The sequence below is a fragment of the Centrocercus urophasianus genome, unplaced genomic scaffold (assembly GCF_019232065.1).
Source record: "Centrocercus urophasianus isolate 14NV4802_14NV808 unplaced genomic scaffold, USGS_Curo_1.0 seq_12, whole genome shotgun sequence".
In the NCBI taxonomy this organism is placed as follows: domain Eukaryota; kingdom Metazoa; phylum Chordata; class Aves; order Galliformes; family Phasianidae; genus Centrocercus; species Centrocercus urophasianus.
This window is the reverse complement of record NW_024884364.1, coordinates 53,652,409-53,780,751: the sequence shown is the minus strand read 5'-3', so window position 1 is coordinate 53,780,751 and position 128,343 is coordinate 53,652,409. Positions and strand designations below refer to the sequence as shown.

At 43.5% G+C, this 128,343-nt stretch overlaps 5 protein-coding genes and 1 long non-coding RNA gene across 14 annotated transcripts in view; 4 read left to right on the top strand and 2 right to left on the bottom strand.

Annotated features, from left to right (window-relative positions):
* Positions 1 to 14,814: 14,814 nt before the first annotated feature.
* JADE3 (jade family PHD finger 3) lies at positions 14,815 to 60,748 on the top strand. Its single transcript, XM_042809476.1, has 11 exons — positions 14,815 to 14,867; positions 30,307 to 30,366; positions 31,402 to 31,484; positions 41,641 to 41,798; positions 43,608 to 43,798; positions 45,899 to 46,110; positions 48,418 to 48,585; positions 53,326 to 53,442; positions 53,864 to 54,337; positions 56,317 to 56,434; positions 58,167 to 60,748. Exons 2-11 carry the CDS (start codon positions 30,318 to 30,320, stop codon positions 59,063 to 59,065), a joined length of 2,469 nt encoding a protein of 822 aa, XP_042665410.1. The 5' UTR covers positions 14,815 to 14,867; positions 30,307 to 30,317; the 3' UTR covers positions 59,066 to 60,748.
* LOC122155551 lies at positions 49,351 to 67,268 on the bottom strand. The gene is made up of 4 exons (XR_006167265.1): positions 66,786 to 67,268; positions 65,748 to 65,813; positions 58,385 to 62,756; positions 49,351 to 49,700 (listed from the first exon to the last, which is right to left on the bottom strand). It is a non-coding gene; the product is annotated as an uncharacterized LOC122155551 (long non-coding RNA).
* Positions 67,269 to 68,124: 856 nt separating this feature from the next.
* On the top strand, positions 68,125 to 80,650 carry LOC122156103 (regucalcin). Of its 2 annotated transcripts, none has more exons than XM_042810594.1 (7): positions 68,125 to 68,193; positions 68,432 to 68,596; positions 70,928 to 71,110; positions 72,285 to 72,500; positions 73,799 to 73,930; positions 79,430 to 79,584; positions 80,370 to 80,650. In XM_042810594.1, the coding sequence occupies exons 2-7, from the start codon at positions 68,434 to 68,436 to the stop codon at positions 80,418 to 80,420; spliced, it is 900 nt and encodes a 299-aa protein (XP_042666528.1). In that variant the 5' UTR covers positions 68,125 to 68,193; positions 68,432 to 68,433; the 3' UTR covers positions 80,421 to 80,650. The 2 variants fall into 2 exon arrangements, with proteins under 2 accessions (XP_042666528.1, XP_042666527.1); XM_042810593.1 differs by having other exon boundaries at positions 68,144 to 68,238.
* Positions 80,651 to 82,309: 1,659 nt separating this feature from the next.
* Positions 82,310 to 91,505, top strand: LOC122156058 (regucalcin-like). Its single transcript, XM_042810522.1, has 7 exons — positions 82,310 to 82,476; positions 86,069 to 86,237; positions 86,539 to 86,721; positions 88,286 to 88,501; positions 89,504 to 89,635; positions 89,857 to 90,011; positions 90,967 to 91,505. The coding sequence occupies exons 2-7, from the start codon at positions 86,072 to 86,074 to the stop codon at positions 91,015 to 91,017; spliced, it is 903 nt and encodes a 300-aa protein (XP_042666456.1). The 5' UTR covers positions 82,310 to 82,476; positions 86,069 to 86,071; the 3' UTR covers positions 91,018 to 91,505.
* A 10,231-nt stretch (positions 91,506 to 101,736) lies between these two features.
* PLCXD1 (phosphatidylinositol specific phospholipase C X domain containing 1) lies at positions 101,737 to 127,484 on the top strand. Of its 8 annotated transcripts, none has more exons than XM_042809884.1 (8): positions 111,029 to 111,108; positions 111,591 to 111,653; positions 114,570 to 114,696; positions 115,441 to 115,577; positions 118,027 to 118,155; positions 119,351 to 119,506; positions 123,967 to 124,150; positions 124,759 to 127,484. In XM_042809884.1, the coding sequence occupies exons 4-8, from the start codon at positions 115,455 to 115,457 to the stop codon at positions 125,049 to 125,051; spliced, it is 885 nt and encodes a 294-aa protein (XP_042665818.1). In that variant the 5' UTR covers positions 111,029 to 111,108; positions 111,591 to 111,653; positions 114,570 to 114,696; positions 115,441 to 115,454; the 3' UTR covers positions 125,052 to 127,484. The 8 variants fall into 8 exon arrangements, with proteins under 8 accessions (XP_042665813.1, XP_042665812.1, XP_042665815.1 ...); XM_042809883.1 differs by having other exon boundaries at positions 114,570 to 114,701; XM_042809879.1 differs by lacking the exons at positions 111,591 to 111,653; positions 114,570 to 114,696 and adding an exon at positions 101,737 to 101,900 and having other exon boundaries at positions 110,967 to 111,108.
* The window catches only part of GTPBP6 (GTP binding protein 6 (putative)), a 10,883-nt gene continuing 9,162 nt past the window's right edge, over positions 126,623 to 128,343 (bottom strand). The window contains exons 8-10 of the mRNA XM_042809876.1: positions 128,212 to 128,343; positions 127,747 to 127,899; positions 126,623 to 127,305 (exon numbers count right to left, since the gene is read on the bottom strand). The exon at positions 128,212 to 128,343 is cut by the window's right edge and continues 17 nt beyond it. Coding sequence (XP_042665810.1) covers positions 127,164 to 127,305; positions 127,747 to 127,899; positions 128,212 to 128,343 — 427 coding nt within the window. The 3' untranslated portion in view covers positions 126,623 to 127,163. The remainder of the gene's footprint in view (positions 127,306 to 127,746; positions 127,900 to 128,211) is intronic.

Sequence of the window (128,343 nt, the reverse complement as noted above, 5' to 3'; positions counted from 1 at the left end):
GCGTGGGGCCGGCGGGCAGCGCGGTACCCGGTACCCGGCCCTCCGCCGCCTCAGCACGCGTGCCGCTGTGCGCTGCGGTCCGGCCGCGGCCGGAGGGAAAAGTTGTGGCTGCTCCCGCCTGCCCGCTGGGGCAGCCGCTCCGCCTCTCCGCCCGCTGGCTGCGCTCGGGCCGGGCGTGGCGGGGCGCGGGGACTCGGGCTCGGCGCCCTTTTGTTCGGGGCGGGAGGCACGCTGCGTTGCGCCGCGCCGGGCGGCGGCGAGCGGGCGGGCGTCCTGCCGGTGCCGAGTGTCTCCTGCCGGCACGCCGCGGAACTTGCTAGAACTCAGTTTGACAATAAAGCACTGGCGCAACGCCTCCGCCGGGCGGCCCGAGCGCGACGCTCCAAGGTGAGCGGAGGGTGCAGGGAACGGGCTGCGGCGGGCGGGGCTCCGCGCCTCCGAGCGGGACCTGGCCCGGCCTCCTCGCTCTGCGACGTGAGCCCGCAGGTGACGCGGGGCGGAGGGGGATGCTGGGTGTGGGCTGGCCTGAGATACATCCCAGTAGGGAGAACTCATGCTTTCCTTTTTTTTTTTTTTTTTTTTTTTTTTTTTTCCTCCTTTTAAACTACTCTTGTTTGTTTTTTGAAGAGTTGAGGTGTTGTTCACAAATGAAGGCACTGGAACGGGCTGCCCGGGGAGGTGGTGGAGTCACTGACCCTGAAGCTGTTAAAGGAACGTTTGGATTTTGTGTTCAGGGACGTGGTTCAGTGAGAACTGTTGGTGATAGGCGGACGGTTGGAGGTCTTTTCCAACCTTGGTGATTCTGTGATTCTGTGAAATCGCAAGCAGCTGCATGTTTTAATTAAAATATCAGTATGGTAGTGCAAAACCCAGCTTTCAGGTACACCATATTGAAGAGGAGAGGAGGAGGTAGCATCCAATCTTGATTAGAAACCCTCTGATTAAAGCACACCAGGAACTTGAAAAGTGTTGTGCCTCTCTGTTGACATAATAGAGCCTTTCTGCTAAAACTAATGGGTGAAGGGAACAGCCTCATCTTGGTGCATGCAGACGCTGTGTGTGCAGGCAGCTTGTTACATCCCATTGGTGTTTGTCACAGGCTGCTCCTCAGAGCATCACCAATACATGCACCTGCTGGGCACTGCGTGTCCCAGCACTGGCTGGAAGCATCGGGAGGTGGGCGTGGGGAGGGAGGCCGCAGTGAGATTGTTTGGGGCTGACTTTGCAGCTACCACAGAATTCCTTGGTGGGACTGCAGAAGAGCATTCGTTTACTGAAAGGAAAAAATGCTACGAAAGCACCTTTCCCGTTAAAACCAAGCTGGTGCTTCTAAGACCTGAAGTGTTGGCTGTTTTCTTTTTTTTTTTTTTTTTTTTTTTTTTTTCTTTAACTGAACTTTTGACCTCTTTCCAGGCTAGACATGACATGCTCTGCTCTTAATGCCAAAGAAGAGCAGAACAAAGCTCCTTTCCGATAAGGCTGCCTTTGTGTAAAGCGAAAGGCATCATGATAATTGCAGCTGCTTCTCTTCTACCTGTCCTTCATTTGATGTTTCCTTACCTGCTTTTCTTGTACAGGACTGGCTGTGTTCTCTTCCCCCGCAGCAGCAAAATTCGCCCTGGGTTGGGTCAGGCAGCGCAGCAGTTTTTGGCTTCACGTGTTTCACGTACATGCAGCAGGTATCTGCAAAGAGTTGCCAAGGATCTGGAACATGTGCAGTGGTCTTTGGCAAGGGTGCATCTTTATTTGGAATCTCATTGAAATCATGCAAGTCCACTGTGATTCCAAAGATGTGGGCTAGAGGATCTCAGTGTAGTACTGAAATAAACCCAACTTTCCTCTCCTGCAGTTCAGTGGAAACTTTGCACCCAGTTTTCATGGGGATACCTGAAGTTGCTGCAGGCTTTATTGATGCACACTTATTGCACAGATGTGTATAGCTCATGTATATGTGGTCACTGTAATAGCTGCTGTGTGTAGAGTGCTGTGCAGCATTTACCTGAAGAGCCTGCTAGAGCTTCTGTGTGGATTTTGTCTATAAGTGACCTGACCTTTGGTGTGAACATAAGTGTGCAAGGCTGTAGTGAGAACTGCTGCATGGTTAAGGCTTTCTGGTGAGGAGCGTGGTTGAATCATGTGCAGGGTGCCTCAAGTCAGAGTCAATATCCCAAAGGTGTTCCCCATGGTCTGTTTAGGTAAGTGTTTTGGTTTTCAGAATACATTTTGAAGGTTGTGCCCTAGAGGACTGGGAGTACTGGGATTTCTGTTAGCTCAGCAGGAGCTGGGATGTACTGAGAGTAAGAACAGGTGCCCATTTGGGCAGTGCATCTTTTATGATGCATAGGTGAAAATGTGCTATGAGCATCTGTGCAGTGTGTCTTCAAGAATCCTGAGATGCTGATATGTGGGCTTGGGGCTGTTAGTTGAAGAGGGAGGTGGTGTTACGTCCATTTTTCAGGCCAATTTACTAGCGAAGAATATTGTATTAACTGAAATTTGAAGCTTAATAAAATGTCAAGCTCAAGCTTAGGTGTCATCTTTTCCTGTGTTTTGTAACCAAAACCTTATCTTTTTGCCTAGAGGAGATCTAGGCAAACTAACCAAACTAACCAAATGCACGTTGGCTAGTTGCCGTGCATCCAGATCAAGCAAGGCTTACTTTGCTCACTGTACACCAAAATAGGCCACTGCATGCCCTTAGCTGTAGCTCCCCCAGACCTATGGAATGTCTGGAGTGGGAAGCAGCTCCTGTTCGACTGTGTGGCATCTCTTTTTGTTTTGTGAAGATTTGAAGTGCTTGTAATGCTCAAGGTTTTGTGTAATTAGAGACATAAGTGCAATTTTGAGATACTTTACTTAAAATAGAAACTAACAAGTTAATAATAGCTTTTATCAGGGATATTTATGTCATGAAAGCCAACAGATGCTGGTTATGTCTTGAGAGATTACTGGGTGTGTTAAATGTTCTGTTAAGGCTGGGTGCTGGTGGGGGTACAGGTCAGGGCAGACTGGCAGAACACCGAGGTCTGCAGGGCCTGGTGTGGTATGGGACGGCCTCCTGCCTTGCCAGGGTAACTTTAGGCTGGATATCAAGAAAAACTTCTGTACAGAAAGGGTTGTTAAGCACTGGAATAGGCTCCCCAGGGAGGTGGGTGAGTTGCCATCCCTGGATGTGTTTAAAAACTGTTTGGATGTGGTGTTCAGGGATGTGATTTAGTGGAGGGTCGTTGGAGTCAAGGTAGTATGGTGAGGTTGTGGTTGGACTCGATGATCTTAAAGGTCTTTTGTAACCTGAGCAATTCTGTGATTCTATGATTCTGGATGGGACATGGAACTTTCGCTCCTTGAGCCACATTTAACACTCCAGAGCACTCGTGTTTCTTATGCTTGTTGCTGCCTTACATTCAAAATTGCAGAATGAGATGCCTTGCAATGTATTGAACTGCAAGCTGAACGCAACATATCATGTTGTTAATGCCTCGGTGTGTTTTAATTAGAGCTGGAGGGCGATGTTAAAAAACAGGTTTAAACACATGCCTGACTGGTTGCTGAAACAAATAGGCCTGTCACACCATCTGGAGGGAGCTGTGTGTTATTTAACTATTCTACTGTCCAGGCCTCTTTCACTTGTTCCTTTCTCTTTCTTTTTCTTTCCCTGTTCTTCTTGTTTCCCTCCTTTCCTTATTCCTACGAACGCCGCCTGTGTGGAGCTGCCACACCTCCTGGAAGCCGCTGCTAGGCTGAGGCTGCCGTTCCTGCTTCACCTGCAGCATCTCCAGGTCGGTGGCAGGGGCAGTGTGCTGCCCACCTTACCCCCCAGCATGTAACTGTGCTGTAGGGTGGGAGTACTGGTCCCAGTTAGTCGGTGTTGTGCCATAGTGTGTGCACCGTGCTGTGCACGAGGCTGGCGGGAAGCTGCCATTTTGTGGTACGGGGCCTGGGGCCGGCACCAGGAGGCCTGTGTGGGGCCAGCCTGCGAGCCGTGCTGGTTCTGCCTGTGCTTCATCGCGTCGTGCTGTGTGAGCAAAGTGCTTCGCCTAGGTGAAGTGCACGATGTGTCTGCTAGGAGTCTGAGAGAAAAGGTTTGTGTTTGTTTGGTTTCTCGTTAACGCGAAGATGTTGCTGTTAGATTGACACAGCTGTTAGGTTGACGGAGGGATGTGGGTGTTTGTGAGCACTTGAAAATTGTAAGTATACACAGAGCTTTCCTTCCTGCTGCTTTGAATGCGCGGTTGTTTTGAGCAAGCCAGGCATTTTTTAAATAATGCTTGCTTTAAGGAATATTAATATATAGAGAAAATTATTATTTGCACTAGATATTTAAATCTTCTTCTGTATCATATATAGCAGAATAAACGGGCAGTATTTTCTTTCTACTGCTGCACAGAAAACCCTGGTTTTGGACTGCTGTGCACAAAATGTATAGAAGTGTGTATTCTGACAGGGGAGGAAAGAAATGTCCCTAGCGGGATTACTTGTGGTTTTTAATTCTCTTCATTGTTCTGCTTTTAACTGCTTGCATTTCTTTAATGCTCTTCGTGTGTTGATTTACAGGCTTTGGTATCAGAGCGGCGGTAGTGGAGTCATTGTCGAAGTAGTGCCACATTCCAAGCAGGTTTGGGCTCTAGCGGAGAAGGGCTCATGCAGCTAAAATGTGCTGTGTGTGTGTAGAAATGCAGGAGCAGGCAGTCAATGCGGTGGTGGTAGGGTGAGGGGGCCTCTGCAGAGGGGCATGGGGTGTCCCTCGCTTCGGTTAGCAAGGCAGGAGTCTGCTGCAGAGAAACGAGCGTGGCAGAATTGTGCTTCTGTGCCTCCCTTGATGCAAATAAGCTCTTTTTCCTGCAGCTAATGGACTGAAATGAAGTAGTGATAACAGGGGATGATTTGCAGTGAAAGGTAAAGCTTGTTAAATGTTGTTTGATAGGAAGGAGAAGGAATGCTTGCTTCTGGCACGGAAAATAGTTTTCTGTGTTTTCTAAGGCCGCCGACTGGTGATATGACAGGGGAAGGATGGCTGGTCATCAGCACTGCTGCGCTGTGATAGCCCTAACCTTGGTTGGGGGAGTTCCAGCAACTCTTCCACATTGGCTTAATTCAGGAGTGGTTGTGTTCCTTTGAAAGAATCAAATTGACTGTCATTTAAGCAACTGAAAGGCAGATACTTAAACCCGATAATGAAGTTGCAGTCTTCCTTATGTTAACAACATAATCATTTCCAGCGTAGCATGAAATGAGCAATCTTAAGAAGTAAGTGAAGCATTTTGCCAGGCAAATTTGGACTTGCAGTTCTGTAGCAGAATGTGCTGAAAGCGAGGGAGGAACCGAAGGGCTGATGTTAATACAAGGTGCTTATTTATGAGCAACAGTGTTGTAATGGCCATTGGCATAGATAGGAAGGAAAATTCACTCCTGCTTAATGGTATTGATTCTTCGATGGAAATTATTTTTGCACAGTGCTTTGTCCCTGTTGCAGAAATGAATTTTCTGTGCTTTATTATCTGGAGTATAAAGCACACATAGTTTACTTGCAGCAGGAGCTGAAAGTGATGTAGGCAGTGGCTGGCAAGTTGCATCCGTGTACGCTGTTGCAGTTTTGAGGGAGACCTGGCTTCTGCTGATCAGACAACTATATGGAGGTGAAATAACTGGAATAGCTGTTGCGAAATGTGAAGCCTCTGGCCTGAGCTCAACAAAAGCCAAATGCGCTGAAAATTAGTTTATGCACCAGTACTTAGTGTATTCTCTGTCTTCTTTTGCTTAAAACTGACTACATATAATTCTTTGCAAGATACAACATCGTGTTTTCATTTTTCATCCCCTCCAAACGTCAGAAAATTTCACAAAGCAAGGTGTAAGTTATCAGAAAGCTCCTGGTGGTCGCCTCAGTATCAGTCAAGAGTCTGTGATTGCCATTACAGGGATTAATTTGGCTTAAGTGCTGTCTTGGATCTTTTGTCCAGTGTCTTCTCTTTGCTTATTCTAGGTGTCAGAAGCCTCTCTATGCAAGCAGGAGTGTGCATGAGCTCAGGCTGACATCTAATAGCTCTTACAGGTGCTGTTTCATTCTGTGTTTAAGATTATTGATGCAAATTTGTTCTGTATCCCCACTTCTGTTTGCTTAACTTCAATATTTCACATAGTCCACTTGAGGTATGAATGGGTTAAGTGTTGAAAAAAGCTCTAAAGTAAATTAAAAAGGGGAGGAGGGGAGGCCTCAAATGCACATAGCAGCTCAGATGTGATTTATAGTTCCTGCTTATCTCTTCTAGCAGTGTCTTTGATGCCTTTGTACTCCCCTGTTGTCTGCCCCCTCTTGTCTTTTCCTTGACTTCCCTAAGTTCTTTCTTGTTGTAGAACACAGGCGTTTCTCGTGAGTGTCTCACAGTGTTCTTGGGACCCTATAAATCAGCTAGGTCACATTACATTTGTCTCCTGTACCAAATTCCAGACAGAATGGACTTCCAGATTATTTGTAGTCAGCCTGAAAATATTTTTGGCAAACCTTTGGGGCTTTTTTTATTTTTTTAATGGAAAGATCTGTGTAGATTTGATAGGTCTGGTAGAAGATGGTGTTTCCTACCATCAGTTTTTACATGAGGTAATATTCTGTGTAGCTGGTGCATTTGTGAGAGTTCACATGTGCTTATCTAAACTTACTGCCCACTGACAAGTCGACTCTCAGCATTTGCAGAAACTAAGTAATTCACATTATAAAATATCATTTTCTGTTTTACTTGTTTGGTTTTTTTAGTTGTTTTTTTTTTTTTCAGTAGATGCTTGTGTTAATTAGTGTTTTGTCCATGTATTTCACACAAATTTCTATGCTTTTATGCCTGTTCATGTGTATGCTTTGCTTGGTTAAGCAAGTTGAATCTGTGTGTTTGATTGAAAATGTACATTGGCTCCATTTACTTTGTGCAGATATTAAGCATGTTTCAAAAGGGGGAAAAAAAGCCACACATATATAGCAAGAAGAACTGCTGGAAAAACAAGATAGTGGCAAAGCATTGACTTAGTTAAGTAATTTCCAGAATGCTTCCAAAAGTGACTTCAGGTGCACTTGTTCTCCAAGCCTTTTCCAATTTTCTGTTCTTTTATTTTATTTCATTTTTTGGTCAAAATGCTTTTCTGTTTCCTCCTTGAAATCATCATAGGGAGCTTACATTAAGTTAATTCCAGGAAAGAAACCAGCTTTTCTAACAATTTGAGGCACTGGTGTAACGTTTTGTAATGATCAAACTGGTTGTGCACGTTTGATTTTGAAGGAGTAGTGTTAGTGCCAGCCCTTACATGGGAAGCTGAGCTTGCTTTGCTCCCTGACCTGGCATCTCTGGGTCTTGTAGAGGTTTTATGCCGCATCAACGTGCTCTGCAGCACCTCTTTGTAGTCTTACAGGCATCTGGAGATGTAGTTGGCCGGACTATAGTTGCGCGATGATCATTCTCAGAGGAGAAGAGCTCAGCTCCTGCATTTACTTTCTCTGTGGAGCTGTGCAGATCTTGACAGGATTATAGAGGTAAAAACTGATTTTTGTCCTTCAGGTAAACAGGAGTGAAAACTCAGTGCACAATCTTCGTACTGGAAGTTGCATTCTCTTTCTGCCTCCAAGTCATTGGTGCAGGGCCTTCTTGATTTGCGAGTTCCTGTGGCCCAGAAGCTCTGAATGCTCTGGTTCTGGCAAAGCTTCTCGCCTTTCTCACAGGTGGCAGCTTTACAAAACAGGAATCTTGCTTTTTTTTTTTTTTTTTTTTTTTTTTTTTTTTAGGCAACATTATAAAGATCTCTGTTTTAGACAATTTTATTAAAGGCCACGTTTTCCCTTTTGTCAGCCAGCTCTCTTGGCAGCAGGTGATCTGAAGGAATAGTCTGCGTCACACTTGATCTTGAACCCCCCAGTATACCTGGAGATTTTGAGCAGAAGTAAATTCAGTGTTCTCTGAGGAGTTCTGCTAACAAATTCATCAGATAAATGTCTTGCTGATTGCTGGCTTTGTTTTGGCGCTGACATTAATGCCTGCTGCCTCCACCGGGGCCACATTTTCTCTGCTTTTTCCTCAGAACTTCTCGTTTGTTTTGTCTGAGTGAGCGGGAATGGCTTTGGAACAAGATTTGTGAGTTGACGCAGGTTTCTCTTTCATAGCAATTAAAAAATAAACAACCCCCCAACCCCTTCTGGTGATTTAAGATCATCTTCAGGGAGAAATGCATTTTTGGTTGCTGCTGTGGAATTTGTAGCCACGAAGGATGAAGTTGATTAAGGCTCATTTGACGTGCTTTCTGGTCTGGTGCTCCAGTAACTGTGCCATGATTTTGCTCCAGTCCTTGTCTGCATCATCCTGGTGCAAGGTGTGGGCACTCAATTTAGTTTCATTGCAGGGGGAGGTGGTGGTCTAAGCGCTGGTGTGATGGCAAAAGAGAAGGAACAGGGAGCTTTTCTGTGAGGTCTCACAGGTAACTGATGTCACAGGTTTGGTGAGGGGTGTTGGTCTGGAGCCAGGGATCAACCTTGAAAGCTCTGAAGTCTACAGTTTGGTCTTAATGCAATCCTAAGTTTAGATCCACCCGTTGGTCGCTTGTATTGCCTGTGTGTGGAGATCCAAGAAGCAGCAGTGATAGTGCTTTCAGCATTTGTGGCTCTTGTGTTTGTTGTAGGGTCATGAGACTTTCTATGGAGTGTATGAGAACAACGTGGCTCTGCCATCAAAAACATGACATCTGTTACCATGTTTTAGAAGTTCTCACACTTGATGAACCATTTCATTTTCTTTTATTTTAAGATCTCCACTAAAGATGTCCTTAACTTTGCACAAATAATTTCCATTAAATCATGGAAACTTAGCTGTGGGAAAGGATGCTTTTAGGTCGTCTAGATGATTGCCTCTACAATGTTTTCTTGAGTTTCCCTTCAGAACTTTAGATGAAATAGTGCTGCCATCACCCTGCTTTAGGAAATGCACTAAAAAGCCTGTGTATTTAGAACAGGATGTGCAAGTTAAATGAGGAGATTTGAAAGTTAAAGCCCAACTTACCAACAAGTGGCTGATGGGAAGATGTAGTATTTTCTTTCCTTATGAACTGAAGTTAGTTTTGTGGATCCGGATCGTCATAAATAGCTTATTTTTCACTTTATTTTTTTTTACATTTATTTCTTGGCTGACAGCTTCATTCTTTAGCTTTTTGGTAGCACCAAACCAGATTTGTCATATCTGTTTCTATCCCCTTCCAGGCATCCTGGGTTCAGGAAGCCTTCTGTCAGCAGCGTCAATACTTTGATGCTAATTTGCAAGCTTTGACTTTGTGCCTATGTGCTCTTTCTCATAATTCTGTGTTGCTGTGTGACCTGTCTTTGGGAGAATGAGCTTTTCTGAGGGAGAAGAGCATCCTGTACTGAAGTGATGTATCTCCTTAGCATTTCATCTTGAAAAAGAGGAGCATGTGCCTGTGCTGTTGTGTGGTGACTGTCCTTGAGTGCAGCTGCGTGTTGCAGCTTCCCCCAGAGTACACAGAGCCCTCTATGTGATGGAGGGCGGAGAGGTAGGGCTGGAATAAGCCACTTGAGATTACTTAGCTTTCACCAGGAGGTACTGGTGTGCTTATGTGCTTTGGAGGACGTGCACAGGGCTCACTGTGGATCCACAGCAACATGTGTGTGCCATCCTTAGTGCCAACAGGCCAAGCAAGCCTCTCCTTCTTGTGCTTGGGTGCCATTTGTTGCTGCCTCGCCCTCGGGCCAGTTTGAGAAATGCAGAACTGGGGATGTTCTTTTGGCAGAGTGGGCACCAGCACTCTTGTCCAACATCCAGTCTTTGTTTCAGTGTCAAGAGCTGCAGCCTCTGTACTTCCCCTTGGGGATGCAGACCAATAGCTCTTACTGTCATAAAGTTTCCTTAATGCTAAGCTGAAATTTTTTTTTCCTTTGGATTTTATCCCATTACCTCTGATCTCTCACAGGCCCATTCCTTTGTTCCAACAGCGTTAATGCCAGTATATCAAGAGTCTTAAGTGACTTTATGTGCACGTTAAGGTGGGTGTTTTTGTTGAATCCTGTGTGTGTTTTGATCTTGGTGGCTTTTTCCTGTAGGGCAGCTGCTTCAGGTCTGGAATCTCCTTATTTTTGTCTGTGTATATGCTAATTACATTGTGAAACAAGTAATTTCAAGCAGTAAGTAAGATGTGAGCGTTTTGCAGAATGGCTGGCTCTGTACATGGGCCAAGTAACTGCTCCATTGGGTCACCATCCAAGTGCCCGGGGGCCAAGGACTTCAGAGCAATTCATAAAACAAGGGGTTGATGGTACTGGTTAGTTGTCTTATGAACCCTGTCATTCTAGACATCCTGTTGTATTGTTCATCTGAAATGGGGTGAGCCGCTATGGGAAATGATTTTCCCATCAAGTTCTAATAGGTTGCTGAGAATTATAGAGTTGCTAGTTACTATTAACAGTAGGCTCAAGGCTGTGAAGGTACAACAAAGTGTTTCTGTGAGGGAAGGAGGAAGCGAAGGTGACAGGGAGTAGCAGGTTTTAGTAGATGGTTTTTGCATCTCTGACCTTCCCTAAGGTGAAATGGACTATTTTAGGTTTCTACAATGAGTTTGTAGATTTATCCAGGGTCTTCGTGGCCAGTTTGGAGCAGGGGTAAAAATGAGAAGCTCCTGAATATTGAGTGAAGACAGCACTGTTTGAGGCTTGGAAAGGAAAAGCAACGGATCATAGTTTAAAACAGTCAAAAATTCAGTCCAGTTCATTATGAATGCTTACTAAGGATTTCAAAATGCTTTTCTCAAAGCTTGATGACTTAGTCTACTTTGAATCCCCTTTAGGATGATTGCCGCCCGGAAGCATCTCCTCAGTTACACCAAAGCAGTATCCACTGTATGTCTGGATACTTGTTAATGATTCTTGCCTTGTAGTTATAAGGGAAAGAGTGCCATTATCTTCCTGCTTGATGTTATTATTTATCTGTAACCTTGAAATCTATTGGCTTTATTGCCTGTGCTGCCTTGGTAGCACTGAAAGCTTGATCTGCCTTTTGTAAGGCATCTGTGTAATGTTACTGGTAGTCCGTAGGGAGCTGACTACATGTGTTAGATATCTGAAACAGTCTGTGAAAAAATTGGAAATGATTTTCTAATACCTTTCCCAGCTAAGCAGTTGTTACATCTGTGGGATTTATTGTGAATAGAATACGAGACATGAAGCATCACAAAGACCAACTTTCTAACATGCAGTTCTGCAAGTCAGTTGCGAAGTGGGAATTGCATGTTAGGTGATACAAGTTATCAGACAAGACATGCTATCAGAAGCAGCTGGGGAGACCTGGATTAGATGAAGTGCTCACAGGAATGTCTGCAGTTGCTTGGAAATCTAAGAGGATAGTTGCTAATTAATTTTAAACAAGACACGTGGAGTTAGTTGAGTTTAACCTTGGTCTCTTCAAGGATCAGTATCAACTAATAACTGATTAATGGTGTGGACCAAGGAATAAGGACTATGCTTATTAAATATCCAGCTAAAGCTGGGTGGGCTCCACTTCTGCTTGGAAGATGCCTTGTGCTAACAGCTATCCTGACAAACTGGAGAAGCAGTCTGAACGAAGCCTGAAGGATGGAGTGCATGGCTGGTGAAGCTTCCCTAACTTTTTGGCAGCAGGACCACATTATTGCAAAAAGCAAACACACTTGGGTTTGTATGTGGGGCTACTGCCTGGAAGTTGCATAATGGGAAAGAACAATTTTCTATGTAGGGAAGTGTACAGCCGAAATACTTTGCCTGGATTTAGGCATCGCAATCTCCTATTGTTTCTTGTGGACCAGCCCTAGGCGGGGTAGTAGAGAGCAATAAGCAGGATCAGAAATGAAAGAAACGTGGTCTGTGAGCAGAGGTGACTGAGCCAGTTGTATTTGGCCTGGGGAAGGTAGTGGCATAAAAACAAGATAGTGAGAGTAGTGTCCGTGATGCTGAGAGCATCAGGAAAGGAAGAGCTCTCTGTGTGTCTGCTGCTAGTAGAGAAGTGGTGGAGGGCTTGAGCCACATGAGGAGGGATGCTGGCTCTTGTCTAGGAAGCTTCTGCTGCTAAGGGTGGCATGAAGAGGTGGCAGGGTCCCTATGAAGCACAGCTGGCATGTGCATTTTGGGCAATGTCACACTCTCGGTCCTATCTCACTGCCCTTCTCCAGCACCCTGTGGATCGTTTCTCTGTCATTCTCTTTTTTGAGAGTGGCCATCAGTGTGTGATACAGTTAGGGAAGCATTGGTCTTGATTCCAATTACCTTTCTAATGTTAAAAGTTTGATTTTAAGAAATATATCTGTCTGATGCTTTTTCCCCTGGTGATGCAGTATTTTCACAGGCAGTATTAATGGAAAACTTCATTGCATTTCCAAGTTTTGTTTTCTGTATCTATGCTGTCTTTAGTTTCTATAAAAGCCTTTTTAATTTTTCTTTTCTGCTTCACTGTGTTGCAGTTTCCGTTGCTGCCGTGTTGCTTTTTGTTTACCAGGCTCTGCTGGTAAACTGTGGTACAGTGCATGCTTCTCCCCGTTTGTTACCCCTGGCCTCTGTTTGCCCCTGGGGGCTGGCACCTAGCTCTGCTGGGGTTCTGGCAAAGAGCCCCTACTCCTTCATTTGAGATGAATCAGCTTTGTGTTTCTGAGTCAGTGTATTAGGACTGACCCCCCCCCCGGCATACACATAAAACAGAAAAGAAAAAAAAACAACTCAAAGCAAGCAAACAAGCTAGCTGTATTTTCCTTGCTACTTTGTATATACTGTGAAATAAATAAAACTGGTACTGCAGGTGGTAGCTGTACAGCGGAATGGTTAAAGAACAAGAGAAAGAATTTTAGTTAAACCTTTTGGTATTGTGGAGTTCATCTTGGCCTTTAACTGAGCAAACAAACGTGTTTTTAATGAATGATTCAAAAATATATTAGTTTTGTGGTTCAGCTGGGAGGCAGAGGCTGTGGTTTTGTTCACACTTTAAAGTTGTAAGCTCCGCTGCGTTTTAATGATTCCATTTGAGCTGCCGTGACCAGGGCTTTGCTTTTGTTTCTATGGAAAATTTACATTAAAGGCATTCAGTGGGGGGACATTAAGGAAGGAAACTCAGAAATGAAACGTTGGTGAGAAACAATCTTGCTTAGTCAGGTTTGTAAAATCGACCGGGACGCTCTGTTCAGCCTCATCTCTCCCTCAGCCCCTGCACTGTATATGCAGTCCCCTCAGCTGGAGGGCGAGCCAGTACTGCCATGGGGCTTTGCTACGGAGCCCTGGCAAGTTCTGTGGTGGCTCCCTTGTTCCCCGTTTGCTCAGCCCCATTTGTAGGCTGCAGACTGGATTGCCCTCCTGAGGCCAGAGGCTGGGCTCCTGGCTCGCATCCAGCCATGCCAGTCCCTCAGCAATGGCCTGCATCCTGCCTGAGGCGCAGGCCAGCCTGTGTGCTGCCAGTCACCATCCGGGCACCTCGCCTTGGCTGCTGCTTCATCTGCTGGTCGTGGGTACGTAGCCAGGGACTGGCAAGGAGCTGGGGAAGGGGCACTGAGATGGTTTAAAAGTAACCCAGCAACACGCAAACACAAAGCCCCAAAACCTTAAATCAAAGAAAATGGTAGTTAAAACTTTAAAATACTGTCGGGTCACAATAGGGGAGCTATAATATATTATGCGGGCCTTTCTTTTAAAATTTTCTTTCCACCCCCTCTCCAGCTTATAAGGAGCTGCTCTCCTTTGATGGCACAGGCGCAGTTGAGCAATGCCTGCTCTCAGTAACGGCTGCCTGCTGCTCCTCTGGCTGCTGGGCTGTGGGACTCGGCCCTCTGCTGCGGGAGGGTGGCAGAGCGGCAGCGTGGTGCTGACACATGGGCTGGGAGCTGGTTTATTTCAGGGAGAGAGTGCCATTCCACCCACCCTTGTTCTTTTTCTTCTGGCAGTGTGTGTGCCTAGATATCAGATCTCGGTCTTATACTTCGTTTCTGCTCTCTAATACTGCGTTTCCCAGCTCTTAGCGGCTGACACCCCCAGGAGCATTGTCACAAATCTACTGGGTGTAACAATTGTAATGCTTTTGTCGTGTCCCTTGCAATAGGACTCAAATGTACATGTGCGTAACCCCTCAAGAGGGGATTGCGGGCAGAGAAATGCCTCCTCTTCCCATGGTTGTTACTGCTTGAAGCGAGTTAGTCAATTAAAAAGAGCAAGTAAGCAGAGCCCCTGCCAGAGAAGCTGAGCTGTCCAGGATCATCACAGAGGAGCCTGAGGAATGTGGGGAGGAATTCAGGCCAGAGCTACTCGACCCTTTCTCTCTAGAGCTGTTTTTTAATTTGCCTTTATGTGAATTTATAAACATGCTCCCTTCATCCAAGACCCTGTAGAATAAAGCAAGCATCTGAATATCAGAGGAATTCAACATTTTAGACCAGCTGAATGAGCTGGCAGTTACCTAAACGCTTTATTTCATATTCCTGAAACAGAATATTCTAGGTCAAGTTTCGTTTTGTTGATATCGATAAAGATGGTTCTTGTTCATACAAATGGCAAAGTTGACTTTAAGGTTATTCTTATGAATTCACTTATTGTTGTAGTAGTTTGTGTTTTTATATTGTAATGTGTGTTGTATGTATAGTTGGTGCATTTTATTTTTCCATAGACTGAGTGAGAATTAGGGAATTTAGGTTCTAGAAGTGTAATTTTCTTTGGGAAATTGCAATAAAAATATGACATACCCTTCACTTACTTGCCAAAAGTGAAATTGTAGCTCAAACATGAAATGCCTGGTGTCAATCCTCCCTAAATAGCAACTCCTTTCATTTTTTTAGGAGCTTGTGATGTCATCAGATGAAGCGAAAACATCTACCTCGTGACCTGGCATGTAAGTGAAGGAGGAATTCATATTTCTTTTAAGAAAAGAAAATAATGCTCATGTTGGTGTTTACAATGCCTTAATTGAACCTGTATACCTTCAGCATTCAGATACCACATTTTAAATGAAAACCTTGTGGATTCCAAAGGAGCATAAGGGCTTTCAAGGGAGATGAAGTCACAAAAGAAGCTGTTAATGATGAGATTCCAGCGTGCACAAGTCCTCGTAATAATTTCAGTTAAAATCTGTAGTGATGTACCCTTGTTGGTAGGCACAGAGGGAATAGTTTCATGTCGTTATGCTATTTACATGGGCTGATTGTGCTGCTTTTTTTCTGCATGTAGATTTTGATAGTTGTGATGAATACATGCTGATGCTGTGGTGCTCTTCCTAAAATCAGAAAAAGTCCAGCTGTGCAAAGATTTAGGTTCTTTTTTACATGTTTGGATACTCCATAGTAAACTTCCCAGAGTTTTGTGATGCTTCTATTTTTCCTCCCCTCACACTTCAGAAAGGAAAAATGTTCTATCCTCTGCATGGGCATTTACAGAGATATTTTTTTTTTGTCTGCCCCTCTCTGCTTTCCTTTTATGTGGTTGAAAGGATTAAAGAGCAGTCACTGCTTTGAGGGCTGATGTTAGCAGCAGGCTGAGTATTCCTAATTAGTGCCAACACCTGTACCTCATTATGGAGCCTTGTTCAAGCTGTCCACTGAACCGAAGTAGCTAGTCTCTGTTGCATGTCTCTAATGTGATTATAAGCCCCTCTCTTGATGCAAGTTTTAGTACTTATTCTACTTTTGGACTGATGTGGAAAATGGAGCTAAGCTGAGCCATTTGGCTGACTACCAAACACTGTAAGGAGGGGCAAAGAGAGGGGATGCAGTGATCTCAGCTTCAAGACTTTCAGTTCAAAGCTTGCTTCTACTTGGACGTTTTTAAAAAATGGAAGAACAAAAAAAACCAACAGAATTTTGTCTAGTTTTCGGAGTCTGATTCCCGTAATTTAGAGATCAAACCTGCAGGCTCCAGGTGGGCTCTGAAGGTCTGAGTGCAGCCGCTGTTGGGCATAACCCACTGATTTTCTGTAAATGGAGTTTTGGCCTTGACTGTTCCCATACCATTCCCTTTGTTTTCAAGGAGTTAGGACCTAGCAGTTCTTTCACAAAGAAAACAGCCTTTTCTTTTCCTCCTACCTGATTGTATACTGTGAGTAGAGCTAAAACATAACGTGTTTAGCCCTTGCAGCTGGAAAATACAGTGCTGAACGGATTAAACTGGTGAAATTAATGGCTTGGATAAGATGGATCTCTGTTATCCTTGGGTTTTGCAAGCGTTTGAACTTCATTGCTTTTTTCCTAACTACTTTAAGTAGGTTTTTAAGAGGTTAACTTACAGAATTCAAATATACAACAACATAAATTCTGGCTGTGGGCTTTATTTCTCCTCTCTGAGTGAGGAGAGAAACAGAACAGCTTCAGATATGTGCCTTGGAAAGATGTGAGACGATAAACCTGTAAGAATTCACAGGAAAACACTGTGTTAGTTATCCAGATTTGGAAAAACTGAAGGAAATGGAAGTGCAATGGCTTTTTAAACTTCAGATGTAGGACTGTTAGGAAAGGGATCACATCTCAGCAGAGTAAAATGTTTGGCTGGAAAGAAAAAAAAAAGAATTTGATAAACTTTAATGTGTTTTTCTGCATTGTATATCTGCTTCCTAACTTGTCACTCACAGGAATGCCTTCTTAATCTGCTTCGGGAATGCTATAACTCAAGTAATTCCTGCTCTGCAGAAGTACTACCTATCATCCTGTTCTATCTTCTGAACTTGGAAACTTTAAAAGGTCTTGAGAAATTTTCACAGCCTGTTTTTGATTTGTTTGTTTTCATGTTAATCTCCTTTGGCTTAAAGTTGATTGAGCCATTTTAAGCTCCTTACAGAACGTTCTCTTTGGTTTTCTCTTATCTTTGTTCAAACTCTGCAACACCTGGAAAAGGGAGTAAAGCTTTTTTTTTTTTTTTGCAACAGTGTGTGTTTGGTAGATATTTCTATGAGATGCTGACATGGCTGTAGGAGTTAGGAATAGATATAAATAGGTTCCTCCCTGCTACGTTGTGGCGGATACTAAAAATGACAAGAAATGCCAGAGTAACAGATTCCAAAGCAACTGTTTTCCTGAAACAGTTCTTCAGTAGCTATGCAGAAGTCATGGAGGTTTTACTCATGAATTTTACGTTCTTTATTGTGATTACAAAAGGAAGAACCTGCACCTCCAATGACAGTAACATAAGGCAGAGACAGCTTTCCCTTACGTGCTTTTGGAATAGTGTATGTAATTTGTACATCTACGCATGCATATATGTGTGTGCATATGCACACATATGTTTTGAGTTGTTTCAGGATGCTGTTTGCTTCTTCTTCTTCCATCCACAGAATCACCAAGGTAGGAAAAGACCTCCAAGATCATCCAGTCCAACCATCCACCTGCCACCAATATTTCCCCATTAACCCACATCCCTTAGTACAACATCTGAATGTTTCTTTAACATCTCCAGGGACAGTGACTCAACCACCTCTCTGAGCAGCCTGTTCCAGCACCTGGCCACTCTTTGCTAGTAGAAATTTTTCCTAATATCTCACCTGAATGTCCCCTGGCACAGCTTGAGGCCATGCCTTGCTGTCCTGTTGTTGGTTACAAGGGAGAAGAGGCTGAACTCCAGCTCACCACCATCTCCTTTCAGGTTGCTGTGGAAAGCTATAAGGTTTCCCCTGAACTTCCTCTTCTGCACGCTGAACAATCCCAGTTCCCTCAATCGTTCATGAGACTTGTGCTCCAGACTCCTCACCCTTCTGTGGACACAATCCAGGACCTCAGTGTCTTGTAGTGAGGGGCCTAAAACAGTACACAGCTCTCAGGGTGCAGCCTCACCAAAGCTGAGTACAGGGAGATGATCGCCTCCCTGCTCCTGCTGGCAGCACTATTTCTGATACAAGCCAGGATGCCATTGGCTTTCTTGGCCAGCTGGGCACACTGCTGGCTCATGTTCAGTCAAGTACCAACCAACACCCCCAAGTCTATTTCTTCCATGCAGTCTTCCATTTTTTTCTGATGAATATACTATTTTCATTATTTACCATGGTGCAAATCACTTATCTGATCCATAGTTCACAGAGATCAGGTTGGGAGCTGATGCGTTTAAAAAAGAAGATCCATTCCATGGATGTGAACTTTTCAGTGTAATTCTGGTTTCATATGAACTCCATTAGTTAATTAGACCAATCACTACATCTGATAATGGTCAGCCATGGACACTTAGGAAAAGATACCATTGTAGCACTAGTGTACACTCACTCTGTTTCTTGTAGATTTTTGACTTTGGTGTTGTGTGAATGGCAAATCATGTCATACTTTTTTTTTTAAATTGTGTTTAATTGCCCTCATTCTCTGTTTGCCAAATTCTGTTCTATTTACTTTTCAACTCCTACAACATTTCATAGGACTGAGATTCTCTAAGTAATTTTTTGTCTGTTTGTTTGGGTTTTTTTGTTTTTGTTTTTGGGTTTTTTTTGCTTTTAATGACTTAAATTTTGCCCCATACCTTTGTGTGTCACTGGTCTTCTGGGCCATGAGAAGCAGTGAGTAGTCTGCTTTTCTGTATCATTTGTGGCAGATTTTTCCTATTTCACATCCTCTTTTCTCACCTAGTTAGTCTCACTCTGTTTCATCTCTTATCCTCAAGCCATGGCATGCTCCCTGTACGGCTGAATCTGGAGCTTCAAGTTCTGCTGATGCATTTTCTTGAGCGGTACTAGAGGGAGGGAGAAAATACTCCCTGTTCTTAGCAAAAAGGAGTGGTTTGTTAGTATTGCTCATCAATAAAGATTTTTCTGTATAGCCCACTGGGCACGGTGGATGAAACCAGACAGGCTTGTATTGGTGCTCTTCACTGCTATGAAACCTTGCTGGAAGGATGTATTGCTGTGCAGTTCTGTGGGGTGTACTTATAAAACATTTGATGCTACAGCTGAATTGGGAATGTACAAGGACCTCATTTTTAGAGTTGTACAATTAATGTGCTTATTTTTCATCTACCAAAGACCTTTTACTGGTGTCCTTCAGGTGCTGTGGCATGGCTGTGTACGTACTGACTTGGTGATTGAGCAGGCAGCTGCCTTCGACCTTCCTTGCAGAGTACAGCCAAAGGACCAGCCTTGACCTATGCTGCTCCTGCAGCACAACTGCAATGTGAGGAAAATCAGTGAGGGAAAATGTATTGATATAAATGAAGATAAGGCTGTGGCAGTTGATGCCTTTTTTGCCTTGGTCTTTAGCAATGGCTGGTCATTAGCAATGTCAGTTGTTCCCAGAGTACCCAGCCTCCTGAGTTGGAAGATGGTGATGGGGGGTGAGATGAAGCCCCTGTAATCCAATGGGAAACTCTGAGTGACCTACATCTTTTAAATGTCTGTAAGTCTATGGTGCAAGACTTGATTTAGCCAACGACATTGAAGAAGCTGGAGGCAATGCTCACAAGCTACTTTTTAATAGCTTACTGGCAGTCCTGGCTAACTAAGGAGGTCCCAGTTGACAGAAGGTTAGCAAATGTGACTCCTATCTACTAGAAGGGTAGGAAGGAGCATTCAGGAAATTAGGGACCTGTCAGTCTGACCTCAGTACCAGGAAGGTCATGGAGCAGATCATCTTAAATGCCATTGCATGGCCCTTAGAGATGATCAAGTAATCAGAAGTATTCAGTCTGGATTTTGAAGGGCAGATCCTGCTTGACTAACCTGATTTCCTTCTATGACAAGATGACCCACTTAAAAGATGAAAGAAAGGCTGTGGATTGTTTACTTGAATTTTACTAAAAATGAAGTAAATGTTTTGACAAAATGTTGTGCAGTGTTCTCCTAGAGAAACTGGCAATTCTAGACCTTCAGCAGGTGTATGGTTTGCTGGGTGAAAAACTGTCCGGATTGCTGGGCTCAGAGAGCCACGGTGAATGGAGTTCAATACAGTTGAACAGCTGGTCACCAGTGACATTCCCCAGGGCTCAAGCATTGAGGCCAGTTTTGTTTAATGTTTTTGTTTGCAACTTGGATGAGAAAACAGAGTGCACCCTCACTGAGTTTGCAGATGACAGCAAGTTGGGTGGGAGTATTGATCCCCTTGGAAGTAGGAAGGCAGAGGAATCTGAATAGCCTAGACTGGCCAAGTCCGATCACATGGCATTCAGCAAGACTTGGTAACGTGCAGCAATATGGATTGGGGGAAGAGTGCCTTGAAAGCTGCCTGACAAAAAAGGACCTGGCAGTACTTGTTGACAGCTGGCTGAACACTGGCCAACAGTGTGCCTAGGTGGCCGAGAAGGCCAGTGGCATCTGGGCTTGTGTCAGAGCAACATGTGGTGCGGCCAGAGGGACAAAGGAAACAATTGTCCTCTGTACGGCACTGGTGAGACTTCACTTTGAGTGGTGTGTTCAGTACTGGGCCCTTCACTACAAGAAGGACATTGAGTTGCTGGAATGCATTCAGAGAAGCTGGAGAACGGACTAGAAAACAAGACCCATGTGGAACAGCTGAGGGAACTGGAGTAGAGAGGAACAACTGAGGAAATTGGGGTTGAGAGTCTGGAGAAAAGGAGACTGAGGGGAAACCTCTGCTATCTACAACTACCTGAAAGGAGGCTACTCTGAGATGGCATTGGTCTCGTTTCTCAGGTGACAGGTGATGGGACATAAAGAAACAGTCTCAATTTGCACCAGGGCAAGTTTAGATTGGATATCATGAAGAATTTCTTCATAGAAACGGTGATTAGGCATTGGAACCAGCTGCCCGGGTAATCGGCAGGGTCGCCATGTATGGAGGTATTTAAGAGATCTTCGGATGTGGATATGGTTTAGTGGTGGGTCTTAGTAGGTCAGGTTGGTAGTTGACTTCAGTGATCCTGAAGATTTTTCCAGCCTCCGTGATTTCATTCTGCTAAGGCCTGGGTGCAGGTTGAGTTGTGCCATCTTTCTGTTGCAGAGCTCTGGTACCTTCTGCAACTGCATCCTTTCCTCATCTCTCCAGCTGCACCAAGTAAGGGTTTGCCAAGAAGGAGACTCCAGTACAGGTCTATTGAAAAACAGAACAAAACCCTCCCCACCAAGCTGGAGTTCTGCTTTTAAAACACCGTCTGCAGATTTTGTGATGGATTGTTGTGTCTTAAGAGCACCTGTGCTGTAGGGGGTGAATCTGCTTGGCAGATCTCAGTTCTAGTTTTGTTCATTCAATTTTACAGCTGCGTTTTTAGCTGCAGCCTCTCACTTATTTTTTTTTCTCCCCATTTCTCAGCAGAAATTCCTGGTCTTGTCAGCAGCTGCAGCATGTTGAGAGCTCTTAACTGTGAATAAAGATGTGGTGAAACACCTCCCTACTTCTGTGGCTTGTAGTCTTTTCTGTTCATCCCAGTACAAGAGTGGAGAATGGATGGTGGGACTTCCTTTGAAGTCAGATTCAGCATCTCACAACCCTGCAGCTTTGGCAGGTCAGCTGCAACATTTCTTTAATCCTCCTGGCATAGAAAGGGCATTGCCTCCTATTCAAATGCTGCTGTCATGAAAATGTGCTTTTGCCTCAGCTTGGCCACTGGATGACAAACTGAACCGTGTGTTTGACCCAAGTCCTTACTGCTTTCTCCATCAAGTTGTGGCATTGTAGAAACCTTGAGCAGCTGCACTCATCCCTTTTGTGGCAGTGTCAGCCCAGTGGGCCCCTGTTGGTCACAGTAACTTTTTCAGGATGTCGTTGTCCACCTGAGTTGGGTGATTTACAGAAGCCTAGAATGCTACTTATGTTTTTATAAATCTGCTTAAAAACTGGCTAAAACATCTTAGGTCTTTTTATCTTACAGATTTTAGCACATAACATTAAATTAGCTGTCAGGGCATTACAAGTAATCTGAGTTTAGCAGTTATTAAGACAAGTTTTGTAGCCTTTTAAAACATTCTTAAAAGCAAAACAATGCTTTCACTCCTTTTAGTAGGTTTTTGCTTATGTTTTCATGTTTTGACACGGAGAACTAATCACTGTATGAAAATGTCCTAACAGTAAATAATAGAAAATATAGTAGGATTTCAACATTCAACTAAAGATTTAGGATGTTCCAAATATTTTGAGTTCTGGCTGTGATACATGTTCCCTTTAATTGTTTGTATCCAGCGGTCCCCTTGCTGCTGTTTTTTTTACTAGGAAAACTTAATCGTCCAGATTATTTGTTTTAAACTTGTTAATGAAAACCATTTCTTGTCAGATGAGGAAAGAAATGGACAATTAATGTTTCCTAATAGGAAAATATTTGTGTTCTTGCTTTCTCTGTCTCTCATTCTTTGAAAGACACAACTCGATGTTTTTCTGCCTCTTTGCAAACTGTTAGGTTTTGTGAGTGATGCAAACTTTGCAGCAAAGCAGTTACCTTTTTTTAAAGCATTATAGCAAGAAATGAATGAGTCAAAACAAATAAAATATTTAATGCAGGTTACTGTTGTCAGTGCTTTTATCACTTGATATTTAGAGGGGGAAAAAAGAACAGTAAAACCTACTTTAATTTTTTATTAGCAACTATGAAAAAAGTGTGATTAATTTAAGTATCTTGCAGAATATGGGAACTATTGACTGTGCTGTTAGTAGTATAATAAATGTTGACTTTTAATCCCAAACAGTACATATTTCTACGCTCCTCCGTCTTTGATAATGTCATAGAATCACAGAATAGCCTGAGTTGGAAGGAACCCACAGTGATAACTGTGTCCAATTGCTGGCTCCACGTGGCACCGCTCAGAATTCAGGCCCTATGTCTGAGAGCAGCGTCCAAACACTCCCTGAAGTGTAGCACATCAGGCCGTGCCCACCGTTCCCCGCCCAGCGCCCTGTGGTGCAGCCCCTTTCCCTGACCCCCAGCTGCCCTCCCCTGACAGCTCCATGCCGTTCCCTCGGGCCCTGTCGCTGTCACACAGAGCAGAGCTCAGCGCTGCCCCTCCGCTCCCTGCGAGGAGCTGCAGCTGCCATCAGGCCTCTCTGATTAGGAATCTAGGCAGTACCTAGTTTACTGCCTGTGTTTCCCACCTGTGATCCTGTCTTCTTACTATCCCCCTTTGTGGAGGCTCCCAGCTGCTGTGGGGCGGCTCTGCACTGCAGTGCTGAGACACTGGGGACTTCAGCTAAACATGAGCCTGTTGTAAGGGTAGGGGCTGTAAAGACTGCACAACACCAGGAACTGGGGTGACATGAATCATAGCAGTGCTTAAAATAGAAAGCCACAAGAAATACTCCTAATTTTTTCTGCTTGGTGGTGTTGGTGAGGCGCACTCCCTCATTGTGACTGCTGACCCTGTGTGGATCCCTCAGTGCCTGCCTGGCTCCAGATGCCAGCCCTGGTACAAGGGCTGCTCCTTCAAAGGTAGCAGCACAGCCACAGCTGTCTTCTCCAAAGCATATGCTGTCCTTGGCAGTGCCTTTGTTGAGTGAGTTCATGTGGGTTTGTGATATTTTTGGTCTGTGTTATTTTATCTTTTCTCTTACCCCTTGGTAGTTAGATGCTTTAGCATTGATGTCAAGCGCCAGTTATCTTGAGGAACTTGGTAAAGCAGGTTGCAAACTTCATCAGCAGCTACACCTCTGCTGCATGAACCTCTTTGGTGTGAATGTGTTCCTAGCACAGGGATGGCTGCTTCTCTGCAAAACCCACTGCTGTGGGTCTGCACATGTATAGCTGGGGTCTGTGTTTGGACGCACTCCCTCCTGCCGGCTGTCCTTTGGGAATCAATTAGTGCAGCCCTTGGCTACTGCCCTCCCCCACCATCTCCTTTGCACACATCTCCTGCCTTGGGTGTGCTGGAGCTGCTGCTTGGCCATTGGATGTGCGTGAGGAGCAGGCCTGGTAGGCTCCTCTGTTCTCTCTCTGCTGCTAGTGGGGCTGTGCCCTAACTTTTCAGCCTCAAACACAGCTGCGAGCAGCACTGCAGGGAGGGTAAGGATCCTCCCTGAGCAGCCATGTGCACGTGCATGTTTGTTTATTGGCTTAATTTATGTCCATCCAATGGTATTCTCTGTTCAGACTCATGTTGCCTTCAGAATTGGTGTATATGTATTTAATGGGCAGAAATACATCAGTACCTGCCTGGCCCACGTGGCTGGGTTGCGCTCAGCCAAAGCATGCAGCTTCCCTTAAAGAGAGAAGCATAAGGGTGATATGGATGAAGCTGCCTGATGGAAACATGTTCTCCTGCCTTCACACACAGCAGTGAAGAGCTGTATGTTGGTTTTCCAGGTAGGGGAGGCAGTTGTGCCTGGGGGAGTTGTGCTTCACCCACACAACCTGTTGTAAGCATCAGGTGGCATTGCCTACCCTCCTTCTGTAACCACCAAGCGAAATGATGGACAGTAAGTGCTTCACACTAATGTGAAGTAGCAGCAAGAAGAGTTTTAGTATGTGGTAGACTCACTACAGTCTTTATAGATTAAATAATAATAATAATAATAATAAATTCCTTTGAAGGTGAAGGGAGGATGGGCTGTATGTGGTCGCTCTGCTGTGGGGTTCGTGCATCTGGTAGGAGCATATTACTCATTTATTTAATTTTCAGGTTGGAATGAAATAGAGAAACAATGTTACTTCTTTCCTGAGCTTTCTTTCATGTGAATTGTTTAACCTTTCAAACCTTTTCATTTCAGCAAATATTGCTAGCACAGGCTCCGAGCGGGTGTTTTTTCCCATTTATGTAGCCTCTTTGTGAGGTTGGATAGGATATTAAAAAATAATAATAAAAAACTCAAACACAAGTGATCCCTCTACCTCTAGTTATTTGAAAGGCTGTATTAACTCTGTTCATATTTTGTAATTTCCCTGACAGTTGACTATGAAATTTGACCTATTTAAATGGTTTTACTGTAGTACATTTCCTGAAGACCTTTCAAGATAATCTGCTTCCTAATCTAAATTTAACAGTTACATAAGCCACATCTTGAAGACTTGGAAATTTCTACCTACTGCCTCTGCCTTTTTTTCCCTTTTTCTTTTTCCCTTTTTCCCCTCTTTTATTTCTTTTGGAGACAAGGCATATTGTACAATGCACATACATAATTTTTATCTGGGATTTGCATATAGCTTGTCATTCCATTTGTATACTTAGATGCTGTTTTTCTTTTTAATAAGATAGGGAAAGCAGGCTATTGTTTGCCCCTCTTGAAAGTTAATCAATCTGTTTTTTGCGTTTGTGTTGCAGTTCCCTGAATTTTTTGCTTCCTCTTCCTTCTGTAAAGGTCTTCCTAGGTATTGAGTCTCTCACGTACATGTTTAACCATTCTCTTCAGCAAACTGATGTCGGGAAGAAAGGACTGTTACACCCCAGGGATTCTGTTTTGTTCAGAAATCCTACGTGGATTTAAGGGTTCATTTTGTGCACTTATCTCTGGTATCTCTTGCATAATGTGCTGTGCTGAGTTCATCCTTTCTGCTGCCTCTTTTACTATGGCCCAATAGAATCATAGTATCATAGAATCATAGTATCACCCAGGTTGGAAAAGACCTCCAAGGTCATCTGGTCCAACTGTCCACCAATCACCAGTAGGTGAATCCACTAAATCATGTCCCTCAGTAGAACATCTGAACATTTCTTGAACACCTCCAGGGACTCCACCACCTCCCTAGGCAGCCCATTCCAGCACCTGACCACTCTCTCAGAGAAGAATTTTTTTCTAACATCCAAGCTGAATCTACCCTGGTGCATCTGGAGGCCATTCCCTCTCATCCTGTCGCTAGTTAACACAGGTGAAGAGGCCGACCCCACCTCACCACAACCTCCCTTCAGGCAGTTGCAGAGAGCCATAAGGTCTCCCCCGAGCCTCCTCCAGACTGAACGATCTCAGTTCTCTCAGCCGCTCCCCATAAGACTGGTGCTCCAGACCCCTCACAGCTTCACTATGTGAATATGCTCTGAATATGCTCCAGGGCCTCAATGCTTTTCTTGTAGTGAGAGGCCCCAAACTGCTAAGACGAGAGGATAGACTCTTAATGGTTTGTGTTTACAAATTTAGCTTTTTACTTTGATGCAAACTGAACAGGGAAAAATGTTTCTGGAGGTATTTTGGGGCTCTGAAATGTTGTGAACTGTCTACTGTTTACATGTACTGCTTGACTGATTTATTTTTTTTTTGAGTAATGCATGATAACTGACTGTTCAGAGATGGAAAGAGCCTTCACTAGTGCTGTGCTGGCTTTCCTGGGGGAGAGAAGAGAGTACAGAACCAAGTGGTTGTTTCTTGTGGAAATACTGAAATTCGTATAGTGCCAGGTACTGGTGGGTAAGCCAAAAGGAGCAACCATAACTTAGAAATCACTAACCATAAAACATCTCCCCTAGGCTTTAGAAATACTGATATTGTCTCTCTTACCACATCCTTGTGTGTGCTGGCTGGTACATTGATTACTTGTAGCTTGGCATATCGAGTTCCAGTCAGGTGAGTGCAGGTTGGCTTTTTCCTGGTTTTCCAGGCAAAGAAGGATGAGTTGGGTGCAGTGCAAGTCCCAGCTTCATCTAGGCAATGTTTGGGAAACCAGGTGGTTGCTGGCAGTGTCACTTCACTGCCTGTGGCTCAGGAGAACATGCTTCTGGGTTTTATTTGTGGTTGAATGCCCAAAGGACGTAGAGCGTCCTGACTCTCCTTCTGCTGTTGGGGCCAGGGAGGAGAATTTCTCTGGCTTTGTGGATTCCTTTTTTCTGGACCTGTGGTTTTTCCCCTTAGCTCTTGGGTGAGATCAGGGACGTGCACACAGCCGGTGTGGAGCGTGGCTTGAGTCCAGGGACTGTTCTGGTATCTGGCATTAAAATCCATAGCAGAGGAATGTTCCACTGCAGTAGCTGCCTGGAGAGTCGAGTGCCTCTTTGCTTGCGACGTGGTGATTTCTTAATGTCACTCCTTTATTTTATATTTTGTTTAAAAGATCTCTGAAGGTGAGCATCTTTCACGTTTGTATTTGTTGTCATGTGAGTGATCTGTTAGTCCTTCTGTTGATTTAAAAAAAAAAATTATACCAAAAAATGTTACATGCCCATATTTCAGTATTTGTTTCTAAGGTGATCTGTGTTCGACCAGAAGGCTTGAGTACATTTTGAGTCCGCAGCCAAAGCACCCCTGCTTATCTTTCATGAGGGTGAGAATTATTACTTGGTAACTGGGAAATGAGATGTAAGGTTTAATTTGAGTTTTTTTAAGCACTTCCCTCCTTTGTTCTGTAGCGTGGAAGTTCTTGTCTGTGTGACACTCGTCGCTTTTCTTAGCTTCTGCATGGGAACGAGTGGAAAGTTCGAAGTGTAAAAGTGAATTCTCAAATCCAGACCAAAAGTTCCACAGGCAAATTTGCAAAAAGCCTGAGTGAAGATAAAGGAATTGGAAAGAGGCTGTTTTTAGCTGCTCTCTGTGCGGCATTTCCATCATGTTCCTAATGACAGCTCATCTTTTCTCATCTCTTTTTCCTTTATGAGTAGCATCTACTTGAGGCAGTTTTCTGAATTTCTTTTTTGAACTATTCTGAGGAAAAAGTATTATCCATTATGAAATATTTTTTTTTTCTTTTTGTGTGTTAAGAAATAAATTAGTTCTGGTTTTGGGTTGCCATGTCATTCATTATAACTGGTATTCTGAACCTAGAAAAGGGCATTGGTATTCTCATGAATTTATTTCTCACCTTCGTATCTGATCTTTTCGTGATGTCTCCCTTATTCTAGACATAATCACCATAGTTTTTAAGGTGAAGTTAGAAAAGGGACAAAACTGAACCATGTGTGCATCTCCACCCTCCCAGGTGGGCAAGGGACAGATGATGGCTGTTTCTCCAAGCCATCTTTCAGCCTGGGCTCTCCCATTTCCCACAGAGGTGGCACTAGCACAGCAGTGCTGCATCCCACGCCAGGTGGGCACCGGTGGAGAGTGCATAGCATGCTGCTCACCCTAATGGCCTGTCTTCTGGGCACAGCGCTGTGTGATTTGTTGTAGCTCGGTGGGTTCTTATTCATGGTCGTTGCAGTTAATACTGCTGCAGAAATCAGGCTGCAATCCGGCATTATTACTGCGCTGGGCTCTTACCCTGGGTAACTGCCGCTGTCTGCTGTGATGGAGGTGTAAATCTCCTGCCTGAGCTGCTATAAATCCATGGCTGAAATGCAGCATCTGTAAATGTGGTGTTTTTTTCTCACTGTGGAGCGGTTAGCAGAGGTTTACTGTGGTGGGTTGTTTTTTTTTTTATGTTTACTGTTTCTGTGCGCAGTCCCCAAAGTAGCCATCTCCTCTCTGCCCTGCCCAGTGCCCAGGTATCCCTGCCGTTCTGTGCTCTGACCTTGCATTTAACCCCGCTAACTGAACGCCGTGCTCCTCAGCTGCTGTCTTGAACGTGGAGCAAAGAGGTTTTATTGCTGCATGTTTATGTAGGCTATAAAAGACGAGAGTCGTCTGCCATAAGCTTTCAGCACCTTTTAACAGCTGCTCAAAAATTCATCCCAACATAAAAACGGAGCGAACAGCGAGTGCTAAGGAATGGCAATGAGCAGTGCTGCTCCCCACATGTACATGTGGCTTCTCAGCGTCTCCTAAGGGCCTGCAGCGTGCCCGAGGGTGTGGGCACAGAGCTGCATGGAGCTGCAGCCTCCAGCAAAGGAGGCACAGGGGCAGGTGGGGCCTGCTTCTTCCCAGCAGGGTTGCGATGTAGCACAGCCTGGCTCTGTGGGGGAGAAGCCCTCACCCCGGCAGCACCATTTTAGCTGCTCTTGGTTGAAACCCGTACCTTTGAACTGCAGGAACTGGCAAGATGAGAGCAGTCATCTTCTCCTTCCCTCGCTGCCTAGTGCTTAGCTCCCCAAACATGTACAAAAAAGAGACCTTCTGGCCTGAGGCCTTTCTGCCTGACAGACAGATTTTTTGCCAGGAGATGTGTGGCTGCAGAGCGCTGCTCTTGGTGTGTGTTGAGTTGGCCCCAGGTTGCTTGAGCCCTGAGCAAGGCTGATTATATGAAGTAAGTTATCTGGTGGGAGCTTATAGGTAAGCTATTAAAAGGATACCTTGTCCTGTTAATCACTGTCCCCTTCAGGCTAAATATCCAACTCTGGCTTTCTGTGTATGCTGAGCTGAAAAACACATGCCTCGGTTACCTTTTCAGCTTCTGGTGGTGTGGGCAGTGTCTTTCTATGAAAGATACATCAAAGGAGAATTTGAAACTTGGAGTACTGAATCTAAATGCACTGATCAAACTCACACTTAAGTGTAAAGGCTGCTGAAAATTTCCACTAAATTAAGCAATTCAGCTGCAAACCGTTCACTTGCAATCCCTTCAAAGCCTGTGGATAGGCTTCTCTTATCCGGAAATCCTGTTTATCCCCTGGTCTTTGAATAATCTCAGGACCCATTGTACAGTAACTAATGTAGAGGGTTTATCAAATGGGCTATTTAGCTGTGCTTTTTCTCTCTCTTCTCTCCTTCCCTCCTTCTCTCTTTTTTTTTTTTTTTTTTTTTTTTTTTTTTTCTTTTTTTTTTTTTTTTTTAAAGCATGTGATTTTGTTTTATTTAAGAAATGGAGCTGTTTGAGCTTCAGGTGCAGTCAGGCTGGCAGCTCTGGTACCACAGGTATTTCATCTACCCAGAATTCTGTCCTGAAGTCTGTAACTTACGCTTGTCTTGTGCTTTGAAAAAAACCACAGCACTTTCTGTTGTTGTTGATTCTTTTATCCAATGTTTTTCACATTCAAGCCATTAAAAAAGACAAGGATGATTTTCGTTTACCAGTATTCATGTAAACTGCTATTAGTTTGTGTTTAACAAATGTAATGTGGAGTGTTGTTGGATGGCAGGACTGATGGGAGTGTACATGCGGTTGTGTTGGTACTTGTTTGGAATGCCTAGCTGGTTCCTGCTGTGATCCTTCCTTTGTTAAGTAATTATTCAGAATTTTCACCTTCTCCACTCTTCATACATGTTGTATGTCTAAAAACTGACTCCAAAAAGCCTGATATCTTGTTATTAATGGAGCTGGCGTGGAATTTCTGTAAGAATTTCTTGCTTATATCTTTGATGGCTTTACAAACTTCAGAGCTACCTTTATGGGTGACCTAGGTTGTGACCAGAAGATTTCAGTGGCATCAGCCTCCATTTTCTGTAATTATTTAAAAAGTGCCTTTCATTTTATCTGGACCCCTTTGGGCTTGTTTTTTCTTCCCTTAAAGGCGAACTGTGATTGTGTATTCCGTGGGGAGATAACAAGACTGGGGGTGATCGTTTCCATACACTGTGCCCAGAAGTTCTCCTTCAGGGGAATTTTTCCTTTTCTACTCTGGAATTGGCATGAGCTGGCAGGTCCCTGCAGTGTGTCATCTTCTGATGGTCACCATCAACACCTTTTTTTTTTTTCTTCCTTAGGATGCGTCAGGATGAAACGCCACAGGCATCTGAGCACCAGTGACAGTTCAGACAATGAGAGTAAGTAGCATGTGCTAGTTTTTCTTTGGTCTGTCACCTCCTTGTGGTTTCCTTCTGTGGTTTGAGGGCAAACTGTTTTACCTCGTATAATTAAAACAGTGTTTCTTTGTTGATTTCTTCTCATCTTCTGTGGTCTTCTATGTTTCTAGATCCTGTTTTAGGAGGAAAACGAGACTAAACTTGTGGTGGAGTTAAATTTACTTAGAAATCGAGGCTAAATTTTTCAGAGTTGAGAAAAATAATTCTTTACTCCAAGAGAAACTTTTCTGTCCAGAGAAGTTTTTGCGTGGCTCAAGCTGTCTGAAAGTCCTGCTGTCTCATATGCCGAGCCTCAGCCTTAAGACCGAGCTGTTAGAGCTCGTGTTGCAGCATCTGGTTCTTCATCATTCTTCTTTGGTCTGGTGGCCTGGTAGCCTGGTAGTCAAGTCAATGAAATTTGTTAAAAATTCCTTAGCACATCTGGCTGAGGTTGCAGCTTCCTCTTGTGCCTGTTAAGAAACTGTAGGCAGAGTCTTGCTTGTTTCTTTAAAACCTATGGCCATCTCATAATGCTATATTTAACAGTGATTCATTAACAAGTTTATTACAGCTCAGTAACGTACTGAACTAACATGTTGCTCTGGGATGTTCAGACATTGCTCTATATTTCCTGCCTTTCTCATCAGTATCCTTTAGTATCACTGCTTTTTTTCACGTTGCTTTTCTAGCACTTGCAAGCTCTGTCTCAGTTTTGCTTCTCCTTCCCCTTCAGATAGAAAGGCAATGAAGGGCAGTGGTCTGCATGTTTGTTCTGTTTATTCACACTTGTACTGATCAGAGCAGAATGTACCCATAAATTTGGAGAGCTGTGGTTTTACAAAGAACAAATGGAAAAGGAGGAGCTGTATTCAAGCCTACAGGCTACAGAACAGCTTTTTGCCCATATCTTATCAAGGATTAGATAAGTCACGAGATTGGAGTGCCTTGTGTTGCACTGAGTGATTGTGAATTGAAATTAGTTATAATGGTTCTTTTTTTGTTTGTTTTTTTAAACAGGTCCTTCCACTTCCTTTTCTTCTTGTGCTAAATACAGGAGCAAGTCAAAAACACCAGCAAATGAACAAAAGAAACCTGCTGAGGTAAGAACCAAGCTTAAAGACTGGTTACCAGTCTTTTTTGTCATGTCGTTTTCAAGTTTCTATGCCTTGAAATATTGAGCTTTGAACTGGTGCCAGCTCATTCTTTGGTTATCTGTTGCCTCCATGACACTGTTTTTCCTCAGTGTGTGATTAATACAGGAGCTCTGGCATCACATCATGACTTACGGCATTGCAGACAGTGACATGTAGTTCGTTCTTCCCCTGAAATGTAGACTCATGTTGATATTGAAAAAGCTGGTCTGGTCTTGTGATTTGAAAGCATGCTACAGAAGGAAGTAGCTTGCATATATGTGTGTATGAGAAGGATGCCTTCTTTCTGCTTTAGGATAGAACACGGGACACCCCAGTGGGTGAGTTACATAGGAGCAGTGCTTACTCTCCTGCCACTTTCTCACTATTCACTTGTTCCCTTCAGTAAGAGTTTTATTTTGCCTTCCCTGCCTATCAACACCTATCACCACTCTCACTGGATCTGCATTTGCTAATTGAGTCCTTTTCCATTGGTGTTTATGTACAATGCAGTACTGAAATCCATCCTAGCAACGATTCCCATCTGTTGCCCTTCTTGGGGAGGATTTGTTGGCTGCCTTCTCCATATTTGATGCTTGCTTTCTTGAGGGCTGAAGTCAGATAACTGCAAATAGGAGAAATGTTTCTTGTAGTTAATTCCCTCTGCTTGCTGTCACATTCCCTCCAAATGAGTCCTTCAGCATGCTGGTATGACTGTTGATGCCCGAGGTTACTGAGAAAAAGACTGACAAAACATACTTTTCTTCTGTGGAATGTAAAACTGAGAGTTATGTCCCAGAAGTAATTCTTTGTACAGTAAGAGCAGGTTTTTAGCTGCTTACGTTCTACTGTGAGAGGCTGTGTAAACATAAAGCTTGTGTTCATATACCAAAAGCTATTCAGCAAACATACTTCATGCTTCCTTTTTGAATGTTGCCCAGTAGATTAATTCAGTTTGATAAAAGGTAAACGCTCAAGAAGTGTCCTTTGTTTTGGAAGCTTAATTTTCATTACAAGTTAATTGAAGAGGATGTAAAGATTCATTTTGTAAAAGGGAATCCTGTGTGAATGTTTCAAGAAGAGCAAAATTGGCCAGAACTAACTACACAGTGTTTGTTTGCAGCCACCAAGAAGGTTAAGAAAAGTCTATTGTACTTTTTACCTGTAAAGTGTTTGAGGATTGTGGTTCTGTGAGAATGTAAATCTCAAAACAGCTTGTGGCTGTTGAGTTCTTGTAATCATTGCTCATGTTTCTCTTAGCAGTAGCTTTCTTACTTGCCAAGCTGGGCAAATGGGAACAGAAACAAATCCATTGCTAGACTTGCTGTTTCAAATGCACCTTAGCACCAGTCCCTTCACCCTGCCTTGCTTTCTTCTGCCTAAAAATTGTCCTGTTACTGTTTACTTTCCCTTTTCTCCATACTGTGTGGATGTATAAACAATAATTATGAAAATGTGGTCCATGAATACAGCTTGCAAGTGTTCTTGTTTACATAACTTCTAGGAGGAATTAAAATGCACAGTGTTTTCGGTTCTTCCTTCTGTGATCTTCTTTGCTGTTTTCTACCTGCTTCAAGACAAAATTTCAAGCCCATCAAAACTTGAAAAATACAAAACTTTGAAGAACAAAGCCTAGAATATACACTGAATTTTAAAAGTGTATGTCATAACCTCATCATTCTTGTAATGCTGGCATCTTTCTTGCATCTTTTGTTTAAGAGCCCCCCTCCCCAGTTTAAAAAATAATTTGAAAAATCAAATCTTAGAAGATGTCCTCTTTTGCAAGAGTGTCCCAAGGACAATATTGCAGTATTAAAGATTAAAATTAGAAAAACAAAACGGAAAAAGTAAAGTTCTCTGAGAACAGGACTGGTAGGGAGGGTGGCAGTAATGATCTCTACCCTTGGTACATAAGACTCTTGGCTGTCCTTCCTGTTTTTCCTTTCCTTCTGCTGGGAGCAAGTGTTCCTTCCAAGCCCTAGAAAATCATATGCTGGAGATTGCATGCAATGGTGCATTGCATGAAGCACTGCTGTCAGCAGAGCATTGCAATTTATTATTAACACACCAACTAGTGACAAGAGTGTAAAGCAAAGACTGACCCTATCACACACCCTTCAAAAAATTATGTTACAGTAATTCCACAAGTTTTTTGTGCTAGTATTGGATAGAAATTTCAAATTTCGGGCTGACAGCATCCCTTCAGCAAGGGATCTCTTGAGCAAGTTGGCAGTCCTCTGCTTTCATTCACCTCTGCTTGCCAGGCAGCAGACTGTTTCTTGAGTTAGTGATGCAGAAAATCTAAAAGGTCAAAGCTATAAATAGCTGTTTGGGAATTTTTTTGCTCATGGTCTTCATACATTAATTTTTCTTTCATGCCAGTAAGCCTGGCTTTCTCGATTATATTGCATGTGGATACATAGGATTTTCTCCACTTTCTCAGCCATCTCTAGATTATTATCTACTACCTGGGTTCTCTTTCCAAATGAAAGCTCATTTTCAGAATTGTGACTGACAGTCAGGTTAGCATATTTGTCTGCTGCTCCACAAGACTCGTTTGTAGCTGCCTACAACTGTAGCTGCTTTGCTCCTCTGTGGTTGCCTATAAAACACCAAAGGTGGCTGCAGCTGAGGGCTGCGCGCCTTGCCTCTTGTTTTCTTCAGGAAGGAAGCAGATGCAGGCAATGGCATCAGGGGAGTGAGGTTCATAGAATGGCTTAGGTTGGAAGGGACCTCAAAAGATTGTGTAGCTCCAACCCCTGCCGTGGGCAGGGCTGCCCCCCACCAGCTCAGCTGCCCAGGGCCCCATCCAACCCGGCCTTGAGCGCCTCCAGGGATGGGGCACCACAGCTTCTCTGCGCAGCTGTGCCAGTGCCTCACTGTCCCCTGAGTGAAAAATTTCCACCTAACATCTACTGTAAATCTCCCCTCGTTTACTGCGGGACAGGGAATGGTGTTGGAGTGCAGATGTCCAAGCCTATTCTCTGGGCCTGCCTATCAGACGTTTGTATCTGCACAGAAGGGACACTTCTGAGTGGGACCTTCTTGTGTCACCCTCCTGCTCAGAGAAGATGAGGAAAATCTAAGATGATGCTGCGGAGCAAAGGCTTCAGCTCTTTCTCTTGTGCTCCTTTTGGGTTGTAATCTATTGCAAGCAACTGAAATGGTGTCTTGACAATTCTGCTATCCAATTAGCTTTAGCATTTACTTTGAATAATTAATGTTAAGGCATCAGGCAGGCCTGCAGTATATGTCTGAACAGTTTTTCAGAGCTTCATGATGGTGTTGGCTGTGTGCCAGTTGCAGAGTTGCCCCTTATGGACCTGAGCTGAGACAGGAGGGGCTCAGCTCTGAACAGTAGGCTGCGTGGGAGTAGCAGGTTAGGAGCATTTGGATGTCTGGCTCAGCATGAAACCTGTGCTTTGCTGTTTCCTGTCTCCTTGGAAGCTGCAGCAGAAAACGATGGCAGAATAGTTGGAGTCATTTTTGCAGGGAAAACCTTTTAGCTGGGCCATCCTGAAAGGCTGACTGTTTCTTTTGCCTCGAGCTAGTGGGGGCACAAAAGAGCCAAAGAGATTTATATGACACTCAAGCTTATGTATTATTTTTTAGTACTTGCTCCATCTTAAAACTGTAAAAGGAGTTAAGTTAAAATCGTGGTGGTTTTCTGTCTGGAACCTACCCATATAAGGTGGCAGTATTTTACCTCTTTTTGCAAATAGGGTTTTGAATCCCGTGACAATTCTAGTTCTTGGTCCCTCATTGCTGATAGTGACAGCTGTGTTATCATGTGAAATGTAGCTTGTCTTCCACAAGAAAATGGCCTGCTTTCATTACTTGCATATGTGGAACTTTTTCTTAGTGGCATTTAACTGTCACATAAATTGTAGGTCTTGATCCTGAGGAGCACCCTGTAAGATTAGACTGCGAGCAGACAATGGATTCTTTTGGCAGCTTGAAAGCGGTCATTTTTGTTCTGTGAATGAATGGACGCCGTGATTAAATCATATTGCTTGGCGTATGCCATGCATAATGGAACGGGAGACTGTCACCTTTCTGTGTGCACCTACCTTAGAAGATTCTGAATTAACTTTAACGACTCTGTCATCTTTGCAGCCTTCTCAAGACCGCTGGTCAACATGCCTCGTGCGTTTTGATGAGCTCCCTTTCAGCCTGTGTGGGCTAGTTGATTTTGAAGAAGAACATACAGTACTTTCATGTGCATCAGAAATGCAACCTTGCTGGTTATTCTTTTTGATCTTTTCGCTTTTAGCAAAGGGTGACCAGAATGCTTAAGGGCATGGAAGAGCCTGCTTGTGAAAAAGCTGAGCTGTTTTGCTTTTGGAACTGGATGAGTAGGCAAAGCAGTTAAGTGTAAATGGTCTGGAGAGAGCAGAGGTAGAGCTTCAGTCCTGCCTGTCTTTGTGGTGGAGGAACTGGGAAGGGCGAGACAATATGAACGAGGCCAGAAGTTAAGAAGTCTGTTGCAATTAATAGGATATCCTTTTGCATGCACCATATAATTAGACTGTGAAGCTCATCTGCCACAGGAAGTTGTTGAGACTGAGAATTAAACATGATTATAAAAGGAATTGAACAGATGAGAATGAGTACAGATTTTTCTAAATATCTGTTTAATTAATACCATTTTGAAAAATTGATTGTTAGGATTAATTCCCAAATCCAAAGCTTATGTCTGAAGAAAACCTGACATGTTCTTACACAGTTCTTGCGTGTTTTTCTGGCTCATGAGATAACACTGTCAGAGACTTGATGTTAGGTGTGGTTGATTTACAGTCTGATTTCCTGACTTTTCCTATATACACCTGTAAAGGAGGCTCGGAAGACTTGTGGCTGCTCCATTGAAAGATGCAATGTTTCATTTTCCCGAGTCTTGGATGATACATAAAAATAGTTTTTGGGAGTGGGAGTTTGAAGATTAGGATTTACTGCAGAACTTGTTCAAATTATTGAGATGTTCGAGAAGCCCAGGCACAATGCTACACTCACTTCTGTCTGCCCTAGCTTTTTTAACATTAGTTTTTCAGTCTAGTCAGTATATGTCCCTGGAACTGTAGTTTCATTTTCATTCTTAAATTATTTTGCTTTTGATTTGCTTTGCTACAAAAAAAAACCCATCCAACTCATCCTGTCTATAATAGGGTATACTCCTTTTTAATAAAGTGCCTCAATTCAGAAACTTAATGCCCAGATTGCAGTGTACTAACAATAACAGTTCAACCTTGGGAGGATGAGCCTACCAAGTTCTGGAAAGTGGTGTGCACCTTGCAGCTTCGTTCTCAATAGATAGGCAGCCTTTAGCAGACATTGTCAAACATCTGTATGAAGATTAGATATGTTAGATGAGACTATCTGTGCTCAGATACGATGTGGTTATGTTACACGTGTAATAGGTCTTAGTACCATTTAGCTTCCATGTTATCATTTATGTGGTGATTTTGGGTATAAACTGCTGCTTTGTAAATGTTAATTTTTTGCTGGAGGTGTTGAGTAGTAGAACAAGCTTTGGTGCTTATGGGTAACTTTGGAATAAAAAAACATAGAAATTCTTCTGAAGGTGAATTTGAAAAATAATCAAAAAGATGAAAAACTCACGTGTCGTTTACTGTACATTTTAGAGAAAATGCCTGCTGTTGAATGAGTAGTTGGCAACTGGAATTTCGTAGTTGGCCTTCAGGGTTGTAAAGGAGATGCAAAAATCAGAAAGATCCTAGCCGTTTCAGCTTTCTCTTTTTAGAGCGGATATTGAGGGTATTTCTGAGGGTAGTCTCCTGGCAGACTTTGGGCATGGGGATGGAATTCTGCCTTTTAAAAATGGATATTTAATGTTTCTGTCTCAGAAGACAGAGGGTCTTCTGTCTCTAGGTAGCGAGTATGTGGCAATGAAATGTATGCTGCTAACTCCTTAGGGGCTCTGCCAGGCACCAGGGGAAGCCTTAGCATGAAGCAATTAGATGCAATCCAGCAGAAATCCTGCTTTGATTGTTACAGCAACAGACCTCTGATGTGTGCTTCCCACCAGTGGTCTTACCGTCGTGGAGTTTAGTAATAGGTGGTCAAATGCTTAAAAGCTCAATGCCACAAGAAGTACCATTTTTATTCCTGTTTCAAAGAGATGATCCAGTCTGTTCTCCTGGACCACATGCATTTGGGCAGGATGCGGTGAGTGAGCAGTGAGATCAGTCAGTGTCAGTAGAAGCTTAATGGAGAGAATTGAAATAGATCTTTGACTCTTGTTTGATTGTGTTTTTTTTTTGCAGTTTATTGGAATTTTGTCGTTGTTCTGGTTTTTGTTTTCCCAAAACGTGGCTTTAGATTTGTATTGCTTGGTAACAAAATGTTCTGTGCAGATCCGATATTTGCATTGCTTGCTGAAGATGGAGGCTGTAGAAGGCTGTTGTATGGTGAAGACTTGCTCTCTGTCTTGGATGCTAATATTTCACTTAAGTTCTTTACAGCATTACTTGTACCCTCCATCACATCTCTGGTGGATAAGTATATTGCACACCAAATGATGTTCTTTGTTAGACAGAATTATTCTTTCATAGAGTCAGCACAGGAGGGAGGGTTGTGTGAGGAAGATTGTATATTGAATTTTCGTAGACTTCATGTTGAAGTCATGAACAGTTTTTGGTGATGCATTTACAAACTTCTGATTCTATGAGCTTTGTTTTCCTTGGACATGCTCTTCTAGCATAATTTCCAAATTGGACTTAGCCTGAAAAACAAACATGACACATGAACCATATCTTTCCATCCACAGCTCTGCAGTGTCACTGTAAGTGCTTGGTGGAGGAGCAGAGCATGCTTATTAAGGAGGATTTGTGTAGGATTTAGGCTTTAAAGGCCCAGAGGCAGCAGTGCATCTTTTAGAGGTGTCTGAGTTCTCGTTGCTTGAGCAAATCTTACCAGACTTCTCTGCAGAGCAAAAAGCTTGACTTGACCAAAGAGCAAGGTTTTCTCTTCTAGTTTTGAGTCTCAGCTTTGAAGTGTGAAAAACATTTTAGAGTTTCTTCATGAAATGCTTAGTATTATTTCTGTGACACAAGCCAACACTGTTTCCATTGACTTCATTCAGGCTAACTGCTGCACCATTCTCAGCTGGAACTTAGAAGTTCCTGGCAGCTGAATGGAAAGAAGTTCAGAACAAACAGTCGAGTGCTAAGCAGGGCTTTCAATTGCTAAAAATACGTAAAACCCATCCCCCTGTCACACAGTAACCTCTGTGGAAGCTTCTGGTGGGTGGGCAGTTTCCTGTTCTGTGCACACCAGCCGTGACCTGCCGCCTTCTAGTGCCGGAGCTCCCCTTGGCGAGGGCCTCTTCATGAAGTGCCCTGTGTCCTACCAGAGGGGTGGGAGGGCATTGCCTGCCTAGGCCAGCTGTGTTCCTTACTCAGTCCTTCTCGATTCGTCTGGTGACAGATGATGCTGAAATAGAGTTGAAGGCTTGTGTATTGTGTGCACTGAGAAGTGTAACTGCTTTTGGGTTGCCACCAGCAAGTGGCTGCTGCCAAGAGGAGGGGCTGTGGTATCAGTAGGACTGACCAGTGCCTTATGGAGGCAATAAGAGTCCAAAAAGACACAACTGTGAGGAAAAGCTGGCTATCTAAATCCTGAACGTGTGTGTCTGCTCCTCACTGAGTGGCCCAGACCTTAGCCTAGGAACTGGCTGCTGGAGTGAAAAATCATTTGAGTGATAAGAAAGCTCTCTTTGGGTCCCCTGGGCGTTTTGGTTTACTCCCAGAACGCAGTACAGAGCGAGTGATAAAGACACATGTTTTGAAACATTGTCCTCTGAGAGTATTTGCCTGCTGGAAGACTGGCCGTGTGTGAGGACATGAGAAATGAGATGAGCTACAGGTTGGGACGTCTTTATGACAATTCCAGGCGTCTGCAGGAAATACTCAGTTGTACTTGGGCATGAAAAGCAAGGAAAGTATTGTTAGGAAATCTGAGCTGAGTTTGGCTTTTCTTTAGGTTTCAACAGTCATGTTTAATATTGATGAAATCTTTTCCCTTCAGTGATACCAATATTTGCAAATTAGCAATCTGAAGCAGAGAACTTTGCGTTGCTTATATGGTACTAGAGTGGTCAGGTGCAGGGGAAAAAAAAGTTCATGCTCCAAAGGTTTTGTGCTTTAAAAATAGAGATGGTACAGTTCACATACATAATGGATGATCAGAAGATGAATTTGCTGCTAAGCAATGTAGTTTGATGTAGTTGGAATACTAATGCCTTTCACAGCGTTTTTCATTCAATGCTTGAAAAACACTGGGTTTGCTATGAGCCTCTCCTGTGTTTCTTCAGTGACTGAAAAGGTAGTTTGTAAAAGTGCTTTATGCTTTACCTTAGCTAAGGTATATTTTCTAATGATTAAACCAGTCATAGAATTTCTCACTGGTTTATTTCTTCCTCATGGATTTCTATGGAACCGTGCCACACTAGTTTTCCTCATAAACCTAGCTCTACTTATAGCAAAGAATATGAACATTTCTTTTAAATGGTGTAGAACACATCACATTTTATTTTTGACGTGTAGACATGCTGCTTGGATAAAAATGGGTGCTTATGGTCTTTCCACTTTCGCTCTTGTTTTCTCTAAAACCTAAAGAGCTGCAGACAGAAGGTTGCAGTAAACAGTCTGATGTAAAGCAAAGCAGATACTCCTTAGTAGTAAATACAGAAGCCTCAGGAGATTGCTGGTTGCTCTATATTGCTGAGTTCCCAGGTTGAGCTCCCAGCTGTCTATGAGTGATACAGCTGTATCGTGTAATGAAGCAACCCTTGTGCTCCAAGCTACCAGCAGCCTCTTTCAATACTTGTTTCTAGTTAAAAGCATAGTGCTGCTTTTTTTTTGCTTCTTTTTCTTTTGTAGCAGTTAACTTGATGATTTCCAAGGACAGCTGAGAATTTTTGCAATAGACGTTAAGTGGTCTGGTGCTGTCAAATTGAAAAGGGTGCATTAAGATATTTGGCTCTGACTATTTTTATTACTATTCTTGCTACAAAACTGAATTTAGTAAGAAGGAGTTCAACCTTCCACAGCTTATTGCAGGGGTATTTTCCTTTTCATTTTATCACCCTTTGAAGATTTGATTTCTCATTGTGACAATACAGCTAATTAGTTGTAACGTCTCACCAACACCAAGCCACAGTCACTGCTCTGCTTTAATGAATGTTAAACTGGTGTAAGGTATCAACAGGGAGAAAAAAAACAACCAACAACACCAAAACCCATCAAACAACAACAAAAGAGGGATTCATATGCCCTTTATTTAAATTTCATGCACCTCTATTTGACAGGTATTTACATTAAGTAAGCTTCATGACAACTGATAGTGGTTCCGTGTTCTTAAAAACATAATCTTCTTAAGCCAGATGTTGATCGGTGCAGCTAGAGGCTTGTCATGGATAGGTTTGTGGTGATATGTGCAATAGCATGTTTCACCTGCTAGGTTTGCTAAAGGGTTCTGAGCTGGGTTGTTCTGCAGCAGTAGCATCACTGTACCGAGCAGTGCAGAGTTCGTGTTTCTGATACAGGCAGCTCTTTGTCTTTGATCTTGAAGATCCTGACCACTAAAATTTCAGATGGGCTTAGAGATGAACAAGTGCCTATATATCAACCTTGCCAAGGCAACTGTTCTTAGCCTGTGAAGAATATGGCAACTTAAGGCAGCTTAACTGAGAGGAAATATGTATGTGTATATATATATATCTATATATATATATATAGATATATATCTTACCTTGTACCTAAGTTAGGATAAAGCATGCAGACTGGCAAGTCAAACGAGCTGTTTGAAAATGGTATTACATACAAGTAGTAAACTAGGTACAGGCGTCCTTTCCTCCTCATCTTGGCTACCTGAAACAACCTCCTTCCTTCTGGTTAGACTTTGAGCAGCGTCATGATTCTGACAAGAAGATTAAACTTCATGTCATACTGCAAATTAATGCATTTGTGTGTTGGCAGTCCTCAAAAAATTATTAACAAATGTGGATTGTTTCAGTGCAAACTAGGAAAATATCTACTGCTTCATCTACTACTTTCTCTGGGCAACCCTTTTTCCTCAAACCTCTCTCCTCTCTGGGTTTTCTTTGCAGGTGTTCCGCAAGGATCTCATTAGTGCCATGAAACTACCGGATTCTCACCATGTGAACCCCGATGAATATTATGTCTTTGCGGACACGTGGAAACAGGAATGGGAGAAAGGAGTCCAAGTTCCAGCCAGTCCAGAAACGATTCCGCAGCCATCTCTCAGGTAACAGCAATTAGACATAGAGCGTGTGTGCAGAGCGTCAACTCGGAGAAGTTGGTCTGTCAAAAAGTGGTGGTCTAAATGCAGTTGGTATTTCCTTGTTGTTATAATTAAGTCTCGAATGCAGTAGCTTCCAAGCTTGCTTTTAAACCAAATAAACCAATTTGGAAAACATTTCTGTGGCATTTCAGATCTGGTTCTGTTGCATACAACAAGTATCTGCGTTTGAAGTTCAAAAAGGGGATTTATTTTTTCCTGAGTCATGTGGATAAAACGTTTCTCATTTGAGTGTGGGAAGTTAAACATAAACCCAAATCTTGTGTTGCTTTCATGTTACTTGTAAGGCTTCCCTATATAAAGTAAGATGAAGCCACTCAGTAGTAATAACTGATACCTGATAAAGCTACTCACTTGTTTGTGTAATGTAATTTTTGTTTCTGTTGCCAAAGTTTTAATTCTTTCTGCTTTCTCTTTCTACTGGTAATAGCTGGTAAGCATTATACATGCTCAGTGATCTCAGTTTCAGGAGATAGATCTTTCATCCTCTCACACTGTACTTAGACCAGGAAAACATAACAGTGTAGTCCTGCAACCCTTCCTGGTAGAAGAAGTGTGTGTTGTAACATGGAAGTATTCATGCCAGGGTGGGCTTTGAGACAAAAATAAATGAACTGTCCAGTGCAAGTGTTTGTGGCAGCATAATCTAATTTCCACTGAGGCTATTATCAGTACCAAGTTGCTAAAATAAATATATTGCATCTCATACCAGCAATATTACATTAGAGGAAAAAATTGCTATAGATTTGGCTGGACCAGAGAACAGAAAATCTCATGAGAACAAGAAAAAAAAGTAAGCGATGTGAAGGCGTGGAGAAGAGTGGCAGAAGAACATAGTGCTAACATTGAAAACACACATTGTCCAGTTAGAATTATGTGGGATACTGCTTGACTTTTGCCTGCTCCCTCTTTCTTCCTCTTGCCTTGTTTCCCACAGCTTTTCTCTTCTCCTGGTTCTGGGGAGGGCTAGCTGTGGAAGGCATGCAGAGCTTCTCATGCATGGCACCGTTCCATTCGATATCTCCCTGGCTTCCTTTCACATGCAGGGCCTCTTGAACTAAATGCAGAGAAAGGTTGACTTTATCTAGCTGGGGTCAGTCTCTCCATTCCCATAGGCTAACGTACTAGGCAAACACCAAGTTTTATCTCACAAAATAATTGAAAGGTTGAAAACACTAGGTTTTTTTGTTTTTTTTTTTCCCCTTACTTCCTAGATGATTTTTAGCTGTTTTTCCACTGTACATTTTTACTTGGCAACAAAATCATTCTTGCAGAACAAAAATAATACTTACGTAGCGTGGATAAAGTGTCATTTGTAAAACAGTGGTAGACTGTTTAACCTGAATGAAGAACAAGCACCTCCCTCTTCCCTCCCCCACCGCCTGCAGCAGAATAAATCAAGCTTTTCCTGAGAAAGCTGGTGTCTTGAAGATCATCAGTTGACAAGATCGTAGGGAGTTTTGTGCATGATACTTTCTGTGCATTTCAAGAACATTCATATTCCAGTAGCATTTCTTAAATTGAAAATATTATGCACAAGCTTGCATTTTAAAAATGATTCTGTATACATAGCAAACCTTAACATATTTTATGTGAAGAGATGACATTTACAGAATCCTGTCTACCCATTCTGGCTTCGCTTACAGGCTAGCTTAAAGTGTGTGAAATGCTATTGGTAACAAATATTTTGTGTCTTTCAAGGCTGAGTCTTAAAAAGCTGTAGCCAACTTTGTGTTTCCTTTTTCCCTTACGTAGGGTTGTCGCAGAAAAGGTGAAAGAAGTACTGTATACACGACCCAGGAAGTATATCCACTGCTCCAGCCAAGAGCCTACAGAACCAGGTTACATCAACATTTTGGAATTGGCAGAATCTGTGTGTCGCTATGACTTGGATGATATGGACATCTTTTGGCTCCAGGAACTAAACGAAGAGCTTACTGAAATGGGTAATTCACGACACATTCTGGTTTTTAAAGCAGCAGTTAATTTCTGTTGGGCGGTTTCTTAAAGATCTTTGAGCACTGAATGGAAATGCTAACAAAAATGAAATAATGGCAAAGCTATAGAATGTTGAAAATGAATTGCTAGCTCAGTTAGTGTTTTCTTTTGCCTTTTGTGCCTTGAAACTTCTTCACATCCAAAATTATGTGCAACTTCTGCAGACTGACACACGAGGGAAAAAGCCAACACCAGGTGGAATTAGTTTTAGGACTTTAAAAGTTAAAAATTTTGCATAGGAAAAACAGATGTTTCCATTTTTAAAAATAGAGCATATTATTGCTGCAAAATACAGAGTTGTGAGGAGCTATAACATGCCTTTTTCTTAAAGGAGTAAGTAGGTTTTGCTGCTGGATTAGCCAAGCTGTGATAGGATAGCCTGTTTGACTGACATTCTTCCATGGGTGAGTGCAGGTTCTTGATGAAGGACAGGTAGAAAAAAGAGTTACTTGACATCTCCTGAATCTGCTATTCATGAAGAAGGAAGAACTAATTGGGATGAGTTAATTGGTGGTGGCATTGGCTGTGGCAGCTATGAAATAGTGGAGACTGAGATCTTGAGGGCAGCAAAGAGAGAAAGTAGCTTCTGGTCCTGGACTTAGGAGAACAATCTTCTGCTTATCTGGGGAACTGCTGGGTTGGATATGCTGCTGCAAGGCAGCTCTGAAGGGTGAAATTGCTGGATAGAGTTAGCAAAACTTTAAGGACAGTCTCTTCCAAGCACAAGAATGATCATCCAGGCATTCAGGAAAACAAATAGATGTGTCAGGAGACCAACGTGGTAAAGGAGGGAGCTCATGACAGAGCTCCACAGTCAAATGATGTATGTTAAAGGCAGGTGTGAGGACAGGCTTCCTAGCCATATTGGGTGCTGTTTTCAAAACCAGAGCTTTTCTGGGGCTGGAGTCTCTATCCATCCAGAGATTTTCAAGATCTGACTTAAAGATGTTACTGAGCAACCTAATCTGGATTCAGTGTTGATCCTGCTTGGAGCAGGGAGCTGGACTGAATCCCTCTGAGGTCTGTACCTGCCTAAATTATTCTGATTCTTTTTATAAGAGGAGTGAAAAAATATCCTGGCATTAAAGAAAACAGTTTAATAACAGACACTTTATATCAGCAATCATTTATCTTTTCCATCTCATTGTTTATCAGTTGTAACAAGAAATCAATATTAGTACATGTATTCTTGTACATAATCCAGCAGTTACAGTGGTGTTAGCCTCTGGTATCAGTGCTGCATGGATGTCCCAACCTTTGCTAGTCTAAGTAAATTTTGTACAATAGGAGATGGCAGCATTTGTGACTGATGTTTTTCAGGGGATGTGACTTTGAGATTTCTTGTAGCTGTGAACATTGTAGAGTTTCTAAGGGTGTCTCTACAGCTGCAAGCTGAGAGATCAATCTCAAAACAAATCCTTTCAAGTAGATCTGCTTACACTGCATTTTATTAGTGCTAAGTGGGTATAGCAGGCATAGTGTTCAAGTAAATGGGTGCCATGGATTGCTAACAGTGCATTTATTTACTGTTTTATAAAAAAAAATGGATAAGAGCTCCTTTCATATGCATTGTGCTGGCAGCTCAAGGACTGATGGCAACTTTTATATCTTCATAACATTGTACTGATGACATATAACATTGAACATGTACTTGGTAAGTTTTATTTGCTAAGGGATTTGTCTTCAGAATAAAGAACATTGTGTATGATGTTGAGTCATCAGTGCTTCCTAGAATGATGGAGTTGGAGGCAGACTTGCATGAGAGAAGCAAGAAGTTATAGAAGCTGCTGACTTTCATGCTGTAGTGCTTTTTTCAACATGTAGTCTTATGTACAACTCAAACTTTTACTCCAGTAGTAGTTCTACTTGTATTTATGAGGTAGAGGTAATATTAGCAAGCGAGCTGGAAAAAAGATTCCTTTATTTTTGATGTAAGTAATGTTTGTACTGCAGTAGTTGCTAGAAGTTGTCCTGTTTTTCTGCCTCTCAGACTTGGTCAGAGGCATCTGAGTGTTTTCTGTTTCCCTTTTCCCTATTCTGCACTGTAGGATGCGGGCCCCTGGATGAAAACACGATGGAAAAAACTATTGAAGTGCTGGAGCGACACTGTCATGAGAATATGAATCACGCTATTGAGACTGAAGAAGGTCTGGGTATAGAGTACGATGAAGATGTCATCTGTGACGTGTGCCGCTCTCCTGACAGTGAAGATGGGAACGATATGGTGTTTTGTGACAAGTGTAATATCTGCGTCCATCAGGTCAGTGCCTGCAGAAGTATTGACGCTGCCCTGTCTTTCTTTACCTTGGCAAGTGTGGAATTTGAATCAGTTTTAATTTGGAGGCCTTTGTGATTCTCTGGATACGAAAGGTGGTGTAGAATACCAAGGTCAAGTTTTGTACTCTGAGAATTACAGCAGATAAATGGCTGAGCATAGTCTGTGTAGCCTAGCTGTAACGTGAAGTGTTGTCTGGACTTGCAAATACAATCATAAACACTTCCCCTCCACATCCTTAGTAAACCTGCATTTGTAAATAAGCAGGCCAGAGGATGCCGGCAGCAGCCTATATGTTAAAAGATCATTTGTTTTGCAGCTGGGGTATTTCTCTCATTGGTTGACTGGTTAATTGGCTCCAAATTTAGCCACTTGAAACCATGTGTTTAGATGTGTTAACAGACTGATTTTTTTAGAGGGCACAAGCACCTGCAAGAGCTGTGTTCTCAGTCTGAATGCTGCTCATGGTTGTGGTGTTTCAGATGTAGGCAGGACTTCGCACAGACTGAGCTCAGCCTCATCAGGCAGAGGTATCCTCATAACTAAAGTGGATTTGAGCTCTGTGGTTTCTAGTGCATCCTGTTTGAGAAGGAATTTTACAGCTGGGCTGTTGGCTCCAGAGGCAGCCCCTGCTTGTGCCCCTTGAAAATATGGAGGAATTTGCAGCACAAGGCTTGGGGTTGCCTGCAGAGCTGGAGCTGATGGCCTGATGCTTTCTAACTCTGCCTCTTCCCCAGCCACAGGATCTGGACCTGCTCTGCAGAAGCTGGGCTGGAGCTAATCCTAACAAAGCATAGCAGCAAACAACCAACCAAAAATATTTATCGGTTCAGGTTTAATTCTGGATGGGCTCTAGTTCACCAAGCAGCCTCGGTCTGTTTGTCAGAACACCACTTGGAGATGCAGAGGAGTGTGTGAGGTTTCCTCCCTCGCAGTGCCCTCTCATGCTGGCTCAGATTGCTAAATTACTGGTTTTCTAGTCTAGACCACCTCCACTGACTAGCTGGATTGAATTAGGAAGTGTTGTATGTCCATTTCCAGCCTCCTAAAAGTGTTCTTTTGGTGTAGTGCCACTTGAACTCAGTGATCTCTAGAAGTCCCTTCCAAACCTTGCAATTGGTAATATAAAGTGTTGATGAGAATGTACCATTTAGCAGGAACTAAAAATCTTTTGTAAAATTTAGATTACAGCTCCCCCTGTTGGGCCTTTGCAACAGTCAAACGTGAAAATAACATTTGGGTTAGTCTGACTTGATGCTTTCGTAATGCAGGATTTCATTCAGGGAACTCACTCTCCCTCTCAGCATAGCATGATTGTGCAATATTGGACATCTCTCCACATTAAGTACCAAGATCCTATAACTAGAAGGCTGGGAAAGCAAGCATGGGGAATTTGTACTCTATTTGAATCTAAGAGACTGGGTTATAGCTAATAATCTTCTGTCAAGGCTTTCAATGTTACTGTTCCCTGGTATGTGTTGGGAATGGTGTTATTTCCTTTGAAATCTGCTTTATTGATAAAGCTGTTATTGGGGGCAGCTGAGTGGAGTTGCACCTTGGCAACCAATGGTTTCAAATATGGTCAGCTTGAATACGTGTGTCCATGCAGCAGGATGTGTCTAGTGCAGGTATAGATAGCTGTTAAGAACTGCTAGGAACCTGAACCTGAACGTAAGTTTCATTTTTGTCTTCAAACTTAGTAAAAGTTAATAAATCTCTCAGTTTCTAAGAGGCCTCAGGGAAACAGGCGTAAAAAGCAGAACCTCGTGATTTCAGAATATACTGTTGTAATTTTTGAGGCAATATTATATATAAATTGAAGTCACAAACGGTTCTCAGAACTGTAACCACAAAAGTAATCTAATGTCACAGGAAAGAATCTTCAAACAGTTCTTATCACTTCACCTCTGAATAGAATAACATTAGAGCATAAAGTTGTTAACAGTAGAAGACTATGAGCTTAAAGAGATGCCTGTTTTTTGCTTCAGAAACATAAAAAGACACTGAATGCAAAGGTGAAGGTTGTAACACCAGTGTTCAGTTACAATGGCTGTTTCATACAGGAACAAATAACACCAAGACATGTTTTAAAAATAAACTGGCATGAAAAGGCTTGTTTTAATAGGTTGTCAATCTCTTTGATCACCTGACTCCTTTTAAGGAAATTAGAGAAAGATTAAGTAAAGGGCAAACTGTGCTTTTAGGATTTGTAAGCTTCATGCCGTATGAGAATTAATCTTTGGATGTAAAATACTATCAGTGCAATGATCTCAATCCCTGTGCTCTTCCAAGGCATGCTATGGAATCTTGAAAGTCCCTGAAGGGAGCTGGCTGTGCCGCACCTGTGTTCTGGGAATACATCCTCAGTGCCTCCTGTGTCCAAAACGAGGAGGTGCAATGAAAGCCACCAGGACAGGGACCAAGTGGGCACATGTGAGCTGTGCTCTCTGGATTCCAGAGGTAAAGCTGAATTTCTGTCTCATTCTTTTGTATTCTAATCTCCTTTCTCTGCCTTCTCAGTGTTCCTTCCTCTACCTTTTCACCTTTCGTGATTTAAGGTATCTGCATGGGTGTTATTCTGGTGAGTCTGCAGAATCTGTTGAGGATTGGGAGAGAGTCCAGCTCATGTTCATTAATTAATTAATCTCTTTGTCCTTCCCCATTTACTGAGCAGTCTCTTCATGGTGTCATGAGATCTGAGTGACCTGCTGGAAAGGTTTAGTGATGTAAGCCAGTGATCGCTGCACAACTGCAGCATCCTTATCTCCCTTAGTTCTTGATCAGTTTTTGTGCTCTTGGTTAGGTATATAATTTGCACTGAATACGTCCTTTTTGTTTTTTCTTTTTTTTTGAGACAAAAAAACAGGCATATTTTATGATATATATCACACATCATCATTGGATGATATATATGCACATAGCAGTGGGGTTGAAACTAGATGATCATTGTGGTCCTTTTCAACCCAGGCCATTCTATGATGTATTGGATGGATTCTAAGATGGGGAGATGTTTGTAGACAAGTTCTTCGCACTAAAATCAGACATTTTCCTGAATGGTGGAGAAATGAGGCTTTTTTCTTCTGTGTTATATTTTTTAAGCATGACTATTTAGATTGATGTTTGTGTTCATATGTAGAGCTTAATGATGAAAATTTGCATTTCCTCTATTTAGAATCAGATTTAGCATCATTTATAATTCTGTAAATTGAAATAGTCATTCAGGTATAGAGGATGTGTGTGTTTAATTTTGTACTCAGAATGATACTTGTGCTTTCCTTCTGGTAAGATCTGTAGATCCCTTAGAGTGAATGGCGTAGTGTAAGGTTGCAGCCACATCTGTTGGCACCGTGACATTGCGGGGTGCCTTATTCCCAAACCTTCTGCTCTCAAGCAGCCAGGCCTTGCATTTGCAAAACTTCACAAAGAAGATGTCAAGATTCTGGATGGCTTTTTAATATGGCAGCCTGTTGCGGTGCGCAGCTCCTAGCTCTGTGCCAGGCATATATCTGATTATCATTATCTTTGCAGTTCTACTTTCCCTTCAGGCCAGCTTGTAGATCTGGTGTCTCACCCACCTTTAGGGAGAAAGGAGCAGAGGAAAAAAACAAAACAAAAAAAGATTAAAATGAATAAATAAAAGTCTCCTGCCTTCTCCTCATGCACTCCTGAAGTGCCTTGTCTGGAAGTTGTCCTAGCTCTGAGCAGACTGGTTTCCCTAAGAGGTTCTTTCTGCATGTGGTTGCCTTGATGTTCTCCCCAGCAGGAGATGAACTGGCAGGTTTGGAAAGCAGCTGACCATGGGACAGGGAGCACCTGCTGCTTCTTACCTGCCCACCCCCCTCCGGCTGAGGGAGAGCAGCCAGCAGAGTTGCCCAGGTGGGAGAGCTTGAATCCAGCTGCTCCCACAGCCCAGTCAATGGCTCCAGGCCTCAGGCACCTCCTCCTCTCTGTGCCCATGCCAAGTGTGTCAGGCATAGCAAGGAGGTGGCACCTGCCAGGAGAAGTGGGAAATGCCTCTTGGATCCGTTCAGCCTCTTCTTCTGCATGTGGTGCTTTTAAAAGCAAAATGAACTACAATTCCGTCACCAGAGAAGCCTGGCTTTTTTTTGAGAATCTCCGCTGAAACAGTGGGTTTATGTGGAGAGACACCATGGCTTTATGTGCTCTGGGAGACTAGAAAGGGACAGAGTTTTCAAGACCTTGAAATACCTTATGGAAGAATGTTTACTCCCCTGGAACACCCCACAAAGAAACAAATAATAAAGTCACTGCCACTTCCCCACTACACCCCTAACAAAATGGGGCAAGGCAGAGTGCAGAGGAAAATGGGCCATCCTCATGTTTGTGGTAAAAGATCCAAGAGGGACTTGAATGAGTTCACAAATATAGGCTAGCATTGTTGTAGGCAGTTGCACCAGGTACTTCCCATCACCAATATATTCAGCACCCTCTTAGAATGCTTTGTTTTGTTCTGTTTCTTCCCTGCCTCCCTCTCCTCATGAGCTAATGGTGTGGGAAGGCTGTCTTGACCCTCACTGAGTTTGGGACATTTGAAGGTTTTTACAAAGCGTACTCATTGTTGATTTTTATCCTTTTTATTCTTCTGCCAGCATTGTCTGTTAGTGTAAACGTGTCTCTTCTTCCGTGATTTCTTAAAAGATATTCTTGGAAAAAAGGGAGAGACTTTGTCATCAGAAAATGTACGTTGTTTTGAAATTCATTTCTCTGCCTTAGATGACGGATGGCAGATATGTCTTCCCTTGGTCGGTGCGTTGTTGGCTGAAGCAGATAGTAATTTTTCCTTGCTACAGCTGCAGAACTATCAAATGACCGCCTTCAGCCGCTGCTGTGAGCGGCTGTGCTCCAGCTGCTGGGGTGCCTCCCCAGCCTCTGGTGTGGATCACTGCCCGCTAACACACAGCTGCTGGTGGCAGGCCATCAGCGGAGCAGCAGATAGCAGGGTGACAACAGAGATGTCAGCTCTGTGCATAAATTGGAGAGAGCAGGCTTCAACAGCCCGCTGTTCTCACTCTCTCCCACTGTTACTTCTTCAGAGTATGGCAGACAAAGTGTAACCGGACACAACACGGAGAAATAACAGAGAAGCTATGTGTTAAGGCAGGCAGTCATTTCTATCTCGGGATGGGAGGTTTTGGGAAGTGGAAAGGTTGGCTTCTGTGCTCTCTGGATCCCTCATGAACAGTGAAATTCAAACAGGCTTCGCTTTGACTCCTCTCTTTGAACGTTAGAAACACGCAGGCGGCAGGAGGCCAGTATAAATAAACTGCACCTGACTCCAAGCACCTCTTTGTGTTTTTACAAAGTGGAGTAACATAAACAGGCAGCATTGCAAGCTGAATGGGCAATATTTCTAACATAAATATTTCTGGAGAAGGAGCAGGGAGAGGATGAAAAGGGGCAAAGAGTGACAAGAAGAGTATGTGTGAGTTCCAACTCCTGCTGGTATGCACAGTGAAAAGCTGGTGCAACTGCCTACAGAAAAAATCACTGACATTTCAGGTTACTTTTTGAAAGGTATATAGGCAACATGGAAACTGGTGCAACCCCATAATTCCCAAGGGAAATCTTGCCTACTGCTCTAGTAAATGAAACAAGATTTGTGGTCAATGTTTGTACAATGTTATTTTAGAAGTACCTGTACAACTTGTAACCAGCTCTGTTCTTAGCAGGGTCAAGTTGGATTGGTCAATTTGGAAGCAGAAAAGCTACCTTTGCCATTTAAGAGTGCTGAACCTGAATTTGTGGAACCATTCAAGAGTTTCAAGGACAGCTTTGTCTCTTTCCCGCTGATTTATAGGAAGTCCTCAACAAATGAAATTATTCTTCATCTCTACCTGATGAGGACACTGCATACTGCCTGCCCATTTTTTAGGTGCAAAGTCCTGTTGTTTTTCCCCAAGAATTTTTCTGACTCTGGTTTTGGCCAAAGAGAAGGCTGAGTGCAGCTGCTACGGGCCTCCTGGATGCTGTAGATCAGAGACGGGTGCACACAGTTGTCACTGGGCTAAATAGGAATGCCATACAACACTGGCTGACCTTGGCATATTGCAGAAAATATGGCTTGGTTTAAGTTATATAACAAATCTTATTGGAGTCAATTTTTGTCATTGGTTTAGAAACTACTAATCAACCTCTTAAAATGCAAAAATAATGGATGGAGTAATCTCTTGCAAGCTTTCTTTCTCACCTAATTGTCTGTTGTTCAAAACAGTGAAAAAGATAGGAAAGAGAGAGTGTCAAAAATACTCAGTTTGGGAGTAGCAGCTTGGACTTTCAGACTTGCTAAAGTTGGCATTGCTATCTTTGGCGATGCCTGCCTCACAGAGGAGGTCTGGTGAAACAAAGTTTTTCTTCATCGGGGATTAAGCAGGTTTTAAAATTAATGTGTGCATCAGGTGATAGCTGAAGTACCTTTGCAAAGAGGCCCCTATCCCATCAGTGGCAAAACAGGTGAACTGTCAGTAAGAAGCGTGGAGCTCTTTGTAGCTGGATGAAGCGCCGTATTTCTGTTTCAGGCAGGTAGCCCTCCCTAGCGTACAACCGCTGTATTCAAAAGATTTTTGATCTTTATGTAAGCATCCAAAATCCAAGCTTCTGGAAACTGGCACCCTTGGGGCAGAGCAGTTATGTCACCGAAGTCTTCTGCCACGTGCCATTGGGTTACTGACCCACTTCTGCATGTTGATCACTCAGAGCTGACTAATTTTGTTCTGCCCTTGGGTAAATCCTATTGCTAAGGAGCATCTTGGGGATGACTAAGGAGATAATTTTCATCTGTTCTGGTGTCCAAGTTATAGAGGACAGTCTTAGTTTCCCAATATGGGCAAATATTGGCTGATAAATTTTTATCACAGTAGATAGATGGACAGAATTGAAAGGGAATAAACTTTGCTATCACTTGCTGCAGTCTCTTAAATGGTTCATAACAAGGCATGCTGTAGCTGCCTAAAACGTTCTGAAAAACGATGACTTCTAGCCACCAGGTTAAACTAATTGCATTCCACAATATTGTTTTGTTCACGTGGAATCTCCTCAAGTCACTTGTTATGAAGTATGAGCACACAGAGATCTCTGAATGAGATAAATGGCGGTCATACTCACAGTCATACTTCTGGTATTAGCGAAGAGATTGTTTTTATTGCCTTGATAACTGCTTTCCATGCTGTCTTTTATTTTCAGGTTAGTATTGCTTGCCCAGAAAGGATGGAGCCGATCACAAAGGTCTCTCACATTCCACCAAGTCGATGGGCTTTAGTGTGTAGTTTATGCAAACTGAAAACCGGTGCTTGCATTCAGGTACGTATTTGTCTTCCTGTGACTCTTGAGTCTGCAAGATGGGGACTTTAAGGTTTTTGAACTTTATTCATGAAGACAACTGTTGGATAGCTCCCTATCCATATCACTGTGGCTGCTAACAAATTGGTTCCCTAAGCAGTCTAGCACAGACAGTGAGAAGTTTCTATCAATTGCCTTCCTTTGAATGAGGCTGAGATGCATTAAGTTGGATCAGAAATCCACCAATTGGATCAGAAATCACTGAATGCTGTTCACAGATGAAAAAATAACAGATCACGTGATTCTGACTTAGAAATATCAGCTGACTTCTTCAGGGTACTTAAATTTGGTTTAGTAGGGACAAAATTTCATGTAATTATGTTTTTTTCCTGGTTTGTGACTACCCTTAGCGACTTTCTTGTTTTATGTCTTTCATTTGTAGTGTTCAGTGAAAAGCTGCATCACTGCCTTTCATGTCACCTGTGCCTTTGAGCATAGCTTAGAGATGAAGACTATCCTGGATGATGGGGATGAGGTCAAATTCAAGTCATACTGTCTAAAGCACAGCAAGAACAAACAGATTTCGCTGCCTGATGTTGATGAACATCCCAAGAGCATAACAGATCAGAAGCAAACAGAGAGTGAGAAAACCAGTTTGCGAGCCCAGAAACTCCGGGAGCTGGAAGAAGAGTTTTACTCACTGGTTAAAGTGGAGGATGTTGCAGCAGAACTGGGCCTCCCTAAACTTGCTGTAGACTTCATCTACAATTACTGGAAACTAAAGCGAAAAAGTAACTTTAACAAACCTTTGTTTCCTCCCAAGGAGGATGAAGAAAATGGCTTGGTGCAGCCAAAAGAAGATAGCATTCATACTCGCATGAGGATGTTCATGCATTTGAGGCAGGACCTAGAGAGGGTAAGAGTTTAACTAGCAAAAACGATGTGCAAGTGAGCAGCAGCTTTGTCCAAACAAAAGTGGGGATGAGAGAAGCGCAGGGAGATGATTTATGAAATAATAATGATTAAAAGGTAAGGGCTTGAACTCCGTTCTGGTGGTATGCTGCATGTTGCAGAGGCTTTCAGGAGCTGTCCCTTTTCAGTTCAGTGAGAGATCCACTGTGAGCACCACGCTTCCTGCCTTGCTTAGAGGATTCTCCTTTATATAATGTAACTGTATCCATGCACAATGGACGCACTTGAGCACTGACTCTTTGATTTCAATGTAAATTGAATTTGCCTAGGTAAAGCACCAAGTATTCTTTGGTGAGTGTGATTTAACATTTTTAGGAATTCTGCAAAAACTTGAAACAGACCTTCTCGCCCTCATAGTTAAAGGGCAATTAGGTGAAGTCCTGGGTTAACTACTGTAGAGGCTTTTTGGTTTCACACACGAAGAAGAATGCTGGCTTGTGCTCAGACGGCTTCCCGTGGCACCTGATCCAGGCCCCTTACTCACCTCCCTTCTTTGACAGTGTGCTGTTGTCAGCTAGCCCTAGGTTAAGGACGGCTGAATCACATCTCATGCTCTTAAATTGGACACTTTCCCTGCACGTAGCTGCCCAGGATGCTACAGTTAGTTAGCTGTTGGAAAACAACCCACCAGGCCTAGCACTGCCTGCGGCTTTGCTGAGTAGAGTAAAAAGGAAATGATCTTTTTACCAGTATTCAGCTTGGCTCTTTACCAGATTATCAGCTAGCCAGCATTCAGAAAAGATGGAGTCCTTGAGCAAAATCCGGAGCAGGAATTTGTTCCCTACCTAAATATGTTATGTATGTATATTCTATACATACATGACGTGCTTTGAATGGAAGGTTTGTTTTTTGTTTTTTTTTGTCTGCTTTCTCAATAAAGCATTTCAAGCTTTTCCTTTTTGTTCGAAGAGTAGTTGTTTTATATCTGACTGTGTTGAAATGGATGAGTTTACTTTGAGTGGAGGGACTTGGTAGTTTGAAATCTATCTCAAAGTTTCTGAATTTCCCACACCGTAAGATTTCCAATTCAGATATGTCTTTAGGTGAAAATTAATTTGGGAATCTTGGAATTTCCTTTCTGGGGAGAGAGGCTTCAGTTTCTGAGCAGCTCAAGTTAAGTGTTGGGGGGAAGTACATGTGGCAAGTATCTTTCAGCCAGCCGCTGTGCTGCTTCTGTGTTCTGCAGGCTCTTTCAGGTCTGTATCACAACTTTCTTCATCTCTTCCTATTTTCGTTACTCTAGGTGGAAATATTGCTATTAACTCCAACAGTGAAAGCAGAAATATGTGCAGAATTGCAATGGAGTCTGACAATAAACTGCTGAATGAATCAACAAAAATGTGTAAAATGCACAAGAAGCTGCAGCGTTCTTTTAGGGGTGATTTACACGTTAATTCCAGACGTGTAAACGTAAAGTCCAGGCATGCCAGCTCTACTGGCTGAGTAGCTTTGTTAAAAGTATTACTTTCCAATGTAACAGTAATCCTAGGAGAAACGAACAAATTTAGCTGTTAAAAATCATTCTGTGAAACATTTTGCAAGGAAATTCTGGGAGAACTGAGTATTGACTGCAGTAAGATCCCCAGCATAATGTGTGGTGGAAGTAGGCTTCAAACAAACAAGCTGTACAGATCATGTGCTTTTCCTTTGACTGGAATTTTGTGTTCCCTTTCTGTTCTTCATGAAGAATGTATGAAAATACATTCTGCTGTCTCATCAGGGCATTCAGTAAACTGGCAATTAAAAAAAAATGCAGGATTTGTTTTATATTCATAGTTACATCTGTTCAGTAACATTCATGAGGTGTTTGCCAAGGGATTTTGCTCACAATGTTTCTATAATTCTGTTGTTGAGCCAATATTTTTCCTAAGTCAAGATTTTTTTTTTTTTTTAATTTTATACTGAGTGTTGTTTCTTTTGCAGGTAAGAAATCTCTGCTACATGGTAAGCAGGAGAGAGAAACTGAAGCTGTCTCACAGTAAAGTACATGAACAGGTCTTCAATTTGCAAGTTCAGCTCATTAATCAGGAAATTGCTGCAGGTAATCATATGAATGTAAAATATTTATAGGTTACAACAAACTGAAAAAAAAGTTCCCATTAAATTTCTGCTTAGTGTTTTAATGTTTGACAGCTGCCTTTATAAAAACTTTCTTTGGATATACCATTTATTAATTTAGCAACACCCGCAAACACTGATGTTTTAAAATCTTGAGTTGGATCTCTTCTTACTCCATAGATGCTGCTGCCATATGCCAGTTAGTTTCCAATTACTGTGGCATCCAGGAAGCAGAAACAAACTGATGGAGATCTCTAGGTTTTTGCTTCATTGGGCTGCTGTCTCATGCTGCTGTTTGCCCACAGCGAGCTCTACTCTCCAACTGAGAAGTTTTTTGCTTGCTGTAGTTAATTTCTTCCGGCAGAAGAGAAGAGTGACTGATAGGAATTGCTGTTCTCATGTTGCCTTGAGTACTTGATGAGCGTTACAGAGGGGCATTTCTTAGCTTGTGGTCTGCAATTACTAAACTTCCTTCAAAAAGAGTTTAAGCACTCTTGTTTCTAACAGTGAATAGTAACTGCTTTGTACCAAAACAAACTCCACCCTTAATTTTTATGAAATCTGTGTCCTGAAATGAGGAACACAACTTTGGGTGGTCCTATGCAGAGCCAGGAGCTGGACCCAGTGATCCTTATGGGTCCCTTCCAATTTGGGATATTTTATGATTTGGAAAGAGTATATATTACAGTGCCATTTATTTTTTTTTTAATAGGAAGGTAATTGCTTCTGCAGCGTGAAATAGAAATCTTGATGTTTGTTGAAGATACTTATTGTGTTTTCCATAACCTTCTTAAAGTGAAAGCTTCGTGTTTTTTCTCTACTCTTGAATCATGGATAAGCTTTGTTAGCACTGACAGGTTTTTGTTTTTTTAACTGTTTTGGATGAGACCAGGACACACCCTCACTCAGACGATGGTGACACACTGGAACAGGTTGCCCAAGGAGGCTGTGGATGCCCATCCCTGGAGGTATTCAAGGCCAGGCTGGATGTGGCTCTGGGCAGCCTGGTCTGGTGGCTGGTGACCTTGCACAAAGCAGGGGGGTTGAAACCAGATGATCATTTTGGTCCTTTTCAACCCAGGCTGTTCTATGACTCTACAATACTTGGTGGAAGCAGCAGTACTCTAAAGCTCTTTGGTTTTGTGTAATGAGATTTTATTAGAAATGTCTACTAAGACAAAGCCAAGTACTTTTTAAAGCTTATTAGAATGTTTTGATAACTATTTTGCAGTGGTGATGCAAGCGTATTATATCACAGTGACTAATATATTGGAGTGAAAAGAAGTTTAAAACAGAGAATTTTATAAAACAAAGCAGAGAACTGAACTAAGTCCAAAGTGCAACTCAGCTTGAAGCATTGTTTTTTCTCTATCCAAAGCTGGATGTGAGGTTTTTATAATTCCGTTGGAACTACTTCAGTCACGTCTCAAAACTGCTTCAGTTCACTGGCTTAAAGTCCCATGAAAGGGGACGTTATTGTTTTTAATCAAAATTCTAAAATGCGTACCTAAATGCTGAGCTGGTAAGTGATACGGAGCTGTTTTCAGTTGCCTGACTTCTCTTTAATGTCCTAACATAATTTCACAGTAACTGTTTGCAAATGCTTCTTGTTGAATGACCTTCTCATAGTCCGTAAAACCCTACAGGTAAAGAAGCGATTAGCTCTTTTTTGAAAGTCTTCTCATCTTCTGCTTCCTCATCTTTTTCTCACACAGGCCATACCCTGACAAGTGCACTAGAGAACACACTGTTCTACCCACCTCCCAGGATCACCCTGAAGTTAAAAATGCCCAAATCAGCACTAGGAGATTGCAAAAATAACTCGCTGAAGCCAGGCAACAGACCGCTCTCTCCTGACAACAACAGCACTGTTTACAGCAAAAGGAGCGTGCCGATGTCAAAGGAAGCATTTGAAATCAAAGCCAAATCTTACCCCAGGTATCAGCACGACACCAGAAGTAATGGGTTGCTTGTGACAGGAGGGATCGGCAAGCCTCGTGGTGAGGCGAAGGACTCCGGTCTTGTGCAGGTGCCAGAGTTCCACCGGGGCCAACCATCAGGGAAGCCCCTGGCACTGCAGGCTGCTCTGCACGGACAGTCCTCCATCGGGAATGGGCGGCTGCAGCAGGATGGCTCGCGGCTGGTGGCCAAATCCAATGGGCTGATGGGCAGGACTGGCGACGTGAGCCAGAGGGACAGCTCCAGCCAGACGCCCTTTGAACAGGAGTCTGTGCTGACGGCTCATTTGGCCAGCCAGAGCGGCTTTAGAAAATCCACCATCGAACACTTTAGCCGGTCCTTTAAGGAGGCCACTAACAGTCTGGTGAGGACAACGGAAGATTTGCGGTGCTGTGAGAAGCCAACGAGAAGGCTCACAGCAAAAGAACGCTTGTGGAGCAAGCAGACGCTCGAAGGGGCTCCGTACCAGGACAATGATGGGTACTGTCCCGACTTGGAGCTGAGTGACTCTGAAGCAGAAAGCGATGAAAATAAAGAGCAAATGAGGTTAAGACGGAGTAGCTCGGAGAGAGAAAGCCCAAGTAAGGACTTTGGAAGAGAGTGTCACAATAGAAACAAAAAGAATATGATTTCTCACAGTTCGGTACAAAGGTGATTAGAAGCCCCCACGGGGTAACTCAGCCTTTGTGTATTCTGGTGTACCAGTGCAAAGCTCAGCATCCACAGGTTCCAGAAAACAGCACAGGAGCTACGTTAGGAAGAACTGCAGCGGGAGATGGGAAGGGGAGTGAAATCAGAGTAGTTCTGTTCAACTGTGAATTGGCTTGCAGCCTTTGCAAGGTTAACCGAGCTATTGCAAAGCCACGAAGAAATTATGGGTTCTATTAGAGTTGAACATCTGGGAAAGCATGAAGCGGTTGATCCTTACGTAAATTCAGGAAACTGCTTCCTCCTTGCCAGCACGTGCGCGAGGCCAGATGTCCACCTCATGTCAGTCTTGTGGTGGACAGGCATTAGAGAAGTCCTTGCATTGCTCTGGCGTGTTGCAAGGAACCGCGAACGGAGACACTGAAACCGCATTCTTACGGCACCTGCAGCGCGGCTCTGATCCAGCAAGGCACTTTAGGTCCGTGTTAGAGCTACTCCTGTGCTGAGTCCCGCTGATTTCTCCCAGAGCTCAGGGCTCAGCTCCCCAGGCACGTACCGGCGTGCTCTGCTGGATCAGGCCCAAGCGACTACTGAGTGACGGCCCCCTGCCGTCCTGGGGGGGGGGCTCCAGCCGCAGGGGTGTCTGCAGGCTCCTTGTGGAAGTTGGAGCAGGTGTCGCTGGAGCTGCCAAACTTGCTGACCTCTGTTGTGCCCTTGCTCCCCGCTCCTGCTGAGGGTTGTGTTTCTCTTCACAATAATTTGCTTATTTTGTAAATATACAACTTGTAGTACTTCAGTTTTTTTTTAATCTCTGTACATAGCTGCTTGTTGTGGGATGCACTTGTAAATATTTTACCCAGCTAACAAGTACAGATGGCTAATTTTGTGGATAGTGTTTACAAAAGTAGATGTACTACTTCAAAGAAAAATGCTATTTGACACTTACATTTAGGCAATCACCAGTGATGCCAGGTTCCTCTTGAAATTGAGTTTTCACGTACAGAGGTATTTGTACCTGGTGTTTTTAAAATAAGCTGAATTAGAAATAATTTTGTCCGAATTTTTTACGTAGGCACAAATTTTCAACCCTAGCTGCCTAAATGTGGGCTTAAGAGCCCTGCTTCTGGCATCTAGGACTGTAAAATTTTAGCCAGTCATCATCTGGAATATGTTTTTAATTGCTGAAAACTTATTGCTTCCATTAAGCTGCTTTTCAAACTCTGGATCAGTTGCTGTTTCCCAAACTAAAGCTTTTTGCATGTGCTTTAAAGCCAGTTGTTAACTGGTGTTTAAATTTCAACCGGTGTGGAGGAGGTGAGAAGCAAGGGGAAACCCCTTCTGGCTTGTTTATGTGATCCGGGATTTTTTTGTTTGAATAGAGACAAATTTCTCCTTTTCCAGGCAAAACTACTGCAGTGTTCTCAGCTGTGCTGCACGTTCCAGCCATCTGCAGCACCCTAGAGAGCTCATTTTGTCTAGGAAGGTTCACACCCCGCATAAAGATGACTATGCAGAACCCAAACAACAGCTTGCTTTCCTTTATCATCTTAAATTATTGCTTAGGAAATTACAGCAACATTTTCAGATTTGGTTTAACCTTTGAAATCTCTCTACTTCCAATAGGACTAGCAGGTCAAGGCTGGAGGACTTTTCTGTAGTGAAATAACAATAAAAAAAATACAACCCAGTATAGTTGGCAATTCTAATCTATTTGCTTCATGCATCTTATTTTTTTCTTTTTTCCCTCCCACTTCTTGATTTTTTGTATATTTGTGTAATTTGTCTTTCTAGAGCTGTATCTTCAAAATTATTTCTTTTGGTGTAAATATGCAGTAGCATTTTAGGTTTCGCCATATTTTATTTTAAAGGGAAATGCTTTGCGTTCTAAGCCATGGGCCGTTCAGAATAAGGAAACAGATGTCTGTTCATTTGTGTTCCAGTTCTGATTCTCTAAGTTCTCCTTCGATATTTATTAGCAATCCTCTTCCTGGTCACGAAATTCCACGCAGCTTGCACTGGGAGGTGAGCAAAGTGTTCATGTCATTTTGTGGCCAGCAGCGTGTGGAGGAGGTGAGGAAAATGGTGCTTCAGCAAAACTCAGTGTTTCTGCTCTTCTGGGGTTATTCATTCCTGGGCAACAGTTTTGCTAATTTTTACGTGATTTTAATAGATATATGAAGGAGCCCTTGGTTGTGTAGTTCTCAAGTATTGTTCCCAAAGTGCATTTGCTAGTTTTTATTGTGTGTTCGGTGGCTAACTGTTTGAAGTATTACCTCTTAACCTTATTTGTTGATTTTTTTTTTTTTTTTTTTTTTGTGTTTTTGCATTTTGTTTTATATATATAAATATATATATATATATTCAATTTTCCAAGATGGACTCGGTCTTTTTCAGATGTCCCCTTTTTACAAGTACTTTTTCATTAAATTATGAAACTGCTAACAGTATTTTCATTTGTTGTGATTTATTTAGGGCTTCACTCTCCGTGTCCGTAGGTTATTAAACTCATCAGTCCAACAGCAGCGCCGCATCCATCAGGAGTAAATCATTTCCACTTGAGCTTGTAACACTTTAACAAGCCAAAACGTGAAGGAAAACTTTTTCCCTTCAGCCTGCCCCCCAAAAAGTCACTGAGCACTGATGTGCTGTATTTAGCAAATAGTCCATGCCTGGCTTTGGTTTCTGCCTAGCCCAGCAAATGTGACAGACCATTTGCTGCACTGGTCTCACTTTTTTGTCTGTCTGCTCGTGTTTCAGTATGTCTGCTTCTCTTGGTTGTACAAATTAAGTTATAGAGAGGGATCTGAGGCCTGGCTGCCTGCCTCATCCCTCTTCCTGTACGCTCTCACACGTGCACAAATAACTGGCTGGTGCTGTACAAGGAACAGATTGGCACGAGCCCCTTCCCGGGCTGCTGCTGTGTGTGGGTTTTGCTTGATGTACTGCTGTAGTTCCCCCTCCTCACACAGGCTGATGCTATGCTGTACCGTGCTGCTTGACCAAAGCTGCTGCTGCCCCAGGGCTGGGGAGAAAGCAGGAAAGGAGGCAGCTAAAGCAAGGATGGAGAGCGAACAGCTGTGCAACCCCGACAGCATCCTTCCTGCCCAGGAGGGACGGGGACGGGGACGGGGTGTGTGTGTGCCTGAGACCATGGTGAAGTGAGACAGGAGCAGAGCATTGAACTATGTGTGTGTGAGTGGACGTACTAACTCCAGCTGGAGTGGGACAGCTGGAACGGGGCACTGAGTCCCACGGCTGGGAAGAAAACCAAATGGAAGAAGGAAAAGGGGAATGAAGGTGCGTACAGAGGAGAGGAAAAGAACAGCAGTAGGAAGACGCCATGAGTGATAGAATGTCAGCTGATTTTTAGGACAAAGATTTCTTCCCTGAAGGTGTGCTTGCTGGTTCCAGCAAGGGGCTGCCTTTTAGTGGCTTTTTGACTGGTGGCCTCTCATCTCTTTGAAAGTACAGTCCGGTTGTCCCTGGGATGTGGGAAAGACAGACAAAGAAGGACATGGGTATTGCCATTTGTTTCCTTTCTGAACAGCTGCTGCTGGTTTGCAGTCATTAGAAATGAGAATTCCGACAGCCATGACAGTCTGGTTACTTGTTGATGGTAACTTGGGCCGAACTCTCCCAAACATAAGCAGGGCCTTCATGGTGATTCCCAGCACCACTGTCTCTGGATTTCTCTTTGCCTAAAGAGAAAACACTTTCCAACTGTAACTGGTGCTTTGGCTCTGCCATTACATGCATTCTTTGTATAACATTCCCTTTGCATCATGAATCCCAAACCATACAAGGAGAAATGACAAATGCTTGACTATTAAAAACAACCTTTAAAGTCCACACTTGGTTTTGATGTCATATCTCACTGCCACCATGGGTGATGCCCAGCCATGCAGGCTGTGTGGCAGAGGTGGCAGAGCAAGAAGCGTGCGCAGTACCTGAATTACTAAATGTACCTGTGTGAACTGAGATAACATGACAAGCCAGTCATCACGATCGGTGTGAACTCATATGATCCTAGTACCTATGATGGGTATAGCACTGCAGGGAATTGACACATCTATTGGGAAAACACTCATTTGATGTGAATTAATGAGTAAGAGGAAGCTCCTTGCACAATCTGGGAGCTAGGCATGCAAGGGAAAAGTACTGGCAAAGGGCAGAGAGAAGGAACAATGGGGTGGCTTAGTACTGCTGCTTTAGGGATATGTGAAGACTTGCAGGGTCCTGGGTTCTGGTTCTGCTTCTTAATCTTCCTTTATGCCAGCATCATGGCACAGCAAACCTTGGCACCTTCTAGGGTGCAATTCTGCAGCATTGCCCACTAGTCTGGGCCATCCCCAACAGGCTGGACAGGGCTCTGAGCACCCTGATGTAGCTGTATGCATCCCCCTTCACTGCAGGGAAATTCAACTTGATGACCTTCAAAGGTTCCTTCCAAACCCAACGATTTCTGTGGTTCTATCCTGGAATAACTGCACCGGAGTTCCACTCCACTCCAGCAAGTGGGCTCTTCTTCAGTGATAGGGCAGAACTAGATTGCTGGGACAGCAAGCACAGTTTCTTGAAGCAAAACTATTTTTTTCCTCTAAAAATTACACAGCAGTTGTTTTCAAATAGCAGATGTGCATGCATGTGTTTCTAAAGATAATTCCTTCACATGTAGCTTGGGTAAATTTATATTGCTGTGTAAGGAGAAGCAGCCTTAGGTATTTGCCCATTAATTTCTCTGCCTCTATGAGTAAAGCTTCCAGATAATCTCTTTCTCCAGCAGGCCTCTCATGGCTGGGGCTGTGTCCTAGATCCACCTTGCCCTGCCTTTCTGCCTTTTGTTTGGGGCTGTTGTTCTCCCAGAGCCCTGAAGCTGGTATCTGTTTTGGCTGGGCCGCCTTATCTGAGGCATTGTTCTAAATCTGCTAGGCTTGCTAATGACACCTTTATGGCTTCTTTTTACCCTGCCATCCTCAAGACATTTTTTCCAGTCTCTTGTTTTCCCCCAGGTGCTGCCCCACCTGCCTTCATCCTGGAGATGAGCACTGGGCACTGCGACATGCATTCCTTTACAGGGTGCCCTAATGGCTACAGAGGTGTTCTTCCAGCCAGACTGGTGGGCCCATGACCTCAGGAGGAATTCCAAACCTTATACAACAGCAATGCATAAAAGATGTCTTCAGGAAACTTTCTGGTCGTCCAAAAGCCTTTGAGCCTGTGACTGACATCAAGACGCCGCTCCTCATATTTGCCGAGGCCTCGGTAACCACAGGGAGCCTGCTGGGGATGGCACTTAGGAAAAGAGAATGTGTTGTGTGCCACTTGGGAAAACGGTGTTGGCTCCAGAAATGCAGGGATGAGATAGCTGAGGGGAGAAATTATTCCCATGGGCCCCCCGCTGCCACCTGATCAGTTGGTTCTGGGCGCATTCCTCCATGGTTCCACCTCTCTTATCTCCTGGGGTGGTGCTTCCCGCCATCACTGATAAGTTAGGCTCCATTTGCATCTGGATGGATGAGCCAGACAGCTCCACTCCTCCAGCTGATGGCTCAGCATTGTTCTGCTATCTCCGAAAGGACACAGGCTTACCTTCTGTCCCCTGGCCTCCCCTGGCCAAAATAAGACTAAAGGTGGAGAAATGGGTAGGCCAGGTGATGCAAGTCATCGTTTACATGGGTCACAGGCAGCTAGTCCGGAAAACAGACTTCTCTCAAATTGTCTGATTGAATGCACTGAATTAAACTCAGAGCAGTTGTCCCAAACCTGCAGTTAATTTGAGGTTTGCTTCTGACTTGGGCTTGAAGAAGGGCTTGTGTGCCTGAGAGCTGCGAACACTGAAGGCACTGTTACTGATACTGCCGCCATTGTGGCTGTAATTCTGCAGCTGCCACAGGACGTATCAATGATCTTTCTTTTTCCCAAGGCAAGCAAAATGCAAATCCAGGCCACACGGGGTACAAAGAGCAGGAAAGCAAGGCATTAGGAAACATTTCTTGGCCATGCTCCATTGGAAGAATGCTCACCCTTTCTGAGGCACCCTGTTCCTCACTGGCGGAGCGGAGAGCTGCAGAGGCCCGGCCTGACACTCGAGCTTTGTGAGGTGGCTGGGATGGCAGGAACTAGTGCTAGCAGGTGCTGTGCTGACATAGGAGTCGGGAGGCACATGTGGCAGTGTGAGCGGTGTTTGAGAAACCATCTGCAGCGAGAGGGGCCACACCGTGTGCTCGGTTATAGCACTCCATTCTGCGATGCTTTTACTTGGGTTTGCGCCCAGTACACAAGAAGCGATGCTTAAAGAAGCCTGCCCAATAAATCTTAACAAGTAAAGGGTACCTTTGATAGTTCTGTGACAGAAACTGGTCTTCTAGGGCTAAATGCTTTGATACAACTTCATGGTAACTTGGTGCAATCCTTTTTAGAAAAGATCTCCCCCATTTAGGACTCCTAATCCATTCTGCGTTCACTTCCTTGACAGCGTGCTAGCAAGGTGTGTTAGACTTGAGATACCATATAAAATAATCAGCGGGCACAAGTTTGCTGCTTACCAGCCTTGTGCTGCCTTCACTCAAGGAGGCAAAGCAGGTAAATGCTGAGCTTTGGCAAATGTTCAAATCATGTGAGCGCTTACAGACATGGTTGTGATCACCCAGAGCAGTACATGGCTGTGAGCTCTCAGCATGCTCACCTACCTGCTGCTTGCTGACAGATGAAAGCTTGATCCAGGCAGGAAAGCTCATTCCATGAATTATGTTTGGCTGAAAACAAACACAATGGCAATGTGTTGTGTGGCAATGTCCACTTCTCATCTTGCTTTCCCCAGCTATATACTAAGAAAAGTAAATAAAGAAAAGACAGAGATGGCTCTAAAAATGAAGAAACAGCAGGGTTGGGCTCATGAAAAAGAAGAAAGAACTGCAGCCTCTCAGGAAGCTGCACATGCAAGAACTGCTTTCTTTTTACAAGCCATGAAGTTGTCTACCACCCTCTCTCGTTGGGTGGGGCTACTTTTTCCCCTTGTGGGATCTCTCATGCCTTGTGCTATTAGTGGTTGTGATGATGCACCACTCCCATACAACTGGATTACAGTGAGTGCAAGGAGCCCTACCAGGTGCAGCAACAGGCGGGCTCACCAAGCACCTCTGAGCCACTGGCTGGTGAGAAGCCACAGGGGTGCTGTGTGCCCCCTAGCACTCATCATGTGGTAAAAATCGTGGTTGCAGTGCAGCAGTGGGAAGTGGCCAGCTCCTTTGGCATCTCTCTTCCACTGCTGCTAAACCTGAGGCCAAGTCAGTCTTCATGAAGTCACTCGTGAGTGAATGAAGCCACAAATTCCTCGGTTTTGTCTTTCAGCAAGCCTGGGTTAGCAATTACAGAAAAGTCAAAGGAGCACTGTGCCACATAACTAGAGGTCTAAGTTCAAAATATTTGATGCTTTGGCAGAAGGGAGAATTGGTGTTGTAACCTGGAGCGTGCATCATCTGTTAATTTTCACCCAAGGTGTGTGTCAATACACAGCCTGTTTAGATGTTCTCTAACCACGCTGGCAAAGGCCGAGGTCAGTGAGGAGCACAGAGGCTCGCTAGTGGGGCAGGGCTGTGAGCATCTCCTGCTGGCAAAGGCAGTGAGCTGTTGATTGGCCGTGCACCCAATGGCCTCACTTGTGTGCACCTGGAGAGCAGCACACATGGCTGAGCTTCGTGAAAAGCGACAGCTGAGTTTCAACTTACCTCTGTACTTGGTACTGGTGAGGCTTCACCTTGAGTACTGCGTTCAGTTTTGGGCCTTTCGCTACAAGAAAGACATCAAGACCTTGGAGAGTATCCAGAGAAGGGTAATGAAGCTGTGAGGAGTCTGGAGCACAAATCTTATGGGCTAAAGGAACTGGGATTGTTAAGTCTGGAGAAGAGGAGGCTCAGGGGAGACCTTATCACTGTCCACAACTACCTGAAGGGAGGTTGTAATGAGATGTGAGTTGGCCTCTTGAACCAGGTAACAGCAATAGGGTGAGAGAGAATGATGGCCTCAGGTTGTGCCAGGGCAGATTCAGGCTGGATAATGAGAAAATTTTCATCTAAGAAGAGTGGTGAGGTAGATGGTGCAGGGAGGTGGTGCAGCCACTGTCCCTGAGGGTGCTGAAGAAACGTGTGGGTATGGCACTGAGGGATGTGGTCAGTGGGCATGGGCTGATGGTTGGACTAAGTGATCTCAGAGGTCTTTTCCAACCTTGATACTATGATTAAATTCTCAATGATTTTTTATTTTTATTTTTACCTTTTAACTTCCTTTGTGAAATACACAAAACCCAGAGCTACTGTGGCACTTCTTTTTCCTGGATGTTTGTTTTCTGTGCTGGCAGTCAGTAATAACTTGCCTTGGGTCACAGAATCACAGAATGGCCTGAGTTGGAAGGGACCTCAAGGATCACGAATCTCCAACCCCCTGCCACATGCAGGGCCACCAACCTCCCCATTTAATACTAACCAGGCTGCCCAGGGCCCCATCCAATCTGGCCTTGAACACCTCCAGGGACGGGGCATCCACAACCTCTATGGGCAGCCTGTTCCAGCACCTCACCACCCTCTCTATAAAGACCTTCCCCTTGACATCCAACCTAAATCTTCCCTCCCTCAACTTCAAACCATTTCCCCTAGTCCTGCTGTTATCTACCCTTTCAAAGAGTTGATTCCCCTCCGGTTTGTAGGCTCCCTTTAGGTACTGAAAGGCTGCAGTGAGGTCACCCCTCAGCCCTCTTTTCTCCGGGCTGAACAAGCCCAGCTCCCTCAGCCTGTCCGTCGTAGGGGAGGATTCGGTCATTCTACGAGCGAGGTGAGCACTGTGAGTGAAACGCACTGTTCTGTGCGCAGACCCGGCTCAGGGCCACGAAAGCCCGGCTGCCCACCTCGTGTCTCAGTGCCTCCGGAAGTACCACTGCGACTACGTGACCACGCGCCATGCCGCCGTCCGCTCTCTGCCCGGCTCGGCCCCCGCCCCGCAGTGCCCCGGGGAGGGCCGCCAGCCGGGCCCGGCCCCGCGCCGCTGCCCCTCGGCCGCGGGCTGGCGTGGCCGCCTCCCCCGCCTCCCGCCGTATAAGAGCGGCGGCGTCGGGCCTGGCGCGGCGGTGCGGGCCGGCAGCAGGTAGGCGCGCTGTTACCGCTGGGATCGACTGTTTCTTTCTTTCAGGTACGACTCGCAACGCCCGGCGAGAGCTGCGGCGCCGAGAGGCGCGGCAGAGCGATCGGGGAGGGCCGGGCACAGACCTGGGCCGAGCGGCTCCCGTGCTGGCCGTGACGGCTTCGCGGTGGAGAACCGCGTGTGCCCTGCCGCGCTGCCCTCCCGCTGCCCGCAGATGTGTACAGCTGTGCTTTCCCCTCAGGCATGTCCTCCGTTAAGATCGAGTGTATCGGGAGTGACCGCTGCAGGCTCGGGGAGTCTCCGGTGTGGGACGAGAAGGAGAACTCGCTGCTGTACGTGGACATCACGGGCAGGAAGGTGTGCCGCTGGAATGCGGCCAGCGGGCAGGTGCAGGCTGTGTCCATGGGTAAGGAGCTGCTGTGATGCTTGGTGATGCTAGTTCTTTAAGTTCTGTACAGAGAGAGTGGTGAGGTGCTGGAACAGGCTGCCCAGAGAGGTTGTGGATGCCCCGTCCCTGGAGGTGTTCAAGGCCAGGTTGGATGGGGACCTGGGCAGCCTGGTCTGGTATTAAATGTGGAGGTTGGTGGCCCTGCCTGTGGCAGGGGGTTGGAGATTCATGATCTTTGAGGTCCCTTCCAACCCTGGCTATTCTGTAATTCTGTGATGCGCAATGGTTGGTTGTGTTCAATGGTTTAGGGCTTTGTTCCAGAAAAGAAGAGGCGTGCTAGCGCTAATAAACAGTTGCACATTAACTTCTGGAAGTGATAATGTAAATTTCTGTGGGTCTGTCTCAGGACAGCTCCTGACATTTTTTAGCTTGGGTTTTAATGCTATGTCAGTAACTCATGGTGAAAGACACTTGGTTTGCCTACCCAACACCTCCTTGGCCTGGATTTTCTGACCCTAAAATCAGCATAGCTACCAGCTTCAAGATGAGAGGAGGAGTTACGCTGATTTGGAAGCATTATTTCCCAAACTCCCTTCCCTTGACCTGGCTGCAGCAGTGCCACTGCCCACTCTCTGCATTCCTGGCTTGGGCCACACAGGTGGTGTGACTGGAGAATCATAGAGCTGTTGGAGTTGGAAGGGACCCTTAAAGGTCCAACCCCCCTGCAATGAACAAGGACACCTACAGCTACATCAGAGTGGTCAGAGCTCCATCCAGCCTGACCTTGAATGGATGGGGCATCCACCACTTCTCTGGACAACCTGTTCCAGTGCCTCACCACCCTTACTGTAAATAAACTTCTTCCTTATACACAACCCAAATCTCTTTTAGTTTGAAACCATTTCCCCTTGTCCCATCACAACAGACTCTGCTAAAGAGTCTGTCCCCTTCTTTTTTATAGTCCCCATTTAGATACAGAAAGGCTGCTCTCAGGTCTCCTGATCAGCTTCTGCAAACGTAGGAGGGGTAGCAGCTAAAGTAGCTGCTCTTCAGGTTTGTTTGTTTGTATTTTTAACTTCCTTCCATTTCCTCTGTTTAGTAGTAAGATAGTCATAATGAATAGCTGTGCCTTTGAGAATACCACAATGTATAGACAGAAAAAAAAAAAAAAGAACACTCAGAGAGTGCCACATAGTTAAAACAGTGGGTTGATGTCCAAAGTGGAAAACGAGAGAGAAATGATGCATTACTGAGGCTCACAGAGAATTATGGTACCCTATAGTTAGCAACAGCTTTAGATGCTCTTTTCTGCTCATCAGGCAGAAGGCTGCTATGGCCTTACAGCCACCTTCCTGTGCAGCTTAGAATGGTGTTGCAAAGAAGGGCAGTTCCAATGGGTGCTCCTCAGCAAAGCCCTCTAGGTGGCTGTGGCCAAGTCAGACATGAGGGCTGGTATGGTTGCTTACACTGTGTTTAAGTGGAGCAGTGTGGTGGCTGCTTCCATCTTTCTGGCCTGCTGTACCCTTTCTCCTGCAGTGCTTTACCAGGAAGAAGAAAGCAGCATCCACTTGCCAGCACAGCTGAGCCAGGACTACCTGCAGCTTCAGCAGTGTGCTCACGCTCCTGAGTGGGACAGTTAGCCAAACTGAACCTGGAATGAGTGCTGCTCCTCAGAGTTTTGGGGCTGGTGACCCTGCAGCTTGGGGAGACGAGGGTGCCATATTGATACAGTGCTGTCTTTGCTGCACGTGTACATCCTCAGCAGGGCCCAGCAGAGCTCCTGGCAGCCCTGGTTCAGTGCAGCAAGTCATATGAAAAGGTGAATGTGCCCTCTTTGCAAATAGAGGCATGGAGAAAGCAAGGGTCTGGGAAGCAGTGGGGTGGCTGGAACACTTCACACCCTAAAGCTCTGCCCTCGTGTTGCTCCCCATTCCCCATGCACACATGCAGTTGGGCAGTGCCTGCATTGTGTTTCTTGTGTGGTGGTGTCTCTGGTGGGGCTACAAACCAAAGGGTGCCACGAACTGGTGGCCACCAGGGAGCAGCTCCTTTTGGCAGCATGGATGGCTTATGGTGGTTGCATTAGCAAAACTATATCTCTGCAAAGCTATAAATATGGCAAATGTTTTAGTTAGAGAGTTGGTGATCAGTCCCATGCATATTCCTAAGTCTTTTCTGTTAAATCCTATCTCAGATTTTATTGCTTTATTTGAAGTTGCTCTCCTTTATGTTGCATCTTATTGGAGGCTTTTACAGAGATGTTATCTTCACACTGATTTTTTTAGTTTTTATTTAACTACTGTATACTAATCTGCCATTACTGGCACTTTCCTCCCTTCCTGTTTCTAGATGCTTCTGTGAGCTCTGTGGCTCTTCGGAAGTCGGGGGATTATGTCATCACGCTGGGAACCAAGTTTGCTGCTTTGAAATGGAAAGAGCAATTGGTAACCCCCATTGCTCAGGTGGACAGAGATAAAGCAAAGAACCGATTCAACGATGGGAAAGTAGATCCTGCAGGGAGGTATTTTGCAGGTATGCTGCACCTGGTTCCTTTCTGTGGCTGCTCAGTCCTTGCCATGCTCCTCCTCTGTGGTTTTACTGTCGGCATGCAGCAGTCAGTTGGAGATGTAGTGTTGGTTTATAGTTAATATTAAAAAGAGTTTACATGTATTTTTATATATAGTTTATAGTAAGGATTTTTTTTGTCTTCCGTTATTCAGTCCCATTTAGAAATGTATTTGGATCACCTGGCCACCACCTAATCAGGATTCTTTCTGTAAAAAGAGGGCTACTATTCAGGGTCTGCCTAGTTTAAGACACCTTGTCTTCACCCTCTTGGTGTGCTCATTTTGAATGACAAAGTGCCAGTGGAAACACTGGAGCACAGAGAGGAGAAGGCTTAGGGCTGTCTCACCCATGGCTGTAAGAACCTCGTGGGGTGCTGGTTAAGGAGGGGGATCTGGAATTCTGCTCAGTGGTACTCAGGACAAGAGGCTGTAGACTGACATTAAGGAAATTGTGTGTAAATGTAAGAGAACTCTGTTGCTGGTCATCTGTTAGGATGGTCAGGCAGTGGAGCAGGTTTCCCACAGCAGCTATGCTGTCTCCATCTTTGGAGATATTGAAGACCAGACTGACCTTGGTCTTGTGCAACATGCTCTGAGCAGGGGTGAGACTAGATGACAGCCAAAGGTATCTTCCTGTCTCAGCCATCTCCTGGTTCTCTCCTGGCTTTAAAAGCACTGCTCTGTGTGCCTGCTGTGCAGTTAGGTCTTCAGGTTTACCTTAGCTTGCTTTTCTGCATCCTCTCAAGAACCACTGTCAGCTGACAACGTAGAGCCACAAAGATGAGATTTGTTTTTGTAAGACAGTTTCTGGGGGAAGGTATTTCCTATGCTTCCTCAATACCAAATGTTAAGGTATGTTGGAAATAAAATGTTGCCAACACCTTTCTTTATTTTTGAAAGTAAAAGCGTTTTGGAGAAGTTTGACTGCATGCCATTTCAGCAGTCAAAACAAAGGCTCTGTTTTGTCATCTGCTAGATGCAGGCACTTCTGAAATCTGCCTTCCTCTTTCGTTCTTCCCTGAATTTCTGAAGCCCCTACGCTGCTCCCTTCTCCTACTGGCAGCGTGGGCATCATCACAGCGAGGGGCTGCCACCAAACCCCGTTCATTCCCTTTGAACCTGCTTTCTGCCCTGCACAGGTACGATGGCTGAAGAGATTCGACCCGCAGTGCTGGAGTCTCGCCAGGGTTCCCTGTACACGCTGTGCCCTGACCACTCTGTGGTGAAGCACTTTGATCAGGTGGACATTTCCAATGGGCTGGACTGGTCGCTGGATCACAAAACCTTCTTTTACATTGACAGCTTGACCTACTCAGTGGATGCCTTTGATTATGATCTCCAAACTGGAAAAATTGGTACGAAATGTGGTATTTTAGAATAGTCATTTGTGCCTGAAGATTGGCGTGTTAGTTTTCATTCTGGTTTTTACCAAGATAATGAATTATGTTCTGAGCTTCATGTGCACTTCTTCAGAATCCTTCTTAGAACAAAGCAGCAGAAGCCGTATTAAAACAAACCTGTGCCCCCATGGGTCCGTATCTCAAACAAATCAGAGGCAGTTGCTAACATAAAATATCGCAGTTGCACGGTGGAGTTTGAGTAGTAATCTGGACTCCTGTTACTAAACATGATCTGATCTGATTTTCCTGCATAAAAAGGGCAGGGTTCCTTGTATGCTTAGATTTCTGTGGCTGCATGAGACTAGCTTTTCAAAACTGCTGCTAGGCTTCTCTAGATTATTTTTCACCCTATTTTGGTTTTTAAATCCCAAGCAGACAGATCTTAGCAACAGCTGGAAAACAGTAACTCAAAAGTCTTCTTCCTTCACTCATTTAAAACAAAGCCAAACAAGCCCATAAGGGCTCTTACATGCTTGGGCAAATTAAAAATTTGAGTGACTTGGACTAAGAAATTGCTTTTGAATGCACAGACTGCAGGATTTTGCCTTAAAAGAATCCTGTCAATTTGAAATGTTGTTAATTTTAAAACATTTTAAGTCATTTTAGGTGTAACATCTTGTCCTGATGTCTTTACTATGTTTTTGGTTTATGATTTATTTTTTTTTCCTTTAGGAAATGGTGTGGTTCTCCCTTCTTCCCCCTGCTTATTTTTCTGTGGGCAATCTGATAATCCCTAGGAGCAGAAAGGGAACTCATTAAAAGCATTGCAACATATGAGAAACATTGAAGTTGTCAGAGCATAAAATAAACAATGTTGGAAAGTTGGTTTTAATTTTCTTTAATAACAGTGGATAGAAGTTCAGATAGAACTATTTGTTTTTAAGTTGACAGTGTGCCTTTGAAGTTATTGCTTTTCCTAAATCTCTGTTTATATAAACTCTCAGTTTATGTAGCTGAAGGTCAGTTTTGTGTTGTAACACTGATAATTGGCATGTTTCAGCAGGCTGATGAAAATCTCCAGTTCTCTGACTGGAAGCAAACCATACTTGAAAGAATTCAGTCTGCTTTCAGAATACGTAGTTCATGTTCTGAATATATATATATATATATATATATATATATATATTCGTATATGTATTTATTTAAAAAATCATTAGGTTATATTCTAAATCATTAGTTTCTATTCTAAATATGGAACATGAGTGATACACTGGAAGAGAGCATCTCTTAGTTGTACTTCTTCTACCTTGCAGGCAACCGTAGGAGTATATACAAAATGGAAAAAGAGGAGAACATTCCTGATGGGATGTGCATTGATACAGAAGGCAAACTCTGGGTAGCTTGCTACAATGGTGGGAGAGTGATTCGCCTTGATCCTGAGACAGGTGAGTCCTTGCAAAGTCTGCATTTAAAAAAAAAAAAAGTAGTTTTTCTTCTCCCCTCAACACAGAAATGGTTCAACTGTTATTCTTAAGTCTTTTTTTTTTTTAATTATTATTATTATTTATTTTTTTTAGCAAGTGTCTTTTATTGCTTCTAGAAGTTAGCTTTGTAAATAAGTTTCCATTGTTCCCAGCCTCTGTTGTGTTGGAAAAGGTGAAGCTGCAGTGAGGAACTACTGTTACGCGTGTGAATTGTTTGAGTTAAAATAGAACATTTGAACAGAACATGAGAACAGTTAAATCAGTTTGGAAGGACCTACGAAGATCATCAAATCCAACTGCCTGATTGCTTCAGGACTAATCAAAAGTTAAAACATATTACTGAGGGCATTGTCCAAATGCTTTTCCAATGCTGGCAGGTGTGGGACTCCAAGCACCTCTCTAGGAAGCCTGTTCCTATGTCTGACCACCTAAATGGTAAATACATGTTTCCTAATGCCCAGTCTGAACCTTCCCTTATGCAGCTTTGTGCTGTTCTGTCCTGCTATCTGTTCCCAGGAGCAAAGCCTGGCATCTCCCTCTGCTTTCCCAACTCAGGGAGCTGCAGGGAGCAGTGAGATGCAGCACCCAGCACTCTTTATTGAATTTCATGCCACTGCTGATTGCCCAGTGCTCTAGTCTATCTAGATTCCCCTGCAAGGCCAGTTCCACACTTAGTATGGCATGGCAGGTACCTGTTCATCTCATAGCTGGGCTACTTGTTCAGAAGGATGCAGTGAGGGATGATATTAAAGGCCTTAATAAAATCAAGAAAGATTACATCCACTTCGTCCACCAAGCGGGTGACCTTACTGTATAAAGATATCAGATTGCTAAGATAGGACTTTCCCTTGATGAACTCATGTGGATTATGCCTGATAATAGCTTTGTTCTTTAAGCACCTTTTTATAGCACCCAGAACGATCTCTATAATTTTTCTGCGTACTGAGTTTAGGCTAACAGCTCTATGGTTTTGTATGTCTTCTTTTATACTCCTCTTGTAGCTGGGTGTAACGTCAGCTGGCTTCTGGTCAGTGGCAGTCTCACCAGGCTTCCTCAGTCTTGGGTGAACTGTTCAGAGTCATCCAGCTATAATGTGCTGTCTCCTTCTGCACTCTGAAGTCCATTCCTGTCAGGCCCCATAGATTTCTGAACATTCAACTGTTACAAATGGTCCCTTACAATTTCAGTGGCCAGAAATGGAAAGTCAGCACTCCCCCAGTCATAGTCTTCCAACTCAGAGGATTGGGCAGCTCAAGATCTGTCATTAATATTAAAATATATATTAACATTAATATTGAAAACAGGCAAAAAAGGTACTAAACATGACTCTGACTTTTCCTGATCCCTGCATGCTAGCTGACCATCTGCACAATCCAGTGTTTTCCTTAGGCCTCTTCTTGCTCTTGACATATTTAGAACAGCTTATTTTGTTGTCAGACATCACGCCAGCCAGTATGACTTGTTGACACAATGGGATTGCCTGCTCTTGGGCTCTTGAAAGGTGGTTCTTAAAAATCAGCCAGCTCTCCCAGACCCCTGAACACTCCAGAGCTGATTCCCAGGGCGCCAACTCTGCTGGCTCTTTTTCTTCTTACACCAAAAGTGTTCAACTCAGCTAATTCGTTATCACAGTGGCCAAGATGGCCACCTACCATCTCTACCTACCATCAGCCTTCTCAGTCTCTCAACAACAGGTTCAGTAGGGCACCTTTCCTAGTTGGCTCACTAAGTACTTGTAACAGGAAGTGATCTTCAGCTTTCTTTTGGAATTTTGCAGACTTGCATGTTGTGGCAGTGTGTTATTTCCAGCTGGTGTCTGGGAACTTGAAATTTGCCATAGGGATGAGGCCAGTGGATCCAAAGATTTCTCCTAGCTGCCTTTGGAGCAGCTCATCTGTGTTACCACTCTTGGTGGGTAGGCAATAGCTAAGCATCCATCGTGACATCCTCTTGTATCCACCAAAGATTTACCATCCTCTTGCATCCTCTAAATTGAACATCAGTATTCACCTTTACAGGTAATAAGTGATGTGGAAAATTATTGATAAGCCATGAAATGGTAATGGTGATTTAAGCCTTTTTTTTTTTTTTTTGTCTTGCTTTTTCAACATGGTGTTTTGTTTTGGACACCCTGCTGAAATTAATACAAGTTTCACATGACACTGATGCCAGCAACATTTTTTTTTTATTGTTGAACGTTATTTGCATGATAAATTTTGCAACTGAAATCACAAAAAAATATTTAATGAATCCCACAGCATTTTATCATTCCCACAGTAATGTCTTGGGTGTGCCCATTGTCTGAGTCTGCCATGTGTTGCTACTCCCATTTCATCTTTGGTGGTCTGCCAGGCATGATTTTGTCTGGGTATAAACTCTTGAAAAGCACTTGAGAAAGAATGAACCACACTGTCTGCAAGGGGCCAGTGAGTGAGAATGAGAACTTGTTTTTGACAAGTCTCAGACAGCACAGGTTTGCATGATGCAGTGCAGGATCTGCTGTGCTGGTCCTGCTCTAACAGAAGTCATGGGGTTTTATGGGGCTGCAGACTAAGGGATGCCAGCATCCCTTGATGTGGGCTTGTTCTACAGCGTGCTGCAGAGCCTGACTGTGCACTAAGTAGGCTGCCACCTCTCTTCTGACTCCTCCAGGGTCTTAACTAAGGTTCAGGTAGCCTTTTTCCTTCTCTTTCTTATTTATATCCATCCAAGGCTCTGCCAACCTGTGGGACTTCCTCCTGTCCTGCAGAATACAACCCCAGAAGGACGAAGCTCCAGCTGGGAGATCCCAGCAGCTCTGGGCAAGAAAACTTGTTTGTTTGGCATCTTTTCTAAGTGTAGCTTCTGAGGTTCAGGGTGAAGCAGGTTTTCAGGTTGAGGCTTCTTTAGCCTAGGTAGCTGCTGCCCTTGGATTCAGAATGTGCTACAGGGAAAGGCTGTGCTGACTGATCCCGCTGGCTTTCCAAGGGCTCAGAAGGGATGTGCAACTTGTGTGTGTGCCAACTTGTGTCTTACTTTCTAGTCATTTAGTGATCTGGTTTTATGAAACCATGCCTTTTAATGGGAAATCAGTTGTTTTCCAATTCTTCCTCATCAATCATTTTTAATATCCCTTGATTGCACAGGGTCTCTGAAAGGCTTGTTGAAGTTTTTCTCATCTAGAGATTCCAAACATAGAAAAATACTTTTTTGGGTGGAATTCAGAGCATCCAGGTGTGGATTTTCTCACATCTCCAGGAAGATGTTGCTCATTTCAGAGTTTTGTAAACAGTATCATCCAGGCTGTTCCCCGCTGGGACCACTTTGCTGATGCACTCGGGGCCTCTTCCCTTATCTCACGGGCTCATGCCTCTTCTTCAATGCATGTTTTCACCCTCTGAATGCCCTTCCCTCTCCTTTTTGCTCAGGCTTTGTGTCAGACCGTTTTTTTTCGGGTGGCCTCTGGAGTGTTTTACAAGACACCACGTAACCCATAGCCATGTAATCTCTCCACTTCCAGCTGACTGAGTAACCACTGCTGGAGCCAGTTGGCAGGATCATTGCCTTGGAACTCATTTTGGTCCTCGTCACTCCCAGGCAACACACAGGGCTTCTTCTCACCCAATTTTCTAAATATTCAGATAAATTTGCTTTTCTCAGGAAAAAAAAAAAAAAAAAAGGAGGTAACCACATTTGTGTATAACCTGAGCACCATTACACTGATAATGTTTTTTTTTTTTAAACTTTTATTTTGATTGTCACTTTAATCACTGTGGGTCAGTGTCAAAGAAGCTTGTTACGCAATATAAGGAATCTCAGAGTCAAACTTCACTGTCTGTTTCATACAAGAGGTTCTTTCACCATTGTTAGCTTGCTATTTTCTTTCATTTATTTTGGAAATGAAAGCAAGACAGTATGAAACTATCCAGCTCTTGTGTGAGGGCATTTAGCAAAACAAAAACAAACCCACACATCCCTCTCAGTCCCAAGGTTTGGGTAGATGGGTTACGTTCATGCTAGCAAGTAAAATGAGTCCCTTAGTCCTGTACCGTGTGCCATACTGTAACTTAGACTGCACAGCCAGTGTATCTTGTCACACCAAAATAGAGTCCATACAATCCCTGGGGAGCAGCAACCCCAACCAGGTGTGTCTGAGCCAAAATTGTGGTAGAACTGTACCTATGGCTTCATTAATGTAGAATCACAGAATCCTTTGAGTTGAAGGGACCTTTAATGGTCATCTAGTTCAACTCTGTAGCAATGAACAGGGACACCTACAGCTACATCTTTCTTTTCCACTGTGCCTGTGCCCTGTCAGTTCTTCACAGTTCTGATACTGCACTGCAGGAGACCAAAGCACAACTTGTTGGGTGAGGCAAAAGGTTTTAGAGGACATAATGAATGAGACAAAAGTGCTTTGATAAACACATCCTGGGAAATGTCACCCTACCCTTAAGCTGACCAAAAAGTTCTCAGAGGTGTCCAGCAGACCCAGTTTTCCATTTTTTTTTTTCATCCTTTTGTAGAGTTCCCAGTATCAAGGTTGTTATTCTGCTGTTTCAGCACATCACTGAGCAGTGTGTTACTGTAAGGGAACCAAGTCCTGTGCACACATAACTGAAGACCCAGGGAAATCATGTATTTTGTAAGGGATTCGTATGTATTTCTAGAAAGTGAAAGTCAGTTGTAGATAAACAAGACGGGCATGATGGCTACAAGCCATTATTATATTGCCCAGAATTTGGAGGAGTTGTAGAAAAATCTGCTTTGAAGTGTCTCAGCAATCTTCTGGTTAACACCAGAGGCAATCTGTTTACTTCTTCTGTCATTAGGATGATAGTTATTTCTTGGCGTAATAAATGCATAATATTTATGGTAGCCCTGAGTTTTTCTGTAAACTTCAGACGTGTCCCATGATCTCTATTTTATGCAAGCATTATTTGAAAGGTTATTAAAATTTCAGGAAAATCTTCTAGGAATTAATCTTCCTTAACTTCAGGCAGTGGCGGCGTAGCGAGAGCTGCACGAGCTCTGCTCGCTCCAGGCTTCTTTGTAGTTAAAACAGAGAAGTCAGCAGGTCTGGGGCGGGTTTCATGTGACCTGTTTTAGGGAGGAATTAAATCCCATTTCCATTGCCTATATGGCAGCCTAGATGATGAGCTCAGATGGGGATGTCTGTGCTGTGGATGTTAGCATTTAATTAGAGGACATGCTCTAATTTGGGATTTGGGTCGCGATTCGTTTGTGATAACTGAGATTGAAACTTGTCAAATAACACCTGGTCGGCAGCAGTGTGGTTAACAGAAACCTGCCTTCTGTGTCCCAGCGTCTGTGAGTGTGCTGACAGAGCGTGGGACCTCCCAGGGCCCCCCTGTTTGCTTCAGTGGAGCACCTGACTCCACAGGGCTTATTTGCAATAATTTGTTTAAATGTTTTGCTGTAAGTAGACAAACAAGAAACTGCATGCATGCTTTTCTCCAGGAAAAAGAATCCAGACGGTGAAGCTTCCTGCTGACAAGACAACTTCCTGCTGCTTTGGAGGAAGGGATTATTCAGAGATGTATGTGACTTCAGCCAGCGATGGGATGGATAGAGAGCGGCTCTCACAGCAGCCGCAGGCTGGTGGGGTTTTCAAGGTGAATGGTTCATTTTCCTTTCATTTTACAAGGCCGTTTTTCTCCTCCTGCACTTAGACAACACAACAGTTGGAGTGGTGGGAAGCGGGAGGAGGGTGGTTGTTAAATGCCATTCATACATGTGAAGTTCATATTTTTGGTTCCTGTTGCAGGAGGAGAAACTTAAATGTATTCTATGATTTGAAAATGTTTCTTTATTTAAACTTCGTTACTGGTGACATCCATACTAACAAATAAAATGGGTCAGGAAATGTTCTGTAGACCCTGTAATACATGGCATGTTGTAGCTGACAGTGCAAATTTCCTATGCCCTCACCTCTTCTTACTGCTCCCCTCCCAGGAGGGAGTTTTCTGTTTATTACAGGAAGATGTTTTGTACCCTAAACAATGGCAGATAAAAACATCTGCTTTTATTTACTCTCTAGATAGTTGTAACTAAATTCTCTCTTTAAAAAATACCTCACCTGAGGATTGTGTTTTAAAGACCCCACACTTCTGTATAGGTGGGGGGAATTACAGAACTATGGCCTGGCAGCATCTGAGAAGAGGCTTTTGGGGAATGGATGATGGACTGAGGAGTGGCCTCTGGCCTGTGATTGCTTAGTGTGTAAAGAGTGTGGGTTGAAATTCCAGCCTGTGTTAACTGGATACACAGTGCAGTAGTATGTCAGGTTGGACACCATCCTTTTCTAAATTAAAGCAGTCCTGATTGTGAAAGAAGAGTGTTTGGCAGTGGTGACATAACTGCATTTTTCTTTTTTTTCCCCTCTCTCTTTTTTTGGTAGATTACTGGGCTTGGGGTGAAAGGAATCCCACCATACCCATTTGCGGGTTAGATGTGCACTCTTCGGAATGGATTCAAGAAAACTGATTCAAGCAAGACGAGTCAGAAGGTCTTATCTGGGTGTTCAGCATCTTTTGCCTTGAAACCATAACACAATTAATTACAATAATTACAATATCTCTTCAAAAAAGGATGAAAAACTCATAAAATACACGGAATATTTTTAGACTGAAGTATCAGATGGTATATTTTGTTGTAATAAAAGATTCTCGCCCTAGTAAACTATTGGATATTGTAACATTCTTCTCTACTTAAATAGTTTGCAGAGCAGCATGGACAGGCTGGAGAAGTGGGCCTATGTGAACATAATGAGGTTCAATAAGGCCAAGTGCAGGGTGCTGCGCTCGGGTTGGGGCAATCCTAGGTATTTATACAAACTGGGGGAAGATCTTCTTGAGAGCAGCCCTGTGGAGAAGGACTTGGGGATCCTGGTGGACAACAAGCTGGACATGAGCCAGCAGTGTGCACTTGCAGCCCACAAGGCCAACTGTGTTCTGGGCTGCATTAAAAGGGTGGCCAACAGGGAGAGGGAGGTGATTGTCCCGTTCTACTCAGCTCTTGTGAGGCCCCATCTGGAGTGCTGTGTGGGGCCCCCAGCACAAGAAAGACATGGATCTATTGGAATGGGTCCAGAGGAAGGCCACAAAAGATGATCAGAGGGCTGGAACACCTCTCCTGTGAGGAAAGGTTGAGGGAACTGGGCTTATTTTGCTTGGAGAAGGCTCTGAGGATACCTCATTGTGGCCTTCCAGCACTTGAAGGGAGCGTATAAACAGGAGGGGGAATGGCTGTTTACGAGGGTGGACAGTGATAGGACAAGGGGAATGGTTTTAAACTGAGACAGGGGAGGTTTAGGTTAGATATTAGGAGGAAGTTTTTCACACAGAGGGTGATGACACACTGGAACAGGTTGCCCAAGGAGGCTGTGGATGCCCCATCCCTGGAGGCATTCAAGGCCAGGCTGGATGTGGTTCTGGGCACCTGGTCTGGTGGCTGGTGACCCTGCATATAGCAGGGGGGTTAAACTAGATGACCATTGTGGTCCTTTTCAACCCAGGCCACTCTGTGACTCATGACTGTGATTCTATGAGCGTTTTTTCTTTTTGTTGTTTATTCTCCTGCCTCATTTGCAGTTTGCTTTATGTGTACAGGAGAGGTGCAGTGAGAGCACTCTCACTAGTGTGCAAGGTCCTCTTGGACTTGGGTTTGTCATTGCCAGCCAAGAGGCACAAAGAAACGCCAGGCCCAAACCCCCCCATCCTCTGCTCCATGTGCGGGGGGCTGCAGGCAGGCACGTTGGGCACACACCTATGTACTCAGTGCTCTGGGAAGGTGGGCAGGCACAGGAAACTTACCGAGAGATTATAGGAAGAAATGCCAGCTCTCCCTTTCCCAGGATCACATGCTGCACTTCTTCCAGCCGGTTTCGCAGGCACCGAGGGGTGAGGAAGAGCCCACTCTGCTGACAGAGCTGTGCTTACCACGCTGCCAAAACCTGGCTGCACTCCAACAGCCCTCAATGCCAAAGCAAGAGCTGCCTCCAGCATCCTGGGAAATGGGACGTATTCCAACTGGAGCTTCCTGACAGAGCGTGGGCCTACAAATGGTCCGAGCAATTGCCACTGCCCAGCCTTTCCCTCCCACCTGCTGACTCCCTCCATGGGGAAGGCTTCCTGGCTTCTGTTCAGTCTCTGCCTTGTTAATGGCACTTACTTGATTTCGTGCTGGGTTGAGCAAGAGCCCAATGACAGGAGAAACTGTATCAAGAGGAGCAGCTGCTGTGCCCTGAGGGATTTTTCATCCTCGTGACCAAAATCTATAGTCATAGGTGAAGCCTATTTATTCCCAACCAAGCTGGGGAAATCTCAAATAATCCTTTGCAGGTATAAGAGCTCTGCCAGAATTAAAGCAGGTAGCACTGTGTGCTGGTGGAGCTGCAGCTCTGCCCAGCTGAAGGGAAGGGACCATCTCAGACCTACAGAAGGGTGAACCCTCGAGAAGGCCTCCCCTGGTTTTTGGACAACAGCATTGAGTGGACTTCTGCTGGGGTGAGTGGCTGTCTGGAGTGTGTTAGTGACTGTTTTCATGAGCTCTAGCCGAGTTGTTTGTCACCAAGACAGCGCTGCTGGCTGCAGGAGGGGACTGTACGGCTGAAGAAAGATTTTAAGGGCTGGGGATGGTCAAATTACATGCAAAGCAAAGTTTCCAGAGGGAGCAAAGTTGAAGTGTGCTGTAAGGAGAAGAAGCTATGCAAGGGTGATTCAGGTTCTGGTGAAAAAAGGAGCAGAGCAATAGATTTGCTGAACACTTGCATAGTCGAAGTAACAAATTCAGTGCTATTGTCTGAGTGCATGCCTGTAGGTAATAGGAGAGAAATAGCAGTATTTAAATACTGCATTAATATGCATGGTGCACTAGTGCCTTGCTACACTCCCCCAGCTGCACTGTTGGGAAGAGCGGGGGCCTATAAGAAGCAGCACCAGAGCAGATCAGCAGGGCTGGAGCCCAGCAGGAAGCACTGCAAAGGAGCGGGGACCCCAGACACAGCTACAGGTGCAGGTACAGGGGAGTGTGGCCAACTTTGCTTTGCATTTGTGCTTTGCAATCTGACAGAGTTAGAGGCAGATGAAAGTGCATGGTGGAGCTTGCTGCAGGTTTGCACCACTTGTGCCCAGAGACTGCAAAGCCTCTGAGATGGCTTCTGGGAAGGCAGAAATGGACTGGGGGCAGAACTCTGTTGGAGTCCAGGTGCACCAGTGAGTACATCATGTCTGGGGTGGTGTGAGGATGTCTTCAGTGCTGTAGGCCTGGGGGTCCCTGGGCAGTGGGACAGCAGAAGCCTCCAGTTGCACCCAAGCTGCTTGCTGGCCCGGCAATGTGAACGATTTGCTTGGTACTGTGTCAAGGAAAAGGTTTCCTGTCTTTGCATGACTTGGCTTGTGTGTGGTGGGGGAGATCTAGTCACCAGGACAAAAGAGCTGAGCGGGAAATAAGGTTTTCTCCATTAAAATTCCTTTAGGAAAAATGCTAATGGAAAATTTATATATATATATATATAGAATGATATATAGAATGATATATATATATAATTCTACACTAAATCTTCTTCAGAAGTATAATTTTAGGTGGGAAGAAAGCATGAAGCAAAATGAGTAGTGCTTCAAGGTAGATATTAGGAAAAATTCCTTCTCAGAAGAATTGGTGAGGCAGTGGCACAGGCTGCCAGGGAGGTGGTGGAGTCATCATCCCAGGGGTGTGGATATGGCACTGAGGGGCATGGTTAGCAGGCATGGTGGGGATGAGCTGGTACTTGGACTGGATGATCACTGAACTCTTTTCCAACCTTAATTTTATGATTCTGTGGTAGAGGTGGAAGCTCCGTGCTGTTCTGCAGCCTGGGGCTTGTCCTCAGCCCAGGCACAGCTGTGAGAGCATGGCAGGAGCTGGGGCTGGGAGTGCTGCTGGCTTTGGTGAGGAACGTTAGAGCTGGTCTCTGGCTTAGGGCTCTAAAATTGTTATCTCTGGGTTTGAAACAATGATGACTGTGATCTAACTCAGTTATTTACTTATCTGGGTGAATCATTTGAGCATCAACTTGGAGTGTTTGTTACATTCTTACATAGGTAAGGAAATGCATTGCTCCCATGTGCCAGATCAGGACAGGCCCTGCCAGGGGCCAGGATACCATGGGTGGCCCTGGCTGTCTCCCAGTAGGGCTCTGTCCCTGCCACTTTCCTGTCTGCTCCTCACATCGTTATCACCTTTGAATCATAAAATACCCCTATGCCTGACTCCACACAGGACCACCCTTGCTCTGCAGGGCAGGTTGGGTGGCAAGAGGCACTCAGCATCACACACCTGCACTTCCGTAGACCAAAAAATGTCCAATGTCAGACAAGGCGGAAAAAATGAAGTCTGGGAAGCCACCCAACACACCTTTTGGTCACCTGAAATACTCATTTGCACCTAAATTGGGGTAGATGGGGCTGGCCCCAGGGCACGTGTGTGGTGCAGTGTTTCTCTTCCTCTCCTGCTCTCATGACACAAGAAAACACTGAGCAAGGACTTTTCCCATTGTATGTTGTGCTGCTCCCTCCGCAGCCTCACCTGCTGACTGCATGGAAAGCATGGCCGGCTCCCTGCCCGCTGCTGATAGCATCAGCTCTTACTCATTTTTAATCAGCTCTGAAAGCAGCAGCCAGTTTCATGCTGGAAAAGAGGCATTGGCCCCAGTCCTGCAATCCTTTCCTCAGCAGGTGTGTTGTTTTGAGTTTCACATTGGTGCCCTATAGCTTGATGGAAGCCCTCAGCTGCTTGGCCGGGGGAAGATGGGGCTTACAATTCCTTGCTGAACACGGCTGCTGTTGCGCTGTACCTGCATTAAAGCTTCAGCTGGCTGTCGTCTTATCCAGAGCTTTGGCTTGAAATTAAAAAATTGAATGATGTCTGCTGACAGGGGAGGGAGTAAAACAGAAAAGAACCCTTGTAAGGCCAGTTGTTGACTTGAATTGGCTTTGCTTTTCATTTTCATGTGGAGGTTTTGACATTAGTTCTTTATTCCTAAGAGGAAATAACGTGTACAGCCTCACTCTCGTAATGGGTTCAGGAGGCTGAAATGCTGATGACATTCTGCAGAGGGGACACAGCCGGAGTGATCAGGATGTTTTTAGCCTCTTGTATTCCTTTTGGGGAGAATATGGCAGGATTTGGTGGATTCTGCTTGGAAGCATTACTTTTTTCTTGCACGCTCATTGCTGACATGTTAGTGCTGTGGGCAGCAGCTGTGAGGTGCTGCACAAAATGAGGCTTTAGGAGGTTCTTTTTTTCTGGCATCTCACAGTGTATTTGGATTTTACTTTAGACATCATGTTGCCTGCATCTTTCTTCAGAGAAGTATAGTGCCAAAGCAGAGACCCAGAGATACTCTGTATATAGTGCAAACAGAAGGCATATGGACACGGCAGTTGGGCAAAGAACCAATGAAGTCAAATAACTACCAGTCCCATACCCTAAAGCGTACATACAAAATCACTTCTTAGTAATTCGTGTGTTGGCCCTGCAATCTCAGCATCTTCTTTGGACACTGTTTCTGGGGAGAGAAGGTTATATTCTAGGGCAAAACCAGTTGTTTTGACATCACCTTGGGACCGAAGAGTGAGAACAGTCCCTGCCTCCAAAATGTGGGCATTTTTGCTTGTGATGATTACTGGCTCTTCCCACTTAACTTTGAAGCTATTATTGCTAATGAATTATCAGCAAATCTTATCCTCAGCTCACCTGCTGGGAAACAATGCCTGCAAAACAATAGTAGGCTATAGGAAGAGTGTTGTGTCAGGGGCTGGCCGGCTCCCAGGGCACATCTCTCATCTCTGACGGGTGGGTGCAGCAGTGGCACCTCTGTCAGCGCTGACTGTGGGAGCCAAGGCCCCCTCTGTTTTGCAATAGCTGTGTAAAGGAGGTGATTGCTCAAACCGGAGCAGGTAGGATAAAACCTGAGACCACGGAAATGTCACAGGAGCCTCCTATATTACTCCACTGTTTGGGTTTTGAGGGACTTTCCACTTTTAAGCACTGTCAGGATGAAAAATCCACACACTGGGAGCTTTTCATTAAATCAGTTCCTGACTCTCTTCCTCTCAGGCCATGTCCTCTTCCATCAGAATTGAATCTGTTGTGAAGGAGAAGAACCGGATGGGAGAATGCCCGGTCTGGGAAGAACGGGAGAACGCGCTCGTCTATGTCGACATTAATGGCCAGAAAGTCTGCCGCTGGAGCGCGCTCAGCCACGAGGTGCAGTGCGTGTCTGTGGGTAAGGGCACAACTGCTGTGGGTATTCACTTGTCTCAGGAGTCTCCTCTGTGTCTGCAGAGGGAAAGGCTTCATCCCAAGGGCTGTGCATGCCCTGAAAGTAGGGATATTTGGAGGATGTGGAGATAGCAAGATGTGGTCCTTGCGGATGTCGCAGAGGTGACTGGAGAAATGTTGCCTTTGCTCTGTTTGCACCAGCTGGGCCTTTCTTGAGCCAGCAGTGCTCTTAGAGAGGTGGGGGAGATCAGGGCTGCTGATGAGCCCAGAAGTGCCCATCTTTTCCTGTTCCCTCTCACCCACAGATGCCCATGTCAGCTCTGTGGCCCTGCGGCAGCGTGGGGGCTACGTCATCACCCTGGGGACCAGGTTTGCCTTTCTGGACTGGGACACCCAGAAGGTCACCACCATCCTCGAGCTTGAGCAGGATAAACCCAACAACAGGTTCAATGATGGCAAAGTGGATCCCAAGGGGAGGTACTTTGCTGGTAAGTCCCCAGCAGAATTTTCCTCTGGAGCAAAGAGGAACCAATGACAGTGTGTTTTATGTAGTGCATTTTATTCCATGTCAACTCCTTTGTTGACTTCCCCACAAAAACCACTGTCGCCAGTGTGGGTGATCTTGTGAGTGCTGTGCTCAGCTGCTGCTTCAGCCTCCGATCACCCAGCAGAGGACAACATGCAATCCTGAATCCTTTGATCTAGATGAGGGCAGGCATTGCCCACAAAGACTGTCAGGCAGGAAGGCTCTGCTTCTACTTGGCAGATGGCATTTCCCCAAAACCTGCAGCATGTGGGAAATGACAGTGGCAGAAAGCCTCTGGCTGCCACTGGTTACAATGCAGCCAGGGTGCCCCTGTGCTTGTTTTCCTCTCAAGCACAGCCATTCACAACAGGAGCAGAGAGTGACTGATGAGAGAGGAGGCCCCACACTTTATCTGCTAGCCAGCCGTTTCATCTTCTTTTGTATTTGCTAAAATCAGCAAATACCTTTGGCTCTCAGTTATACTTGAGGGATGATGTGTCACTGGACTTAAGAGTGAGAATAGAGAGAAATTAAAGAAAATCTGCTTTGTACACCTGCTCCTAGCTGTGCAGAGTGGATCAGTGATTTCAAAAGCAGGTATGGCCAAATGTTGTAAAAATAACTCAGAAATCATACAAGATATGAGACCAATTGAAACAGATTGCCGCAGCTGAAAGAAAATGTAAATACTCCTTATTGGATGCTTACCATCCTTCATCGCTGAACTCTCTCTTTGGAAAAGGGTGAATCAGAACTAAACAATGAGTGCAACACTGAAGAATAATTTGATTTTTTAAAAAATCTCAACTGTTATTCTTCACTGTTTTTCGAGGTAGCCATATGATTTACAGCACCTATATTTTGAGGTAACAGTGCATTTGAATAATAAAAGTAGCCCACAAAAAAAGAAGAGCATATGACACTTGCCTGCATCCATTTTTTTTCTTTGAGGGCTGTAAGCAAAACCTCAGCCTTTGGTGTCTTGTGGCTTTCTTCTCAATCTTGCTGCCTAAGACTGAAAGCTCACAGAGGTGCAGAAACTTGTCCTGCCATTGGCCAGGATCACTTCCCAAGAAGAGCTCCTCTTCTCTGTCTCACCACTCTGACAGCACCCAGTTTGCCGCATTCTCACTGCCACGAGGAGAGGATTTTTCTCTTCTTCTACCACCCTGCTGTTTCCCACATGGCTTTTACCACCCTCTGGTGTATAGGAACGTCTCCAGGCCCATTTCTACAAACTCTCCATCCTCACAATGTCTCCACAGTTCAGCTGCTTTGTCACCAAGTGTTACCTTGGGTTGGAGATGTTCTCATTATTTGAGACAACCTGGGAAATATATATTATTAGACTAGAGTATTCAATATCTGATGAATAGTAGCTGAAGTCACAAAAGCTTAAAGGAGTGTGACAACAACACCTGTTGCTGGGACTTCTTACTAAAAGTTAAAGGAAGCTCCTGGCCAAGCAAGTTCCTGTGGGAACAAGATTTCCATCCTAAGCAACACTTCTCCTGCTTTCATTTCAGGCACGATGGCTGAAGAAACAGCACCAGGGGTCCGAGCAAGACGGCAAGGGGCTCTCTATACTCTTTTCCCTGACCTATCAGTAATAAAACAGTTAGACCAAGTGGACATCTCCAATGGTCTGGACTGGTCCCTGGACCACAGGACCTTCTTTCACATTGACAGCCTGGCGTATGCTGTGCATGCCTTCAGCTATGACGTGTGCACTGGAAAGATTGGTACACAGACTTTTTTGAGTTCTCAAGGAGTGTTTCTGCTCTTTCTGCAGCAAGGCTGGGGAGTGTAATATGTTGTGGTTTATCCGATCTCGTATCTTGTGTTTACAGCTTCTTAGCAGGCTGACTGTGATTTTTCTCAAGTTTAGGTATACGGCAGGTGCATTTGGTGAACTATCTTTTGACAGTCCTTTGACTTTAGCACTTTCAGCTGGATAGATGGCTTGTGTTTAGTGCTGTCCCCAGGGAACTGCAGGGATGAAGCCGTTTATCCTGGGAATTAGTTTATGCTAACTAGGGTGCTGTTTATTCTCGACTGCCATCTACTGGAATGTTTCAATTATGTTCATAAATGTGAATGCAGAATTAGGATGGAAGTATGTCACAGAAACGTATTTTAAAAAAACAAATTATCATTGCTACTGAAGTTTCTCATTTCTGAAGGTAAAGTTATCTAAAGATGTTGGATAAAATTGGCATAAAGTCATTTTCTAGACAAATATTTTTTATGCAGAAAGAGAATTCAAATACAAACTTGACTGATAGAACCTCAGTCAAAACTGTGAAGTATTTTTGGGCTGTATCAACCCGTTATGCTCCATGGGAGTTGGAACAGCTGAACTTTCATCCCCTGTGCTCGGGTCAGTGTGACCTTGGTGTAATCGTGGGTGAAAAGCTTACAAAATAATTGCAATTGCTCAGATTGCTGCTTTCTCTGCTGTCTAAATTTTAGGAGAAAGGATTTCTAAAACAGAACATATTCTCCTCAAAATATGAAATCCCAACGATCCTGTGCCACTGCCTACCTGCTTGGTGCAGGCCCTGTGCTGTAGCCCATGTGGTTCCCAAGCCTAATGAAAATGGGGGGCTTTGCTGGCCCTCAAAATAAGTGCAATTCTTGATCTTTACCTGAGAGAGAGAGAGATAATTGCTGATATTTAAACTCAGGGGTGCCTTGCTCATAATGAGACACTCCTGGAGAGCTGTCTCATGCCTCTCCTGCAGCCTGCCCCAGACTGCTGTACCACTTGGAGGAGGAGGAGCGGATGCCCGACGGGATGTGCATTGATGCAGAGGGGAAGCTCTGGGTGGCCTGCATTGATGGAGGAAGAGTGATCCGCATTGATCCAGAGACAGGTGAGGCCTGCTTCGGCTGAGCCCTGCTTGTGGGACAGCCTGCCTGAGCAGCCAGGCCTCCAAGGGGAACTCTGGAGGAGAGCACTGCCTGAGCTTGGCTCCACTGCAAGGGCAGTGCCTTCTGAGTAAACACCCATAGCTCTGATGCCATCGCTCGTGCTGATTTCGTATTTGCATCCTCCTTGTAAAAAGGGAATTGGAAACTCTCACATTTTTCCCAGGAAAAAGAATCCAAACTGTGAGGCTGCCGACTTCAAGGATCACCTCCTGCTGCTTTGGAGGAAAGGACTACGCGGAGATGTACGTGACGTCTGCCTATGATGGGCTGGACGAGGCCACCCTCGCCAAGGAGCCTCAGGCAGGAGAGATATTCAAGGTGATGGGATTTGAGATCTATCTGTAAATTAGACCTCTCAGGCCTGCAGCTCCTAGGTTTGCCTGTTTATATAGCATGTTCTATAATATACTGTAAGGAAATAAGTCACCAGAGCAAAACTTTGCATCCCTTTCCCCCAGATCGTGAGGGGCTTTTTTTTGGATGTTAAAAATGGGCTCCACATTTTAGATAATTAACAATCCATATATTTTTTTTCCAGGGCTCTTGAATCCAAAGGTTTTTTTCTGCCTTCATTTTTCAGTCCATCTGCTCTACAGTTGCATTTGCTATCATTCCCTGGAAGTTGACCATAGTGTAGAAGAGAAGGGCTATTAGTGAGGGAAATGGGAAAAAAAAAACTACTCTGTATTATCAGTTTGGCGATAGATGAAGACATCTAGTTCTAGGAGGGATGGGGCTCTAATCTGGGATCTGAATCCTTCTAATGGAAAGAAGTGCTTGGAAGAAGTTTCCTGTGGCTGAGAACTAGTACATCTCTCAAGCAGCAGAGTTTAGGAGGCCACAATTAATATCACAGTTAAATATCAAAAGGTTATTATGAAGCTTTTTTATCCCCTTTCCAGCTATAAAAGGGAAGTGGTATTTTCCAAACTCACATGTGTTTTGTATGGGCAAAGCTGTTTAAAAATCGCTATGGCTTGTTTAGGTAAAACAATACTACATGTAATGCTTACTGATAATGTGTAAATTACCAAAATTAGTGACCAGTGCTTTATAATCTTAAAGTTCTTCATGCTCTAAGATTCTAAAGAGCTCCATGTAATGACTTATTTGACTCTTCTTAAAACAAGAGACTCTTGATGTAGGGATAAGTTGCTATGATATTTTTTTACACAACATTTGAATGTTTTTATTGTGCTCAGTCATAGATTTATCTTTTTCCTTTCTTTTCTTTCTTTTTTTTTTTTCTTTTTCTTTTTTTTTTTTTAAACAGATAACAGGCCTGGGTGTTAAAGGGATCCCACAGAATTTTTTTGCTGCTTAGAAGTCACCACTAAGTAACAAATGAGAAGTGCTTGCCTCTTGCAGTAATTCTGGGAAGGAGAAGTCCAATGAACTACAGAATCCATCCTGCGAGGATTTCTAAACCCATGATTGAGAATGTGCTTGTTTGGAACCGAAGATATTCCTTCTTCTGTGGGCCCATGGCAGGTTACAATAGGTCAGAGAGGTAAAGTGTTACAACTTGACATCTTCCGTGACTTTACATAAACTTCTTTGAGCTTGAGCTTAGTTATTTTGAGCTTTCTGATGACCAGCTCTGGATTTTCACGTCTCTGTGGTTTCCAAAGCAGATCTGGCTCCTGGTCTGTCTCCTCATGAGACAATGATGTAAGAGAAATGATACAGCTGATTTTAATACACATTTTGAGAGTGATAACTGGAACAGGACTGCTCCTTTGCTGCCGGCTTTCATCTCTCACTTGAAATATTCAGGCTCCAATTTTAGGTTCTAGGCTGTTTCCATTTGCTTTGTCACAAATTTTTCTGTTTTGCCTTTAGGCCACCATTTACGCCTTGAAAATAAACTACACAACCACATTTAAAAGGTGTTTATGGATTTTTTTTTTTTTTTTTCTGCATTCAGAAAAAGCTGAGAAACCACACACAGTTAGTTTGCAGACAGGTTCTGAGTTACCAGGCTCATAGAATATAGCCTATGATACTGAAAACTGCTCTATAGAATTGTCCCACCAGAGGTCATATTTGCACGTGCACGTCTGGACTACTCTTTGATTTCTATACCTTCTTATTGCATGTATGGCTTCAGCTTCTTATTGCATGAAAGGCTCCTCTCTTTCTCTCCTGCTTCAAGTCTTGCTTCTTCCTCCTTCCTTTTAGTTTTTCTTCTCTTCCCTCTGAGTTTCTTCCTCTATTTAGAGTAATGTCAATTTTGTTCTGCATTCTATTGTCTCTTTATGGTCCATTTTGCTCATTGTCAGGTTCATATGTAATCGTTCTCTCTGCCTTCAATGCCGTATTGAACGTCTGCCCAGATTCCTGTTTGCACTGCTTTCACTTCCTCTTTCTTCTCTAGGAGGGCAAATGTGTTTTACTGACATTTGCCTGAGATGTGCAGTTTTCTTCCACACTAATGCCTACACCAGTGCTGAGACTGGCTCCTCAGGATTCAGGCAGGAGACCTTCAATCTACCCTTATCTTTTACATGAAAGTAAGATTCTGCTTAAAAATACAGAAAATTGCATCTTTTGAAAATTTCATGAGCTGAACAAGACTGTTAAATGCACTATATGCATTTAACATGAGGGAAAAGGAAGTTATGCATTTTTGCACGTCTGTTAGACAGAGGCAATGTTATGTATAGTTTTTGAGTTGAACTAACTCTTTGTTTCAAAAATTATAGCTAGAAAATTGAACACTCCAAGGACTTGTTTTGGAGCTGTCCAAAGCCAAACTGGGCATATTGGAATGAAAAATAATGTCCAGTTTCATGACAAAATGAGGAAAATATCAGTTTGCTGAAACCTAAAGTTGGTTTCTGTCCTTGGCTAGTTACTTCTGTCAGTGTGGTAGGTTGCTCGTTTGAAAGCAGGTTTTCTCACTGAACTGAGCAATGTGCACTGTTTGGCTCTTATTTTCACTGAACTTATTTTAAAGACTCTAGTAGATCTTAGCCACATAACATAAGCCATCATGAATTCAAGGAGGTATATTTTTAAGAAATGTGCATTCAAAAATTAAAACTGAATCTGCACAGAGGGAAATTTTGGAATATTTTTTGTATATTTATTGGATTTGCTTGAGAATGAGAGTGTGGGAATGGAGGCATCAGTAATTTGGGGATCATATTGTGAATTCTTTACAACTGTTCAATATTTGTCAGGTAAGAGCGTTTTGTTTTTTGATACTGCTCTTCATTCCAACTCCAACAGCATCTGCCAGGGGCCAAGGTTTTTGGGACCCATATTGACTTGGTTGAAGGAACTCCTGAATATAGGATTTACCCAAAGGCATACCTGCAGGGAGCTGGGTCCTGTCCAAAACCTGCCCAGTCTGAGGCAGAGAGTAATGGAAGTGAAACTGCTCACCTCCTCCTACTGCTTCTACTACAAGAGCTACAGACAGGAGGAAGCAGTACTTTACATGTCATCAAGTGAAGCGTACGTTGCAAAAAGCTGCCTGTGTGAAAACAGTGTTGTGGAGAGGTAAAAGGGGAGCTCTCAGTGTTTCTTGGGCTTGTACAGACCTGGACCCTGTCAAAACTGTAATTTTCTCCTATAACTCTATGGCCTGCAGTTCATCATCCTGTGAGGAGGATAAGGTAAAGGTAAGCACAAATCAAGGTTCATTTTAGAGGTTATTTAACGGAGAACCTAATGCTATGCTGGATTCACTGTAACCCATTTGATCCCAGCTGGGGGAATAGGCTTTGTCCCATTGAAGAATACAGCTTTGTGGGAATCTGCTCAATCTCAGGAAGAGCTCCAGAAGCTGTTTTTAGAAAAAGCATAGTACACATACAACAACTTTTCACAGAATCAATGCATTTCAATCTGTCTTTTGTTTGGGTATCTGTAATTAATTTCTAGGGAAAGATTTACTTTTCACTGTGTGAGAATACTAAAAGCATATAGACAGCCAGTGAGATACAGCTTTTGCATTGAATTTGGTATCTGCATACTGCCTGGAAAGATAGCACATAATACAGTTTCAGATCCTTAATGCTGACACTTGGCAATGTTACAAAATGGTCAGTAATACTCATTGTTTACTGGACCAGATGTTCTGTGTCTTTCTCTCAAATGTTTGGCTCTTCCATCATAGTTACTCAAAGCCCTGTGTTAGCTCTCAGACACTGCAGGATGAGTAGGAGAAAGTAGTTGATAGTTGGTAGGACAATCCCCCAAATAACCCATGCGTGGAACAGCAGGGAAACAGCAATTAGCAGTTTGGAAATGACAGTCTCCACAGAGTGATATGCAGATTCCCTGAAATTTGGCTGGCTTCTCCAGAGCCAGCATCCCTCCTAGCACTTTCAAATGAACCAATCTGAGTGGATTTCTTCTTTTCAGAACATGTGAAGTGTACTGCTCCCTTATGTGTCAGGCTGGGGGCCTGCTGACAAACAGATCAGGTAGAAGGATGTAATCAGGCAGAAGGTAGATAAACTCTGGGTCTCAGGACAATGTCTGTCCACTCTGAAGGGGGATGTGACCTGGGGGAGATAAGTGGTATCTTTGACCCCTTCAGATGAACTGGGCAACAGTCACGAAATAAATTTGTGGTCAGAGGAGCATAGAATCATTAGAATGGCTCAAGTTGGGAGAGATATTAGTCATCCAGTTCCAACCCCCTGCCGTGGGCAGGGCTGCCGCCCATCAGCTCAGGCTCCCCTCTTTTAGTTTTCACCCATTCCCCCTTGTCCTATCACTATCTGCCTATGTAAGAAGTTGATCTCCCTCCTGTTTATAAGCTCCCTTGAAGTACTAGAAGGCCACAGTGAGGTTTCCTTGCAGCCTTCTCTTCTGCAGGCTGAACAAGCCCAGCTCCCTTGGTCTGTCTTCATAGGAGGGGTGCACCAGCTCTCTGATCATCTTCATGGCCCTTCTTTTGACCTGCTCCAACAGCTCCAGGTCTTTCTTGCAGCCTCACAAAGGGGACAATCCCCAATCTCTTTCCTCTCCCTGCTGACCAACACTCTTTTGTTGCAGCTTAGGATACGGTTGTCCTTCTGGGCTGCAAACATGCATTGTTGGCTCGTGTCCAGCTTTACATTCACCAGGACAAAAGTCCTTCTTCACAGGGCTGCTCTCAGTGAATGCTCCCGGTCTGCATCGCATCTGGGATGGCACTGACCCAAAAATGCAATACCTTGCACTTGGCCTTGTTGAACCTTATCAGGTTCTTGTGGGTCTACCTTTCAAGTCTGTCCAGGTCTCTCTGAATGGCATCTCTTCGTTCTGGTGTATCAATTGCACCACACAGCTCAGTGCCATGAATGGAGCTTTGTCTGCTAAGAACTATTGAATATATTTGGCCATTGAACAGGGTTTTCTGGAGTAAGTTATTTCATTGTGGTTACCTGGAGTGTACTGTAAAACCTGTGCTAGGTACTTTTTCAATGCTTGTTCTAGGTGATCGAACTGGGTCATCAGCAAGCACTTTCTTGCTCTGCTATTTGACCTGATAATTAGTAACTCAGGATAAAAGCTCTCTGCAGATTATTCTAATGTTTACTAAACTACTACTGTTGTTTTTTTCCCTATTTACAATTCCAGTAGTAATTAAGCAGCTGGGGATTCTTATCAACTAAGGTGTTAAATGCCTTCTGGCACCATACCTGTGCCAAACTGGTATAAAGAACATTGAGAATTATGCAAGATTTCCTGTTTACCCACTCTGGAGAGGAATGAGAAGGCAGGATGTTTGGAGGATAGTCAAGTGTCTTAACTTTTAATTAAAAAGTAGGAAATGTATGCAGATACTTCATCTAATTAAACAAATATCCAATTATTTACAAAATTGCCTATCCACTAAGCTCTGCCAGAAAAGGAAAGTGGATTGTTTTGAAACAATTTGCCCATGAGAAATCCTTACTGCTCTCATATTTTTCTTCTAGAGCTTCCCTGGGCATGCAGTCCAGGCTCACTGGTCTGTAAATCTCTAGCCACTCCTTCCCCTATCTCCAAGGGGAAATCTTGTGTGCATCATTCAAACTGTCGGAGTGTATTGGGAACTCTCTCAGCTTAGCAAGGCTTCCCAAACTGAAGAAATGATGAAAGAGGCATGTCTTTCTGTTTCTCAGAGACCTGCTACTACACTTTCTAGATTTCAGAAATTATTGTTCATGATTTTGCTTCTAAAAAAAAAGAAAAAGTGTTTACTGAAAATCATGGTGGGGCTATGTTCCAGCCTTCTTAATCAAACTGAAGCTCTTTTCCTTGAGCATGGCATGAAGGAAGGAGGTACTGGACTAGGTTTATTCCCTTTATGCACTTTAGGAACAATATTGTGCCTGTAGCCCTTGGTGAGGATACTCTCTGAGATGACTTCTGGGTGACCAAGTGGATGCGTTGGTGGGGATCAGCCGCACTGGGTGCGATGCATGGCAGAGGTCTGCTGCTTTTTCAGGGGTAACCTGCTGGTTGGACCTCTCCCCTACATTTGTTGTAAGCAGAATAGGAAGGGGCTTGTCAACAGGGTAGTGGCCACTAATTGGATACTTTCACCTGGGAGTATTTTTGTCCTTGTGTTTTCTAGCTTGTGCAGTATATAGTCTGACCAGCCTATTTTGCCTGCCTAAAAAGACACATCTTTGTGAAAACCTATTTCTAAATAGGTTTCCAAATATTCATAAATGGAGCTAGGATTTGGATGAAGCTGGTAAAGCATCACAGCTGTACTGGCATTGTGGCTGTATCCGCATACTTTCACAGGCGTGGAACTGGCAATATATCCTTGTATAGGTTTGCTACACTAACTTTACCTGTTGTATCTAGGGCTCTGCACTGAATGGAAATATCCAGGTTCTTAAGTGGGTAAAAAAAACATAATCATTTTTCTAACAAGCTTTGTTTACCTGTTTATTGTTCAGATTATGAACATTGTTTCAAAGAGAAACTCTAAACATGGTCTTTTTGTTAATGAGAGAGAAGACAGACACAAAGTATTTGACTTCAAGTAAATTCACTAAGTGCTACTTACTGCAAGGAAATAAGTCCTTGACAGAACAAAGAGGAAGTTCCCTGGAGAAATAAATTGGCTTTTCACAGTTTGTTTGGTTTTTTTTTTTACCTTGACCCTATTGTACTCCATATTCACATAAGCATCAGACTTACAAGCATATCTTTGAATACAGATCTTTGCTACCTCCTTGCTGTTATCGCTCTGTGTCAATGTGCATTGAGATTGCAGAGGGTGATAATGTCTCTCCTACAAAGGAGAGACATGGAACTTTGGCCTGCCTTGCCTACTAACTCTTTCAGCTACCTGAAGGGAGATGATGGTGGAAGAAAAATCTGAACCAATGCTTTTACAAGGACAATTCCTCTTCCATAAAACATCTCAGGCCCAAACAGTTAGGCTGCTTCACAACGGACCAGTCTGTATTTAATGTGGAAAGGAGTATTGCAGTGTGTGGAATTCCTTCTGTCATCCCTGTTGAGGTGACATCGTCACATTAGAAGTTTAGAGCAGTGATGGGCAGGCTACAGGAAAGCCAAGGAATGTGAAGTTGGACTGGAACAAGTAGAGGAAACCTTGCCTGTTTCACAGGATGCTGGGCTGGTTTTAGTTTTGAAATAGGAAATTTTTGGGAAATGTTCTCTGATCGGAGAGTATTAAGATTTTGTCTAAGGTAATGAGAGTGTACATAGAACCCAGAATCTTTCTGCATTACAGGTACTATCAGCTCCTGCTGGAAAATCTGCACTTTAGCTTTCCTCTTCCTGCTCTTCCCCAACTACAAGGCCTATGGGTGGGTTTTGAGCTGTTTTCTGACTACCTTGTTGGATGCTGTGTGGCGGGGAAATGGCTGACTAACGTTGGCCAGTCCTGCCTTGTGTTGTGCTTCATGTGTGCATCTGGATCCTCCTTCAGCCCTCTTCTACTCTCTGCTGCAGCAGAACTTGCATACACTTCTTTGAAGCAACTTGTGCCTGCTTGTGTGATGGCAAGTTGGCACAGCCAATACTGACACGAACATCAGAAAGATGACATAAAATTTCTTTTCAGTGCATTTGCAGAAAGGATGAAGCAGGTGCTTACTTTCTTCTAGGAAATACAAACCAAGGATGAAAGCTGCAGATGATTTGGGATATTGCTATGGAGAAAATGAGCAGAAAAACATGTAGATTAACTTGAGATGATACTACTGTCTACTTTAGAGACAGTCTCGTTCATTCGTTTGTTTGTTTGTTTTGAGTGATTCAGCATAAATTCCTCCTCCAGAATGCTATAGACAAACTTGCCTGTACTATCTTGGCTTGAGGAAGGCTGTATTTTTTGCTGGCTTGGAGAAATTTGAGGTCTGGAATTGTGTTTTCCAGTGTGGAATTCCTTCACTATCTTGAAGGCCGTGCTCCTGGGATGATTACCCACTCCTGTGTGCTCTTGCCCCCACTGCCAGACCCACAACTGGGCCACGGCTCCCTCCTCTTCTCCAACCTGTTTGTTTGTGGTGTTTGATAAAAGGTTCCTCCTTTGACTTCAACAAATTCCTCACTCTGATGAGGAGAGATACAGAATGCTCCAGGGTTTAACTCAGCAGACTGAGTTTAGATGTCTTGTTAAGACTAGAGGATTACATCTTTTAATTATTTACTGCCTTTGATTGCAAAAGGAGTCTTAGTTGGATAAGTGCAGACATCAGGAGACATCTATGCTGCAGGTATTTATTTGTGAAGACAGATGAGGTGAATCCCACCTTAATGTTTGGGTGACGTGGACTGCTCTCTCAGATGTAGGTGCATTGGCCAACAGGTAAAAATGATAGCTGGGAGAGCACTGAGTGATGGGCTCAGTGAGGCTGAGTGGTGACAAAGTTCTATTCTACATCCTCAGTGCTTGAAGGTCTTCTCTAATCAAGAGATTTGTGTGGGTCAGCACAAGAGTCCTCTTTGTCAATGAATAGCGGAGCCTGCCATGTCTCAGTTCATTTTTCTTTATTTGATATGTGCTTCTATTCCAGTGACAATTGACCCTCCCTGCAGCACATGATGTTCATTACTCTGCTTGTATTAGGCTGAGTGTAAAGGACTCCAAGGAAAGCCAATACCCTGCTTGCTACAGATGCACAGAAACCATCTGCCTAGAAGAGTTGGAGAGTGATCGCTGCTGTAATCTCAGCTCTTGGGTAACTGAGGCACAAACAGGATTGCATAAGAAATCATTGGCAGATTTGGAGAGCCCCAGAAGAGCCCCATCTGTTGGTTCCTGATCCAGCTTGGGTTTTGGCAACATGAGGACTGCAGTAGGTTTTGGGAATGGGGAACCTGTGGGAGTAACTGCTGAGAGAAAGGAATGCAGAGATTCCTGCCCAGGAAAGATGTTAACAAGCCAGAGGAGGAAAGATGGAATCTTTCCTTGTTGCTGCAGTTGCTCCATCCTCCTCCCATGCACTCTGAATGCCAAGGAGCTCTGTTTGCAGCCACTTGCACAGAGGTGAGTGGGAGTCACCAGAACATGTCCTCATCACATGTTCAGTGAGCTCTGCTCAGCTTGCAGGCATGAAGCTGCCAGGGGCTGTTTTGAGGTCATTACCCCTGGAATTTGCTCTTGATTTTCATTAAGAGGCAGGCCGCTGAGAAAGGGTTGCTATTTTCTACATGTCCCTAGGGATTTCTCAACGGAGCAGCAAGTAAACTTTCTGTTTACTTTAACAAATGGCTTTATACATTTCAAGTCTCTGTACAGTTCCTTGTTGATGCAACAACAGTGTCCTAAGGCGAACAGTAGTTCATAAGGTGCATTTCCTGCCACACGGGTGACCTTTCTTGTAATTGAAACCACAAGTGGCAATTTTGTAATGTTCTCATTTGTTTTCAGCATTGGCTTTAAAATTCTGTGTGTAGTGGAAAGGGTGGTGGAGGAATAAGTGTCTAAAGATGCTACATTCACTGAAACTCTTTCTTATCCTTCTAAAATAGGGTGAACTTTTGTACTTACTGTTCTTACAAAGAGCTAGTAACTAGGAGGGTTCCTCTTAAAAGATGTTACTTGTAGGTATTTTTCGGATCTTTTCTTAAAAGAGTTTCTTAAAAAAGTCACGATCTACAAGGTGAACTATTTTGAGTAGCTAAAATTAAGAGACCAAGTTACAGTGCTACACTGACCTCTGTTGGCGCCATCCATTCTTACCGAATCTTGCCCAAATGCTGAATTTGATACTTTCGAAACTTTTCTCTGCAACACCCTAAAGCAAATTTGACTGAATATGTCTTTTACAACACAGGCTTCATTCCTCTGGAAAGAGCCTGCTGGGGGAGCAGGGCCTTAAGCATCAGAATCACAGAATCACTACAAAATGGCTTAGGTAGGGAGGGACCTTAAAGATCATTGAGCTCTAACTCCATGCTATGGGCAGAGCTGCCCCCCACCAGCTCAGGCTGCCCGGGGCACCATCCAACCTGGTCTTGATTGCCTCCAGAGAAAAGCTTCTCTGCAGAGAAGCTCTGGGCAGCTGTGCCAACACCCCACTGCTCCTGAGTAAAGAATTTCCAACCTAACATATAATCTAAATCTCCCCTCTTTTAGTTTTCAGCCATTCCCCCTTGTCCTATCACTATCTGCCTATGTAAGAAGTTGATCTCCCTCTTGTTTATAAGCTCCCTTGAAGTACTAGAAGGCCACAATAAGGTCTCCTTACAGCCTTCTCTTCTGCATGCTGAACAAGCCCAACTCCGTCAGCCTGGTGGAGAGAAAGAGGCAGTTCTGGGTTGCATTCGGTCTGGTCTTAGTTTGGGATGTCACAACTTGCTCTCAGGGGGTGCTACGTAGCTGGGAATGTCAGATGAATTTTGCCATTTTGGATCTGAGCCATGTGATCCAAGTTTGCTTTGGATAAATTTCCAGGTGACTCCAAGATCCGATAGATGAAGTAGTCAGTGTGCTGCTGAGGAGCATAATACCCTCTGGAAAATGAAGAGTGTGTGTGCAGGGAAAGGTGACAGTGGGATGTTACAGTGTGAACTTGGTTGCTCTATGAGGAGCCTTCCTTTGACATCTGCCCATACAAGGACTAAGTATTTGGGGATTTTCTGCTTAGGAGCTGTCTGAATTTCTTGCAATTCCATGCAGGCACTTGTACGTACAACTTGGAGAGGCATTGTGTGTCTTTAAGAAACTCCTCCACAGACAACCAGGGCTACTAAATATCTGTGAGGGGAAAAAAAAAATCCATTCTTCATTTGGAGTTCTGCTAGTTTGTATGCATTTCAAAGAGAAGCCATGGCTGCTGCCCAAGCTCTAGCCCTAGGAGGTATGTACTAAAGAAGAGTACAATAAGATTCAGGCTGTTCTCCAGATTTCTTACCAAGTGAGCAAAATTGTTAGCTTCTGTTTGGAAGTAAACTTGCTGAATTGAGACAAGACAGGCAACAGTACGCAGTGACATGCCTATTCCTGTGCTGCTAGAAGTGCAGGCTGAGGCTGCTGCTCTGTCAGAATTTCTGAGTCACGTTTTTATAGCCTGAATTGAGAAAGCTCATGTAAGAGATCTTATGGCCTTCTACATCACTCCACACTTTGGCAAGACAATGGTCTGACATTTTGCCCTAAGTGTTGGATTAAACAGTATTTGGAGATTTGTAAACACTTCTACTTAGCTATGATTAGCATGCCAAGGCCTTACATAAGCTGGGGACTTCTGCTGTTGGGGTGGTTCCCCTAATGCATGCTGTTAAGATAGCAGCTTGCCCTGTCTGTTTGCACCACTGTTAGCTGGCTCTTCTTTGAAAGCACTGGTGGAAAGCCTAGATGAGAAGATCCAAGGGAAAGGCCACACACATCCTGACCATCAGCTCTTGCTATCAGGGCAAAAGTAGGTGGTAAACAGAGTCTACAGACAGCATTTTAGGAAAAGTAAGCTGTAAGTTTGCAGTTCTGTTGCATACAAGCGTTTTGATACGGGCTTATAACTGGTCTCGGCTCTCTGAGGCGTCATACTGCGGCAAGCAGAGCAATGAAAAGACCACTGCACAAGTGTGCTCATCCAGCTATATCCTACATTTCTTGTAGAACTGCATGGTCCTAAGCTCTGCCTGTAAGAAAAAAGGGACCTGAAGGAGGCTGCAGGAGAAAAGGGAACTGCACTTCTCAGTCTCGTGCTAACAGCTGCAAGCCTGAAATCATTTGGGGGATTTTACGTTCACTTCAATTTTAAACATGAGGAAGTTCGGGACTGCAGAGTGAGTAGTTTTCATGTATTTTGATGGCTTATGGATATTTTCTCAGAACAATCTTCATTATTGTGTGAACACTTTTCCCCTTTTGTTTAGCCCTGCTATAATGGCATAGCTCTAAGTAATGATCTTATTATGTACTTTCAAGCAGTAGGAACGTGGCAGCAGCATGTTTCCTTCCCAGCAGCCTGCTTAATTGGAAAATAAGGATATGGAGTCAGCAGAGCCACGTTTCATTTTTAGCCACTCATTTTCTCTCTAACTGCTGAATCTCATCTTTATTTCACTACAGTGTGGTGGCATCTTCTTTGCCTGCCTATTTGACAGTGTCACAGTGAATGATATATTTAAAATTTCTCATACTTTCTACCTTAGATAAAAAGCTTTCAATGCCTTCAGCTGCCCCTGTCCTGGATTATAGATTCTTTTCTCTCTGTCGTCCAAATTAGAGGGCCTGCTCAAACTCCTCTTGCAGAATCAAGAAAGAAGTTGAGCTGATTTGATCTCAGCTATACAAATAGCATGCTAGGCGCGTTCTTTGCTTTCTGAAGATTTTCAAGGGAAGTTAGCTTGTATTCAGAACTTTCTGGGATAAAAGTGAAGATATGGTAGGAGGAGAGTTGGATGACAGTGTGGTTGCATGTACCTCACTTGCTAAAAGGATACCTAATCTAAACCTCAAGTTAGTCCAGCAAGGTCTATTTTGCACAAATAATTTTGGTTGAACTTACTTTCTGATTTAAAATGTACTGGGTTTAAAAAAAATTCAGGAGAGATACAAGATAATGTGATTTCAAAAATCTTATTTCCTCAAAAAAAAATTTAAAAAAATCAAGATAGCTAACTAGTTTTTTTTTCTGTCACCAACTGTTTGGCTTTGTGTTAACTTCTCCTGGGCTGGTAACCAGGTTACGGAGATAATTTCTTTTGAGCTTTGCTTCCGTATGGGGGAGAGACTGAAAATAAGGGTCTAACTCTGTAGCCTGATACCAAGTTTTGTCCACGCCAGGGGTCCCTATAAGAAGATCCTAAGACCATTTCATGACTGGAAATGCTTCAAGTACATTTGTAGCAATGTGAATTTGTAGATGGTGGTTGTGATCTCACCCACAAATGGAATGAACTTCTCTCATCCCTATAGCATAGCTTTTCAGTCACAAAGAGTTAATAGGCTCAGCAGCACACAGTTGAGTGTGCCATCATGTTCTTCACGTGTAACCAAGGAACAGGAAAAACTTGCATTTCAACTTGCCACAGATGTCCTTGCTCCCTGCAGCTTCTAACACGTGTACTGCAATAAATGCACTAATACTCTCCTGTAAATGCACTTCGTTACTTTATTACTGTAAATTGCTTAGTTGCCACTGCCACAATCAGTGCAGGCGGCACAGTTATGGAGACACACAACTGTAAGAAAAATTAACTTTGTTTAGACAGCAAAACTTGGCAGGAAGATCATAATCCTTGGAAAAGCCAATTGCCAAGACTTGTGTAGGACACGATTTGTTTATAACAGCCAATGGATGATTTTCCTCGTAGGGAGATATGCAAAGTCCTACCAGGGCATGGAGTAGTTAGAAAAGTTTTAGTGCACCTTGAATCCAATTGAAAAAATGATAGGCTTTGGTCTTAGCTAGAACAGCTCCTCTGTACCTTCTTGTTTCTCTTGTTAAACACAAACACAAACAGCAGATGTTGAGCTCCCAGTGCATGGTGGTGGCTTTTTGCCACTGCCTTTAATAGGAGGTGGTTTGTTAATGTTGTATTTTGAGGCTTGGTAAATCTGTTTTTGTGGCCAGACGGCACTGCATTCTGTATGCTGTGCTAGTAACATCCCCTAACAGGAATGCCATATGACAACTTGAAGAGTACTTATTATTCTTAGAAAGTTTGGGAGAGGTGAGCCATTACTGAGTGTATTTCTGGATAGTGATGGATAAACTCAGGCAAAATAAAGCATACCACAGACTTGGCTGTGGGTGGGAAGTGCTAACAAGAATGTCTGTACATACACTTCTAGCAGAGTTGTTATCCAGAGTATGCAAGAGTGGGATTTACCTGTAGCTGCAGCACGTGTGTATCTTGTGCAATTTTTCAGCTCTGCATTCCTGATATAAGCTTTCAGCAAGTACCTATGGAAAGCAATCTACCAGTAGATAGCTATTTTTAGGCCATGGTAACAGAAAAAGAAGACACAGTAATATATATTCAGTAGTTTATCTGTACTATAAATTACTGCACTGTCACTGTCGTGTTTTGTTACTTTGTAATAAAGGAAAAAAAAGTAATAGAGGACAAAGTATTTTGTTAGGTCACTTGGCCCTTTTAGAACCGCTTAATACATCATGTTTTCCTGTTGCAGATCTTAGCCTTTATTGTTAGCAGTGTTTGACCCAGACTGACATCCTGAGCTCAGCTACCAGTAGCCCTGTACCTCTAGCCTCTGCCTCAGATGACTTGTACCATTTGCAGAGTGATGTTCTGTTGGAGAATCAGCCTCTACTGCAGGTCACTACAGATCGTGCCTGCACTGCCCTGGATGTCCATTCTTGTATGCTTTTGCCTATATGGCCAGATGCATATGATATGCATGCTGAGACCAAACTTGAACAAGTTCACCTACATAAATGCAACAGATGTGATTTTGCAGGGCACGGAGGAGGGCTGCTTTTGCACAGAGCACCCAGTTCATCTGACCTTTATTATTCTGTTGGTAGGGAAGTCACTTCATGAGTGAAAGATCTTACTCCAGGGCAGGCTGTGGTTACAGGGACTGGCAATGCTAATCAGTAACGCATGACATTGAGGGGGTGGGGGTGAGGAACAGGAACAAACTTTTAGACAATATTTGGAGTTATTCCCCAAAGATTCATTATGAGACCAAAGCCATCAAGGTTTAACCTGCATGAAATCCACAGGAATTAGGCCTGGTTGTCATAAAGATCCAGACACCCTTAGCTTCAGCCTTTGTCCAGTATCAAATGTACTGGAAATGTGTCCCTTAGGATGCAGATGCATGGTTTTCACAGCTGATAACAGGAAGAAGGTCTGATGTTGATCAAGATTGTTGGAGGACATAAGGCTTACTCGCTCAATTTTGCCACAGTGATGGATTTAAGTTGAAGGAGTCCTTGCCACTTCTCCCTGCTGACTGACACCAGGTTAGGAGCTGCACACAGGACAGATATGGGCAGGGCACAGTAATGCCACAGCTCCCTTCCTGCTTGGGCTGCTGCACATCATGCCATCCTGTAGGAAAGATGTTGCTCTAAGTTGCTGATTCAGCTTCTGCAGGGGGATCAGACTGTCATAGAAGAAGATTGTTTCTGACCTTTTCCAACTATTAAAAAAAAAAAAAGAAAAAGGAAAAGAAAAAAAAAGAAAAAAAAGAAAAGGGATTAATGTAGAATAGGGAGCGTGGTGAGAAAATAGTTGCCACAGCCCAGATTGGCTGTATCCACATAATTTTGAAGGATAATCCAGGAAAAGGACTAGGAAAAAAAGCTTAGAAAAGAGGGGAATGGAAGGAGCAGGTTTCCCTTTTTCACTTCCTGTAACTGGAATCCCTTTTAGCAGACAGGAATGCAATATTTTCACTGTCCCCCTAGTTTCTAGGTAAATGGGTTCTCACCACACAGGGTGAATGAACAAAAATGCCTGATTCTCTTCTTGCTCCTATCTTAGCCTCTAAGTCTGATGACAGAGATTTCTTTATCCCCTCCTCCAACCTTTTCTTCTATGACATCACGAGCATCTTTCCTGTGCTTTCACATGCTAGTTGGTCTTCTGTGGTCTCCAGATCCAGTGGTCCAACAGACAAAGCCAATTACCTATTTGAAAGACAACATGAACCAGTAGTTCCTCATGATTCCTGTGCCATTTTATCTTTCCTTGTCCAGCATACCTAACTTCAGCTGCAGGACTCTTGCCAGCTTGGTGTCACAAAGTGACTGGTGCAATTTTCATACAGCTAGAAGATGGGGCAACCTGAACTAACCTGGCCATCTCAATCCTTTTCCTGCAGATTTACCCTTGATTCTCTAATTCTCTGAATTAGCTGAATTTCTTGACTATGACTATGTGACACAGTACTGCAGGCTTGGAGTCAGCACAGCAACAGAAAGCCCCAAAACAAGAACTGAGAACCAGAAACCAACTCTGGGCAGGCCTGACTTGATTTTTTTCCCTAGAGCCCAGGCCTTGTGACTGCCCTGAGTGCTGCTGTTGTAGGTCCCACTGTAGTTGCAAGCTTTGCTGTTGTTGTAGGCCCTGCTGTTGTAAGCCTTGCTGCTCTTGCAGGCCACCTCCTCACTGTTTCCTCTGCTCTCAGGAGTCATTGCAACTGCTGCTACACAGCCTCCTCTCTGAAATATTAAGCTACCTGTTTGTTCCTGAGGACAGAAACTGGGTGAAAGATTAGAGGATTTATCAGTCAGTTAGAGCAGGAACAAACACATTGCTGGGGTGTTGCGAATGTCCGCAGAACAAACAAACACCTCAAATGTTGGCTAAAGCTGTTGAAATGCTTGGTGACATTTCTGTATGTTACAGCATAGGGGAAAGGTGATGTGTAATGGCTGAAAATAGTAATAATAATAATTAAAAAACAAAACAAAACAGGGAGGGAAGAAAAAAAATCGCATGCAATATCCCGAGTGTTGAAAACATTTTAAAAAACCTAACAAACCTGAAAGTCATCTAAAACACTGACTGGTTTCTCTCAGGCTGAGTGCAATGTATTTTGGGCAGCCAGGTCTGAAGAAATGTGTAAAGTCCAGCTTAAGCTTCTGGTGTCACTCTGACTAACAAACCAGAAATGTTTCACTCTGATCCACAGCTACAAATTAGATCCGCATTTTTGTCAAGATACAGTGCCGAATCCTGTGTATCTGCCTGTTTTTGATGCTCTCAAATGCTACCAGCTTTAAACCTTTTCATTTCTGAATGCTTCAAAAGCTCCTTCTGGGTAAGAGGTTCTTTGCCCTGTATTTCTGTGCTCCACTATCAGGCTTTTAAATGCAGACACTTATTTTGCAACTGTGGTGAGAAACCCTGGGCTTTCACCTCCCCCATGTTCTTCATCTTGAAATCTGCAAATATTGCTGAAGGCTATCCTTGCCTTGACCCTTCCTTGGGAGATGTGCTTATTCAGGGCTTAATTGTTTGCTGATTAATTTCCTGTCATTCCTCCTTTTACTGGCTTCCTAAATCCCCCTAGTGAGTTTCTGGTCTAGGGGTTAAAACATGAGTCACTGTGCTGACATTTCCAGTAATTCCAGAGCAACTTAAGAAAAACTGAGACCCAAACTCAGACTTGAAAGGGTATGGGTTAGAGAGGGCTTTTTCCACTGAGGTGAGACCTGCAAGAGTTCTTTTCATGTGGATCAACAGAGACTTCATATCATTACAGCTTGAAGTCTTGTTTTTATGCTTGCAGAATAAAATGTTTTGGGATTTCAGTTCCATGGTTCTTTCTTTGTTTTCTGCTGTTTGCATCAAATCAACACAAAAATAGCTTTTAAATTTCCCTCTCCATAGCCATATTTTCCCAGATAATCCTGACAACGTCACCCAAGTTTGCTTCACAAGTGCTTTACATTTTTCCATCATGATAGCATCCAGAGGCTACCTGGTTACTCTCTTGTCAAACCTTCACAGTCATAACTTTCTAATGAAGGATTGAGGTTTGTTTTTTTTTTTTCTCTTAACTTTTCCTATTTGAAATACATACCCATTTATTTTAACTCACAAACAGCATGACAGTAGTTATCCTGTAACTGTTCTCAGCCATTTTCTGTCATACTGGGGCAAATCCTCCCAGCATTTAAACAGCATTTGATTACCCTCTCTGTTGCTCTATTTCATCCCTCTTGGTGCTCTTTTTGTGCTTAGCTTCACAACCAGTCACAGGTCTATTCTGTATCTGCAGAAGAGACTTATCAATGGGCAACAGTGTGAGCTGTGACACTGCTGTGAATCCTCAGCAGCTCTGCTGCCCTGGGACTCACCAAGGGTTTGGCTTGCTCATCTGAAACGTCAACCCAGTCTGGCTGCTGTAGCCACTGCAAAGTTTGCTCCACCAAAATGAGATGGTGGAAAAGAAACACCTGGAAAAGATACCCTTGCATTAAGAGGCCCAGCACAGCAGCTGGTGACCCATGTGGAAATCTGTCCTACAGTAGAGAAAGAGTTTGTTCTCTTTATTCGTTCTTTTGCCTGTTGGACAAAGCAGGCAGTTAACGTACTATTCATACACGTTCGAACTATTTTGGAGCTGGTAGGTTTCCAGTGCAGCTGCAGGGCTGTTGAAGGCTGTCCGCAGGCGCTCCTTCCCTCCTGCAGCAGTACGCTCTCAGCCCGCTGAGCGTCCCACCGGCGCTCGGACTGGCTCCTCCCGCCCCGGCACCTTTCACAAACCGGCCGCCCGGAGCCGGGAGGGGTGGGGTCGGGCTTCTTCCCCTTTGGGTCCTGCTCGGGTGCCCCGAGAAGCTGGGATGGAGGCGAGGCGGCTGCTCCGGGTGGGTAAGGCGGGAGCGGAGAGGGAGGGGGAGTCTGGCTGCCCGCGGTGAGATGGCAGGGTGCAAGTAGAGGGTGCTGTAACGCCGTGCGGTGTTTTTCGGTTTTGTTTTCCTCCTTTCCACCTGGGAATTCAGTCCTCGTCGTTGCAATCAGTGTAATTCACATGAAAATCTCTCGTGTAATTACCGTGGCGTTGGTTTGCTCCCGGTTAGGCTGCAGCCAATGCTTTAATTATGTCATCCGACGTTCGCCAATCTCGTTTTCCTGGCGGCATTTTGCAGCGTTTGGCCGTCGGGTCCCTGGCACACCCGGCCCCTCTGCCGTGCTGGGAGCATCCCGTGGCGATGCCACCCGAAGCTCTTGGCGTATTTCAGCCTTACTGCTTGTTTGTTGTCTGCGTCCCGGCAGAATCCTTGCGTTGTAATTAAGCTGAGTTACACGATTAGGTTAGAAAGCGGGAGGGAGCTCGTGGGGATTGAGGGTGGTTCGTCGTGGCAGCAGCGTGCAGAGGATGGCTTCTCCTTCAGGTGCTTGGGCGGGGAGGTGGGAATAAAGGCACTGCTCTCCTTTGCGGAGTTCGAGATTTACTTATGAAAAGCAGTAGCTAGCTGTTGCAGTTTCACTCTTCCAGGCGAGTTTTGGTTTTGCCTTAAAGGACATGCTGCATCCTAACCATGAGGTGAGTTAGGAGGTAGTTATATGAGCATCTAGGGCTTGTGTTCTGCAGGAACACAGCCAAAACCTGGTTTGATCTCTTTTCATTAGCTCAGTCTTGCTATTTCTGCTCCCCACTGGCTTCCCCAAGCCCAAGAGAGCTTGTTGTCCCACCATGGTCAGGGTAGCGGCAGCAGCTTGTGCCGTCTGGAGGCCAATGGTCAGCTTCCATAGGGAGTGAACATGGCAGAAAACCTCTGCTGAGAAGTGTTGATAAGCACTGGTTTCTAGCCTTTAGTAAGTTTGGCTCGTTGAAAGGTTAGTGGAAAACAAAGGCTGGGTGAGCCGAAGGAAAAAATCCCAGATTACATGTAGGATGCTAGGGCAATATCACTGGGCTTTTCCCTCCAACGCCGTGATATTGTCAGTATCTGAGCTCAGCTGCAGGAACTCGATTGGACTGATCCAAAGCCTCATCAACTGTGCAGCTGGCTGGCTGGGTGAGCAATGCTACATGCATCATCAGATGTAAAAGCAGATTGTGTCTGTTATAGGTGATGTGTACATGGAACTCAGTGATGTAATTGCTGACATTACCTTCCAGATGACCTCACGTGGCTGCTGAAAAAATTTATTGCACAATGTTTAAGGAAACCACGAGTTTTTCATAAAAATAGCATTGCTCACTTGTAAATCCTGAAGAACCAACTATCTCCCCAGACAACATGAAGAATATGCTGGGGAGAAGCAATCTCAGGAATGAATATGCAGAGATATGGCAAGAAGAAATAAAGATAAGTCAGGAAGGCTGGCACAGCACAAAAGCTGCATAGTATTTATCTGACTGCTGCATCTGCAGCAGAAAAGAAGGAAATGTTCACAGTGCCAACTTTTTAAGAAAGAAGGGAAAAGGAAGGTGGGATGTTATCACAGATAGTCACTGTGCCGTGATCTAAAAAGTGTTCCACTACCTAGCTGGGTAAGAAAGACCCTTGAAATGAGTGAAACAAAGGAAGGCTTTTATCTTTACAAACATCACCTGAACTTTAAGCAACATCTTATAAAGAAAAGAAAAAATGACACAGGAAGCTTGTCTTCATGTTTTGCATTGTTCAAGAGAACACAAAGTGAAAAATAAGCAGATTAACTCTAGTGTGCTCAAGTGAGGGTTAGTATGATTTCTCAGCTGGAGTTCATCTGCTGGCACTCCTGACCATTGCAAACTTTACAAAAGATCCTGGAGAGATCCATGTTCAAGAAGAACAGTTCCAGAGTAGCTTTCTGGAAAGTCTGACCAGCTGAAGTTCTCGTAATCATGGGCTCCATAGGGATGATAAGAACAAACGTCAAGAGATCTTCCCAAAACAGAATAAGAAGATGGAAGTTTTCCCCTTTGACCCCAAGCCTCATCTTGATGTGAAAATCCATTGTCCAATAGAAAAAATGAGGACTTGTCATAAAGGCATTGGTCTGGCAGCTGGTGTGGTGCTTTGTGATCCCTAGGGCCCTGTGGGCAGCAGACTCAGTCCTCCTTCTGTCAAGGATTCAGGAAGTAGACGTTTTTTCTTACTGGAAATGGGCTGCCTCTCATGATTTGTAGTAGCCTCCGTAGATAATCATTTTTCCACACCATCAGAGCCTTGTTTGCTTTGGCTCCATTCTTCTTCCAGTTGGTTGGTTTGCCAGCTTGAAGCCAGAATGTACCTGTGGCATCACATTGGGAGAGTGTCGTCTAAAGCAGTGAGTTTTGTGACTGCAAAGCTCATGACCTTTTTGAAAGCTTGTTGTTTTATAGCAGGAATAAATGCGTTCTGCACAGGTCCAATGGCATTGTGAAATAATTTAACAAATCTTATTCTTTTTTTTTTCTTCCTTTCTTTTTTTTTTTTCCCCTCCCAGGACAGTCTATGAAGTCTTAGGACAGTACTGATGGAAGGCCCTTTGCAAACCTCCATTCATGTGTGCCATGAAAATGCTCAGTGGATGTCAAAATTACCAGAAAAGCTTTGGGATACTCCCCTCTTTAACTTATCTCTTCCAGGTAAAGATTAACTTTTGTTCTGTGCTGTTTTTTAAGTCATGTCATTTAAGCACTGGAACATCCTGCTTGTTTTATTTCATGAAGGGTGTTTTTGTTTTTTGTTTTTTTTTTTTTCCATTTGGGTCTGTGGCAGGCAGAAGTGCCAGGGGGAGTATTTTGGAGGTTTTCTTAGAGGGGAGGGAGAAGATCTTAAGGGAAGGGACTTCTGTAGCATCAAGATGTGCAGGATGTATGCATCATCATGTCAGATTAGTGTTAATAATCTGAGCATTTCTTTAGTTTGGCTATGGTGGAATTTTCTAATGTGTTATTAACACTTTTTTTCTAATTAAAATGACTCCAAAAGGAGACAACATTTCAGCTTATTGTTTCTTTGCACTGTTTGAAAGAGGCTGGGAAGTTATGGGAGGGAAAAAAAAAAAAAGAGAAGAAGGAAGGAGGGTGGGGACTTGGAATTAATGTATTTGTTTTTGTTAATGTAGATAAGGACTTTACTGCATAGCTGCTGGTCCCTGTTTCTGAAAACTAGATGTATCCAATTATGGGTAAATATAGTTGCATTATAGCTGGTATCTTCATTGGCGCTACAATCAGACTTGCTTATTAAAAAAGCTTTTTTAAAAAAATATTATTATTTTTTGGTCACTGCTCTCTGCTGTCTTGAACAGATTTTTTTTCCTCATTCTGTCTAAAGAGATTTTGGGAGAACCTGCTTTCACTGGCTTGAGGGAAGACTGTTGGCTGGAGGACTGTTAGCTCTTGAGTGCTTTGCTGTAGGCAGGGCTGCTCCCCCTCCAGCTCAGGCTGCCCAGGGCCCCATCCAACCTCCCCATCCAACATGGGTGCTGAAGGGATGGGGCACCACAGCTTCTCTGGGCAGCTGTGCCAGCGCCTCACCATGCTCTGAGTGAAAATTTCTTCCTAGTATCTAATAAATTTTTTCCCTCTTCTAGTTTAAATCCATTCCCTGGTCCTATCATTATCTGCTTATGTGAAAAGTCAGTCTTCCTCCTTGTTATAAGCTCCTTTGAAGTGCTAGAAAGCCACAGTGAGGTCTCCTGGGAGCTTTTTCTTCTCCAGGCTGAACAAGATTTGTGCTTCAGCCTGTCTTCATAGGAGAGGTGAATCAGCCCTCTGATCATCTTTGTGGTCCTTCTCTTGACCAACTCCAACACTTTCGTGTTTTTCTTGTGCTGGGGCCCCAGGCCTGGACACAGAGCTGCAGATGGGGTCTAAAAAAGGCAGAGTAGAGCGGGACAATATCTTCCCTTTCTCTGCTGGCCATCAGTCTTCTGATGCAGTCCCAAATACAGTTGCCTTCTGAGCTACAAGCACACACTACTGTCTCATGTGCAGCTTTTTGTCCACCACTGTAAGCCATTCTCCAAGGGGCTGCTCTCCAGTTCTTCTGTTCTTCTCCCAGTCTCTATCGTACCTGGGATTGCACTAACCTAAGTGCAGTGCTTGGCTTTGTTGAACCTCGTTAGGTTCTTGTGGGCCTATTTTTCAAGTCTGTCCAGGTCTCTTTGGTTGGCATCTCTTTCTTCTGATCTATTAACCACACCACTCAAGTTGATGTCAGTAAACTTGCTGAGGGTGTGCTTGATCCCACTGTCCTGGTTGTTGATATAGATCTTGAAGAGCATCAGTCCCAGTGCAGACCCCTGGGGGACATAGCTTATTACTGACATCCACCTGGACAGAGTCTTTGACCGCGGCCCTCTGATCACGACCATTCAAATAATTCATTCTCTGTTGAATAGTCTACCCTTCAAATTCTTATCTTTCCACTTTAGAAACAAAAAATGTTATGTGAAACCTATCAAAGGTCTTGTAGAAGTCCAGGTAGATTATATCAGTTGCTCTTTCTTTGTCTACTGAAGCTGTCACTCCATGACAGGAGGCAACCAGGAGGTAGAGCAACAAGATAAGAAAATAAGTATCTATCTTATGATAGAAGATAAGTAATTCTTTTTTTTATTTATTTTTATATATTGTTCCTCTTGCAAAAATCATTAAAAAGTGAGTGTTCCTTGATATGAAAGGAACCATGTTACTTCTAAAGCACTTTCACAGTGGTGTTTCTTGCTAAAAATGCTGAGAACTCGATGTGTGCTTTTGACTTCTTGACTCTTCTCCTAACAGTGATCAGTGGTATTCTCGTGAATGTTTGTTGTTTTCACAGTGGACAGGCAAGAAGGAAAGAACGAAAGAATGATGGAGCTGTGTCAGAGAGTATCGAGCTGGGTATTAGGAGAAGTTTCTTCACTGAGAGGGTAGTTGGACATTGGAACAGGCTCTGCAGGGCAGTGGTCCTGGCCCCAAGCTGCCAGAGTTCAAGAAGCATTTAGACAACACTGTGAGACATAGGGTTTGAATTTTGGCTGGTTCTATGTGTAGCTAGGAGTTGGAGTTGCTGATCCAGTGGGTTCCTTCCAACTCAGGTTATTCTTTAATTCTAAGACAAGTCAATTTCAACAAACACTACTGGATGATTTTGCTGTGCACTGCAGCTCATGTAGCTTGGAAGAAAGCTTCTTCTCCAGCTGACCTACTAAACTGGTCTAGCCCAGATCAGAATAGAACAAAACAAGACCAACGAGGTCAAGACAGCTCTAGCAGGTTTTCAGAGGGAGCAATGTCTGAAGGAAACCCAATTTGGAAGCAGGAGCTTACTCATCTCCCCACAGAAGGCAGCCTTGCCCTCCGGTCATTAGGGCATGATAAACGTGTCATAACCTAAGGGTTATGAGATGACTGGGCTCATCTCAGATAGAGAAGATAACAAGGCATGCAAGAAACTTGAGAATGTGATTTCTGAATACGTGATAAGGAGACAGATGCAACTCTTAGCAGTTGGCACTGTGTTGCACCAGGTTCAGGACAAGAGTTGTTTAAAGCTTTGGAGCTGCCTGGATTTGTGCTATCTTGCTATCTTTGAATCAGACTTGCTGTATTGTGGGTATATCCTTCTTCATTTTAACTTAGTGATGTCACATGAAGACACCTAAATGAAAAGTTATTATCCATGATAATGACATCAGCAGATGCAACACCCATTGATGGAATCATGTTCGCTTCTCTTAGACTTGGATTTCATCCATGGATATTTGATGGTTTGATTCATACATCTTTTAAGACAAACTCTTTTGATTGAATGTCCTCATTGCCAACCTCCATCTGTGATAACCTTGGTTGGGTCATTTAAAGCAGGAAAATGCAGACATAAACTAGATTTCAAAAGGTGAACAACAGTTTATTGTCTTGTTCTATTATTGAGTGTTTCAAAGAATTTTCTTTATTTCAGATATGATCTTGTCCTTTCGCTTTGGCTACTAGAAATATTGCCACTGGCACCAGTTTAGACTGACCTTTTAAGAAGCTGGTTTCAAGCATCAGTGATTGCTTTGTTCAACAGAGGATTTAAAAAAAAACCAAAATGATTTGCAAATTCCTTGCAGATACCCTGTAAAGATCCCAGCAAATCAGGTCATCAAGTTTTTAGCTGTTCTTATTGATGCTTTACGAAATGAGAAGAAATAATAGAACAGAAAAAGCTAGCAAGATCACTGACTGCCTGTCCTGAAGGTGTTGTAAGTTGTATCATATGTAAATGAATCTTTATGACAAGAAGTATTTCAGATTTAAGGCTTCAGAGTCAGGCTGGGCATTAGGAGGCATTTATTTACTGTAAGGGTGGTGAAACACTGGAATAGGTTTTCTAGAGAGGTAATTGATGCCCCATGGCTGTCAGTGTTAAAGAGACACGTTGATCAGGCAGCTGGACTTATGATCTTGGTACATTCCTACTGTCTATTTTCTGTTCTATACTCTTCTATATTCGAGGAACGTTTGGATTTTGTGTTGAGGGACATGGTTTAGTGAGTATTATTGATGATGGTTGGACTGGATGATCTTTAAGGTCTTTTCCAACCTTGGTGATTCTGTGAGCTGTTTATTTCCCCAAAAAACGGAGCGTTCACAACAAGATACTTGTTTTGGTGGAAGACACTCATTGAAATGGGCTGTTTTAATGCAATATGAGGCAGATATCAACAGTGATATGTAGTTTAAGTGGGATCTGCTTTAATGAAAAATACTGAAAAGTTGCAGTGCCATCCTTTTATGTGGATTTCACTCTAATAAGACCGGGTAAGTGAGCTCTGTAGGAGCTCACCTTTATGCCATAACTGCATAAGCTGTCAGGCAACATATGTTTGTTTTGTAAATGAAGAGGAAAGTCAGGTGTGTGTGTGAAATGCAGTCATGCATTGTGGTGCTTGAGTCATTAAGAAATGACATGTTTTCTCTGTTTATTTTTCTATTCTGCAGGTAGTCATGACACTATGACCTACTGCTTGGATAAGAACTCTGCTGTTAGTGGCAATGAATCCAAGCTGGTGAAGTTTTTAAATAAATGTATGCCCTGCATTGTACGCCCTATTATTATGAAGTGGTCCATAACACAGGTAAATGTCTGATGTTCTCAAGCCTGAACACATTTGAATGTCATGCTGAAGTGCAAAGTGTGGTCCGGTTCTCCCATAAGGCAATGAGAGAACAGCCAGCAGCTGTCATGAAGTACCAGTGCTGTGGATACCAGATCTTCGCTTGTAGGGAAAAGTCATTCAGCTTGGACAGGGAGGATTCACAAAGTTGTTGCTTAGAATTGACTGCTAGAAATTCATCTTCCTTACAGTTTTCTTATTGTTATTATTAACGTTTAGTATCACCCTAATCAAAGTAAGTTAGTAGAAGGCTTTTCTTTTCTTGCACTTAACTCAGAAAGCCTTGTCCTTTTTATTGTCACTGTTGTGTGAAGTGCCTGTTTTGCACTGCTTTATTGTGTAAATATTTCAGCGACCTGCAAAGGCAAAAATGTCATTTGAGGGGACTTTAAAGATTAAGAGAATGAAGGTCTGACACTTCACTTAAGGTTTATTTCATTTTTATAAAACAACTGAATTTTAAGCTAGCAGTTATCTCCTGCTGTTCCCCACAAATGTATGCTAAAGATGAAATTGGGGATCATAGTTTAAGTTAGCGCTTTTGAAGATTTTTCTGAAGAACGGACTTTCATGTCATCAAAGAGGCACCAGAAATCTTTTCACTTTCGTTCTTTTTGAAGGAGTAGTTCATTAGTAGTGACTTAAAACTGAATAATTGAGAAGTGGCAATAATTATCCTTAGGCTTCCTTGCTTATCGTTTCTTGAACCATTTTTTTTTTAACTTTGGAGTTCATGCCAATTCAGATACCTCCTCACCTGCCAGTTGCTGGTGGACAAGGTCTTTATGGAGATAAACAAGCTCCATACATCATTACAGTCATTTTCTGGTCGGAGCCCAGCTTGCTGAGTGGGAGGTGACCTGGCAGATGGGGAAGACCTGGCTGCAGGCCTATCCTCTTTAGTGCCAGGTCGTCCCTGCAGGAAGGTGACTCTGTCCCTTGGTATCTGGAGCAGTGACCGAGGCATCCTGCTGCTGGCAGGACCCGCACGTTCCTGGATGGCCCTATGCCAAGCCCCAGCCCTGGCTGTTATGTGTGTCAGCCTGGAGGCCCGTATCTTTCCTATGCAATGGCTGACATCAGCTCTCAACCTGGATGTCAGGTGTGAGATAGCTGTGCTGAGTTGCACTGCTTTGCAAAACATCCTCTTTTTTCAACTTGGAGGCAATAGTTGTGCTGTCTGATTTAGTATGCAAATCCAAGTGACTAATTAGGGGGATTAATCTTTCTAGTTTTCCCAGTCAGTTGGTAGAAAGAAAGAAATTTGTCCAAAGGGCAGTTCACAGCAATTAATCAGTCTGGTGCACTTTCTGGCCACAAAGGTTACATATGACCTACAGCCATACATTTTCTGCACCCCATGTGGAAGCCAGTCTTGGGCATGGATCACTCCTTTGGCTTCTCCAGCCTTGAGGAGACCAAGCAGTGTGGAGGATGATGCTGGCAGCTCCTGTGATCCTCAGCACTTGAAGGCATGTGCAGCTCAGATGGAATTCCCCTCCAGGAGCATAAAGGTGGATGTCTAGAGCTAGGCAGGGTGAACATCCTGCCAGAAGTCTTAATTTCTGTCCCAGCACTAACAAAACCGGTTATTAGGCACAACACCTTGCACTGGTTTCGCTTTAATTGAATCCTATCTGACTTAAATTAGTACAATCTATTTTTTTTTTTCTGAAACCTAATAGTGTTGTCCATGCAAGCAGGTTGAACTGAGACAAAGTAGGATTTCAATGTATTGAATTGATTTGATTATTCTCTCTTAGTGAAAGAGGACCATGATAAATATAGGAGATGTGTCATTTGGGACATGTTGCCCCAAACTCAGCTCTGTAACCTGTCCCGTGTAGCTCTCAAAGCCAGATGGAGATAAATCCAAGACAGAAGAAGGCCTGTTTGTAGGACTTCTGCGAGTTAATTCAAATTTTTAAAGAGACTTTATCCTAAGAAGAGAACAACAGCCAGTACTTTTTTCTATTTTTGTTTTTCCTTCCACTGAGGATGAGTGAGGTCCGTAGAGACAACCATGGTAAAGTCTTTGATCTAATAAAATAAATACAGAGTTTCTGAGGTGCTGATCCTGCAAGATTTGTTCATACAAATAGCCTTGTGAACAGAGATTGCGTATTTATGCGCAGGTTAATGGATCTTTTAACTTTGAGAAGACAACAAATGCAGAGGTCTGAAACTAATCTAGCCTATATCTGGAGTATATTCCACAGGGAAATCAGGATCCTCTTGTTAGATAGTAGAATAATTTCAAGTTATGACTTCGTACCTTACAGTGCCATTTTAAAGAAGAAAGATGTGGAAACGGTAGGGCTAATTTGGTACACCTTTTCCAGTTATCTGATCTAAGGGAACAAACCCCTTTCAAACTCTCAGAACCTTTGTCTTCTGTTTAACTCTCCAGGTGCTAACTGTGACGGAGCAACTTGAGGCCGGAGTTAGATATCTGGATTTTAGGATTGCCCACAAGGCTGGCGATCCATCTATGAATTTGTACTTCGTGCATATGGTATACACAACAGTTACTGTACAGGTATTGTCCTTGTCTTTGGAATGGCTATACACATGGTGCTGCTTATTTTATGCAAAGGCCATCCACATCTGAAAATGCTTCCCCAAGGTTTTCTGAATAGGTTATTTGTTTTCCTAATGGGAGGACTTTGAACTAGAGAAAGTTGGCAGGGCTGGTTACTGAGCTAGTTTCAGCAGTTGTAATTAAGGTTTCAAGGTTGATCAGTTTCTTATCCTCAAACTGGAACTGCTGTGCCTTGTTCTCTACCACCTATGCCCTACCAAGTGCCTTATGTTTCTGGGGTTTATCTTGTGTAGTCCAAGGATGCTATTATCTGGGGCAGTCATATTTCCCCAGTACAGGCAGACATTACTAAAAAGAAAGTATTAAGAGCCTACTAAATCACAGAAGCTTTTTTTTTGGGGGGGGGGGGGGGGGGGGGGGAGGGAATAGGAATAAGTGTTTCACTGCAAGACTCAAGTCTGTGTCCCATTATTAAAGTACTGTCAGATCCTATGAAGACTGTAATGTGAAGTTGCTCTTTTGCCTGTGCTATCTCACTGTGGACCGGTTTACGTTGTCTTTGCATTTGGTGAAATTCGTATAGCCAGGCACAGGGGAGTGCACAGCCAGCTAAAGCAGCTTTTGTTTGTAGTCTGACTGGCTAAGCCTTGGTTTCATATTTATCATTTGAACCTTTTATGTCATGATGATTGGCACGTTCAAGGGGATAGTTAGATGTAGTGCCTGTCTACTCTGCTAATTATGTGTGATCTCCAAGAAGTTGTCATTGCCTGTAACAAATGGGGAAAACAGATCCTGTCGTGTTTAAGCAAGCACAGAGTTTTCCTTATTTTCCAGTTTGCCACCAACATTGTGTTTGTCCTTGAAGAAGATTGGGAAGATGAGTTTACTGATAATCTGCCTGTAAGGAGATTGATGGGTATTACCAAAATACAAAGCTATTAAATGTAGTGTGCTAGGCCCACAGCCAGAGTAAATCAGCACAAACCTGCAGAAAGTAGGTTTTTCTGGCTTTTCTCTCTGAAGCACCTTGTGGGCTACCAGATGTTCATACTCTGAAAACCTACATGGATTTTTTTATTACAGTGGTTGTGGTTTTATCCAGCTGTCAATGGTTTCATTAATGGAAAAGTTTTATTTCCTTTTCTCTGCGTAGCATGATTTTCTAAGTTGCCTTGACTCTCTCTTATAGGATATTCTGTGGGAAGTATTAAAGTGGTTGGAAACTCATCCTCAGGAAGTTGTTATCTTGGCCTGCAGGAATTTTGATGGATTAACCAAGAAACTTCACTGTCATCTTATTAAGTGTATTAAACAGATTTTCCAGTGTAAATTGTGTCCAAGAAATGTAAGTATGAGATCTTTCTCTGTTTCTTTTAAGGGATGATGTATTACAATGTGTTGTGGTTTTTAACCCTGCAGGTGCCTGAGCACCATACAGTCATTTGCTCACTCCCCCCTTCCCAGTGGGATGGGGAAGAAAATATGGAAAAAAGAAAAGTAGAACTCGGTTGAGATAAAGCTATTTACTAAGACAGAGAAAAGGGAAAAGACAATAGTTATGAATATCTGTATCTATCTATATGTGAATGTATATAACAAGTGATGCACAAGCAGTTGCTCGCCACTCCCCTGACCAACAGCCAGCTGGCTCCCTGAGCACCGAAAGAGAGATAAACTTTTTCCCCCTTCAAAACTCCTTCCACATGATGTCATATGGTATGGAATATCCTTTTGGCCAGTTCAAGTCAGCTGTCCTAATTCTGTCTCCTCCAAGCTCCTTGGACCTTTCTGAGAAAATGGCCTTGGTTCTATGCAACACTGCTTGGCGGTAACTATCAACATTGGTGTATTATCAACATTGTTTTTCTTCTAGAATCAAAATCATAGCATCATACCAGACCCTCTGAAGAAAACAATTCCATCCCAGCTGAAACTAAGACACAGTGAAGTGTTTGGTTGAGAGTTTTATCTTCTGCTTTTCTTGTGTTTTTCTCCTAGCAAAAGTAGCATTTACTGCATCAGGGATAGGTCTTTATCTAATAAATTTGAGTAGATAAAGCATAGTGTGGAGGAGGGAATTAAATTTGACTGTCACATGTGTAGATTTGTAGGACCATAGTAGGGATACAGCTGCTATCTGCTAGTCTGCCAGATTTTTGTGAGTAAGTGTTGTTATAAATGAAGTTCAGACTATGGCAAGGGCTTTCAGTTTTAGATGGAGATGACTACATTCTTCTATTGACAGAATTCAGACGAATGCCTTTTCTTCCTTTTCAGCAATGATTATAAGTCATTTGGTGGTATTTATAGCATCAGAATAATATAACTTAGGTGGAAGTGAACTCTGGAATTCAACCCCACCTGGCAGACCAGACCTACTTCAAAGCCGTGTTGGGCCATATCCTGTCCATTCTTGGATAGCTCTGCAGGTAGAGATTCCTTAGCCTTTCTAGGCAGCTTGATCCAGTTTGACCACTCTCGCAGTAAACTTGTTTGTCGTATATCTAATCAGAATTTTTTCTGTGGCACCTTGTGAGTGTTCACTTTCATTCTTTTGGCATGCATTTCTGAGGAGCGGCTGCCTCTGTTTTTTTCTACAGCCACCCATCAGGTATTTGCAGACAATAGTGAGATCTGTCCATATTCATCTTCAGGCTGAACAGACTCAGCTCTTAGCCTGTATTTGAATTTCCAGCCCCTGCTCACCTTGGTTGCATGCTGCTGGATTCACTTCAGCACATCTGAGTCTTTTTTTGTACTGGGAAAGCTCCAGCTGGACACAGTGGACTCGCACATGGGTCCCCAATCTGTCCTGGTGTGTGGGATTACTCCATCCAGGCTCAGGACACTGCATTTGCCTTTACTGAGCTTCATGAGATTTCTGCCAGAGGTGGCAGGTGAGAAGGGAGAAAGTAGATCAGTCCAAATCAGGAGCTCTCTGCTACAGCTGCCATCAGGATACAAGTTGGTGCAGGGGTTTCTGTGCATCATAGTCCACTTGGGAATGTGCTGACACCAGCAGCTGCCTTCAGAGAGGGGCCACAGTAGTGGCCTTGGCTTTCCTTCCTCCACTTTAGCTAGAGCTGACCTTCCAGGCAGCCTAATAAGCTTTCAGTCACCCAAACCTCTAGAAAAGCTTTAATTTTAATAATTGGAAATTATTTGACTGCTACATTTTAGAAGCCGAGATTTTTAGCTTCCTCTCTTGACAAGGTGTGGGAGCTTTTAGCAGTTAAACAATTAACATTTCAAAGATGCGCAGGCACAGAGGGTTTTCTCTGGAGATGTGAGGGTGCAGGATAATGATGACCCTGTTTGCGATTTGAATTAATCCTTTGAAGCTGGTGGATCAGTAAGGGCTGAGTATTACCATTTCAAAGCATCTTGTATGGCAGAGTTAAAATAGAACAATTCTCAGCAAAATTAGTGGTTTCTGATAATTCAGGCCTCAACAGAATAACGGAGGACCTGAGTGAAAACGTTTTATTGTTTTCTCATGTATCTTGAGTGTGTAAGTTGTGGCTGAGCAGAGCAAGACTGGAGAGGATGACCAAATTTGTTTTCAGACGCATGGCCAGTTCCAAAACAAAAAGAAGTGATTAATTGCAAGAGGGACAAGTTGTTGCTGGTAGTCTGTTGAAGGAAGGTGATAGTCTGAGGTCATGTCACTGAAGAAGAAAAGCAAATGGGAAAAAAAAAAAAGAAAAAGGAGAAAAGCAACAAAAAGTAAATGGTATCCTGGTCTCCATGAGAAGAGGGGTGGCCAACAGGAACGGGAAGGTGATTGTCCCTCTCTACTCTGCCGTCGTGAAGCCTCATCTGGAGTACTGCATCCAGGCCTGGAGCCCCCAGTACAAGAAAGACAGGGAGCTGTTGGAGACAGTCCAGAGGAGAGCCACAAAGATGATCAGGGGACTGCAGCACCTCCTCTGCGAAGACAGGCTGAGGGAGCTGGGCTTGTTCAGCCTGGAGAGAAGAAGGCTGTGGGGTGACCTCATTGCAGCCTTTCAGTACCCAAAGGGAGCCTACAAACAGGAGGAGAGTCAACTCTTTGAAAGGGTAGATAACAGCAGGACAAGGGGAAATGGTTTTAAGTTGAAGGAGGGGAGATTGAGGTTGGATGTCAGGGGGAAGTTCTGTACAGAGAGAGTGGTGAGGTGCTGGAACAGGCTGCCCATAGAGGTTGTGGATGCCCCGTCCCTGGAGGTGTTCAAGGCCAGGTTGGATGGGGCCCTGGGCAGCCTGGTCTAGTATTGAATGTGGAGGTTGGTGGCCCTGCATGTGGCAGGAGGGTTGGAGATTCATGATCCTTGAGGTCCCTTCCAACCCAGGCCATTCTGTGATTCTGTGATTCTAAGAAAAAGAATGTTTCTATGTTGCCTCCAGCGGGAGGGATAATGGGCAGAGGAGATGGGTGAAGGCAAGTATTGCCCTCCTCCAGGAATGCTTTTCATCTCCAGAGGGTGTGTGACCAGCACAGTGGATCCTGCCATTTCTGTAGGTGACACTTTTGCACGTTAGGTGGCTGAGGAACCTTTTCAGAATCACAAATTCAGATTTAACATCACATAGCCTCATACTTGCTCACTTGTTTTAAAATCATCTAATGTCTACTGTCTTTCAAGACTGCAGCTCTGGTGTCAAATGAAACTAAGTGTCAAAGCACTTATGAAGCTGTAAATAGAGATCTGTAGTACTGGCACAGACCACAGTGTGACAACATTATATTGTGTTTAAAATTGTAACTGCCTTTGATTTGAATTATTTGAGTTTAAAGATCCTTTGTCAGATTTCTACAGTTTCATCTCTGCATTGTTGGCAAAATAAGCACCTGTGCTCATATGTTACATTTCTGGTGATGTTTTTCTCTTTTCTTTCTTTCTTTTTTTTTTTTTTTTTTAAAGAGGTTTGAGCTTTAGAAAGGCAGCTGCAGTAAAGCATAGGCCTCTGTCAATCACAGATTTTGTAGCTCATTTTGTTGTTTATGTCTTAATTTTGAGGTATTTTTCTGATTTAACTGGAGCTCACACTCTCTTTCATGGATGAAGCAAGAGGGATTTCTATGTTCATTCTGGCTCTCTTCAAAGATTTGCATTAAAATGTTTCCACTTTGGTCTTTATTTTAAGTGAGAAGTTAATTGTAACATCATGAAGCTACCATTTCCACTTGATAAGCAACACAGCAAAAACCCAAAATGTCTGTTAAAATACTGGGTTTGCAAATAAATAAATGAATAAATAAAACTGGTGTCCAATCAACTCTGTCCAGTGACAACTTTTGGGGACTGGAAAATTTAATTTCATACTGAAACATTTAAATTAAACAGACCTGTGTCAGACAATCTGGTTTTCTTCCAAGAGTTTTTCCTTCTCTCAATTCAGAATGACTGAGGTTTCCCAATTTCCAAAACTTTTCCCCTTACAGAAGTCAGATCAACATCTAAGATTTGTATTTTCTTACTGAGTCTGAACAGTTGAGTTCTCACGAATGGCTTTGGCGATAAACTTGGATCTGTGTGGCAGTGCTGCTCTAACCATTCCTGTTTCATTGTGTGTTTTTCTGTAGATGGCTGTAGGCCTTTGTCCTCCTAGCTCCTCTTGCAGAATGGGTGATGCACTCAAAAAAAAGCTCAGCTTGCAACCCATCCAACAGCTTGTCTGGATGTACATTTAGCAGCATTATTTGAACCAAATCTGTGCCTCGCTATCAAGGCAACTTTGCACATTGATATCTGAACTTCAGGGGTGCTGATGTTGTTGGCTCGTAGCTCCTGCTGACTTCAACCCGGACTTAACTTCCCTTAGGTGGTTCCGACTCTGCGGACCATGTGGCAGCATGGCTACCAGGTTATAGTCTCGTATGAAGAAGATCTGGAAGTGCTGAAGCACTGTGAGCTGTGGCCTGCAATCCCATACTGGTGGGGAAACAAAACTACCACTCGTGCTCTCATCCAGTTTCTAGAAGCCATGAAGCGGATGGGCCGTCCAGGTACCCACACGGGGCTACTTGAAGCAAACCAGGGGCACGTACAGTAGTGCAAACCACATAGAAATAGTTGACTGGCAGTTTGTAGCATTGAGGGATAGAAGGCTGTTGTGTGTGCTGCATGCTCTAGGCACTTCCACGTTGCTGAGTGCTCTTGCCCACCCATGGGTGAGTGCAACATTGCACATTGTATTACCTGGTTGTGTAAACATGTGCACAAGTGTATGTATATACGCAAGCTGTACCACTGCAGCAGCTCCTTCATCTATGGGATCGTGTGGAAAAGAGCACAAGCCCTTTCCCCTCATTGCAGGGCAGCCAGCTGGCTGTCAATGCCTTGTCACACATAAGAGACTACTGTCTGAGCCCAGTACTTGCTGGCTTTTACTTCTTTGGACAGCTCTAAGGATGAGGAAAAAGCAGTATGGCACACAATAGCATAAAGGAAGACAGCCCCTGAAACAGTTCTAGGTCTGTGAAACAATACGGAAAGATTCTTAAGCATGTGAATGATTCCCAGTGAACCAGACCTTGAGTGTATGCAATGCTGAGCAGTCTCTGCTCTCCTCAGAGGAGTATTTAATGTGTCACTTTTCAATATTTTGTTTCAGAAACATTCTTCGTTGCGGGGATTAACCTCACCGAAAATTTAAGGTACATTCTTGTACACCCATTCGGATCACTGAAGACAATGACACTCCGGAGTCTTCCATGCTTGAAAATCTGGGTGAGGAAGCAGTATCCAGGACCACAGAAAGAATGTATTAACATCATTGCTGGAGACTTCATAGGAAATGACGATTTTGTCAGAGATGTAATAGAACTTAACGCCAAAATTAATCCTCAGTTACACTGTCCCAGCAAAGGGTCTGGAACAAAGAGCATTTCATTTGCAGCTCTTTAAAAAATCTTTGAAAAGCTGAAAGGACTTTGTGTGCATTTAATATTTCCTGGTTTAAACATCCCAGACTACACAAAGATCTGGTTAACTTAAACCAGGGATTTTTAAAAGCTCATTAAGAAAAGCTCTCTCAAAATCATCAGGCTTTCAAAGTCTTTCCTTGAAAAAGGAGAGCAGGAAGATCTTGTTGAAATCATTATAGAAATGTGGAATAGGCATAATTTACTTGGGAGGTGCTTAGATCCTGTAGCAGCTGAAAATATTGAAAGTCTCAAGAACTATTTAATATATGAGCAAGAAGTAGAAATGTCACTAACTGCACAAATAATTCTGTGATTTTATTTTCTTTCTGCACATACTTGCAACCCCAATTATCAGTATTTTATCAGTGTGAAACTAACTTGCTGTTTTCATGGTTTGTATTGAATATACAAGTGAGCAATTGAAAAAAATTTTTTTAACCTATCAAAGATACTGATATTCTTACATGCCACAATCTTTATATGTATATCAATCTGGAGATCTAGTATTAGCTGTATCATGTGCTGAATATCAGTTGTGAACCATTTCACCAGCATGGTAGTCACAACATTCCTACTATTTTTAAGAGATGTGTAACAGAACACTTTGTTCTTGTTATCATCGATGCCAGTTCTGCCACAGCCAGACCCATGGACAGTTTTGTCTGCTGCAGTAAAATGTTTTTATTTTAGGAGCTGCAAAAACACCTCTTACATTAGAAATTAGTTTCATATGTGTCTGCTTGAACTTAGACTGCTCTAAAAATACAGATCATTGGATCATCATGCTTATGTGAGGTTTCATGACTGATCTTCCTTTATTTACATATTTTTGTAGTACTATAGTTTTTTCCTCTTGATAAGTATTCTTTACTTGCTTAAACACTGTTTTATGTAAATTAATTCTATTTTTCTAATTTTTAAATGAACTGTGCAATAACAGATGATCATGAAGGTAAGAGAAAGGACAAAGATCAGGGCTAACACAAAAGAGGCATTGTATAAAGTTACTATGCAGCGTCATCACCATACCTCACTTTTTATATGCACTTTACACATAGAAATTGAGTTGAAGTGTCTGGCAAGATGTTGTGTTTGCAGTAGGTAGCTGCCTAACTTCCAAATGGATTGCTACTTGATACCAGATCAAAGTTACCTTTCACTTCTAGGGATGAAAGGCAAAGATGCTACCTCTTCATGCAGTCTCCCACAATTGCAGACTATGTAGGAGTGAAAACCAAACATTCCACTTAGTTAGAAGACTTTCTAAATGCTTATTTACAGTTGTTATTTACAGCTGTTTATGCTTGATCTCACTTGTGTTTACTTCATATAGAGCAGTCATTCAGTTTGGTTTTTTAAATAGCCTCCACATGCACGAAGTGCTGTTCTAACTCAGAATGTTTTTCTGCCTATCTTTTGTACCTTTCAAGTGTCTTGTCTCTTTACCTAATAAATCTTTTTTTGTGTGCTAAAGACTGAAATACAGTTTTGTTTCTCCTTTCAGTAATACTGACATTTTTTCTGTAAGAATTGACACAGTAGTGGGTATTGTGGATGAAGATGTTCACAGCTCACTTTTCACTTTATTACTTGCTTAAATATACACATCAGTGTTGTTTCTGCTTCACTGCAGTAATAAATGGCATTTATTTAAGTAAATATTCAAGCAGAATACGTGGAAATATCTCTATTATTTATATACAGGCAACAGTGTTTTCTTCAGTAACTTTCATTTTTTGATGACCAAGGGACACCTTGTCTGTAACAAATATTTTATTCTGAAAAATGGGATTAAAGTCTTTATGTGATGTAGTATTTTCCTGAAGGTTAACTTAGATGCCATCCTGTGATTCCACATTTGAGGTTCAGAGTCAATAACTATTCCAACATAAAAATTACTGCTATTCTTGCTCTTGCTGCCAGAATGAAGCTCAAAGCTGTTGTTTTCAAACAAAAGTTTTCTGAATCACTGTCCATTTCTACAATGTGTCGAAAGCATCAGCTGGTTAAGAAATAAACTCTCCAGCATCCAGGCCACTAGCTTAATTCCAGTCTTCTTAAAGAGATCAGTGTCTTTTTTGACAGAAGGATTTCATGCTACAAAAATCTTACTGCTAGGAAAGAGGTTTCTGTATCTGCCAAAAGCAGAGTCGCTGATGATCACCTTCACCCTGGCTGTACCATCATCAGGCATGACGTCCACGTCCTGAACCGTTGATTCTTTATAGAGCCAACTGTAAAGATGAGTGTGTATTAGCATCTTAAAGGTATCCTGTAGTGCACAAAATGTGATCTTTGTTTTTGGTCTACGTGTTCCAATCTAAGTAATTCAACGCCATAAAAGATGAAGTTCCTCACTTAACTTTTCATTTGCTACTTGCTGTTTGGAAATAAAATACAGTATTTACATAAATGTTTCAGATCTCTGGTTTGGATTTTTTCCCCAGAAATCTGGCTCCAGGACCAGGTGGAATGGTCTTTCAAAAAGTTACCTTACTGTACAAACACAGTATCTGCCGTGGCTACTTTCAATAAGCTATCAAACAATTATCACAACAGTTCTTAAAGAAAATTAAAATCAGTGTGGTATGTTTTGGCAAATTTAAGACCTGTAAGACTGAGTTTCATATCTGTCCTTCTTAAGTCTCAAGTCCTTAAAACTCAAAATTGTTTACCTTAGCTGAGGTCCCTGTAAGTTGACTGTAATTGTCAGAATCTTCTTTCCCGTTGCTTTCAGAATTTTTTTTTCTATTTCTTCTTTCAGCTCTTCTAAACCATGCCCATGTAGAGCAGAAACAGCTAAAGCATTTTCTTCAGTGGGTTCATAGCTGAAAAGTAATAATTATCCACAAGTTTTTAAGTCAAGATTAGACTGTGAAAATATTCCAAGCACAGACAATTTAGCTGTGTTACGTCACACATCTCTACAGAGACTGCTTCTTGTATGACACAAGTGATTTCTTTTGAAATTTAAGGATAATAAATTAACTTTTAAGACCATGGCTACATCTGTAAAGACTGAAAAACTTGTATATGTAAAGATGGAAAAACATGTATTCAGAAGTGTGTATTCTCTTCTAGAATTGAGAAGCATCCAGAACATAAGAAATGTTTAAGTACATGTGACATCTCTTGCTTACCTTTCTATCAAATCCACTTTGTTATGAACTTCTACCATTGATTCCAGCAAATGGCTTGGAAGATTAAGATTCTTCAGAACTGATAAAACGCTTGCTTTCTGGAGGATGGTTTCAGGATGAGTAATATCCCTC

Excerpts from the sequence above, each read along its gene's own strand:
- JADE3 (XM_042809476.1), top strand. The coding sequence starts at position 30,318 with ATGAAACGCCACAGGCATCTGAGCACCAGTGACAGTTCAGACAATGAG. Across the intron at positions 41,799-43,607 it reads ATTCCGCAGCCATCTCTCAG|GGTTGTCGCAGAAAAGGTGA; the intron begins GTAACAGCAATT and ends TCCCTTACGTAG. Across the intron at positions 53,443-53,863 it reads AAACCGGTGCTTGCATTCAG|TGTTCAGTGAAAAGCTGCAT; the intron begins GTACGTATTTGT and ends TTTCATTTGTAG.
- LOC122156103 (XM_042810594.1), top strand. The coding sequence starts at position 68,434 with ATGTCCTCCGTTAAGATCGAGTGTATCGGGAGTGACCGCTGCAGGCTC. Across the intron at positions 71,111-72,284 it reads TGCAGGGAGGTATTTTGCAG|GTACGATGGCTGAAGAGATT; the intron begins GTATGCTGCACC and ends TGCCCTGCACAG. Across the intron at positions 79,585-80,369 it reads AGGCTGGTGGGGTTTTCAAG|ATTACTGGGCTTGGGGTGAA; the intron begins GTGAATGGTTCA and ends TTTTTTTGGTAG.
- LOC122156058 (XM_042810522.1), top strand. The coding sequence starts at position 86,072 with ATGTCCTCTTCCATCAGAATTGAATCTGTTGTGAAGGAGAAGAACCGG. Across the intron at positions 88,502-89,503 it reads CGTGTGCACTGGAAAGATTG|CCTGCCCCAGACTGCTGTAC; the intron begins GTACACAGACTT and ends CCTCTCCTGCAG. Across the intron at positions 90,012-90,966 it reads AGGCAGGAGAGATATTCAAG|ATAACAGGCCTGGGTGTTAA; the intron begins GTGATGGGATTT and ends TTTTTTAAACAG.
- PLCXD1 (XM_042809879.1), top strand. The coding sequence starts at position 110,997 with ATGGAAGGCCCTTTGCAAACCTCCATTCATGTGTGCCATGAAAATGCT. Across the intron at positions 115,578-118,026 it reads TGAAGTGGTCCATAACACAG|GTGCTAACTGTGACGGAGCA; the intron begins GTAAATGTCTGA and ends TTAACTCTCCAG. Across the intron at positions 119,507-123,966 it reads GTAAATTGTGTCCAAGAAAT|GTGGTTCCGACTCTGCGGAC; the intron begins GTAAGTATGAGA and ends AACTTCCCTTAG.